The following is a 118,950-nucleotide window of genomic DNA, read 5'->3' as shown; positions in this document are numbered from 1 at the left end:
AAAACTAGTTGGTTCTCATCGGGTTGCAAGCCTATTATATATGTAAGTTGATATCTTTAAATGTTTATGGAGAACTAGCTGTGATCACAGGATGTTGATCAAGCAATACAAGAACTAGACGTGCGCGTCCAGTTCTCATGAATTAAAAATCTTATAGAAATGGAAAACCTCTCAAGAATAACGTGATTCAAAAAGTAAGATTAATAGGAGATGTAATACTTGACTATTTGAAGATCACAACTCAAAATCCTACCACTGTCTCTACAAAAGGCCGCCTCCCGCCCCTGTATTACTAGTAGTATTATATCTCAGTGACTATGAATAAAGAACAGAAACAATGCATGTGCTAGGTTAAAATTCAAGTACAGTTTGTTAATGTTGTTTTATTTATTTGAAATTTCAAGTATTTGAATTAGAAATTTAGAAGTGGTATCATCTTGATCTACGAATTAAGTAGGAGTATATTGTCGGCGAGGGACTTAGATCGATCGGAAAAGTCGGTCTTGCTCTTCGGTTTAAATTGTCATCTCAGGTCGCATAAATTGATATATATGTCACAATTTTAATAGTATTTTATATTAACCAATTAAATAGAAAGTCTATTTTAAATAATAATAAAAAATCACTTAAAATATGCTACGTTAAATAAAAAATCATCGGATCTCTCAATCTTTAGACATTATCACGTAGTTAGGTGTTGGAAAGCTTGCGGCTATCATCTATCAAGGAGGTTTGCTGTGTAAAACAAGAAGCTGCAGGCTCATATTTAGCTTTGGAAAACGGGCAAACAAACTTTGGTTTACTTGGTTTGATTAGGTGGTTGAGAATCAATGACAACCTAAAAGAGTTTACTATTTTTCACGTACCTGATCTACCGACCGTTTTGATATTTGTTTTTGGTAAAACTGATAAATTTCCCTTAATTAAGGATCAAAGTGCCATGTGAAACCAATTTGAGTTTTCCACAACAGGAACCCTATATAAACTGATAACCATATCTTTGCACATGCATAAGTTTTGAGACTCATGGTTACCATAAAAAACATTGTTGTTCGTTTGGCTCTGTTTTTCTTGGTGTTTGCTGCCCTCTTCGATCTCCATGAATGTGCGTTTGTCTCTGTCACTCTCTCATTCTGCATGACATTTTCTTAAACTTTTCTCAGAACCCCACACCTATATTTCATAAGGAGAAACATGGGTTTTTGTCCTAGATTTTGTCTTGCACAATTGCATGATCTGTCTATCATTTAAACTAAAATGTGTCATATCATTACGTGCGACTGGAAATAACAACAACACTATGAATAGCTTGTATATACCGAGCATACTTCCATCTGATCACTTCATTACTGTTCTGAAAAATGAAAAATGGGAAATTATATGACTTCTTTAAGGTGGTTTGTATAATTTCTCTATAATATTGTATATGTCTTGATGGTTGCAGGCAAAACCTGTGAAAATATACTGAGGAATAATGGATTCTGCCAGCCTCAGGCTTGTGACTTTTATTGCAAGGTAGAACTGCATCGTGACATAAGTGCTCGTGGATCTTGCCGCAAGACGCCTAGAAAAACTTGCGTGTGTAGTTACTCCTGCTAATTATATGTCAATCAGATTACATGTCTTTGCCCTTTCTGTATTACTGATATGCATGCAATAATGCATTTCATTGTATAAATAATGGGCATCGGAGACCATGGATGAATAAGAATTCGTGATGGTAAATTGATTTTTGAATTTTTTAGTTTTCAGCACCCAATTGTTGCATGGTTTCATTTAGAAATCCGTGAGATCGAAATCCTAAAACTCCTACTAAAGGTTTTGGCTATCGATACAGGTTATGTTTGGTTGTTGAACCAAAGTCAACTCATCTTAAACTAATCATTGATATGACCCACTTCTTTTTTAATTTTTCATAAAAAAATTATACTCATTTGAACTTACTTTATATATTTCAACTTAAAAAGTTAAACTCATCTTAAGATCCAAATGCTGCCTTAATGTCCCTTTGGATCCGGTTGGTTGAAGAAATAAAGGTGTGGGAAATTGGGAATGCTTCAATGATAAAACTGGAGGTGACCTCATTTAGCTAAGATAGTGGATTGTTTGAATAGTTCGAGGGATCGTAAGATTCTACAACTCTTCAAAATCCTACATCTATTGCAGCCCTCTCTATCAATACCGGCCCGATAACAACTTCACTCATCTATCAATATTCAATAGTTCGAGTCATTTTAACACCATGCTAATGCATAGTATCAATACATTTTAATCTAGCCTAAAGGATTCTCCTTTCGTGACTCGAACTTGTAACAATATTTCTACTTTGATAGTAATTGTCAAAGGCCCAACAGGCAACCATGGATAGAAAAGTCCTAAAACTATTTTATATTAATTTGATTAAACTTTTAACTCTTAAATACCTAACACAATGGGTTTTTTTTTTTAAAAACCCATATTGCTTAATAAGCAAATATCTGTTATAGTCAAACTGATAATCACAATTTCATCACGTTACCAAGTATGATTTGAAATTTGTGTGTGTATATATCAATTGCATGTTACAAAAACAAGCAGTCATGTTAGCAGTAAAAACAAGGAAGAGCTGTTGATGACAATTTAGCTGTGAGAGGAGGTGTATATGGCCGGTAAGTGTTCATTCCTTCTCAGTCGCGGGAAGAAGAAATTGTATGCATAGGTGGGATCGAATCCAACCAAGAAAAAGATTTTTCTTTTTGGGAGAACTTTTCTATCGTGCAACACATTTGAGTAAAATAAGAAAGAGATTAAAAATTCAGAAAAATATAACTATATATAAAACTAGATCTCGATAATTTGCTATATACACGTAAAAATAAAATTTTAAAAACACAGTTAATATAGTTTCAGATTTATGATGATAATATTTCATGGAATAATATTCATTTATTATTATGTTGTAATGAAATATTTAGAATTCATTTTTTTTTTCAAAAAAATCTATCAAGTGATCTTTTAGAATGCAATCTTACATTCTAGTGCGTAATCTAGTTTAATAAGTTTCATGTAAAATCTAGATATTTTCATGTCATATTAAAAATATAATAATATAATTGAGACCTTAAATAAATTTTTTCTTGCTCAATGAAATCTAGAGGATAAATCCTCTAAACTTAATATTAGCTTAAGGGTTGCTCATCTGACTCATTTTCTGACATACAGGCAATCAGAAAGCAACGGTAAGGGAATCCAACAAGCATACTTTAACATTGTTAGTAATATATATAAAATATATATATATAATATATACTTTAACACTGAATCATAGATTAATCTTTCTACTTTTTATAAAATATATATAAGTAAACTCTTTAGTAATGAAAGTATGTCTATCCTTTAACACTGTTAGTAATATCTGATGGCATTAATGTATAAGCAAGCAGTAAGGCCGGTAAGGGAAAGCTCTAGCGTACTTGTGTGGTATTCACAAGACAATATAAAGCTACGAACCCAAAAGAAGCAGGCAACATTCATATCATCGAACTACGTTACCCCGTTACCCAACAAGCTGTTTGTTGAAGGGGAGCTCTGCTCACTGAACCAAGGATCATGCATAGAAACAGGGGAGCTATCCTTTGTCTCCTCCATTAAAGCCTCGTTCGCTTGTGAAACAATTGATGATCTCCGACTCCCTAACTCTGCCTTCCCAACAGTCATGCCTCCTAGTGATTTCTCGCTTCCATTACGTGGTGATGAGCAAGAGGACGCCACTGAAAACGATATGCACACATTTTCCTCGAATGCCCACCCGCTGCGCCTGATGTGTTCCAACTCTTCTGCCACTTCCATCATAGAAGGCCTCATTTCACTATGGAAAGCAAGGCATCTGAATGCAAGCTCAGCCACCTTGTGAACAGAATAAAGTGTCCAAGCATCCCTATGTGGCTCAAGGAAAGGATCGATTATCTCATCCACACAACCGCTCCCAATTCTATCAATAGCAAGTGCTGCCAAATTCACCTCACTAGGAGGTCGACCAAAATCAACAACTTTCAATGCAGTTATGATCTCTAATAAAACCACCCCAAAACTGTAAACGTCACTTCTATCAGAGAGATGGAAGTTCTGATGGTATTGAGGATCAACATATCCTGGAGTCCCTTGTGGGGCCGTTGAGATGTGTGATGTCTCTGTCATGCCCAGTCTAGAAAGGCCAAAATCGGCTACCTTTGATTTGAAGCTGTGATCCAATAATATATTGCTAGATTTGATGTCTCTATGGTAAATCGGTGGATTCATGGCAGAGTGGAGATATGCAATGGCATGAGCAGTTTCAGCAGCAATTGTGAGCCTTATTGTCCACGGGAGTCCTTTGCCCCTCTCTCTTTGTAGATGCTCTGAGAGAGTTCCGTTAGGCATAAATTCATAGACAAGGATCTGTTCACCCTCCTCTATGCAGCAACCTAAAAGGCGAACTAGATTTGGGTGGCTCACAGAGGAAAGAAGCTTGATCTCATTCAGAACTTGGCCAATACTGTTGGTATCTCTATATTTGATCTTTTTTATGGCAACCCACTCATCATCTTGAAGCTTTCCTGCATAAACCGTACCAAAGGCCCCAGTCCCGAGTCTCTGTCTCTCAGAGAAACAATTAGTGGCTCTTTCCATTTCTCTGTAAGGATACAAAGGAACACTGGAGTTGCCAGCTGCTTCGCAAAGGAGGCGTATTGTACTCATTCGATTTTTCAAACAAGTGGAGCGGCGCCGAACAAAGTAACATGTGGTAGACAGACAAGCCATGATACAAGCTCCAGCAACAATCCCTAAAAAACGAAGGATGTGGATCAATTTACCAACTCAAAATTCTTTAGGCCTAACTACACTGCAGTTCACACCATGGGATATATGTACATTCTATTAAGGCCCCGTTTAGATTCAGATATGAGATGAGTTGAAATTGTTTGTGAATAATAGTGAAATTTGTGAGTTGAAATTTATGAATAGCAGTGAATAGTAGTGAGATGAGTTGAGAGGATAAAAATCATGATAGGGATATGAACCTCCTCAGACTAAGTAATATTCCTGTTAATTTTCAGATGCAAAGACCTGAAAACATTTGATAGAAAGTGTTCTGATGTTTCTTGTTAGCAGAAAACTATGAGAAAAATTCAAACCAGAAACAAGGAGAGAAAAATTTTCCAGAAGTTTTTGTCATTCCTTAAATTAGCTAAAAGAAATGTCAGGTTGAAGAAGGAGAGTTGAACTATACTAAACTTTTCATCATTCATCCAGCAAAGTAGGTTTCTGCAAGTTAACAACAGAAGATTTACCTCCAAGGAGAAGACTAACTCTAGACAGATGTCCACAATGGCCAGGCAGGTACCTTGCAGGGTTGCATTCAGAAACTGCAATAACTTTCAATTGAGTTACATCAAAAGGTCATTAATTACAAATGTATGTAACTTTGCAAGACAAAAGACCACATCAAATACTTGGCTTCTTCCTTTTATGAAAAACCAAAAAGCAAAAGAGCAAAACAGTAATTTGGAGTTTGATTATATTCAGAAAATCATGGAAGATTTCAATTCATAAATATATTATTAGCACAGTCTGTCTTATCTCCTTTTTTGACTTTGTTGATTCCAAGTCCAAACCTATCCATAACTTAAACATATGATTCCCCTAAATCACTCCATAAACAACTGAAAGGAAATGCAAACAGGCTTTTGACTTCTTTTTATTTTTTATTTTTTTGGGCTATTATATATTCTAAGGTCTCGTTTGGTTACACAGTCAGATAAAATGAGATGAGATGTTTTATTAAAAATTGAATAAAATACTGTTATATTATAATTTTTTAATATTATTTTGATTTTAAAATTTTAAAAAAATTAAATTATTTATTATATTTTATATAAAAATTTAATAAAATTGTAATGATTATATGATAAGAGATAATTCAAACTTTTTTAAGTATGATTTCTATTTTCTAGAAGCAAAAATTATAAACGAGACTTGTGGGACCTACATATATCAACATAAAATACCAAATTTGCCCCCCTGCCCTCCTCCCCTCGTCAGAAGGGCTTATCTTTCTACGGGGGTTCCATCAAAGTGACCATTGTTTCTCAACGGTCCGAATTTCTTGGACTTAAGACTAATAAAAATCAATGACGTGTCGTTTTTTTATTGATTATCCTTTGTGATATCGGTCCCACTCACGCAATTGCCCAATTACGCCATCCAACAATAAAAAAACAAATAAAAGATATAAGACTCGGCGAGTTGACTCACGTTTCCGGCAACCGTTGCCGCTGGAGAACCCGTCACCGCTAAACCCATCTTTACACATGCACCGGAACCCTCTCTTCCCGCCGGAAGTCGAAACCGGAGTACAATCGGAATCAACAGAGCAATTACACTTCCCTTCGAGCCACCACCCCAGCTCAACCGTCTGGAACTGGAGCGAAACCAGCGATTCGTTCCCATCCGAGTGAAGCAAGAAGGACGAGAACAGGAACTTGCAGTTCTTCAAATTCACGTTCTTGTAGCTCATGATCTCCGCTTTCCCTTTACTCTGGTCGGCGAAGCAGCTTATATTGTCGCTCTTGGAATTGCAGGTCTTAACATCGATCAGGTTCCGGACGAAGCTGGTGGGTACCATGCAGGCGTTTGACTGGGAGGTACAGCTCTGAAGGAGGAGGGTGTTCCCCCATGTCAGTGCGTAGTTGGTGCCGAAGAGCGGTTCGATCGATTTTATAGAACGGTTACATTCCGCCGGGAGATCGACGATGATACTGCTTGAGGTTATGTTACGGACTGGGAATTCGCCTATTCGGATATCAGAGTTGTTGGCGCACGTTAATTGAATCGGGCACGATCTAGAGAACCCAAATGGGTACTGTACAGGTTGATTAGCTCCGCAAGAGTTGTAGTTTTTACAGGAGCCTGAGTTCCCCGCACCAGTTGAGTTTTCGGATGCAGTTGGGTAGACAATCAAAAGTATGATCGCAAGGGGGAAAAACACCATTCTGTAATGAGGAATCGTCCTCACCATGGAGAGGAATTGAGGCCAAACTGAACCTGAACTGGGTTTAACCCGCAGCAAGTAATCATAACCCGTTCTGCTGCTAAACGTAAAGGGGAAAAAAATCAAACAGAGAAGTTAATATTTGAAATTTTGAAGAGCCTGATGAAAAATTTGTATACTTTGAGAGTAAGAGTAAAGGGAAAGACAGAGAGACTCAGAGAGAATCAGAGATAGCTCGGAATTCTGCAATTAATGGAAGAATTAAAAGCTGAGCCTGTGGATGCCGTTGGGAGGCCATCCGTTCCAATAAATGCTCATATATATGCTTCTGAATCGATTTTCATGGGAAAATCGTATTTAATATGGCATCCAATGAACAGACCTTATTACCTCTGAAACAGGATCCCTTCAATGCCTGCCGAATCACGACGTAATCTACTAAATAGCGAGCAGTTGCTTCTTCTTCAAAACCAGGAAAAAGGGGAAAGGAAAAGAAATCAAAGGCAAAAACTCGAAACTTTATCAAGTCTTCGAGCTTGGGCTGTGATTCTTCTGGATCATAAGAAAAACATCAAAGAAGACAGCCAAGCAAACCGTGTTCGTGTGCGTGCGTGATTTTGATGAGGACCAAAGAAACTTCCTTTCTAGGCTTTTTAATGCCTGTGATTCTTTTTATAACTTTCGTACCCCCCAAATGCCCCTGTAGTGGACGCCAATTTACAGACCTATTTGTAAATGGAAGTTGGAAAATGGAAAGCACCCAATACTTTTGTTCCAAAAATTATTTATTACAAAAATATATAAATTTTGTCACTCATTATTCTTGCATACTATATACTATATTTATTTTTTTTATCTTTTTAGTTTTATTCTTCTTAAATTAATTAAATTATTCTATTCAACTTTCATACACCACACATTTAATAAAAGAAAAAAAAATAAAAATAAGTATAATGTGCGGTATTTAAAATGATGAGTATAATTTTTTAAAATATATATACTCAAAAAGGCCTAAAGTCATGGAATAAAGATTCTTGTTCCATTAATATTTGTGGACCTCCTTCTCCTCCTCCATATGCTTAATTATTTTCAATCCCCCATTTAAAATTTGCTTTAGGGATAAAGGGTACTTAGCCATACCATTGACTTCCTACCTTAGAGCAGCACACTTTAAGGAGACATACTCCATCATCATAATAGATGGAGCTTACATGATTACCAAACAATTCAAATTTTGCTATCATTTGGAATATAAGTACCAATATGAATACCAATACGAATGAGATCCATTCATTATTGAGTCAAATGATTGATCTAATATGTGTGAAATACAGAAATAAATTCGATGGATAGATGATATATATGAACTATATAAATAACAAAAACTTAATATGCAGTCACTTTTATATTTTTCTTGTGCACTTAATTAATATAATTGGTAGCGTCACTTTTTTTTAATATAAAATAATTGTTTTGGCCAATCACATCAGTAGAGTGCGTAAAGAATACGCAAAAGTGAATGTATGTAACAAAGTTCAATAAATAATATTGTCTTTAAATTTTCAAAATGCATAATCTTTTTCATTAAAAAAATGGATTACAAATATTTAAAACGTATTACTTACTGTAAAATTGTTAATACTCTCTCTCTCTCTCTCTAATATATTTTCTATCTCCGTCGAATTAAAGAGCGGTGGATAAGAAGTCAAAGGTTCAAATCCACTTTGAGTGCCTGCCTGAGCAAGAAAATTCATCAGAATTCATATAAATACCATGATTTTGATGACTCCTAACACTCTTTTATGTTCTTATTCGAATGTGGTTATTTTGGTAATATTATAAAAATATAATGTCGAAGCATTATTGTCGACGACGTCGGACACTACTGTCTGTTCAACACACTTGTTTTTTCTTTGCTCCAGGCCCTTTTTCTCATGACCCACGTGGTCCATTTGCCGTAAATAACAAGATGTTGTATAACTTTTTGTCTTTAAAAATAAGTGATATATTTTAAATAAAATAATTATGCTGAGAAGAAAAATGGTTGCGTTTCTTAACAAATTTTCTTTTTTATTTTTAAAAGAGAAATAATTTAGTAACAAATAAATTTTATAAAAATAAACTCATTAACTGACATAATTTCATATGATAATATATAAAATAGATCAAATGCATCATATAAAATCACATCAAACTATAACCTTATTTTTGTAAAATCTACTTTTTTATAAAAAGTCCTTCAGTACTTAAAGAATATTACGTAGGGCACTAAATTTATCAAATTTCATGCACATCCATATATTTAAATATACTGAAAAGTGGATTGGAAAGTTGTCCAATGAAATTATGGGGCTCCGTATCCGAAAACTTTAAGCTTGTATCTTCTAGTACTATTTGACACGCTTTGATTTGTGGCTATGATTTGGGGGTGATGCATTTTATTAGGTCTAGCCAATGTCCATTTGAAGAAGAGTCATAGTCCAACTTTAGACCCACATGGAGTGTATCTGAAATGAACATGTTTAGGAGCAATTACTTATAAAATTGGAAACCTCTGGTTGGTATGCACACTTCATAAGGTTGGTTGGAAACCTCTAATGTGTGGAGAAGGGAAACCATGCTCTCAAAAGAATTGGTGCAACAACTTTTTTACGTGGTGGATTGCTTACATACGTTTTCCTTTTTAGGGTAATTGGTTAAGACTTGGTCTAATTGATATAGATCGAAAGTGGGTACCGAGAGAATCCGCTGATTCTCTATTTTTTTACTTAATAGTTAAGAAAACGTCTTTTAATGAGTTTGTGCTTTTTAAAAAAAAAAAAAAAAAAAAATCTTTGAGAAAAACTAATTACACAATTGGTAAAAGTTTTCGTTGGTGTTTCTCGATGACTGTAGCATGATCCATCGATATATATCTTCTAATTGTCTGATCGAATTGGATGAAAATTACTAAACGTGTAGACATGTACACTTATTGTTGTAATTCATGAGTCATCATTATGGGTAACCTAATGTTATAATTTATATATCTTATCTATTCTTTTTCCCATTTTAACATATTGGTAACCTAAAAATATTGCATGATAGATTTTCAAAACCAAAACAATATCTAATGATTAACACACTACAGCATATATTGCCTTTTCTCACAAACTTTTTTTCCAAGCCAAACCATGGTGGGAAATAGTTCCATTATCACACTAAGATTGTGCGTGAAAAATAAATGGATCTGTTGCAGCGACTTGCCGAGTGACAAGCTCAAAGTCGTGGAAAAAATTTGTTTTGAGAAAAATTCTTGTTGCCACAATAAAACTTGCCCACAAATTTCCCGGGCTGTAAAAATTAAACCCATCTCATGAAATCATCAGTGAGAATTTCTCTCTTCTGTTCAGAACCATTTTCCGCAGGGAGAACCAAACAAATGAGTCTTGCTTCTCTCCCATTCTCAGACATTTTTTTTTTATACAACATTCTCAGACGGTTTGTTGTTTCTTTTTCATGTAAACCATATCTGTTAAACCAGTGGGTTGAGGAAATTAGGGTTGAAGATCGAAGAGATCATTTTGCACTGAGCAAAGATCTCTGGAGCTTCCAACGGCCAGCGTCGGCGTCCACTAGTTGAGTTCCTATCCCACTGCTAGCATCCGTCCTCAATGAATCCCAGAAGACTCCGCTGGAGCTTCCAACAAGCAGAGATCTTTGGAGCTTCCAACAGCCAGCGTCCACGAGTTTAGTTCCTGTCCCACGACCAGTGTCCACCCTCAATCAACCCCAAAAGACTCGGCTGGAAGTTCCAACGCCAACTTTGTGTAAACCACTCAACTTAATTTTTTCCCTACCCTATTTCATTATATTTGTAAATCTCAAGCGGAATTTTTGTTCTTCTTTACTCATCTTCTAATATCTTCTACGAGGTTTTAACTGATTTCATTTCAGGAGACTTCCTTGTAACTAGTTTCTATGGGTAATTGGGTCTGGCCCCCTTGCTTCTGTCGACATGTATTAAGTCAGGTAAGGAATTCTCATTCATAATGTTCAATATCATGTTTTTAAAATTCATGAATCCTTAGTGTCTCTCAATGATGTTGTTCTATATTAATGTTATATCTTGTTGATGGTTGTTGGATATAAAGGGGACTATCACTTGTTAGGTATATAGGCCTCGTGTCACAATGGACACAATTTTTTCAATGAAAGACCTCATGATCTTCAAAAAATAAAGAAGATCGATACTTTATTCCATACCGCCATTAGCCCAACTGTCTTTGTTTTCCCCAACATGAGTTTGTGTATCATGTGTTACTCATGTTATTAACTTCTTAATTAAGACAGTGATTTTTTATTTTTTATTATTTTACCCATTGGGAATTAAAAACTGTGGACTAGATTTGTGTACCCTTTTTTCAGTTGCATCTAGAAGAATATTGAAGTCAATTCATATGATAGAATTTTTGTTCTTTAATTGATCACAAGATAGAATTAATTGGATTTAGATTAAAAAATCTTCAAAATTGATCGATGAAAGCCATAACGTATAAAATAATCCTAATTCTTTTGCAGCCCTAATTATACTGCAACTTCCAATTCATAATAATAATGTTACTTTCATATAATATCTTGGGCCATACAGTGAGGAGAGCTTTGATTAAGCTTGAATGAGAAAATAACATATAACTTGACCGTTGGTATCACGGTGGGACGCGGATGTCGGCCGGAAAATGACAGCCTTAACTGGTCCCATGCATGCATGTTGTTGTTCCATGGATTTCGTGTTCTTCACAAGCAAATTAACATGACCTCTCTCATCTATCCTCTCCAGCAAATATAGAAAGATATATAGCCACACAATCACTTTTATATAATCGTGTTAATTTTAAAGAAAGTGTATATAAAAAAAAATGATTATTTATAACGAGAATAATTATTTGTAATAAAAATCATCTTTGTAACAAACAACTAACTATAATTAATAAACATTTTTCGATAGTTTTATAAGATATCATTTCCTATAAGCTAATATAATAAATTTTCATAAATGCTTGGATGCTTTTGGCTGTGGCCTTTAGAATCGCTTCATAACGTTCCTTGATTGACTCTTTAATTATATATGTCTCTTTCTTGCGAGAGTTATTTGTTTTAATTATATATGTCTCTTTCATGCGAGAGTTATTTGTTTAATTATTATTTGGGTCTCCAACTTATATTACAAAAAGAAATTATTTATACAAGTTTCTAATAGATAAATTACATGCAAACCTTTATAAAAAAAAAAATAGACCCCACTTTTAAAAAAGTGTAACAGTGAGACTCTTTTTTTCACAAAAGATCTACGTAAAATTTGTCTATTTAAGATTTATACCTAACATTAATCGTTGTTGATCTTTCTGGAGTTTTCCCACATTTTATAATTTTCTCTTGTTTTTGCTTTAATATTGCCGAGAAGGGGAAAACAGATATATATTGTACGTGTTTGCATGTGTCCTACTTACTAGCAAATAGGGCTGCAACCCGAGCAACCCGTTAAGAATTTGAGCCCGACCCGACCCGAACCTTCTTTATGCAATCGGCAGACAAAATCGACCCGACCCGCACATTCCTGATCAAGTCAACCCGTGTTTTTTTTTTTTTCTTTTTTCTTTTAATAATCAGATTCAAATACTAGCGTCGAGCGATATACAAATACCAGCGATTTGCAATTCCTTTGCACAATTTTCATATATAAAACCCTTCGTTTCTGCAAACGCCACAAGGCAATGCAACCTTTCTCTGCACCAAAACCCACCAAAATAGAAATAGGACACAGCAAAAGCCAAACCAAAGAGACAAGTTAAAAAGAAAAAAAAAAAAAGGAAAAATAATAAAATTTTGGAGAAGGTAGCGTTACTTTTGAGTTTACCCGTTTGTTCACAATGGCTTTGGTATCATTTTTTCTTTTCTTTTCGTTTTTGAGGCATTTATTCAAATGGTTGGAGTCACAGATTTTCATGAGTAATTTTTTCTTTTTGGTCGGTAACTTTTCATGAGTAGTTTGATGAGGATAAATTCACCTAACCCAGATTTTTCCTTCAAATCTTGGAAAAAATTCGTACTTTTAACCGATTTGCAAGGCATCTTTAACCTTTGCGCTTGATTTCTTTGAGCCAACAGATCTGGTCAACATATATTGTTTCAAAATCAAGAAACAACAGTACCATCCCTCAACTCTTGAATTTAGGAAATATAATCTTGACCTATAATGATGGCAGAAAGATAAATTGTTTTCTATTGGACGACGGATGGACGAAGGGGAACGGAGGCAATGGTGATGGCGTCGTGATGGAGAGAAGTGAGGATTATGGGAAGTGGGGCTAGCTGGCTGGGCTTTTCATTTGGAGAGAAAAACGTGTTCTAAAGTTTTATAAGCCGGGTTATACGGGTCGAACCCGAACAATAGTTAGAATCGTCTTTTTCGGATCGGGTCAGGTCGGATTTTACGGACGGACCGGGTTGATCAATTTCCTGCACAGGCCTACTAGCAAATTAGACGACATGTTGTTACATAAAAATAGTACTACTTTAGGGAAAGAACATAAAGTACCGATTCTTTGATCATCTCATTGTAATCTAATTTCCCATTACAACAATACTAATACTATGATAGAATGTACAATTTTTTTTTTTTTTTTATCATCCTTTTCTTAATCACTATCCCTTTATATGATATTAAAATATAATTGAATGATAAGTAATGAATTATAAATAATTTTCAATGAATCAATCATCTAATTTCACATCAAAAGATTATGAGAAAATAATGACGAATAACTACTCTCTTTTAAAAAGTGTAATCAATGATTGAATTCTAAGTTAAATTTTAAAAAAAAAAAACAAAAAACAAAAAGCAAAAAGATAAATATAATAATTAGTTTAACATTATAAAATTGCAACCCTCGCTCATCTGTATAGAACTTGATCTATGTTTTGAGATGAAAAAAAATAACTCTTGCAGAAAATGAAGTTAGTAATAGGATTGCTTAAATGAAGCAACCTACAAAAAAACCTACAAAACCGAAACTATATTACAAATTTACATAGTTTGATTTAATACATTAGATTATAACTTTTTTTTATACAAATAAATACGATGTATCCATCGAGCCATATATATAAATCTTGTACTACAATTTATAGATATAACATTTCTCTTTAGATAAAATATACACAAAATATATATGATCATTCTGATAACTCAAATATCTTCAAAATGTAAAATGACTATTGACTCAAAAGCGACACACACAAAGGTTGTGGGAAGGAGACAGGTTAGGTTAATCATGTTGTGGAAAAAGAAGAAAGTGAAGCATGAATCGAAGTCAAAGCTTCTGCACATGCCCTGCATGTTGTTATTTTCCTCTTCATAGAAGACTGAGTAAAAGGATTGATTGATATGGTTTTGTTTGGGTGTCAACAAAAAAAAAAAAAATTAAAATAAATGGAAGTGATTTACATTGTGATGAGTTGAACAAATATTTGTTAAAAGAGAAATGATATTTGTAGTCGTAAAATATGCAAGCACCTAGCAATCTTTTTAAAAAAATTTGAGTAAATATGAGACCGACATGAAAAAAAATTAATTTTTTAATAGTAAATCTCACTTTTTTCAAAATGACTATGCAACACTTGCGTATTCTATAATTGTAAGTAGCATTACTCAATTTAAAAACAAATATATTTTATAAGAGGAGTCTACAAATTCAATCTAATGTTTAGCATGCCCGATATGGATTTGGAGTTGAGCTCCATCTTTACTTCGCTCGGGTTCACCAGGGCCCATATCCAGCCAAAAACAAATTTTCTTACAAAGAAAAAGAAAACCCTACCATAAACCCTAGACCTCAAAATTTACAAGTCGAAAAAGAAATTTGCGAATAGAGAAGATAGCGATTCTAACGCACCGGAAGAATTCACAGTTGATCAGGTTTGCTCTAATGCGTTTTGAGGAATGAAATTAATCCAATCAAAATGGAACATTTGCAAAAAACTTAATTTATATGTTTTTATTTTGTTTAATTTGATGTTATGCAGGGGAGAAAATTACTTTTGGAGATACGAAAAGTTGAGCAGGAAAATAAGGCTAGGTTCGTTCCCTTTTATTTTCTGCGAATGGCGCTTTCATTTGTTTTATGTTCTGCTCGGTTGCTTAATAATAAGGATTTTAACTTTTAATGTAATTTATCTGAGATGAGGCCATGAGAGCTTTTTGGCTTGTGGTCAGGAATGTGATTATTGTTGGGTTTGAAGATGATGGTTTGTGAGCTGAGAAAATACCAAATAGAAAGTTCACCCGACAGCTGCGCAATAAGTCGTTCGAGTGAAGCTCAGCAGAGAGTTCTCTTGAGTCTCAGTCAACAGGTCACACGAGCAAATAACTCAAGATCTATTTTTCTAGGATTTATGTCGCTAACTATTATATGTTTTGAGAGATATCTTGAAACACAGAGAAAGAGAGAGGCAACCCGTGTGTGTGTGAGAGAGAGAGAGAGAGAATGAGAGACATTGTATTGCTTTACAATGTTCTTACTTTCATCTGAATAAAATTCTCTGCACCTCCATGGATGTAGGTATATTGTTGAATCACATAAACTTTGTGTCATATGATTGTTTATTTTTCTCGTTTCCTGTTACTTGTTTGTAGCATCTTTGGTGTGAATTTGGTAAATGTTTTCCACAACAACTGGTATCAAAACCTCAAGGTTGGCTTCCAAGGGAGAACGATGGCAGGAGACGAAGTGAAGGCTGGAATCGAGAAGTTTGACGACACGGATTTTGGGTGTTGAAGGATACAGATCAAGGATTATCTTTACGGGAAAATGCTTCATCTTCCTCTATTGGGAAAGAAGTCAGACAACATGGAGAATGCTGATTGGAACTTATTAGATTGACAAGCCTTGAGGGTATTCGGCTGACCCTGTCAAGATCGGTTGCACACAACGTTATCAAGGAGAAGGTCACATCGAATCTCATGGTGGCTTTGTCTGGTATGTATGACAATCGTCAGCGAATAACAAGTTGAATTTGATGAAGAAACTATTCAACCTCAAGATGACAGAAGGTACATCAGTTATCCAATATCTGAATGAGTTTAACACTATCACAAATTATTTGTCATTAACGAGATTGAGTTTGATGATGAGATTCAGGCATTGATCATGTTAGTGTCATTGCAAAATAGTTTGGAGGCCTTGAGAATGACTGTGAGTATTTCTGTTAGGAAGATGAAGTTGAAATATGACGACATCCGAGATCTAATTCTTGCTAAGGAGGTACGCAAAAGAGATTTTGGCAATATCTCAGGTTTGAGTTCTACCCTTAACGTTGAAACTCAAGTAGGGGACGTCACATGTCAAAGTCCAAAATCATGAGCAAGAACAAGTCCAGGTCTAGGCAGACTTGCAGGAACTGTGGCAAGACAGGCCACATCAAAAGAAACTGCCAGAATCCGAACAAGACTGAGGATGACACTATGAACGTGGTAACTAAAGAAATATAGAATGCTCTATTTCTTGAAGTGCACAGTTCAGTTGACGATTGAGTGTTGGATTCAGTGGCTTCATTCCATACCACTTCACACGATAGAGCATGCAAAACTATGTTTCTGGTGATTTTGGTTTATATGATATCAAATGGCTGGATAATAAGTAATGAATCATAAATAATTTTCATCCATCTAATGTCACATAAGAAGATGATGGGCGAATGATAACGAATAACACGTCTCTTTCTTTTAAGGGTAAAAGTGTAATAAATGATTGAATTTTAAGTTACTAATATAATATCACATTAAATTTAAAAAAACAAAAAACAAAAAAGCTTAAAGACAAATATAATAATTAGTTTAACATTATAAATTGCAACCCTCGACTCATATGTACAAAACTTCTATGCTTTGAGATGAAAAAATAACTCAGATTGCTTAAATGAATTATGCCTCAAAATAAGTGTAATACTAAGCCTACAAAGAAATCTACAAAACGTAAACTACATTACAAATTTACATAGTTTGATATGATACATTATATTATAGTTATTTTTTACAAATAAATATGATGTATCCATCTAGCCATATAAATTTTGTACTACCATTTATGGATAAAACATACACAAATATGATCATTCTAATACCACAAATATTTTCAAAATCTAAATGATTTACTGACTCAAAATCGACATACACAAAGATTATGGGAAGAAGACAGGTTAGGCTAATCTTGGTGTGGAAAAAGTGGGGAAGAAAGTTAAGCATGAATCGAAGTCAGCTTCTGCACATGCCCTGCATGTTGCTCTTTTCCTCTCCACAGAAGACCAGACTAAAAGGATTGATTGATATGGTTTTGTTTGGGTGCAAAAAATAAATAAATAAATAAAAGTAATCTACATTGTGATGAGCTGAACACCTGACTGTTGAACAAAGATTTCTCGATTGCAGAGCAAAACAAAAAGTATTTGTAAAGAGAAATGATATTTTCAGTCGTAGAGTATGCAAGGATCGTGTAATTTTTTTGAAAAAAAATGAGTAAATACAAGATTCACATAAACAAAACTAATTTTTAGAGTACTACTACATATAGTCGTGGATTGCACATGTGCCGCACAATTATTTTGAAAATGAGTGGAGTCTATTATTAAAAAAAATTTTATTTTCATATGGGTCTCGTATTTACTTACTTTTTTTAAAAAGATTGCGCGGCGCTTACACACTCCACGACTGTGTTTAGCATTACTCATTTGCAAAATTCTTTCTTTATGGAAATAACATTATCCCTACCACATACACATCATGAAATGATGAGAGGATGATAAAAATTGAGATGATAAGTAGCATTACTCATTTTCTTTTAAAAACATTGCTTTTAAATTCATTGATTGAGATTTTGTCATCTCAACATTGAATTTAAAAATGGTAAAAGTTTGATACTTTGGACGTGAAGAAATCCATGCAATAGAAAAAATTTTCAAAATTTCTCCAACATTCAACTTATACTTTCATAGCGGTAAAAAGACATACACTTTTAGTAATAAAAGAGAAAGCGAAAACGTAAATTCTAATATTCATAAATGTGTTCTTTTGATATTGACAAAAGAAGATATATGATCATTTTGAATTTAAGAATTCTGTTACATATAGTCACTTATGTGTATTCTTTACATACTCTATTAATGTGATTGGCCAAAATAGATATTTTATATTAAAATAAAGTGACGCAGGTAATTACATTAATAGAGTGTGCAATGAGTATGTAAAAGTGACTGCACATAAAAAAATTTTGACTTTAATTATTACGAGTGTCGTAACTGTTCCGTATAAAAATAACTTATTAATAAAAATAGAAAATTATGAAAAAAAATATGTTTTTTACGATATTAAAATATGGAAAACTCTTAAGTCAAGCGAGATTGCGTACCAAAGTGCACCCAGGTGCTGACATATATTAATTTAATAAAATGAGCCATTTTTTATTGTAATTGAATGAACTGAAGGTTTTGGGCTGGATCTTAAGTGAAATGAAAATAGAAGACAAAACACACAGTTTTGACAAAACGGGATCTTTATGCCCTCTCTCCTCTTCATGCCCTCTCTCTTCTATGGTTTGACAAAAAATGGAATTTGTTTTCAAAATTTTATGTGATTGAAATGAAAATAATGAAGAGATAACATGAATATTGCAGATTTCCTTGAATCTCTTTGGAGGGACATAGAAATGAACTCATGACCATTCCCATGACTTGAGTCTCGTAATTATATCACACTGGCTAACCTCATGTGTCTTCCTCATGAAGTGGTTCAAGTGGATAGTTGAGCAATTTGAGCTCTTAAACAATCCTAGAAACTATGAATTCCAAGTGTTGGAGTTAGGAAGTGGTGGCGAATACAACCTAGCAATCCATCACACAGATGAGGAAATGAGAGAATGGGGACTAGATTCTGAGATGATAGCTGACCAAAAATGGCGAGCCCATGGTAACAGGGGTGCTTGGAACAACAATTGTCCCTGTTATCTTGATACTTTTTTTTATCATCTAGCTAACTTTGATTGAAACGAATATGAAAACAGTGACGACAATACTCCAAGTGATGCTTCAAGTATATGCATCTGATACCCCGTATTTTAATGTATTTTAATTTAAAGAGTATTTTAATTAATTTAAATATTGGTTCTATTGTTTTAAATTTATCGGATTTCTCATTGGTTTATTTTTATAATTTTTAAGTTGTGAAATTTATTTTGATATGGTAATATTGATTATTGTTTTGCATTTAAGATGCTCTTTGATTTAAATTAGTTTGTTTGTGGGCTTTAAAATTATTGTGTTGTTGGATTTTTATTATTATTTTATTTTAGCTAGTCACTGCGTTTAAATTATTTTTTTCAACCTACTATTTTGAAATTCTTTTCGTTGGATTAATTTTGTGACCCAAGTTGTGAGGATTGGACCTCATTTCTTTCCATCACCTTTTTCCCCTTTTCTTTTCTCCTCTTCTCTTTTTACTTATTTTCCTTTCTCTCATTCTTTCCCTCTACTTTTTCCTCTCGCACGCGAAGCTGTCTTCCCCTCTCTTCCCGTCCATTTTTTCAACCACCCATTGCACCACCATACACCGTCCGTGGCCTCCACCACCCCTCCCATTTTCTTCCCCTTCGGCCGGTGACCTTCCCCCTCCATTTTCAGCTATTCCCTCGCCGTCGTTAGCCTCCACGCGTTGCTTCAAGCCGCGGCAATCTTTTGTTCCAGCGCCGCCGTCGCGCCACCATTGACCACCATCTTTTCACCACACTACCATCGGCCTTTCAACTACCTAAATTACCCAACCTCAACCTCGATCCGCCACCGCCGAAGCCTTTCTAGCTCATTTTCCGATTTGACTGTTTTGGCTTTCAACCACCATCCACACTGCCACCCATGGCCAACCACCACCACCAGTAGCTTCACCAACACTCCTAAGCCCTTACCTAGACATCCTAAGTCTTCGTTTGTCTTCGTTCAAAAGTTGGATTTTTGAGACCCACGACCATTGTCCACTTTGCACTGTTGCATTGCTATGCCGCCACTCCTAGTACCTCATTGATCCTCCGAAAAGTATATTATAGAACTGTAAGTATATTTCTAAAGAACTTTTGAGATTTAAATGTATTTTTACGCTAACTCATATTTACTGTGAACTAGTTGGTTGTGTCGGACTGAGTCCGAGGAGTAAGGGGGTCGGTTGAATTGGAGGATGGAGTTATTGTGTGATTGGATTATACGGGGATTTGTTGGCTGTTAGATATTTGTGTCGTATCTTGTACATTGCATAATTGCACGCATGTTCATGTTTGTAAATAAAAACTGGATTTTCACATAATTGCATGTATGTTCATGTGTATATTTGAAAATTGGGTTTTCATATGAGAAATGGTTTTGGGTGTATGTGTATTACGACCCCGAGCCGAGATGGGGCATTATCTCGGTAGAGCTCCTCTGGTCACTCGGGAGCAAAATATATTGAGTGACGTCCCCTGGGCTGTCGCCGGGCGACAACGAAATCGGACAGGATGATAATGCTCTCGTGCCGACTCCGTGGCTCCTCTTGCTGGCGGAGGTTAGAGAATGCTTGGCCATGGGCACAGAACTGGACATCACTCGTTATGAAATCACTCTTATGGTCGTTACCCCCGTGGTGTGACGAAGGGAGTCAGGATGGCAGATGGTCCCTAAGGGTGATCATGATGCATACAATTAAAATGGATTATTGGGCTATTTTCTAGAAAAATTGCGTGTTGGATAAAAGAATTTTGTCTGAATCATTTTCTGGGAAAATGATGAATTATTGTTTTGGGTCATTTTCAGGAAAAAATAGTGGGAAATGTTTTAGTGGAAGTTTTGGGTCAAAATGAGATTTTGGCATGCGTTGGAAAATATTCATTTTCAGAGAAAATGATGTTTTGGGTCTAATGCATATTTCATCATATGCATGCATAATTGTTAGTTGCATTAATGCATTTTTATCTCTTGGGTTGCTTGGTTGAATAGTTGCCGAGACTCATAATCTTACGATATTCGATACCCTGCAGTACCGTTTTATGGTATCATAGATTTTGATGCAGATGATACTGATGTTGAGCTTGAGAATTCGGCTCCGCCGAATGAGTGATATGGGATCCCTCGCTCATGTTTAAGATTTGTTTCCCGCTTGTTGAATTATGTATTTTGGTATTATGATATTTTATGGGATAACTGTTTTGCTTTTTGAAACACTTTGGTTTAAGTGAATTTGTATTAAACAATTATGATACTTAGTCGGCTTATTTAAATTATCCGCTGCTTTGTTTTTATTGTACACTGTTACATGTACACACACTTGGCACTTATCGTTGAGATGCGTGACCGTGTTGTCATCATCTCAATGTCTCGATTCTCGAGTTTTCGTACGTGGGTCGGGGGCGCCACAATGCGCATAGGTTACTCGGCATTTGATTTGGAGATCATTTTTATTTTTTTATTCACCTAGTTGCTGTTTTTGCATAGTGAATCAAATATTAGAAGAGAGACTTTTCAAGACTGGTTTGGTTGTCTAGTGATATTGTAAAAATCATAAGTTTGGCTTCTAATTTGAGAATGAGGAAGATGACAATAGGTTAGAAACTCTTAAAGAACGGTTGTTGTAACCCTTGGCTCCGATGTTGGGAATTGAAAAAAATAGAGACAACAGTTTTGATATTTTAACTTGGATTTCTTCTGCGAGCAGCTCTGGGTCTTGCTGTGTATGTCTTCTTCTCTTCTGATTTCTTTTTTTTTTAATATAATAAAAGTCACGTCAGCCATCGGTACACAATTGGTACCCAAAACTGCTTGTATGTAGAAGAATTGTTAAAATATACTACAATTAAATTGAAGATGTTATAGGACAAATTTAAAAATAAATATATTTTTTGGAAGAGTCTACAAATTCAATCAAATATTTAGCAGGCCCGATATGCATTCGGAGCTGAGTTCAATCTTTACTTCGCTCGGGTTTAGTAGGGCCCATATCTAGCCCAAAACATTTTTTCTTTAAAAAAAAAGAAAAAGAAAAAGAAAACCCTCGACTTCGAGGTACCATAAACCCTAGACGTCAAAATTTACAAGTCGAAGAAGAAATCCGTAACACAGCCGAGAAGAAGAAATCAGAGAGAGAGAGAGTAATAGAGATGTCTTCGGATAGAGAAGGTAGCGATTCTGACGCGCCTGAGGAATTCACAGCCGATCAGGTTTGCTCTAATGCGTTTCGAGGAATTAAATCAATCCAATCAAAACGGAACATTTGCAGAATGCTCGATTCATATGTTTGTTTTTTTTTTTATTTAATTTGATGTTATGCAGGGAAGACAAATACTTTCGGAGATACGAAAAGTTGAGAAAGAAAATAAGGCCAGGTTCGTTCCTTTTTATTTGCTGCGAATGGCGCTTTCATTTATTTTCTGTTCTGCTCAGTTGCTTAATAATAAGGATTTTAACCTTAAGAGCTTTTTGGTTTAGTTTAAAGAAAGCGCTTTTCAGATACCTGGTTAGGACTGTGACTATTGGTGAAAGTTCTACTTTGCTGAATCGTTTAAGGGAATACATGATCACTCTGTTTTTCATTTGATAGCCAGTCTTTAAGGATGCACAAGTTCTGAAAGTACATATTTTTTATAAGTTCGTTCTGAAAGTTCATTGGAGGTGGTTGTGTTATGTTCAGGAGGGTTAAAGGTTTAACCAAATTAGTATCCAATAGTCCTATGGCTTTTGGATCAAGTCATTAACAATTGGTATCAAAGCAGGGGCCAAGTCACGAATTCAAGTCATGGAGGGGGCGAACTATAGGCTGGATTAAAATGCCTTGGTGCTGTGTATGGGCATAGTGTTAAGTCATTGAATACTGATAGATGAGTGAAGCCGCCGAAAGGAAAATGGCTACTACCGGGTCAGTGTTGATAGAGTGGGCCGTCACGGACGTCGGATTCGGAAGCGTGATAGAATGTTATGATTATGAGGGTTAAAGGTTTAACCAAATTAGTATCCAACAGTTATAGGGCTTTTGGATCAATGGTTTGGTTTTTAACAGGTTGCCCGATAAAGTTTTTTTTCCCCCTCCAAAAGACCTCTATTATGTTGCAGAATTTTGCATAAACAAAGAGCCCTGAATAGGGTGAAGAGTCGTCATTGAAATTGAATTTGTGAAAGATAGAGAGTATATCTAAAGACTTGGGGTTTATGTGGCCGTATCTAAGACGTGGAGTAAAAGTTGATTTCAGTGTGTTGGAAGCTATCCATGAGTATTAGCAAGCCTAAGATAGTGTCATGGGAATTTAAATGGACAGATTTGATATAGTGGTGCATTTTTATGTTAACTTGTTCTAGACTGAATCATAAGGTACAGATTGTAGAGAGAGGAGGGATATGATAATATGTGAAGTTCCATGCCCTGTGATTCTTCAGAAGCCAAATATGCGAATATCATTCTCTTGATGCATATCAAGATGGGGATTAACTTCCCAGTTACAACCCACAAAACAAACTGGTGTCAAATTGAGATGCCTTTAGAGAGATTGTATACCCGATACCTTGAAAAGGGGATGAAGCGATTAGCCAAATTGGCTTCAACATATGCCAAAATTTAAATATTAATGCCATGATGCGAGTAATGAAAAGTAAATGACCCAGTTAATGCCTGCAAGCAGGTACTAGCAAATATTGACCTCTCCCTCTCATACCCTGTGTGTTTCCTTTGGTAAATTTGAGACATTTGTATTTTACATAGATGCTTAGCACTTTGATAATGATCTTGAAATTAGTTAATAATCTATTGTAAATGCATGCAAATACAGTGGTTGACAGAATTTTCTCAATATAGGGTCGTCCGTGAAGGAAAAGAAAGACGTAGACTATGGGCCCAAAAGTTAACACCACGACCCTCTCGAAAAGGTGAGAGTGTCCAAGATGCAGCGGGAGATGAAACACAGCAAGAGTCTAAGGGCAATGAAGGGATGCTTCCAGATGACATTGTCAAAGTGATTGTAGCACGTGAGAAGTATGATCCCTCTCTTCTCTCTTGGTGTGCTATTACGTTTGAATCCGTGTTATTCTCCTAACAAAAGGGATATACCATCTCTGCAGAATAGTTTTCTCATCGGACTCAGAGGATGAGAAGACTGAGGTAAACCCACCAAAAGAAAGAAAAAATCCAACACCTCAGGGTGAGGAGCTCTTCCTTCTAAACTAATAGAATGAGGTGTCTTCTTAGGTCAACAATACTTATTATTTTCTTGACTTGTGATTTGAAGGGTAGGAACTGTTATTTTGAAGGACATGGGTCCTCCTCAATGCTTGCAGAATTCCTTAGAGTTCTTGAAGAAAAGAAAAATGCAGGTTCCAAGGTCATCGGCAGTCTTGAACAATTCCAGCCAAGCATTGCGTCTTCTTTCCAGTTCTGGCTTGATTTGTAAGAAATGAGGAGTTAGGATGTCAGTGTGTAATTCTCATGTTGTACGGGTGATACAGTTATATCTACCTTTTTCTCCGCACTGTGCATTGTTCTGAGGAACAGTTCAAGCCGCAATTTTGGTGCAAATTTCAATTTTGTGTTAGCAATCAATCGCATTGCTTGACATAGTGGGGATGGTATCTTGTGAGAGATTGTATCTTCAGGCCTAATTTGAATATTGAGATGGAATGGAGAATGAGAAATCCACCAAAAGGCACTGCGTGTAGGCCTAAAGGATTCCACGAATGTGTCCTATTTCAAAATCTGATTGACGGTGCTGAAGCAGACATCTCTTTGTTTTCTAAAAGGTGGGATATAAATAAATATTGAAATATGTTTAATTGAGTGGATTACCTTGTTTTCTAAAAGGTTTTGGTTCTCATCTACTTTTATTATTTGTTTAATATTAGTTGAACTTTTTAATTCATATCCACCAGCTTATGTTACTTTGCTGTATGCCCGATGGCTAAGCTAATAAACGAGAGATTATTGGACAAACCCCTTTGCGTGGGATCCATTAGGAAGACCTGATTGGTGAGCGAACACAGACACCATACATATGAGCCCTTGCATTATGGAAAGGTCACTTGCACACTGCTAACTTCCTTCCTGATGCTCCATCCAGCTTCAGAGGGCTATCGGAGCATCAAGATGGACTTTTTGAAACTTACCTCTGGCCAACACTCATTAACAAAGGAAATACTTATCTACTAGTTCGTTTATTAGCACATTAAACACACCACTAATGAAAGATTATTACATCACTAATGAAAATTTATTAGGTAATTCTGGGGTACGAATGACGCGGTTCCTCTCACACAAATCATATAATTAAAATTGTTTGTGTATAGGATGAGAGTATCACCCATTCATATTTTAGTACTTAACAATTACTTTAAGAAGATCCGTTGAGATATAGAAATACTTTCAACTTATCTCATCTCATCATTGTGATTTTTCCAATTTCTCAAACAAAATATAACAAACAATTCAACTTTTTCAAATTTCAAAACAATAATAATATTAAAAAATAATATTTTATTCAACTCATCTAAAACTATCTCATCTCATATCATCTCATCATCCAAACGAGCACTAAATGTAGTAGGCTGCCGTATTAGGTGGCATCAAAAGGTATATCCCACAGTAAAGGGTTCACTGGCTCGATTTGTAATTGTTAACATGCAATGTTTTGATGCAAATATGCTTCAAGATGTTAAAACTTACATACTGTATGGAAAAATTTCCAGAGAGAACCAAACCGAAGCTAATTAGCGACAGAACTATGTAATAAACTAATTGATACATGTAATAAACTACTATGTATGTAATAAACTTACATACAATTTTAAGGTATGACCTGGTAGGTAGGTAACAAAGTAATCAATTATCAATACAAGTAGAGTTCTCTGCCTTTACAAGATCCTGCCCAGTTCCCATTCCTGTTTTTGGATTACAGAACTCTCACAATTAGATAGTTGTTGATCCAAAAAGGTGGTAATTTCACCGTTCCTAACAGTGCTATATGCCTCTGCACTAGCTGTGGTGGTGGTGCTGCTATTATGGAGAGGAGAAAGCATCTTCTTTGTCCAGCCATTTCTGTTCCTGGATTGAGGCTGTCTTGGCCTGTCCCGAGCTGCTAACCAGAGATTGGAAAGCGCCTCGGACCTTATGCAAGCGCTTATAGTGACGGATACGTCGGAGGACAGCTTCTTTGTCTAAGGTTTTAGAGGAGGCCTCAGCTGATGATTTCAGATATAGCTGCATTGAGATGGGACCGAGTGTCTCCGAGTCTCTCTCTTCTGAATGGTTCAGGCTCATCTTCTCAGTCTCTGATAGAGATGGCTGGACTTTGGAAATCATGAAAGCCATTTTTTCACCAGGAAATAAATCCAGTATGAAGATGGAGGAGAGGGGATATGGGGTCTATTTTTTATATAGAGTGAGAGTCTTCATTTTGGTTGGTTGATCATTTGGTCTTGTTTTCTTGCTTTTCATAGCGGTTTTTTTGGGCTTTTCAGGGTACTCAAAGCCAATGGTTTTTGCTTGAAGTTGTGGGTTTTGCTTCAAGTGGGGGAGGCTGCTGTTACAGCAGGCTGAATCTACAATAGAAACACGGTTTTGTGAAACTGTCTCTGGTGAATGTTATTTTAGCCCATAACAGACGAAACTTTTCCTAAAAAAGGATTAAAAAAATAGAGTAATAACTTCTTTATTAAATCTTGATGACACTTTTTTTTTTTTTTTTTAAATCTTGATGACACTTTACACTGCTGTCAAGTTTGACAGTGATTAATAAAAAAAGGGTTTAAGCATATTCATTGGAAGGAAAATGTTAGTATATCGTTTGAGTTTGAGCTCTCACTTTAATAGTTTATATATTTAATTTTTTTTTTTACTTAATAATTAAGAAAATGACTTTTAGTATATTGATGTATTTTTTTATTTTTTTAAAAATATTTAAATATGTTAAAAAAATGAAAAGAAAAACAATAAAAATATAAAAATATAAATTTCCAACGGTCATTACTGGGCAGCAGCCTAGCATAACTCTTCATTGGAATTGGAGTTTTTGACCAACTGTGATTATTATACTTGTCTTTATTTTTAAAAAAATTTGAAGTCCATATATGATTTCTGAAATGTGCAAATGAGTATGAAAAATGCTAGGGTGTCCAATTTGTTTTGCCCGATTGGGCCTTTTTTTTTTTCTTTACTTAGTGATTAAGAAAATATTGTTTAATATTATTGTGAATTTTGTTATTTTTTTTTAAATATTTAAAAGTGTTAAAAATGATGTGAAAAAAAAATCAAAATTCTTTAAAGTTGTTTTTTTCACATCATTTTTTTAACACTTTTAAATATTTTTTAAAAAATAAAAAAATTCACAATAATATTAAACAATATTTTGTTAATCACTAAGTAAAAAAAAACTAAAAATAAAAAATAAAATGCCCAATCGGGCAAAAAAAAAGGGAGCCCGATTTCATTGCTTAATGAGTATTTATTAAAGCATTGGCAATGGCCTAGTCATTGTCAAGTGCAAGTCCAAATTTTAGTTTCTTTTTAGTTAAAACTCCTGCATTGGACTAGCTAAATGAATATTTGTGAAACTTTGAGTTACAGTAATTTAGGATCCCTAGTCATATTTGGAGAGTCATTGTAGAAAGACCAAATCAATATTTTACTATTTTTCCATCCAACTACCTCTCTCTTTTAATATTAAAATTTTAATTTTAATATTAAATATTAAATACAAGTATATTTACAAAATATTAAATTTTAATATTAATACAAGTGCATTTTACAAAATATTAGATTTGGTCTTTCTAATATAAGTTATTTTTATTTCATATTTGAAGAGATAAATCGGTAGTTTTTCATTTTCTAGCAAACAACATGTGTGAAATATATTCCTAACTCATGGGGCTGGCCAAATGAGCTGGTGTTGAACCAGTGTGAAATAATATTTTCATTGATTTTATGCCAACACATGTTGTTCTCTTTGGTCCCTTTGTAATTTTATTTGAAAAATGTTAAAAGTAGAGTGGCCGATTGTGAGTCTTTTGGTTTTATTAATCCTTTTTAATAAAATAATAAATAGCACACGTGGCATGCCAGTGTCTGATCTATAATATAAAAGTAATATTACTTATCATTTCAACTCTCATCATCCTTCTATCATTCTATAATATCTCATTAGGTGATTAGAAATTATTTATTATATTTTACTTGTAAACCTATTATCTAATGTCATATCATAAACTGATAGAAGGATAATAAGAATTAGAATGATGAATAAATTTTTTCATAATATAAAGTGCCATCGGCTACCGACATAATATTGTTCATCTTATTTAAGCGATAGGAGCAATGCAAAGAGGATAAGATAAGGTTGAAAATTGTCAAATCTAGTGAAATATTAAATAATAAAAAAATAATAAATAATAATAAATAAATAATACTAATAAAATAATAAATAGTAAAGAAAAATAATTTGATCAGTTCTTAACTTCTTATTCTTGTACCATATAAGATAAGTTAAAGCACGTGGAAACACATGTAGAAGAAACACACAGCTAATAAACTAAACTAGCCACCTGAAACTCTCCAACTGACAAGAATTGGAGGTCCCACTGTATCCCCTATTGGATTTCCTTACCAAAAATGTAATAATACTACTCATAAAATAATAAGCTTTAAGGAAACCTATGGTTTTTAGGGAACATTGTACAACTTCTATGAGTAACACTACGTACTATATTGTTATTTTATCTTTGTCTCATTTTATAAAAATGACACTTTTCTTCATCTTTGAATCATTTTGATGAGAAATACGACTCATCACAATGATATAAGAATGGAATTCTTTCAATTTGTAGGAGAGTTTTCAAACTTCTTTGAGTAAGTGACCTAGCGGTTGCAACCAATGTGCTGAGGCGGTATTCAACTTTTAATACACCCAAAAAGAATGTTCACATACAGCTGACAAGTGTAATCTGGATACCACTTGTAACACTCCTGATAAGTAGTGTTTGGATAACTAAAAAATATGAAAGAAAATATAAAGAAAATGATCAAATTCAAAATTGAAACCAACACCACTACAAATACTCAACTGCTCTTACTAACTAATGGTCCAAGGCCAATCTTAACCCAAATCAAGCCCAGCCTAACTGAGCCCATTAAGCCCCAATGCCTTTGTTCCATTACCGTGCAGGTACAGAACTGTGACATTCCATCATCTGCTGTGTTTTTTTGAATTGTATTATTTTCTGTAAGCTGTGTTTTGCAATACAGGGGGAGGGGGTTTCCCTTTTGGATTTGGTAAATGGTAAGGATTCATATGCTTGACATAAGATAATCACCCAAAACAAAACTTCAAGTTGAAGAATGGACTTGTCACCGAAAATGGCAGAGTGAAAAACAATGGGCAGCCAGCGTCAGTTTTGGATGTAAACAGAGGGCCGTAATCAAAACTCGATAGGAACCGAAACTTGTCGGTTAAACGAGGGTCGTGATTTTCACGTACGCATTAAAGCTATCTGGGTGCTTTACCTCAACTAAAATTACGTCTCTAAATACATCATTTTATCTTTTCATTTATTAAAAAAATATATTTTTTCTTAAATTTATATGTTAACAAATAGAATTTTTCTAAAGAAAAAATAATAAAGAAAAGACAAGGAAAGAAATATAGAATGAAAAATGCTTGGGCGTGAGGTGATTTCAAGACATTTTCCCCATTCATATTTTTTTTTTTTTTTTTTTTACTTTGTGATTAAAAAAATTATTTTTAATGATATTGTGAATTTTTTTAAAAATTTTGAAGGATATAAAAAAATGTATGAAAAAACATTTTTTAAAAAAAGCCAAATGGCCTTCTCGAGAGAATTTCTCGAGCTATACCCTCGGTGGGTATAGCACGATCCATATAGAATTATCACCTCATGGATAAATGGAAGTCAGATATTAGTCTCTCAGTTCATCTAATCATTACAACTTTTTCAAACTCTCATACTAAATACAATAATCAATTCAGCTTTTTCAAATGGAAGTTGGATACTAGGCTAACAGAACTAGCCTCGAATTGCCTTGTCGGGAAACATATATGTTTGCATGCAGCAAAGAGAGTGTGTTGATTCTGTACAACCACGATATCATATCATATCATATATATATATATATATATATATATATATATATAAAAGATCATAGGGTTTGGCTACAATGATACATACATCTAATGCATTTCATCTACTCTATTACAAAATGAATATTTTCGAACCATGTTCAAGGATGGGACGACTACATAAGCAGCATGGTACAAAAATACAACACATCATCAAAGGATCGCTTTACAATATAATGACGGGGAAATATTCCAACATTCAATCATGCATACTTGTGTAGCAATGAGCCAGCACGTCTAAAGTATGCATTATTGCCGCAAGAAAATCAAACTCACGTTACTGATATGTTCATGCCAATCTCAAGCAGCAGCAATAGCCCCGGCAAGGAAACAATCTTCTCTTCTCCATTTTTACTCACAGCTATGCGTGCACAGGCGAAAAAGTAAAAATGTCTCTGATGAAGATGACCCATTTACAAGCCTTCTCTGTTCTAGGCATCAATGAGAGAAGGAGCTTGCCTCTGTACTATAAATTGAATGCTCACTCAAGCTGAAGTTGGCTCTCTCTTCGTCCCATTTCAGAATCTCCCTTGCATATTTAAGAGCTGCATCAACACTATCACGCTCCAATCCCTTCACCAGAGAAACATACAACTTCCGTCCGGTGAGGGAAGAATAAAGTCTCTTGAACTTCACTGCAATATAGTGGAATGCCAGCAGACCCAGCGAAGGGCTATTATTGATGCTGTTGCTGTTGCTGTTGGAGCGATGACGACTTATCAGCGGATGAAAATCATCAAACCATTCACACTCAGTCAATGGTACCCGTTCTATCTTTTCCTCAAAGAGATCAAATTTATTTAGTATTAAAAGGAAGTCCATCTGACCAAAGGTTGGATGATTCACAATACTTTCAAATAATTTTCTGCTCTGCATCATATTGTTAGTGATAGAACCACTCCCATCAAAAGAAAACTGGTCATAGTCACTAAGGGCAACACAGAAAATGGCCATGCCAACATCTTCAAACATCTCTAGCCACTTGCAGTTTTCTCCCAAGCCTCTGGCTGGTACTCTAATAAGCTGGTACCTGAGAAACAACCACAAGAATGTTAAGGATCACAAACAAAAGAAAATAATTTTAAGAGCGTCCACAGGGGATGATTAGTAGTCACTAAGTCAATTTCAGATGGAAATAAAGAGCAAGCTATGCAATATACACATTTTCAGACTGATTGATGGCACATGGAAGTATTTTTCTCCAATTTATGAGGCTATTAATGTGCCAACACAACATGGCCTTTGTAATAGGATCTCTCTACGTGCTATAACTTATATATTAAAAAAAATGATCCCTCTATGTGGCGATGATAAAAGAAGAATTTATCATTTTGGGAAAAAATAAACATAATACTCATGTAAGGAAAAAATTGAATGTAAAGGGCAATAACTTTGTGCCTTCCTTCTATATAGAAGTTTAAGGGACCATGCAGATGATAGATAATACATCATCTTACACATGTACATCCTGTCAAAAGCACAAGCTGAGAACAGCTATACATGTATAATAGCCTATGGGTCTGATTACAGAACCAGACCGGGATTGTTGGATAAGTCATCCATAGAATGCACACAAATAATATACACACCAACTAATTTTATCATTGATTAGGGTGTTGAAAGGCCAAACTTTCCATTATGCTGCATACAATGGATTGGATTAAACAGGATTGATATTGTGTTTGCTCCGTATCAGTATATGATATCTACCAAATAGTGATGTGAACTCAAGTTTAATTAGGGAAAAATTATTATCTGAGTTGCTCAACTCTGAGGCACCAAAGAAATAAGGCATTTATCCAACAAACATGCAATCGATCTGCAATGCACATTGGCACCTACAGGCCTACCTTAGTAAAGAATCATGCTGATCGACAGCATCAATGTTATCATCAGGTGCTGACGGGGAAAATGAGAAGTCAACGCAAGCAAGCCCATTTGATGAAGTAACACCCTCAGCAGATAGGATATCCAAATTTGACGGTTCATAGTCTGTTCTCAATATGGCAGTGGCCTAAATAGAAAAAAGTAACATTAGAAAAATTGTCAATAGCTTTTTGTAGGTGCCATGGGAAAAAAAAAAGTTATAAGCAAAATATCTGTTTAAGGAATGATGAATCAGTACAACAATGATCCTCATTGAGATTGCTGGACAACTTCACGGAAGACTTTTAAACAAAGGTGGTAACCATTATCAATTTAAACATTGGTCAGTAATAGCTCAATCAGCCTCATGACAAAGCCCAAAGAAGCCAATGGTCCATGTTGGAAAATGAGTTGAGATTAAGCAACACCTTGCTAAGCTCAGTTAGGCTCAGAAACAGATGTATGTTCTAGAAACCATCTTGCAACCCTTCAATTACCTGGATTTCGAGCCAATGCTAATTGCTAGTGTTTATCGTCAACCACCTCTCTACTAAACGGTATCACTTTTTCCTAGTAGCAAAAGTGCACCCAAAAACCTTCGCATTGTATGCAAATTTATGACCAATCATAACCGTTACAAAAGTTTTCACAATTATACAAATTTAACCCAGCAGAGGACCATGCAACATGATCTTACCCGCTCTAAGAAATAACTTGCAACAGTTGGTAGCACTTCCAATTCAGTTCTCCGAGCATATGTGGCCCGAATGGCTGAATCATTCCATAACTCCTCGACCAATGGTGCGTATTCCCGAGTAGCAGCTGGAAAGATAACTTCCAAATTTCCCGACACCATAGTTTTAAGAAGCCAATCGGAGAAAGCTTTCAGCCTTGGGCCAACAGAATAAATAGTTTTGTCATCATTGTTAACCCTGTTCCCTGTTGTCAAACAGAAAACTTGCATTATACAAGGTATCCATACCTATAATCTGCTGAAACTAATTTGGCAATGTATCAATGTCTGTAAGGTCCTGATGTAGCTATTTTGTAGAAAGTTGCAGATCAGTGACCATGATCATCCAGTTAGTACACTTGATAAAGCAACAAGCCTATCAGACATTTACACTAAATGCCAAGCAGCACACCTAATCCTGCAATGTTAGTTATCATATAAATTAGCATCAATATCTTCTAAACAAACACATGCATAGATGTTAGTACTAGGCAATCCCAAGAAATAAAAATGAAAGGTGCAATATACACCAAGAGTTGTTAGTTAAGTCAAACTTGATGTTTATTTCCATAAACCCACTTTCCACACCAAGTACCAACAATTAGAACTTAAAGCAACGAGAATTTTACCATCTGAGAAGAATAATAGGAATCAGAATATGAAGCATGATATAAAAATTTTAGTTCCAAGTACAGACTACAACAATCATAATTCTAAAAAAATGCTACTGTTCAATGTCAAGTTTTTGAACTTTGTACAACATTCAAAATACCATAAAAAGAAAGAGTGATTAACATTACATATAATGTGGCATCCTCTAAAATTTAGAGATATGTTGATAGATCTACACGTGACAGATTAATTAACACCTTGATCCTATCATGGTACAACCTAGTGGTTAAAGGGCAGACTTGGGACGAACTGAGACTTGGACATCTTGGATTCAATTACGCACTAGGATTCTCCTTGGATTACCTGATACATGATGCTAGCAGGTAGGATTGTGTATTTGCGATTTATACCCAGGGGTAGGTCCAAAAGACTAGGGCTGGACTCCGACTCCGACGGAGTCAGAGTGCTCGTTTCCGACCTCCGACTCCGACAAGAGTCGGAGCCAAATTGGAGCTCCGACTCCGACTCCGAATTGGAGTCAGAGTCAGAGCTCCGACCTCCTATCGGAGCTCCGACCTCCTATAGGAGCTCCGACATAAGATCGGAGCTCAACGTGCGCTCGACGTGGAGCTCGAGCCGAACTCTTTCAGAGAGGTTCGCTCGACTTCCGCTCGACATGTCGATCGAGCCAATGTTCAATACAACGTGTGCTCGACTTGCGCTCAACACCTCGCTCGAGCACAAGTGTACAGTAAAAAAAATTTCGGAGTCGGAATCGGAGCTTCTTGGAGCTCCGACTGCGACTCCAAATAGATATTCGGAGCTACTCCGAATTCCGATGACTCCGACGTCGGAGTCGGAGTCGGAGCGGAAGTCGGACGGAGTCGGAATTTTCGGAATTTTGCACACCCCTACAAAAGACCCTGCCTTGCTGAGGTTCTACACTATAAAAAAAATAGTATTTTGAAGACTCAAGGGGATGCTTGGGGAATGAGATGAGGTGATTTTCGGAATTTTGCACACCCCTACAAAAGACCCTGCCTTGCTGAGGTTCTACACTATAAAAAAAATAGTATTTTGAAGACTCAAGGGGATGCTTGGGGAATGAGATGAGGTGAGATGAGAATTTTGTAAATAGTAGTGAAATGATTTGTGAATAGTGGTGAAATGGTTTAAGTTAAGATGTTTTATTGGGTTTTGGGAAAAAAGAGAAAAAGTTGAATAAAAATATTATAAAGTTAGAATATTGCTAGAATATTATTTTTTAATATTATTTTTATTTTGAAATTTGAAAAATTAGTACTATTTTTTGTGTTTTGTTTGGAAGTTTTGGAAAGTTATAATGATTAGGTAATAATTAAATGAAAAGGTTAAAGATTTGAAATTAAAAAGTGTTTGTTTTTTAGTGATGTTTGGAAAGAAAATTATGAGAAATTTTGAGATGAGATGGGACTACTTTTCCAAACATGGCCAGTCACATCTAAAGCTAAATATATAAGAAAGGGGAAAATGAGGGAAAATACTTCGAATAGAGTAACTTAACCTTATTACGAGTCCTTATGCCCACAAACAAGAAAACCATGTAATATTCACTACATATGCACATACAAGCTAAAAATAAGAAGGGACGATGGCAGACTTGATTTGAACTCATACCTGTGGAGCCAATTTTACCAGAGGAAAGCTTTTTTTTCAACTCAATGAGCCCTTCTTCTTCAAAACGCTCACGCCCCTCAAGAAGTATACCAAGATATCTATATACATTGCTCTGAATCTTCAACTTCATACTTTCCAGCTCTTCCTCAGAAAAAGGAACTTCTTTATAAAGAATCTTGGCCTGAACATGCATAAAAACCAAAAATAAGCTATTTGACAAATAATGTATGAATTGGAACATGACTTTTGCAAGCATCTTTTATTAATGTTAGCAATACACCTAATTGACCTTCGACCAACAACCTCACTCTGCAACCTTTCTAACAGGTGAGGAGGTGCCTTTTGAGCTACAGCACAGTAGCTCTTCATGACAAAAGTAGTCCCTCTATAGAATAAATGAAAGTGGAATAGAATCTAAAATCCATTAGAATCTTATAACATGTCCAAGCATGTTAATAAGAAAATTTGCAGTAATACTTAAAGGTATCACATTACATAATCACTTCAAACAACGTCACATGAGTTCTTCTAGAAGCAGCAGGATAAAAAGGAATTTAAATGCTCCACTAGACAGAGACTTATGAACCACAAATAAGCTTCCCAAAAGTTATCATGATTACAATCTGCCAACTACATCTGATTACAACATACCATCGAGAAAATAGAATGATGATATCACTCTCAGATGTTAGACCCATTGCAAAACTCTCTTTCACATCAGTTCTATTTGAAAATTTTCATTTATTGATACGCTAAGATCTCTTTCTATAGTAAAAAAATGGAAGTCCTCTAATAGAAGGAGATACAAAATGCCCGGAGCTATATGGCATTTATCTGGTCAGATTTTATAACTGTCTTGTAAATAAGGCAGTGGCCAGCATAGGATTAGGCACGTGATTACACTAGGTTATTACCTGCTTAAATATAGTACTTGCACCAGATCCATTATATCCAACTAAGAGAAGCTTCTGAAGTATTCTCTGCTCAAAGTAGTCGGGGACAGTTTTATTAACCAGACTGCTTACTTGTTCTCCACAAGAATTCGAGAATTTAGAAAGAACGGGCAGGGACAAGAGAGCACAAACAAGCTTTGTTCCAGCCTGAAAAGTAGCATGAAAATTTTACGAATATGGCAATGTAAATTGGATAAAGAGAGGCAGAAACAAATATTCACAGAGAAACAGTACCTTGCCCCAAATATACCCTCTTGTATTCTTCTGTCCCTCTTCTTGGTATGACCCATCATCATTCACCCAAAAGTGCGGGTTCCCAGCACACTGAACTCCTGCCAACTGCAATATTCAACAAACAGATCTTAACTATCCCCGCATGCCAACCAGTTCTGAAAATATTTTTAAATGTATAGAAACTCAACCTGTAACATGCGAAGCTCTACTTTAGTAATCTCCCGCCCATTTATAAAAACTTGTGTGTTTCCGTTGCTAGCTTCTTGCCTGATGGGACCTCCAACATTCAAGTGGGGACTAATAATCTTTGCAGGCTTCTGTCCTTCCTGTTAAATTCAACAGAAAGATCAAATTCCATAATTATGCAACAAACTTAAATAACAGAAAAAAATTCGCAAAGTACATCAATTCACCTTTCCCCACAGACCAGATACTTTATCATACCAATAGTTCCCTGGTTTGAGCTTCTTTGGTGGGTTTGGGCAGGTCTGCAATAATACCAGCTCCTCGTGTGAAAGAGGTTGTCCATTCACACAAACATACTGCGGTGGTAGTTGATTTGCTTCACACTTCTTCTCACTCCTCATGATCTGTCGAACCTCCAAGTCATTAAGCAGCCGCTTAAGCATCCGAGAGCACTTCCCCAAATTTTCTCGTTTTGACTCGTCAATCGGGAACCCAATGCAGGTAACGCATTTCCTACCTTCCGGCATTGATCCCATAGCTCGAAGCACACAATTACTGCAATATTTTGCATCACAAACAATGCAAACCTCCTTTTCGGTGAACCTGTTTCCCTTAAAGCACCGATAGCATGATCCTTTCTTCCCTTTCGTTTGTGGCACTCGCTTCGCAGGCATGGTCTCAGGCTCATCCTGAGTACATTCCTCATCAAAAGCACCATCGGCCTCAACATCACGAAAAGTTACAACTGGGGTTCGCTTAAGATCATAATTCGATTCATTATTGCAGTCCACAGCCTTAATAGAAGAAATTCGAGATGATGGGTAATCAAAACTCAAAACTGATTCATTTGACACCCAATCTGCTTGATTCAAATCATTATTTATGTCTAAACTCTCCTTCCGACCATTAGAAACCCTCAGAGAGCTTCCTTGTGACTTATCCAATATATCAGAAAACTCTATCGTGCTTGAGCTCCCAGCTCCACCTAATAACTCGTGGGAAAGCTCATGGCTGATGGACGAAAACCCCAATGCCCTCGAGCTGTTAGCTACATCAGACAAATCACCGGACCCATAATGGCCATTCGAATATTCTAACACGCCGGAGCTAGTAAACTCACCCGACACAACACAACCTTCATTGCCCGTGTCTCTCTCCTCAAAGGCAATCACAGAAGTAGGAGACACAGTTGCTTCAGAAACTAACTCTAGCTCTTTGCACTGACGAACACTTTCATTATCTCGGTCGAACGCAATCACGGAAGTCGGGGAAACCACAGTAGCAGAGTCAGAACCTAATGTTATTAGCTCTCTGGAGAACTTTTTGCTCCGAGGATCGGGAGCTAAGAGTGGCTGTACAACGGGCAGGGAAATTTTATCCGACAAGGAGACCTGGGCGACCACGGCCGCCACGGGAATTCGCTCAACGTTGATTGGAACGGCACGGGGGAGATCGTAGGTTACGGGCGGGCCACTGTATTCCACGGCAAACGAGTACTCGGCACCATTCTCGGCGTCCGATGTTTCAACCGGAGGCACCGCCGCTAACATAGTCTAAAACAAACTTAATCCGAATTTCAACACAAACTCGAATTCCAATCCTCACCGATTAAAACACGGAGCTCTAAGCCTATCTATCTTGAGCTCCAAATTGAAGAGCAAAGAAAGAGCTCCTCAAACCCCTTGTTACTTAGAAAGTAGCCCTAATTTTCGGGTTAATCGTGTAGATAATAGAAAAAGGAGAAAGAACGTTAACTGTAAGATCTGAAAAAGTGTGTGGAATTGAACTTTGCTTGGAAGCAAAGAGAAATGGAAATAGTAAAGGAAAGGGTTGGAATATGATTTTGCATACCTGGTTGGAGGAGTGGAAGAAGAGAAAAGGAATCGGGAGAAGGAGGAGGAGGCAGAGGAAAATATTGGGGAAATCCGAAGCCAGAGAGTTTTGTTTGTGAGATGTGTTTGGTTCGGTGGGAGAAGGAAAATGTGTGCATTGGGAAAGTGTGAGGGAGGAAAAAGACAGCATCGGAGAACAGCGATTGTGTTTGGAGTGGATATATAAAATAGAAAAGATTTTGTAATCCTTACAATCTCACATTTTATATTTTATAACAACACTCTTATATCTTATAAAAAAAAAATATGAATATAAAATATGAGAATAAATAATAATTGATATATAATATTTTTTTATAAAATAATTATTTTAATTAATTATATTAATAAAATATAATAAAAAATACCTTAAAAATGACTATATATATATAATAACTCTTTTTTATTTTTTTTTAATATGTTTGATTTTGTTGGACTAAAAGTAGGTAAGGTGGGGTTGGGACCCATTCAACGACGGAAAAACATGCTCATCATGTGGCGTGAATGAATGCTATAAAATCTGAATTCAAATTTTGTGAAAGTGAACTCCTCTAAAGTTAAAAAGAGCATTCTCTACAGAGATTCAGCTGTAACAAGCCCCCATGTTTTACTTATCTTTTATCAGTAATTATCAATAATGCTATATATACTTTTAGGGATATAAATTTTACACATTCTTTTTAAATAAAGATGAAATTCATTATTAAAATTTGAGTTTTTTTTTTTATATTTCAGATACCTATTTATTTTAAAGGAAATGTGCAGAAATTCCACATCCTAGACCGTAAATATTATTTCTTATTTTTTTATTATTAAAATGAACTAAAGTTACTATTTATTAATCTTTACTTCATTTTTCATATTTTGGTTTTTAAAGAATTGAATGTGGGCGTTCAATACAAAAATCTTATAAAAAGATTTTATAAATTATAATATATAAGATCTTTTTTATAATATTTCTTTATTGAATAAGTATATAGACATAAAAAGCATAAAGTGCAAGTTTTTCTTTTTTTTTTATTTATTTTAAAGATTGAGAGAATATTAACCAGATTTGGTATTATAATTTTATTATCCAAATTAGCATTACAATTTCAATTCATAAAATATATATATAAGAAAAAAAAATTTACATATAAAGTATTTAAACATCGCATAATTATTTAAAAAAAATAAGTTGATTATTTTAAAAAAATAGTAGGGATGATTATGGGCTTGGTGGGGGTCCAATTCCTAAAATTGCAATGAGAATTTTGTCACTTTGTGGGCTAAAGGACCACGTGGCTGTATATTAGAATATAGTCCTGGTCTGGCTGCTGGGTACACTTTTTTCTCATGAAACTCGTGACTGTGGCTAGTGTTAGGGTGGGTTAGTCAGGAATCATTAGGATTCCACTGTCACGTATCAACATCGGGAAGATTTTACTCTGGACCATATATATTTCTCTCATTTTTTTCCTTTAATTTCTTAAAAATTATAAATATAAAGGTTAGTTTGGACGGCGACAATATCTTAAGTATTTTTCTATATTTTTAGATATTTATTTTTTAAATATCATTCATATATAAAATATTTTTTTAATTTTAAATATATATTTTTTTCATCTAATCATTATAAATTTCACAAACTTTCAAACAAAATATAAAAAATAATACAAATTTTTCAAATTGTATAACAATAATTATATTAAATAATTATATTTAAATAATTTTTACTTTACAATTTTTTATTCAATTTTTTTTTCATTCATTTGTCAAAATTGAATAAAATATCTTAATTCAAACAATTTTATTATTCTTTACAAACCATTTAATTATTATTCACTTGTATTCTTAAATATTGTAAGTATCTCAATCTAGTACTAAAACTATCATATTTAAGATTCTTAACTCATTTAATCTAATTGTTAGAATATTAATTTTTAATATTATTATATTTTGAGAGAAATATTATACATCAGTTACTATTTATTCTAACACTTCACACCTATATTTTTTTCCATAAGTTGTGGCCCGTAAGGATATTTTTTATAAGATATGTGGTATGGGATAATGAATAGTAACTGATAAGAATAATTTTTTTATTTTAATATTTAAAAAATTAAATTATTTATTATATTTTATATACAAATTTAAAAAAATTTACTTATTAAATGAAATGAGATAGAACGGTTGTTTTTTATACAAACCGACCTTTAGTCCTAAGAACACTCTCAATAGATTAGCTAAAACTAAATGACATTTTTATGAATGTAAGAAAAATTTAATTTTTACATATTTCATTCACATAAATCTCCACATTGGAATATCTATTTTTTCATTATATAATAAAAAAATAATATAACATTAATTTGGTTTTGGTTATTCAGATTAAATCTCCACATTAGATTATCTATTTATTCATTATATAGTAATGAATAACTAATAATTTTAAAAATATTTAATTTTTTAATTTTATCATATTTTATTATTCAACCTATTATATATTAATTAATAATCATATTCTTATTAATTAATATATCACTAACTCAAATTAATATACCAATTGTGATCAAATATATTATAGAAATAAATTAAGAGATAAATAATTAATAAAATATGTATTTGATGTATATACAATAACCTTTAAATTTTAAAAAAAATTTAAACGTTACTGTAATTAAATTTTAAATATTTAAAATTTAATTAATTCATTGTAAGTATATTTTATTTTCTAATAATTAAATATTTAATAAATCTAACTTTTAACTACTCCATTAAATATGTTACTCCATTAAATATGTTGCGAGCCATTTTGCATTCACAGATTGCATTTAATGTTGTAAAACTGTCATGTCCGTCTCTTTTCAATTATATCATAAAATTGCATAGGATTCTAATTACCCTTTTATAGAAAAGACGAAAATAATCCTAATTAATCCTGTACCAATGAGATGGTAGGCAATAGGCACTAGGTCATGAGTTGTTTGCTAGCTAGCTAGCATTCGTCTTTTGTTTTTTGCTTACATTATTTCCATTATTCCTGGTACGTACATCAATTCGTCTTGTATCTTTTATCTTGTTATAAAATTTTTTAAGACCCTCTTTGAAAACAGAACTCAAGAAATATAATTTGATACCAAAAACATTTACAAATCCAACGAGTTTAAAGAAATAAACCAGATCGCCAAATAGAACAAGAATATAAAATAGTAATCAGAAAAAACAAGAAAATAAAGAAAGTAAAGAAATAACACAATTGATTTACGTAATTCGATTATAATGGTCTACGTCCACAACAGAAATGGTCTCGAAGCTTTATTGATGATCAATATCAATAATAGAGAAGCCTCATAACAACTAGTTTATAAAACCCTCGCTCACAAACCAGAAAATCGTACAAATTTTCTCTCTCAGTGAAACCTTAGGTAGAAACCCTAGTTTCGCCCTCTCAAGCTCTCTCTCTCGAAGCCTCTCGATAACAACAGACCAAAAATGAATGAAAAATGAATTAGTGTTACACATATCGTATAACTACAAATATATATCATTAAACATATGCCAACACGTGTCACAATCCTGCAGCTCAACCACTTGATATTTCTCTGATACAGCTCACGAGTCATGGGCTTCTCACTTGATCAACCAGTTCAGCTTCATTAAACTTCAAGGGTCTAGATTTAGTCACTTGTCCATCATTCACTTCTTCACATAAGAAAAATATAAGAAAGACAATAAATAAATGTATTAACACATCATTTACATATATTTTACAAATAATATGTTTCTCTCATAGAAGTGTTGTGATATATGACAATTATGTTTTTGTGATTGTTGGTAATTATTAAAGGAAATAAATATTAAAAATAAATAAATATTTGTTATGGTAGTTATATATATATATATATATATATATATATCATTCTAGACATAAATATATAGTACTATAAAAAACTTATACTCTTGTATCGCAAGTTGAGAATTTATTCATATTAACATATTTGTGGTGATATGCTTTCCCCGTAAAAATTAGTTTTAGTAACGAGTTTTTACTCGCCAAATATAAGAACGACGAAAATTCAAAAAATAGACTTTTCCCATCAAAACTTGAATTGTCGTGGAAAAAAAGTTATACAAATCACATTTTCTTGTAGTGATAATTCAATTATTAAAAAATATATATAAATATATTTATATATATCTCAGTGGAGTTAACTCTTATTTCAGTGCATGAAGTCCAACCATGGCGGCAGAAAATGCAGAATGCTGAAAATGATCTGACCCGTCAAAAGATACGATCGATATTCATCAACGAAACATAAAAAGTAATTTATACTTTCAACCTTCCAATAGATTTCAAATTAAAGCACTAGAAAACTTAATTGGATGCAGATCATGATCATCGATCATCAGAGATGCACGCATGCATGGAGAAATCCTTCATATTCTTATTGGAAAAATGTTTTAATTAGTCATAAAGAGATCAAATAAAAATAAATTTATAAATTAATATAAAATAATATATATACGTATCACATAATGTTATATTAATTTATAAGTTATGTAGTACTTGTCTTTCTTATTCAGCCCAAAACGCATGGCTTACCAAAACGCATGCTGATGAAGACTTTTATTTCCTTGACTTCACAGGCAAGCAAGAAGACTTTCGGTGGTACAAACTTCAAAACTTTGATTCCTTCCACACCAGGCCGCTAGTATCAGAAAGTCGTCGTTTTAGGTTTTTATCAGCACTTTTTGGTATAAAAGAATAAGGTGAACAGCACTATTATTATTCTCCCAAATTTTCAAAGACATGCAGCTTCTTCTTGAAAATATATCTCAGCAACAAACTATTCGTCATGTTTTTCCAGCTCTTTGTTAACAATATATTATTAATGGATCAGTCACTATAAGAAAAACGTATATTTGTAATATTTTTTTTTATAACAAAAAAGATTATTTACGACAAAAAAAATTATTTTAACTGAAAATAATTATTTTACTAAAAATAATTAGTCGCAAATAAATAATTTTTTTATAGGAAATACTCATGACTTCGAACATAAAAACTTATAATTTTGGGTGAAATTAAATACCATTAATGAATTTGGCCCTGGTTAGCTACTTTTGATCTATATGTTTTAGGTCTCGTTTAGATTGAAAAGTGATATCAATTCATCTCATTTCATCATTACAACTTTCTCAAATTGTCACACAAAATGTAATAAACAATTCAAATTTTTTAAATTTTAAAACAATAATAATATTAAAAAATAATATTCTAATAATATTTTATTCAACTTTTATTTCAACCCATTTCATCTTAATTCAACCATACCTTAACTTTTTTTTTTTTTTTTTGTGTTCGAATCTCTAATCTTTTTGTTCAGCTTCCACAAATAATATTTAATTTGACTCTGTATTTCACAGCAAAAAAATCCTAATATATATACTTTGATAAGGCTTTGACCGGCCTCATCATGATTGTCAACACTTGCTGCAAATTCCAATATTTAGCCGACTTTCACTGAGAATATATAAATTATAATATTATTCGCACACCAACCCCCCAAATCCTCCGATCTTTCTTTTTACTTACTTTTCTGAACAAGGAAATTAAAAAAAAAAAAAATCGAATCAAATATATTGAGAAGCTGCTAGCTAAGCCAGTCTTATGTGACGGCATGCATGCATGCATGCATGGGACAATATCGAATATCAAATTCACCCAGTAGTACTTTACACGTACGTAGGACGTACTCAAATATCATCATGCGCGAGTGGAGAAGCTTGGAGCTGACTTCAATGGGAGCACCTGAGTACCGTTGTGCCTTACTTGATTATCAATATTCTGTTCCATGGTTGTTGGCCCTTCTTCCGAAACCTTCCACACCTTCACGGACTCGTCCAAACTGCCACTGTACAAAATCCACCGCTGGTGCTCCTCGGGTACCGTTGATTCGTGATCCTTTCCCACGGCCAAACACTTGACCGGCCCTGTATGGCCCGTCAACACCAACAAGCATGTGTGCTCTGATCCCTCCAATGTCGTCGTTCTCTTCCACACGCATATCCCCATGTCTGCTGATCCGCTAAATACAAGCTTCCCAGCCGTGGCTAAGCACAACACTGCCAGTTTATGGCCTTTCAATACCCCGCCGTGCGACAGAGAGTTTTCGCGCTCCCAGTAGTTAACAAGCCCGTTCGATGAGCCGCTGTAAACTAAGGTGCCTTCAGGATCAACAACCAATGCTGTCACCGCGCACTCTTGCTTCAACAACGTTTGTGAAAAGAAATGCTTCGTTCCCTTCCCTTGTACCTCTCTGCGCCAGACCTTGACGCTACCATCGGCAGAGCCAGTGAACACTAAGCCGTCAAAACCCGCTACCAAGGTATTCACGGCGTCGTCATGAGCATTGATTGATTCCAAGCACTTGGAGTCCGAGATTCGCCAGACTTTGAAGGTTTTGTCCCAAGAAGCTGAATAGAGTAGAGATCTATCTTCGCTCAAGCTAAGGCACGAGATGGCATCGTAGTGTTTGATCCATACCACGCTGCGGTGACGCCTCACTTCCACGTAGTTCTTTGGTTTCATCGAGCTTTTGAGATAATCTCCCATGGTTGGAAGCGTGCCTACACGCTTGTGAACGCTTGGATTCTTCGATGACATCTTCCACACTCGGATCCTCCCGTCCTGATGACCCGTAAAGATCATCCTCTTCCCGGCAATGACTATTGCTTTAACCAACCCACTATCCGATTTGAACCCAGAAAACTGTCGTTGATTCTTCCATACCCGGATGTTCTTGCTATCGGACCCAGTATACAACAAGTCCCCTGCGGCTGCCAGTGAGTATATATGGCCTTCTTCCCGGACCAGCGAGCCGAGGAGTGCGTTGCCCGAGACATCTGAGGAAGGATTATGCTGATCATGACCAGGATGAGGAGCACTCATGTGGCATGACCATGGGGACTCGGTTAAAGGAGACGTGGACGTCGTCGAAGGCTCGTAAGCACCAGAACTGTTGTCCAACACCATTAGAGGGTCGGTGACGTCGTAGTCAGGAGCCGGAGCACTCTCCGACTGGACCGAAGCGTTGCTCATGCTCGGACGACTAATATTATAGCGATCACCGCCCTCCTCCTGATCACAGCCATCATCCGGATTATCCGGATTCTTGAGCCTGCCAAATTTTTGCCCATGTTTGCTTCCCTCTTGATCCGAGAATATCCGGCGCCCTCTTGACGTGCTTCTCAGTTTATGCATCTCTCACCAGTATATATATTGCACAAAAAGAACAATAACAAGAAAAAGTTGGATTCTTGTATGACACTAGTGTGTGTATATATATATATATATATGTGTGTGTATGTTTTTCGATATAATATACTAAAAAGAATAAAGAGGAAAACCAGACATTAAGAAAATCGAAAGCTTGAAGAATAAAGAACAGCTTATAGCGATGGCCAGAGAGAGAGAGAGATAGCGACAGGGAGGTAGGAATTTGTAATACGAGAAATTTCTGTTGGGCGGTTGGGTGGGTGCTTTTGTGCGGTACTTAAGGTTTTTTCCTTGTAAACAACATTTTTTTTCTCTGTAGTAACTTTGTGATTGCTAGAATTCCCAATCATATTAGGCCACGCCGATGTGCTACCTGACCTTTGGACAGGCAGAAAGCTGTGGAATTACGAGTCTCCGGTGAGACAAACAGTGTCCGGTTCCTCACGATAATCGAGGCACCGGAGTTTGTTTGGTTTTACAGATCAAACTGACGTTTGAAGATTCTTAAGAAGAAGAACCGGAAGACGAAAAATATTGGACTTCTATTAATTTGTACAAGGAAAATTTGTCATTTGACCTGGTCTATGTCCTAAATTTAATCATTTGACTCCTGCATAAATGTGGTAAAGAGGATTTTTAGGGGTTAATTCCGTAATAAGCCGATCGCGCGAGCCCAATATTTTTTTTTATAAGAGTAAGAATCCATTATGATCTCCCATTGTGAGACATTTTTTAAACAAATTTGGATAAATTTGAAACTTATAATACAAAAAATATTATCTTTTTAATGATAAATTCAATTTTTTTTTTTTTAAAAAAAAAAAACACGTCGTATTTACACATGATCCTAAGTTGTAAGCAGCTACGTTAATAGCACTTGTGCATAAGTGTTTGTCTCCATAGCACGATTCTTATTTAAGTAATTAATATAAAAAAATCATTTAAATTACATCACATGACAAACATACCAGATGATAAAACTTAAAAAAGAAATATTATTTATTTTTCATTTCTAATAATTAACAGATTTGGTAAGAATATTGATAAAAATTCTTCCACGAGTTAAAGGGGTAGTACTGTCAAATTCGATCAGGTTAATTATCAAACCATTTTATTATTGATAAGTTCGGTTCGAATGAACTGATCATATATATATAGATGACCAACATGGCACAAAAGATGGCTAGCTTTTCTACTCCTACTTTCCATTTGTATTTCCTTTCTTACCCATATTCAATGATATTTGAACACAATTGTAAAAAGCTGATCTATTTTCATGTAATCTCTTTTTCTTAGGGTGGATTTAATCCAATTACTAAAATTTCTATGGAATTAGGTATCATATTAAGACTAATGTTCGATGTAGTTTTAGAGTGTATAATATAACGCCCCGGTCCATAAAGGATCAGAGAGTTACTCATTGTCACTCAAAATCATTTTTCAACCATATAGTTATAGACTCCAAAGTTTTCAATGACACGTACAACTCACTGTTTCAGAATATCGACTACTCCAATAAGATTAATCTAAACATCACAAAAATCTCAAATTTAATATCAACCTTCCAAGATACTAAGTCAGCAAAGCAAAATAGAACTATGGAATAAAATTTTCCAAAAACCAAAATACCATCTTTGTACTCAATCCACTATGCTCAAGTAACTTTATACAAGATTTCTAGTCTTGATCCCAGGTGTACCATCAAAATTATCTGAAAAATGTTATGGAGATAAGGGGTGAGTTATCAACAACTCATTAAGCAGAAAACATATACTAGTATGTAAACATGAGCATTTTCAGAAAGTTTGGTATACATAAACAAAACATTTCATTTTCATATGCAGATCTCATAAACGTGTTATTAGAAAATCAGAGCGACTTTTCAATCTTTTCATACTTAAAAACCAACTGTTCATATTCAAATATCATTTTCATATTCAAAGACCATTTTCATATTTAAAAACCATTTTCATATTAAAAAAGATTTGACATAACATAACTGAACATCTTCATCTTATCGTATCGTATCGTATCATATTATATCATATACTATGTTTAACCCTTGTGGTAGGATTGTGCTATCCCTGGTGGCCAAACCAGGCAGTATCATGTTGTGAAACTCTTCCCTTTATTTATTCTCGTAGCCCCGAGTATGCACACATGAAAAAACATATAAAAGATCACTTTGTTTCTAAAGTGGGTGCACTCATATCATATCATGTCATGTTATGTTAGTACCAATCATATCATGTGAACCAGTATCATCATATCATAATCATATTCAAAATCAAAATCAAAATAGATAAGTATGCCAAAGGTTTTTCTTATCCATATCATATCAAATCACGTGCCGAACACATTCATATCATTTTCAAATGATCAATAACAAATCCAAAACATTTCATATCACATGTATAAAAATCTCAATTTTCATATTCGCTCTTTTGCACATTTCATAAACATGTCAAATATTGCTCATGTCCACACTATTCGTGTCAAAAAATATTTTTCACTTTCATATAGATTTTCATGAGTGAATGCAAAACACATATATACTGAGATTATTTTCATGTTTTCTTTTAAAAACATATCATGCATATTTTACAAACCAACCTCAGTTCATTTTTCTTTTTATACAAATTTAGCATATGAACCCCGCTTGCTTGGACTTTTTAGTTTCTCTAAATTTCCTCACAACAGTGTTAAGGGGATATCAATCGTCACCTAAAGAAAATTCACGTAACTTGGGTAAATTTTCAATTGGACTTGTGCTTCCCAATTGCACCTTAAATACTTAAATAACCTATTTTAAATCCTCAAAACCTCTAACCTTAAACTACCATCACTTCCCAAAATTCAATGATATCCACTTAATTTCTCTGACTAAGACATTAAATTCTAAAATATTTAACACTGAAATCTAATTATAAAATTTAATATTATTTAATATAATTATACCAAAAAAAAATCTATTACAATAAACAATAAAATTTCATTTAATAAAAATAGACCAGATTAGATTTAAAGCGTTCAAAATAAAACTACACAGTTACTGTTTACTTCTGAAATCAATTTAAAAAAATTAATGCTTAACAACACAATTTAAATCCCTTAAATATTTACTGTAAAAATGAGTTTTCTAGACTATTTTGAAGTAAAATTGAGTGTAGATAAAATGTAAAGTCCAATACATAAACAAAACAACCAAAACCCAATTGTAAAAATAAGGGCATAAACGTAATATCAGTTTCAAGCTCCCCCTTTACTAGAGATAGAAAATATTTCTATTTTGTAAAACAAACTTCACTACGCAGAGAGGAGCCATGCACGAATCCTTACCGTGAGGCTACTTGTGGTAGCGGTCTAGGTGGATCTCGACGATGGCACGACTGGGTTCAACGGTGGTAGGTCATTGTGGAAGACAGAGATATTGATGTGAGAGAGAGAGTAAGAGAGTGAGAGAGACTACGCGAGAGAATGAGAGAACACTACGTGGGGAGAGAGGAAACTCATTGTGAGGGAGGCAGTGAGGAGCTCACTAGTGGCTGAGCTGAAGTCTACTAGTGAGAGAGAGAATCACGTAGAAAGCATGAGAGTTGCGTTACCGAGAGGGGTGGAGATATTGCGTGATGGTGGCTCACGGCAGCTCTTGGTTGGGCATGGTTGTTCTAGGTGGTGCATCGGGAGTATCGCGGTGGTTGCATGGTCATTGAATGGAGGAGGTTGGCTGTGTGGTGGTCGAGCGGAGTGTCACGTCCATGGTTGTTGCTCTGTTTGAGAATGGAAAACAATGGTGGTTTTCTTTGGGTGTTAACCGAAAGGTATGCAGCTCACGGTGGTGTTAACTGTAGTGGTCAGTGGTTTGCAGGGGCATCTCACGGTGACATCGTGGTGGTGTAGGGCTGAGGTTTAGGATGTGGGCTTGCGATTTTTGTCATGCGGGGTGATCTCAGCACGATGGTTTCCATTCGAAGTTATTGTGCAGCAAGATGGTGGCGGCGTTGCCGTTTATGACAAGGGAAGTTGGGTCTATAGTAAAAATATATATTGTTTAAAGTAAATTTTTTATTTATTAACTTTTTTTTAAAATGAATGTGCGATACTTGCAAACTCTAAAATTGCAAATATCACTTCTTTAATATTAAATCACATACTATGGACCTTTTATTAATTTTCACCATCCAACCACAATTATTGATCAAATGGCACCAACACTTATTAGTTGTGGACTATGAGTTTGAATGTTGTCATCTGGCCTCTTCAATTCAGATGTTGAAATTAAGGTTTTGTTTACAAACTGAGAGAGTTGAGAATATCTAATTTCATCTCACGGCTTCTCATAATTTTATTCTCAAATATCATTTAAATACAAAACATTTTTTAATTTCAAAATTTACAAATTTTCATCTAATTATTACCCAATCATCACAAAATTTTCAAATTTTCAAACAAAATATAAAAAATAATACAGCTTTTTCAAAGTTAAAAACAAAAATAATATTAAAATTTGTTATTCAAACAATTTTTTAATTTTACAATATTTTCATTCAACTTTTTCTGTCCCATTTTTTAAAATCTAATAAAAGATTAAAATTCAAACCATTTTAGGACTATTCACAAATTATTTTATTATTATTTGTATAATCTCATATAATCTTTTTATCCAAATATGCCTAGTCAATTATAGAAAAAAGGTCGACATAACACGTAATCCAAAATTTATATCTTACAATTAAATTTAAATCATTGTCGTGGTATAGGTATTTTCATTAGAGGTGTGTATATAGCTGGTTAATATATTTACATATATATATATATATTTAACTCAAGAAACATATTTATCATTAAATCAGGAAACATTACATCATGAGTTGTCTTTCAAAACAAGACTATAAATAACATAAGGACACTCTTCCATCCATCAATCACCACCTTGCTGTTTTAATGCAAACTTGTCTAATTGGTGTGCCTTCCACAAAGCTCCACTGCTTTCCACAGAGCCATGCTTTCAGCTATGATTGATTGATTCGCCAAATTGAGGATTCACCTTTACTTTTTCTTTTCATTGCCTGTGCCAGGTGTAAACCTATCAATTTTGCTGTAATTTAAAATGTGTTTATTTTCTCCCCCGATTCTGCTTTAGGCATATTTCATATATGTATTAGTTGAAGTACTTCATCCTTCTCAAATATCTCAGCATTAAGAGGCTCATTCCATTCCTTTAGTTTCATCCTTCTCAAATATTATTGATCATTTATTTTATTATTATTGTCTAACGTAATGTTAAATAAATTTTTATCATCTACTATTTATTATTAAATTATTTGATAATAATTAATACACTAGAGATATTTATCCCGTTTAAATTAAGAGACGAGATGATTTATGAATAATAATGAGATTTATGAATTAAAATTTATAAATAATAATGAATAATAATAAAATTTATGAATTGAAATTTATAAATAATAGTGAATAATAATGAGAATCTCTCAATCTAAACAATATAAAGCAAGTGTAATTTTATTTATGAAAAAATTTATTTATTATCTATTTTTTTTATTATTCGTTCATCATTTCATGATGTAATATTAAAAAATAAATTTATAAATAAAATATAATAAATAATTTTTAAATATCTAATGACATATTATAAAATAATAAAAAAATAATAAAAATTAAAATGATGAGTAATATTATTCTTTTATTTATATCCGTCCATCTGCAGCTCGACATGTGTACTCGGAGTCGGCGATCATATATACTTCCATCGGTCGGAAAGGTTCCCGCCGTTTTACTCACATAGTCGGCAACTCCTGTTTTTTTTTTTTCCCTCTCCGACAGGGCAAAATTTTATCTGCTTGTGTCCCAAGAAAGATTCAAAGCCATGACCATGAACGAAAGCTACTAATTTCCTGCGCTTCAAATAGACCCTACCCAGGTAATGTTCTTGGACAGCATAATCCAACGGAGACTAGCGTCTCTATTGCAGCCATGGCTGCGAGAAGAGCCGGAGTTGGAAGTCAAATTAGGGTTTATAAATTCTCAGGCGGTCGCGAAGGACTTGCGCTTCGATACTTCGGTTCTCAACCAGCTCTTCGACGAGCCCTCTCGTCTTTCCTTCAAAGAGGTCACCGTCGAACGCTTGAGCTTCTGGTTCTCGAATTGGTATGTCCCCGCCTTCAAGATCGAACTTCAAGGCGTCCATGTGACTCTATCACCTGGGTGAGTTATTCTACTTCCTATTGACGTGCGTTTGCGTATCTCTACAATTGTAGGAATGCATGTGTCAAATTTGGATGTTTTAATTCTGATTGTGTAATTGATATTTTGGAATTTTACTCGAAGGGAGGTGAAGGAAGAGGGACGTTCGAGAAGGGCGCGGGAACCAAAGGATACGTTTTCCGTGGCTATGAAGGAGAAGCTTTCCATGCTTGATCCTGAGGTATTCACGTTCCATTTGTTTTGCTTTCTGATTTCTAGTCTCTTACAAAGATGTAAAAAGTGATTGCATTATTTCAGACATGTGCCCTATAGGTATTGAAGTTTACAATTCGGATGCTTAGTAGAGTTATAGACTCATAGTGACTAAAGAGGGACAAAAGATTCTTGAAATGCGTAACGAGTTTCATGTGGGGCTATTGGGTTTTGGGAGAGTTTGCATATGTAGTGTAGTTAACTCACATATGTAAATTAAAACTTTACTTATTTATCATTCTCCCTGATTTTTTTTACTGCATTTCAGGGTAGTGCTTTGCATGACATTCTTGAAAGGATCTTTGCCACCAAGCCTTCAAGAAATCGGTTTAATACATCTTTTTTTATTCTTATGCTCAAATACTGTCAACTTCAGATGCATAATATCAGTGTGAATGTGGAGTTCCCCATCTTGAATGATTCATTTATGTATTTGTCAAAAATAAAGGAGTTCAATGCAGAATCTCAATGTCTCCCTCATGGCTGTCTTGCTAGGGGTATTTTTGGTGCAATTTTTATACCTTTGAAAAAGATCACTTATATTGTCAATGGTAGTGGTTTCGAGATTGGCTGCAAGAGAAAAGATCAAATTAACCGCGTGCTACTGTCAAAAGATCTGTTTGCTCAAATCAATTTGGATGATCTTCATCTCGTGGACTTCATTCTTAGGGTTCCAGAATTAAGCTTGTTTTTTTTCTCCAGCTGATGTTTCTATGTATTCAGCATTGGGTAAAATATCTCCCAAAGAACCTAAGCATGCTAGAGATGGTAGACAACTCTGGAAATTAGCTGCAAGCAAAGTTGGCCATGGAACTTCAGCTCCCAGATTCTCATTACATAAACTTGTTATTGTTGCTTGTCTCTGGCTACATTATGTCAATGCATACGAGCATATATTGTCACTAATTGGATATCCTGCCAACCACATTTTAGAAAGATCTTGTACTGAGATATCCAAGGATAAAATGGTTTCGAGTTCTGTTTGTTACCATTGGAAGTTGATCACTGATGTTGAGAAAGAGCTGCCTGCTGAAGCTATTTCACAGGCACGGCGAGTCGCCCGTTACAGAGCAGCATCCAGTGTACAATGTGTCAAAGAAACCAACAATGAATCTGTTGTTGATAATCACTTTAAGTTTATTTCCAAGATCCTTCATCTACTAGCATTTATTTTGAAACTCATATGCAACATGTTCCTAGTAGTTGCAAAATTATTATGTTTGAGGAAAGTTTTGGCTCAAGAGCCAAAAAATGATGGGCACTGTGGACCTATCTCTGAAGATCCATATTCACGCAGTTGCTTCATTTTGAACCTTGGGAAAATTTTAATCACTATCTGTCAAATGGAAGAAATTCAACCTTCTGTAAATGAGAAGTTAAAATCACATATCGGGATCTCTTATTCCGATCTCTTTTTGTTCTCTCTTTCAATTGATGAAGTGTTACTAGTATATGGACAAAAAACTTGTGAACAGTCTTTCTTTTTATCCTGTGGGCAATTGAAGATTAACTCATCATCTTCTATGGGGGCTTCCCTTAGGAAGGCCAAGTCAGAAAATCATTCCAGTTCTACAAAACAACATAGGAAGCCGAAGGAGAGAGTTAATAATCTTTCTATTTTGTGGTCTGAGCCTGCACAAAAGTTCCTCCTTCCAGAAACTAGTCACTCTGGCTCTGGTGCTGCTGATGAATCTACTTGCAGACCGATTCTGGAAAACTTTCTGGAAGAAATGTGGTTGAGTTGGGAAAGAGCTTGTGTGAAATTTGAAGAAAGTCATATTGCATATTCAGAGAATCCAAGCCTTCTCTGTGAGATCAAAAACTTTTTGATATATTCTGGAGCCAGGAACCCATATTCTGGATCTTTGAAATGCAGTTTGATACTAGGAAAGCTGAATTTGGCTTTGGAATATTCATCAATATTATCAATATATCTGCTTCTTATGCATACACAAGGTGCCTTAAGCTGGGCCGAGGACCGTGGGAGAGCAAGAATTCTTTCAGATTCTTCACGAAGCGTAGATGAACAACCAGAAATCAGGATGGATAGTAAATACAAGTACAATGGTAGCAGACTGAAGACAGCCTTGCTTAGAGTGCTTCCTGAAAAAAATGTTCAACTTGGGATACTTATAACTGGTCCTCACATCCGCATGTCATTGAGAAAGGAATTTGATGATATGAATAAAAACGTGAGCCATACAGTAAATCAGGATGATTTTCACCTTGCTTTTGATGTTCATAACATTGAAGTTGCTGTTTGGCCAACTTCCAGAACTGATCTGGCATCATTGGTTGGGCCTCAAGGTTCTGATGATGCTGAAAAGAAATGTCTCTTGTTTAAAGAGCCTCATATTATTGATATTCCTAAATCAAATAATGAAAAGTATGTGTCTCATGGTTGTATTTCACTTGTTTCATATTTGCAATTTAATGGTTTAAATGCTTATGTGGAGGACTCAGTGAAGGTACAACAAAGTCAAATTTTGGAATCAAAGCCCATGACACTCCAGTTATCGTCTTTCAGGTAGAATTGTGGTATCAAGTTTTGCGTTTCTTTTTCTCTGCACCATTTTCATATTTATTATTGGTGGTCTGTTTTAGATTATTTGAAACTTTCTTTCAAAACTTATCTCAAGAAAAGAAAAAAAACTTAAGGCTATGATGTTTTATTTAAGAGTTCTTCTACTCATTATCCCTACACCACACACCTGCATGGGAAAAAATAAAAAATAAAAAGATAAAAAATAAAAGCAGGCGAGTGGTGTAAGGATGATGACTAGAATTTTTCTTTATTTAATTTTATTAGATTCTCATTTTAAATATAGTTATCAAGGGTTCTAAGCAATGTTTTGAATACCGTACCGGACAGCGTACCGGTCAAGGCACTGAAACGAAATATTTCGGTACCGGTACCGTTTCGGGATAGCGTTTCGGGATAACGTTTCGGGATAGTCGATCTATAAATAAATTATATATATAAATATATATAAAAATTATATTCTAAAATAATAGTCTATATATAAATAAATTATATACAAATACATATATATATAAATTATAAATAGTCTAGTCTGAATTGAGGGTTAAAAAATAAGTTTGTAGTTTGAAAAAACGAAAAAAAAAAAAAAAAAAAACACAGGCCGAAATATCGGCCGGTACTGGCCGAAATATAGGCCGGTACAGGCCGAAATTGAGGCCGGTATGACCGGTACCGGCCGGTACGGCCGGTATTTTGGCCGGTACGGAACAGGTATAGTACCTGTACCGGCCGGACGGCCGAAACGAAAAATTTCGGCCGTACCGGCCGGTACGGTACGAAATTTAAAACTTTGGTTCTAAGTGCATTCAGGATATTTCTTTGTAGGATTTTTATAAGTTGTGATTATTTGTGAAAAGGAAAAAATCAACTGAAAAATAAAGTTTGTCAAAGAGATAACACATTTTCATTCTAAGTTGAAATCTCTTAATTTGGAACTCCTAATTAGGTCAACTAGTGTTATAATCTTTCTTATCTTTTTATCAATTTGAAGAGCACAGCATAATTGCATTTTATTTTGACGAAGTAACATTTAAAGACTTCATGAAAGAGTTATTTTTTGTCATTTTCTGATCCTTTTCTTTTTGTGCAATCTTTCTGGACTGATTTATCTGTCAAATCCTAGCTAAAATCTTACTTCTGATCTTTTTCTTTTTGTGCAATCTTTCTGGACTGATTTATCTGCCAAATCCTTGCTAAAAGCTTACCTCTTCTGTTTTTTTTTCTTGATCATGGTATCATGGCATTGGCAGAAGTTAAAAGACTTTATGCCCATCTCTTCCCCTGAACATCAACCTCTAAAAGGGCAAACTTTGCTGACAAAACCTCCTGTCTGTTCTGATGGTGAAAGAATTATGTTTATGTTGCAGGGAGTATGTTCATTCATTTGGTACAGCTATCGTCGCTTTCTCAGCAGCTTTGTGTGGGACAGCTATGGGATTCTCTGTTTTATCATATATGGACGAGTTATATGTTCTCTTTCAGGTGGTAGTGGTTTTCTATTACCCAATCAAACTTGATAATGTTTCATTATTTTGTCTTAATATAAATGCAAACTAATGTGTACGTTCTTTTTACTGAAAAGATCTGTAATTGAAGTTCAAGTTTTCCATTTCCTTATGTGTGGCGCTCACCTCTTCTTGATGATGAAAGTATTTTTTGATGATGTTTACTATGATACTTGTTATTTGTTAAGTGCATCTTCACCATATTCGTTATTGGAAGCACTCTTTAATCTTAAAATCATATTTGTGGAAGGAAGTAGTTGTTGATGGCCTTTCTTGTGTGTTCAGTCTCAAGATGTTTCGTTGATATAATTTAATATGTTACACCCTTCTTGTACAGTTAGGAATGCGAATTATTAACTTAGCGGCAGGTAATCACTGATCCAAATCAAAGCATCTTTTTTTTGTATGGATTATTTCTTTGGGGAAGATTGTGACCACTAACAGTTTAAGGAAACACCGGATCATTGTTATGGATTGATCTTGTATGTGCAAAAAATAAGGGGAGATGGTTGATCAACTACTTTTACACCATGAGATTGCTAGGAAATCATGGAATGATTTCTTTGATTGGGTAGGATTAGCATGAGTGATGTCTAGAAGGTTGGTGGATTTCCTAGCAAGTTGGAGGGGCTTACACAGTAATTCTCAACTCACAGCAATTTGGAAGATGTTTCCCATTTGTCTGCTCTGGTGCTTTTGGAGGGAAAACATGATAGAAGCTTCGAGGACGGAGTTCGGACTATGGATGAACTCAAGAGTTTTTTTTTTTAACGCTTTACTGTGATGGGCAATTGTAAATATGTAATTGATTTTACTGGTCTAAGTGTCCATGATTTTCTCGTATCTGTGTTAAATCATACTAAGGTGTCTCTCTTGTATATGTCTTGTGTACGTTAATTATGCCTAATTTCGTCATCAATAAAATCCTCTATTACTTACGAAGAAAACATGCTATTTATTATAAAAATAGCAAAACAAGATGTAGCACGTTTAAACAACTGAAAATAAATTATGTTCTCCTGACACCACATCATAATAATTAAAAATTTCTCGGCCCTCAATATGGAACACCTTCCCTCTTCAGGATTGCTGATGATCAGGATGCTTTCATGGCAGATTATTTGGGCAAATCTAGTGGATATTTTACAGTAGAATGTGCATTTTCTTAGAGCTGTCCAGGACTGGGATGTGGATGATATCTCTGAATATTCTAGGTTATATCCTTGGAACATTGGTAGTGTTGAGGTGGATAGGTTGCTATGGATTCCAATTGATGTAATCTAGATTAACCAGAAACTCTTCTGAAGTTTACTTATCAAAAAGGTTGCTATGGATTCACCCAGGGAACAAGAAGTTCACGGTCAGATCCTTGTACATGGTCATGTCAAGTCAATCCCATAACTCTTTTCCTTGGAAGTATATTTGGAGGAGAAAGGTGCCTCTCAATGTTGCTTTCTTTGGTTGGATGGCTTCCCATGGGAAAATTCTGACGACGGACAATCTGAGAAAGCATGGTCTCATTGTATTGGATTGGTGCTATATTTGTAAAAAGAGTAGTGAATCTGTGGATTATTTATTACCTTGCTGTGATGTGGCAAAGGCGTTATGGGATGAGATTTTTAATAGGACTAGTATTGCACGGGTGATGCCTAGGAGGGTGGTGGATCTTCTAGCTTGTTGGGAAGGGGTTTCCAGGGTAACTCCCAAATCGCAGCAGTATGGAAAATGATTCCTCCAAGCCTCATGTGTTGTATTTGGCTTGAAAGGAATGACCAAAGTTTTGAAGACCGGGAATGCTCGTTGGAAGAGCTTAGAAGCTTTTTCTTCCATACCCTATTTCTTTGGGCCTTGCTATTGTTCTTAATGGGGCTAATTTTCATGATTTTCTTGTTTCCTTTTCTAGCTCCTAACTTGTAATTAGGTATTCTCTCTTGTATACTCCATGTGTACTTGGACTATGCCTTGTTATTTGTCTTAATAAAATTTTATTTTACTTAAAAAAAAATTTAATTTCTGTTCATGACACTTAATGGGACTTTACAAGACGTCTCATCGTCTAGATCTGGCTTGTTTGCTCATCCTTATCCTCTTTACTTATGGCATTTGAAAAAAAAGAAAAAACGAATCAAATACTCAGTAAATAGTATGTATTCAGTAAAAATATTTTAACTCAGGACTTAGCTTTGAAAACATTCTCAAACATTTTAGACATTCATGACACGCAAATCAACGAGAAGAAAATAATGTTGAGGGCAGCAAGTCAAGAGTCTCTGACCTATGGGCTGCAGCAGGTTTGGTGGATGGTTTCCAGAACTTCTCCTTGAGTTGTCGATGAATAATGAGAGGGAAAAGGCTGTAGAGGGGTGCGGTACAGTGGGAGAAAGATAGGATGATTTTCTGACAGCTTTTTTCCTTGTTTATAGAGAATTGAGTAATCCCTAGCAACTTACGAGAGGGGTGGCAGATCTTGCTTCCTGGAGGCTTTTCTTCCTTTATTTTATTAAGGCAAGTTTTCCTCTACTCTTTAGGAAATTCAGGAGGCTGGTCTCAGGGTTTTTAGGAAGGTTCCTAGCTCCTACCCTATTTCAATGAAGGGAGTTTCCTACTAGCAGTAAAATGGTTGGCGGCCTTAATTTAAGGCTTTTACGGTGCGGGAATTAATTTGACATATTTTTTACAGTCTTCCTAAATGTGTTGAGTCCTTTTGGAAATCTTTTATACTTGCCTACCATAACAATTTAGTAATTAATGAGGTCAAACCATACTAAAACCAAGCAACAGTCGGATCATAATTAAATATATAAAAATCGAAATTTTTGACTATACTAAATTAGAGTTTTCAGATTCTTGTGTATGAAATAATAGGTACAACTTCAATATTTATGTATTCTCAAATGTGTGGAAAACGTCTCTTGTTACCAAGGTTACAAATTCTAATGGGATAATTGTTGCGTAGAGTATGGAATCAATTTTTTGCTATACAGTAGTTCTTTTGCTGTTGGTCTTTCTGAAGCAGAGAAAATGTTCATAATCTCGCTGAAATTTCTTTTTCTTGTTGATAATCCATTGTCTCTACCTTTCCTCTTTTTAGTCTTCTTGTCCTATTGTCACTTTCAATTTTCTGGAAGTGACCTGGTGGATGTTGAATGTTCTATTAGGCAGGAAGATGGACAGCTGAAAAAGATCTCGGTGGAGGTGGTGAGAACAGATGGACTGGCTATGCCTTGAGGATATATTTTATTCATGATTAGAATCAAACGGCCGCCAAAAGCTTGAAGATTTTATTTAGTTGGGATTGTAGATTTCAATGACCATGGCTTGTGATATTTAACTTAATAAATTCAACACTGTCAATTTCTGTACCCTTAATGTACTTATCATTGCAGGTATTCTTGTTTCAGTTGAAAAGGACTGATAAGTAGGGTAGAGGAGAAATTTTTTGACATTATGTGACTGTTGTTATCATTGACTTCTTCTGTTTTTATTTTTACCTGGGTATGCATATCCTCCATTTTTCTTCACAAATTTGGACTAAAGAAATATTCTTTCTGGCAGGTGGTTGGAAGTTTATCATCTGCAGTATCAGATGTGTATGGTAGCTTCGATCTTATTGGTCCTGCACCTCAAGAATATATCAGGCAAGAGTTTGTGCTTGCTGAACCTGAAAAAGTGGAGATAACAGCAAAAGGAGCTCCCTTGATTTATGATAGTATCCTATTTAGAATCCAGGGGACCTTCAACCTCAAGTCAGTGGATATGGTTATTCATGTTTCTAGGATGAGTGATAATGTGGAGAGTTCTATGAGACTTTTTGATGCTTTAGCTGTTAGAAAGTTGGCTGAGACTGGCTTGTCTGATTGTGGAATTTGGTTATCTGTTAAGCAAACAAGCGTTGAGATATTGGGCAAGGAACAAGTGGAAGTGCTCACTGATTTGTCAGGAGTCCAGTCAGTAATTTTTAGATATCAGAATGAAAGAGGAAAACTTACTGATCACTCTGTACTGAAGGATCTGTTGCTGCAATCTCTTAATTGCTTATATGAAATATCACTTTCTAATTGCATCATTACTTTATGGTTGGCTCCCCCTCCCGAAATTGCATCTTCTTCCTATGGTCTGAGCAACATGGTTGAAAACTCCTCTATGAAAACTGATTCTGAAAGGTCAACTCATTGGTTAGTCATAAATGTTGAACTGGGTGAGATTTCTATGGCAAGAAGCTCTCTAAAGAATGTTCTGGTTGGAGCACATCAGTTGACTAAGCTTCAATCATCTCTTTCTGTTGGCGGGGAATTTCAAACAATCTCGTGGAGAAGTCAGGTGATAATTTGGAGGATAATGTGTTCGGCAGAGATCAATAAGCTTCCTTGTACTTTTTTTGTTGCATCTTTTGATTAATTTGGTCATATGAATGCCCTCAAAACCTTTTCATCTTCATGTTTTATAAATCTTAAATATGGGTGTGCATTATTGAAATGTCATTATACTTAAATCCTTAGTTTCTGATTGGAGTGGAACTTGATGCTATTGAGCAGGGTGGTATCGTTTTCCTTGAGACAACAGCTTTGGCAATGTTCACTCGATGTTTTGCTTCTTATCTTCACTGCGCCACACATCTTTTCTCTCTCACTCAATCATCTGATGAACACAAGGAAAAATCTGAACGTGATGAGTCAGGGACTCAACCAAATGATAATTCTGTTAAGGAGCATGCTCAAAAGACTCTCTATGCAGCTTTGCAAGCCAAAAAGCAACTGATCAAAGCTTTTCTAATAGATGTGTCCCAGTTTTCTCTTGTCCTTGTGGTTGAAGACGAATCTAGTATATGTTCCTCTACTCTAGTCATAAGTTATAATTACTGCAAGGATATATCTACATGATTATTTCACTCATGCAGGTGGTGTTCGGGAATTCATCCTTGAGGTTGATATGAAGTTTGAGTTAGCAAATATGAGAAGGAAATTTAAATTTGACCTTTCTCGATTATCAATCTTGTCTCAAGTCCTCCATGATAGTGTGGAAAATCAATTGCAAATTCCTCATTTTTCTTCTGTCACATTATCCGGGGATTCTGCTATAGGATTTCAGCATAAAAATGAGAATCATTCAGTTAATGAAGCAAGTTGCTCCAGTGATCCTGTTCCCCAGAACAAATTTTTAGTAAAAAATTGTGCATCTAAGGTGTTCCGTTCAACTCATCAGAACCATATCTTGAAGCAATTATGTGCTTCTATGGCAGTGGAGAAGCAAGATAATGTTCCTTTGCACCTCAATCAGGTTTGGGTGGGCAGTGGTTTGGTTTCCGGATTTGATATGACAATTTCACTGTCTGAAATACAGGTGAGGATTTTATAGTTTCTCCAAATTTTCAAATAAGTTGTTTTGATTCTCCCCTTAGTATTTGTTCCTGCACTTGATCTATACTTTGTCCAATATTATCAAAATGTGATCTTACCTTGTTTCTGTCTTACAAATTTAAGGCATGTGTCACTGATTCTTACCTGCTAACTTTGCTTCAGATGATTTTGTCTACATTCTCATCTTTCTCTGGGTTATTTGGCATGAAAATGACAAGCAAATCAAACGAAAGGCACTGGTCCAGTAGGCATGAATTGGAAAATAGTATGGAAGAAATGGTTCCAAATGGTATGCTGATTTTTTTTGATAAATAAAAATTGATTAATGCCAATAGGCATAGCCAAGTACACTGGATGTATACAAGAGAAAACACCTAGTTGGGGTGCAAAACCTAACAAAGCCCTAGCCCCAGCCCATCCAAGAAAATGAACCTAACAAAGCCCTTGCCCCAGCCCATCCAAGAAAATGAACCTAACAAAGCCCTACAAATGGTATGCTGATTTGTTTAAGGGTTAAATGTGTTTCTTGCAAATTTAATTGATTTGTCTTATGAAACCCCTGGGCTTGGCTCAAGTGGTTAAGGCCTTGGCCTTGGTGGTTTGCTCTCTCTAAGGTTCAAGGTTCAAATCCCACTGGGTGCAAACAATCTCTAGGCCATCAGGCTTAGAGATTTTTCCCTTGAATTACCCAATGCGTACTTACAGGAAACTCCTTGTTGAGGGCCTGTGCACATTCGGGATTAGTTGGGACACTGTTCCCGGACACCCAGTGCTAATAAAAAAAAATTATTTTTTCTCGTGAACAAAATAAAGATACAAAATTAATGGAACTTGAATTAATCATATCGATGATCTCTACAGGAGCAATTGTTGCAATTCAAGATGTCCACCAGCACATGTACTTTACTGTTGAGAGTGGAGAAAATAAGTACAGTTTGGTTGGGGCGGTTCATTATTCTCTTGTTGGAGAAAGGGCACTTTTCAGGGTATGGAATTTCTAACAATACACAGTTCTATTTAATGTATAGTCTCTGTAAAATACCAGTTTCTTTTTTTAAAATAATTTTTTTAATGTAAAATTGTATAAGTTCTACGTAGTTATATGTATACATATGTAAATATCTGGTTCAACACGAATGGTGGATCATAGGTATTCGGCCAAATCCTTTGGTTTATTGTGTTAGTGAGAAGGATTGCTGATTATGCATATGCTCTATTTAGGTAGAGTGCTGGGATTTGGGGCTTGTCATTTAATATGGATTATGATTTGATTGTGCTATAATCCTTACTTCTTGATACTTAGGGCCCGTTTGGATACTTAGATTATCACAGTATGTTTGTGAATAGTAGTGAAATGGTTTGAGTTAAGATGTTTTATTGGGTTTTAGGAAAGGAGAGAGAAAAAATTGAATAAAAATATTATAAAGTTAAAAAAATGTTTAATATCATTTTTGTTTTGAAATTTGAAAAATTAGTATTTTTTTTGTGTTTTGTTTGGGAGTTTGGAAAAGTTGTAATGATTAGGTAATGATTAGATGAAAAAATAGAAGATTTGAAATTGAAAAGTGTTTTGTGTTTGAGTGATGTTTGGGAAGGAAATATATGAGAATACTTTAGAACAATTGTGTTGCCAAACGGGCCCTTAGCATTAGTTGAAGGAGTATATGGTGTTGGAGAATGTCACACAGATAAGGATAGATTTTAGTTTGTAAGAGAGGTTGAAATTTGAGCTTTTTAGAGATTTGAATGGTGGATGGCTTTCACTTTGATTTCCTTTCTAGACTCTTCAGATGGCTTTCTTCTCCCGCTGAGCTCATGCGCCCCCCCACCCCCCATCCTCTGGTGGAAAAAAAGAAGAAAAGTGGTGATGTATTAAAAATTTTCACATAGATATTGCATTGATGTCAAATTTAAAGACGTCTGATTTATCAATATCACAAGAAGTGTTCCTATGATTCATCCACTCTTTTTTGTGGGGTACTTATTGATTTTTATTGGTAGTCTTTCAGATGCCATCATGATGTGATGCTTGATATCTGCTAAAAATTATTGTCTAGGTCAACTACCACCATCAAAGAATATGGAAGTCACAAGTTGTATGGTTCTCCTTGATATCATTGCATGCCAAGAATGATTTGGGGGAACCCTTGCGTTTAAACTGTAGTCCAGGATCAGGTTTTGTTGACATCTCTAGCACTAACGATAGGAGTTGGGCACTTTGGAGATTACTTTCTTGTGAGCCCAAAAGTTATAAGGACGATATAGACTGGGAGCCTTACAATCAGTTGGTTAAAAGGACCTTTTACCTCATGAACAAGCAGAATGATTGTGCTGTTGCTTTTGTTAATGGAATTCCAGAGTTCGTAAGGAAGCCTGGAAATCCATTCAAGTTGAAAGTATTCCATGATCTTTCCGTGGCTCGTGATGCTGTAAAGCTAGATATCCACCCTGTGGAAGCTCCGCAAACTAGTCTGCAACATGATGCACATCAGGGTGAAGAGAAAACTTCTGGGCTGAGTAATAACCCCCCTCCCATTGATATCAGAATTGACAAAATTTCTCTCACCATTGTTCATGAACTCTTGGATACAAAGGACAGATTCCCTCTCCTTCGTGGTTGCATTAGTAATGTTAATCTTATTCTACAAGTTCTATCTACTAAAACCCGTGTTATAAGCACATCAAGTACTGCAGTATATTACTTTGATGCCCAAAGAAGCTTATGGTGAGTGTTTAGTCCAATAGCCTATCTTTGAAATTGTTTTCCCATCTAACTACCTTCTAATAAGTCTTCCATTTTGGTTTGAAATTGAAGGCGAGAACTTCTTTACCCTGTTGCAATATGCATATTTTATCGTTCTAGTTCCCAGATTCAGGATTCAGAAGCTCTTTCACGTGGAGTGCCTGTTCATATCTATTGCAGATTTAGTGAGGTCAGTAACATGATTTCTCAAATCATATAGTTGTTGTTATTCTCTTTCTTTTTCTAATTACACCATTTTTAACATATTGACGTATGGTGCCCTAGCAGTTAAACATATCCCTGACTGAGCTTTCATTAGACATGCTTCTCTTTGTCATTGGGAAATTAGAGTTGGCTGGTCCTTATTCAGTGAAAAGCTCCATGATTCTAGCCGATTGCTGCAAGGTTTGCTACTCTGTCATGTTATTGTTTTATATGAAGCATTAATGCATACATATATGTATATATGCATCACTGCATGCAGACACATGCACTTGCTTGTTCTTTTTATGTATCTTCTCGCAAATAGTTGTTGTTAAGGTTAATATTTATGTTGGAAAATTCCAATGTCAAAACATGGGTCATTGAGTTGTAATTTGTTGCATTTGAGTTAAATTTTAGTTCTGATTGAGTCACTCAGCTGGGTGGAAAATCTATATTGTATGAGGGGACGCCTAGTTTTTCAATGTCATGACTTCTCACGCTTCAAAAATGTGTTATTCATTAGAACATAAACAGTGATCTAAATGACAAATAAATTTGGTCAACCATGTCGTCGGTTCGTTATTAAAAAATGATTCTACTGCACATGGCTATTTTGAAAGACATTATCTTTTATTTGGTTTCTGGTCGTCTCACATTTTGTCAATTTTTACCTTCACTCTTATGTTTGTTTGGACATAGATAGAGACTTGTGGCCAAGTAGCCAACTCTTGAACTGGAAATGATGCAAAGGAGAGTCCAAATATTCTTATCTCTGGTTTAAATCACCAATTTTTTCAAAAGAAATAAGAAATGGTGAAATCAAATCATTTAAATTTTATTATTTGACACTCACATGTGGAACCAAACGTCATGTGGACCAACCTATTAGGTAAGGGGTTTGACATTTTACATTGGGGAGGTAGAGAGAGAGTTTGAATGCAGGACTATTTCTTTAATTCCATGTTAAATTATTCAGAAGTTCAAGTTCATATAAAAGAGTGAATTTAATCATTTAAATCTTTACCAGTCCGAAATACTACCCACTCATGTGGTTATGTCAAGTGAGCCTTTTGAGTTTTTGGAGTTATGTAAGTTTTTACCTACTATATCCTATGGGTTGCCTAGTAAGCAATCAAAGGATAAATCTTTGGATGAATCTAATGCAGCTCTCTGAGTCAATGATGCCAAGAGTAGCGGTGGCAGATTTTTCTATTCGATGCCTCCCTATTTCTTTTATATAAAAGATGAATGCCTTTTCAAGTCTTTATCTAGTGATTGTCTATTGGCTATCGGTTTGGTGATGGATGCATTGTGGATATTGATATGTATGAATTTGATTATTACCAAGAAATAAGTTGAGATGCACGAATCCAAATATGACTTGGAACCTACTGTCAATTGGCTAACATCTATTGTGGAACAAATTGTTATTGAGAATATAGTATATTTTCTAGTAAGGAAGTATATGGGGCATATTTTTTGATAAATATTGGGTCAACTTTTTTATCTATATGATAGAATGTAGACAGGAAGGAAAAATCACCTTCTTCCTCGCCTTTTCTGTTCGAACGCCATTCTTTATGTTAGAATATAATTTAATAATAAAAGTTACCACTTTCTATTAGTTTAAGCTTTTGGGAGAATGAGTGATTTGATAGCATCAGAATAGAGGTCCTGAGTTAGAACTAGGGGTGATTTCGGTGTGGTACGGTCGGTCCTGAGGAGGTTTTGCGGACCGGACCGGACCTATTCGGTCTAGGGTTTTCCCACCATGGACCGGGCCCAACAGCATAAGGATTGGTCTGGTCGAACTTTCGGTCCCATTCACGATTCACATGTAAAAAAAAAACTTCATGATGCAAACAATAAGAGACTTAAGAGAGAAATTAACAGGCTGTGAGAGAGAGAGAGAGAGAGAGTACCAATTGGCAATTAGGGAACTTGAGACGCAATGGAGGTGCTGTGAGCTTGCTGTGACGGAGGGGCAAGAGAGGGGGATCGCGCGCGCGCCGGGGGGGGGGGGGAGGCGGGGCGGGGACAAAGCCCGTAAGTTGGAAACGAAACAACGCCGTTTGATTCAAAATTGGACCCAAACGGCGCCGTTTGAGGGACGGCGTTAAATTGAAAAAAAATAAATGGGTTGCGTGAAACGACGTCGTGTCATTTCACGCAACCCATTTTAAGAATTTGCCTGTAGTGACTTAAACGGCGCCGTTTAGGTCCAATTTTGTACCAAACGGTGCTGTTTCTGGGAAGGCAGATCATGTGTGTTTTTCACTTGTAATTCTTTTATCTTTTTGACACATAAATTAATTAAAAAATGATTTAAATTAGTAAAATTAAAATTAAATAAACTATTTAATGTGGATTATTTAATTAACTCATTAAAAAAATAGTTAATGATAATTATATTTATGATGTTAAATGTTAATTGCTAATTTGTTACTAACTTAGAGTATGTCAATGACTCAATGTATTATAATTTATGATTTTATGAATCTATGATAATTTTCAATTTGTCAATATATTAAACTTTTAAGTTTTCACATTTTGTATTTGTAATATTACTAATATGATTAATAAATCATTGTATTAGCCTATTAGGTATATATAGTTATAGTGATATTAATACTATACTATTATACATATATTATGCTATAATCCTATAACTCTTATAATATATTAATATATACTAAAACTATATATTATACTATTATAGTGTTACTGTTACTACTACATATAGACTTATAATGATATAGTGATACTAGTACTATATATTATATAATAATACATTGATACTAAATATATATAGTGATAGACTTATTGTGATTAGTTATTATGATTAGTATAACTATATAATAGTAGTAGTATTAGACTATTAGTAATATAGTATAGCTATATATTAGTAATATTAGTTATAGTGATTTAGTATAAGTTATAACTATATTAGTATAAGTATAACTATAGTCTATATTAGACTATTAGTATTTTTTTTTGATACCATATTAGAGTCTAGACTATTAGTATTAGTTAATAATTACTTAATGGCGAGTTAGTGATATGATTATGTTAGATGAAAATTATATAATTAATTATATACAATTATTATATAATTAATATATATAAATTATAAAATATATATACCGATAAAAAAAAAAAATTATAAAATATATATTTTTTATTTTCATTTGGTCCGGTCCGGTCCGGGGTGAAAAACCCCCTGATTGTGGACCAGACTGAATGAATTTGGTCCTATGGAATTTGGACCAAGACCGATCTGGTCCAGTCCAGACTGAAATGGCTGGTCCGGTCGGTTTTTCTGGTTCTGACCGGTTGATTCTCACCCCTAGTTAGAACCCTTACTCACATTTCACCCCATCAAATTAAATATTGCATGTGTTGGACTCACTTTTTTTTGGAGAGTTAGGCTCACACATGAGGGAGAAGTGTTAAAATATAATTTAGATAATGAAACTTACCTCTTCCCATCAGCTTAAAGTTTTTGGGAAAAATGATGATACAACACTTGGCATAATATAAAAGCTAGGTTATGATCCTAGAACCTACTAGATTATGATCCTAGAACCCGCAGATTATTTGTTTACCATGCTTCCAGTGCCTCCAGAACCATGAACTTAGTACTGTTTTGTGTGATTTAACTTTTTAAGAAGGTAATTTGAACAATGTGATTAATGTGGATGGTGCTATTGAGTGCTATTATTTTTTTTCCCGATACAATCTTGATCACTATCTACCCCTAGGGGTTGGCTCTAGTGGCAAGGGCATTGGCTTTGGGGGTGGTACTCACTCTCCCCAAGTGTATAATTCAAACCCTTAGGTGCAAACAATTTTTATGGGCCATGTTCCATCAATAAAAAGCTGATGATTTACCTGATCCATGTGATGGGAACGCGTTGCATGGGTTTGGGGTTTAATTGGATAAAAGACGTGTAGTGTTTGCATGGTCTCCGGGATTCCTCATCATCAAAAAAATTTGATCACCATCATATTAGTTAGATTATAGTTTTTGGCACTTCATTCTCTTTTTCTCTCTCCTCTATTCATGTGAGCATTTATGAAGAATCCTAAACATCTCTTTTTCTGTAACAGGTGGAGAACCGATCAGGCTTAAACCTTCTTTGTCAATTCTACAATGAGCAAAGTTTATCAATAGCTAGAAATCAGTTGGCTTCTGTTTTTTTAAGGTACCTTCCCAAAATATAGCAACCATGCATTTTCATGTATATGAAGCGAGCTGAAATTAGAGTAGGTGTCGTATTTGTTGCTCTTACGCTTTGCAGTAACATCTCTTAGGACCTGACTTTTCATAATCACAAATGAGATAAAATGTCCCATCTGGGCCCATGATTCATGTGTTATCATATCTGTTAGATGACAATGGCTATCCATTTGAGACCACATTTCTTTTGTGAAGAAAAGGTTGAACTCTGTCTTTATTTCCCTTTTGGTTTGATTCGCTGTCTATCCTCTATGAGTGAAGAGGAATAATAGTCTTATTCTGATTACACATTTAATAAATAAGGGAAATATGATTGCTAATTTGATGCTGCTGCTTGAAATGTGCTTTTAAGCAATAACCTGCTTGTTGTTTCCTCTAGTTTCATGCACTCATATATACATGCTTGCTTGAGGTAAACATATGTGTGTGTTTGTGGGTACTTTAACATCAAAATATGACAGGTCTTTTCAAAATAATTATTAGCCAGAATGGACTAGAGTTTTCAAGTATTAGCAGTGTAATGGAATTTGATCCTTAAAAAATATATTGATTGTTAGAGATTCTTAGTTTTTGGGGGTAATTTACACTTAAAACTTGCTTGTATGCATGTATTTTCATCATACATACACTAACTCCATTTGGATTGCTCTGTGATTTTTGATTGATTGAGCAATTGATCTTATCAAGGAACTCAGGTATAGCCAACCAATCTCCAGAAATCAAATCAGTTGTTTCACTTCAACTTGCCAATCTTGGATCCCTCAAAACTTCTCCCATTTGCATTTCGCTTTTAGAAGCTCAAGCACTCGCTTGGAGGACACGAATAATGTCGGTCGAAGGTATATTTGTCTATTGTTTACAATGTCATTGAATATCTTTGGTTTTTACAACCAGCCATATGCCCTTTAGGTGTAGCATGCATTCCGGTATTCATATGTTGGATCAGACATCTCATCACTTTAGGCCCCGTTTGGATTGAGAAGTGATCTCATCTCATCTCATCATTACAACTTTCTCAAATTTTCACAAAATATAATAAACAATTTACCTTTTTCAAATCCCAAAACAATAATAATATTAAAAAATAATATTTTATTCAACTCATATAAAACCATCTCATCTCTATCAAAGGAAAACTAGGGTTTTCTTTAAGATACAGCAGCTAGGCAGCCAATCTCCTATTTTACTGGGTTGTGGCTAGGGTTACATGGCAACTAATCTCCTATTTTACTGAGACACAGCAGAACTGAATTTCAAATAGATTAGGATTTATTTACTAATCTTATCTTGTATATAAATTAAACTTGTACATATTTAGATAGGATAAAGTCAGGTTAGTTTAGATAAGATAAAGATGTAGTTTGTTGAGATTCAAATTGAATTCTCAATCTTATCTTTGTAATTATTTCTGGAACTATTTATTATATAATGAGAAGGAAGCACCTCAAAGGGGTGATCGACCAAAATCTGACAATCTCATCTCATCTCTCAATATAAACGGGACCTTAGTTGTTCGGAAGATTCTTTATATTTAAAAGGCAGCATGAGAAGAGTGTCAATGAATTTGTTAAAGGTGGTTACTGATGTTAGTACTTCAATTCTATTTTATTTTTAAATGGAAAAATGCTAAATGTACTTAAGAAAAACTTGCAAAAAACTTACTTCTCCACATGTTAGTTATTGATATGTTGAAAATCATGAAATTTTAAATTCAGAATTTGAATTTCAAATGAAAACTAACAAAATGAGTCTTATAAGTAAAAGTGTAAGTACTGTAGCACTACTCTTTTTAAATTTATACCTTTTTATGACTTGACAAAGTGCAACATGGGGTTGATTTTTTATGAACTCTGCGACCGAAATTAGTGCCATAGCAGTTTTAACTCTGAGGATAGTATGTTGTATTTCACTCTATGTATATGATGTTATGTAAACTTTTAAACAAAAAATTTCCTAGTTAAAGTTCTGTTTGACCAATTGCTTTCAATTTTATGATTTAATCTGGTTCATTTTGAAATTTGATAGATGGAGGATTTTTTTTTTTTGGGGGGGGGGGGGGGGGGACGCAGGCTAGACTTCTCTTTGTTAATTGTAAGAGCCCATGTAACATAAGATACAAAAGGATTACCCTTATTTTTTACAATGTGAAGTAAGTGATATACTTATGAGGATTCCATGTGAGATTAATTATCCATTACAAGAGAGGTGGTATTGCTGAATAGCATAGCTTTTATAATATATAGAAAGACAGCTGATTGGGCAGATCAGCTTGAGATGAGCTTTCTTGGCTTCTTAAGGGATGTTTGGAAACAATTTCTATCCCACCCCATCTCATCTCATCTCCTCTCCTTCCCAAACATCATTCAAACACAAACACTTTCAAACTAATCACTACAACTTTTTCAAGCTAATCATTACAACTTTTCCAAACTTCCAAACAAAAGCAAAAAACAATTCAACTTTTTCAAATCTCAAAACAAAAATAATATTCTAACAATATTTTAACTTTATAATATTTTTTATTCAACTTTTTCTCTCCTTTCCCAAAACCCAATAAATACTTAACTCAAACTGTCTCACTATTATTCACAAACCATCTTACTATTCACAAAATTCTCATTTCATCTCATTCCCCAAGCATCCTCTTAATCTTGTTATCTTGATGGGTTAATTTATGAATTCTAGTTTCCCAATTTGTACAAAAGATTTCAACATTAGATCATATAAAATATTCTTGGGCTTAGCTTATCCCGTTATTTCTTTGAAACAGATTCAAAAACATACCCTGGGCCTTTTCTAGTAGTTGACATTTCAAGAAAATCTGAGGTATTTTCCTAAATTTATTTGCACTTCTGTATTTTATTAAGTTCATGATTTGCCTCATTTTGTTGATTCCTTTTCTCTGTAGGATGGATTGTCAATTGTAGTTTCTTCTTTGACAAGAATACATAATGAAACTGGATTCGCTATGGAGTTACGATTTCAACGACGGGAACATAATGACAATGAGATTGCTTCTGCATTGCTAAAATCGGGAGAAACAATTGATGATTCTCTGGCCATGTTTGATGCTGTAAGTTTGTCGGGTGGATTAAAGAAGGCACTGGTATCTATAAGTGTTGGTATGCATTGGAACTCCAGTTCTTTGAGTCTATCCAAACTCCAAATTTTCCAAGTCATTCATACTTCTTTCCACTATTCTATCTCTTCCTTTTTTTTTTTTGTCATCATTGTCAGTCTATGATGTTCTTTAGCAAGTGGTATGACTTATACCCATTGGTTAAAATTATGGATAAATGTGTCTTGTCACTTCAGAAGCACAGATCTCTAGTGGGTGTCAATGTAGATTTGAAGCTCCAATTTGTTTGCATGTATTTGATCCTTTAATCTACGTAGATGTTGTCATGTAAATGATGATGCTACTCCTTGAATTTGTATTATGGTGATAGTTTTTCTTTTCCTCTTTTGGGTGTTGTGAATAGTCAGGCATGGGTTGAACTTGGAGAAGTGCATCTAGAGTCTCATGTGATCCAAAATATCAAATATCTTTAAAATTGAAGGGAAAAATGTGACTGCTATAAAGTGGCATATGTTTGCTTGTGTTTTAAAGAGAAGTTATGTGAAAAATCACTTTTTATCAAATGGTGCTATGTCTAGCCAATGGCTCATATGCCAATTGGCACCTTTGGTTAATTTCACATGTAGATTCATGGGCAGTAGGTATATCTACGTTATAAAGAGTAGTATGTATATATTGAGAATGAATGTATACACAATGTACTTACAAAAGTAAATTATGCACAAAGTTACTATTCGTGCAAGAAGTTTGCTTTTAGTTCAAAAGGACAATTTGTAGAATCAAAACAAATGTTTTCTTGTTCAAAAACCAATTTCTATTGACTCGGAGGAATGCACTAGAGTATTGATGTTTATCAGGCACACCTGAATTTATATGCAATAATATTTATCTTTGACCAAAACAAGCCGTCTCTGAATATTAGTGGGAGGTGTAAAATCCATTAAGAAAAAAGGTGCTTATTAGATTATCATTGGCCAAGAGAAGGGTTTCTTAGGTGCAGCAAGTGATACCTTTTGTGATGGCTCACACAAATGTGCTCTTGAAACGAAAAAGGTTCGTAGTCATATTAGAAAGGTTTGAGCTTATTATCCAAGTTTATGGTCGTTTTCTTTTTCTTGGTAAGTCCTAGTTGTGGTCTTGAGATGGAAAAGTTCATATATGCACCTTAGTCATAGAATTTAAGGAATCTGTAGGATTTAATAATAGTATTTCAAAAAAATGAAAAACTAATATTGGGAGATTCCAAAGTTGGCGTAGCACACTGGCAAAAGATTGAAGGTGACTGTGAAAAGAAGGTTTTGTTGGAGGACGGGGGGTAAGGTCTAGAGTGTTTATCTTGCTGCTGACCAAAATGACAATAATTTTTCAAGATTGATAGTGGAAGTTTAATTGGTGAAATTTTTTAATTATATTATTGCCTGAAATCAGCCTCGTTGGCTACTGATGTGCAGGTAACTTCTTATTTTCCTTTAGACCTGAATTTTCAGATGGCTCAACAAATTCTAAGGATTCCCTTTCAGCGGAGTGGTCGGATGATCTTGAAGGTGGGAAGGCAGTTCGTCTCTCTGGAATTTTGGATCAATTAAGCTATAGAGTCCGAAAGGCTTTGTTTGTTGGATCTGCAAAATGTTCCTTCAGTACAGCACACTGTGTTCTCAAATCCAACGGTTCACATGTTGCAAGCATTCATTTTTTGATTCAGAGGATAGGAAGAGATGTGCCTGTCGTATCTTCTGATAAATTCAGAGATGGGTTTAAAAATAGGGATTTACCTGTTGCTTTACAAGAACAAAAGGAAATTTTTCTTCTTCCGACCATACGGGTGTTCAATTTATTACACACAGAGATTTATGTTGTTTTGAGTGAAACAGGTAAGCTGAAATTCATGGAATGATAAATATTTCTCAGTTTACAACTGATTTGGCTCATAACCGTTTATCACTTTCTCTTGTGCAGATTTATGTACAACTCGTGGCTATGAAAACATCGGGAAAGAAGCAACCATATCATGTGGTTCAACATGCGATCTTTATGCTAATCCTGCCATTATTTTCTTCACTGTCACTTTAACTGCTTTTGATACAAGCTGCAAACCAGTGAATAGTGGTGATTGGGTCAAAAAGTTACTAAAGCAGAAAACTGATGCCCATCATCTGGACATTGATCTGGATTTTAGTGGTGGAAAGTATCGTGCTACCTTAAGATTGTCTCGAGGGGACCGAGGCATATTAGAGGTTATGCTCCAGCAACATTTGCTTTTAGCGTTCACTTGATTTTTTGTTGGTCAAAAGAGCATCAACATTAATTGGATGGGCGCTTTCTGCCTATTTATCACTCATTTAGATATTGAATAACTTATACATATATTTCCTAATTATTTCTACTTGGTTCATTGTGTTAATTAGATGCCTTGTTGGAAATCTAATCTTGATATTTATTTGCAGGCTGCTATTTTTACATCATATGCCCTGAAAAATGATACTGATTTTTCTCTGTATTTCTTTCCACCTGATAAGAAGCCTCTATCAAGGTAGTCACTACATTTGAGATAAGTTAAATTTGAGCATCACTCTAGGTCGCCGACTATCTTGATAGCCATAAATATATGTATATGCAGGGATGAAGCTGGGAAGTCTGGTTCCAACATACCTCTGGAGTTGGGATTACTTGTGCCTCCAAAGTCAATTAAATCATGGTTATTAAAGTAAGTTAATTTATTCACAATGGATTTATGAATGTGTGAGTTCCATTTTTTCTATGTATGCCCTAAAGTTTGCTAGACTTTATAAGCATTCCAATTCTGTCTTATGGGCATCTTATGTACCCTCTGTTGCTAGATCTAACAAAGTGCAGCTCAAATTGTTAGAAGACTGTGCATCAGAGTCGCTACTAGACTTGGATGCATTATCAGGTCTTACAGAGATAAGCTTGGAAGTAGAAGAAGGATCTGGAGTCAAATCTACTACAAAGCTTGGGGTGTCCATGGGGCCACTTTCAAGTAAAGTAGATTTGCCTTCTCAATATGTGACCATGGTCCCACGTTATGTTGTATTAAATGAATCAGGGGAAAGTATCACTGTCCGTCAATGTCATTTACAGGTATGCTCTCAATATATTAGTGGAGGTGCCTTTTGCTTGAGCTCACGTCTGTGTAGATTTCTGTTATGCATGTTCTTATCCTTCCCTCCCTTGCTTTCTGTCTCTCTGAAGGATGACATGACAGGCATGATCTGCGTTAGCAGCAAACAGAGAAAAACTTTACAGCTGCGGAATGGAGTTAGCAAGAGGACAGAGTTTAGTTTATTTGAGAATTTTATTAGAAAGCACAGAAATGCTAATGACGACTTGTTACTATACATCCAGTTTCGACTGAATGATTCTGAACTCAATTGGTCAGGGCCAGTTTGTATTGCTTCGTTAGGACGCTTTTTCCTGAAGTTCAGGAAAGAACAATCAAATCAATCCACTGCAGCAGCAGTACATATAACAGAATTTGCAGCTGTTCATGTCGTAGAAGAAGGTTCTTCTCTTGTTCTGCACTTCAAGAAACCTCCAGATGTCAGTCTACCATATCGAATTGAAAATTGCTTGCAAGATGTAGCTATAACTTACTACCAAAAGGTTGTGCTGTTTTTCCGTTTTCCTTCCTTATCAACTTCTAATCTAGTAGGTGCAGATTGGAAATGTAATCTGCGTGTTAATTTTCTGTATTTTTTAGCAGGAAAAATACATAATCCCCCTCAAAATATCATCCAATTTGCAATCGCACCCCAAACTATCTATTTTTGCAATTGTCCTCTCAAACAAGGGGTGCTACCCGCCTGGGCGGGCAGCCACCTGCCCCCCCAGCACCCTGTCCCTGCCTAGTCGGGGTGGCTATATTGACCCCCACACCCCATCCCTACCCACATCTTTGACTGTCCGCATCCACCTGCTAGGCAGGCGGATTGACACCACCGTCCGGCCACCCCGTCCACCAACAGAAAACCAAAGTACAATAATTGTACATCCATAGCACAAAATCGCGATTCCATCAAATAAATTCTCAAAATCAACAAAAAATCTCAGATCTATGCATAGATCTACATATTTGTGCACAGAAACGCAGAGACCCAAAATCGCCATTCCATCAAATAACGCACAAAATCAACAAAAAAATCTCAGATTTATGCACAATTCTACATATTTGTGCACAGAAACACAGAGACCCAACTCATTGACTCACGACAAAGGTTGTGGGTCTTAAAACTCACAGATTCACGGCCCCGATCGTGGGTCTTTGAATAGAGACCCATGACCAAGCCGTCGTTGTGGGTCGTACAGTTGTAGACCATGACTTGGCTGTGACCCACTACCTTAGCTTGGCCATGGGTGGAGGAGGTTTCAGAGGAGGAGAAAAAGAAGAAGAGAAGAAATAAAGAAGAGGAGGAGAAAAGGAGAGAGGCGATGGTGTGAGGAGGAAGGAGAAGAAGAGAAGAGAGGTGGGTGGTTGGAGGAGAAAGTGAGAGGAGAGAGAAGATTTTTAGGGTTGAGTTTTTATATGCTGGATTTAAGAACAAAATACTTATATATTATGCAGGTGGGCGGGATAACCCCTTGATGGCACCAGCACCTAGGGCAGGCGGGTTGCCCACCCGTTGTGCTAGGGCACAGGTGGGTGACCTGCCACCCACCCCTATCTCAAACTACCTAGAAATTGTGAGATGTACCTCATTTCCCTTAAAAAGATAAAACTAACCCTAAATTTCTTAAAAAAGTCAAAATACATATCAACTTAAAAAAATGTATACTTTAAAAAAAATAAAAAAGTAAATGAAGTTTAAAAAGTGAAGAAAGCTTTTAAAAGAAGTTTTTTTTTAAGTTTTTTTTTTTTTTTTTAAAAAAAGATTATTGAATTTTTTTAACTTTGATTCAAATTCTTTTATTATTGTTTTTATTTTTAGCTATTGTAATCCTTTTATCAAGGGTGTTTGTGTCCAATTTTTTGCTGGGGGTAGATTACAATGTTTTGGAAGTTTGAGGGGGTTATTGATAAAATTGATAGTTTGAGGGTAATTGCAAATTGGGTGGTAGCTTGAGAGAGATTGGTGTAATTTACCTTTTTTATTCTTATTTTCACTTGAAAATTTTGCAGGACTCAATAGAGACAGAGGTTCTAGAACCCGGCCATAGTGTGAATTATGTCTGGGATGATTTGACTCTTCCACATAAACTGGTTGTCCAAATCGGTGGTAATCATCGAGCTCTTATATGTTGTTAACTTTATTCCTATCAATTTGGTTCTCTCATGACCTTTTCTTAAGAAAATTATTCATGATAATTTGGTTGAGAATGAAGTTTAGAATGATTCTTTGGTGTCCACAATCAACATGGCGGAGAGATACGTCACCTTGGATTTCTGAAACATCTTCATATCATGCTACTTGGGCTATCCATCTTAGCATTGCGTGCTTGTGTTACCTAAAAGTATAGGCAACTTTTAATAAAATATGATACATATATGTGACTCGTTTAGGAGATTCTCAGCTCTCAGCATTGCTCATCTCCTTTGCAGAATCAATTTGAGTTAATTATTTTAAAAGAAAAAAAAAAGCTTGATCTGTTTTTCATTTTTAACAGGCAAGTAGTTTTCCATCTCACGGTTGTGCATATATCAGGTAGAATACTACGATATATGGATAATCTTTTCTTCAAAATCTGGGCCTCAATCTTTAATGATGTCGGAGGTGGTGTGATGTCAGAGTTCTGTGTTTTGTGTATACGTGTAGATGCTGAAATGCAACATTTTCTGTGTATCAATATAGTTTTAATCTCTTTGGTTTCGTAGATAAGAGTATGTCTCTACAAAGGATCGACTAATGCCGTATACAATACAATGGATTGGACTAATGCCGATACAATACAAAGAAACAGAGTAATGGCTCGATATAATAGACAATTGGAAAATTAAACTAGTCAAATTCTTTTTGTTTATCTTAAATTGCAATAGTATTACTGCTTTACTTACACCCGTTTGTGAAGTGATATTTTTGTTTTGTTAAAAGAAAAAAAGGGTACTGAAGAGAAGCTCAATTTTTTTCTATCATTGATTCTTGAGAGTTTTTTAACACCTAAGTCCCACTATTTGTATTTTCTCTCTGGTATTCAACTTTGAGATGAAGCTTATAAAGATTCATATCTCTTGGAAGATAACTGTTGAATGGAGTCAAGTTTGTTGTCATGGTCTATGCTGTTCTGGCCACTTCTTGTAGTAATCTTGCCATGCCATTTTACTACCACTACAAATCTAATAGCAGGATTTTCTAATGCCACTGTCTGGAAATAAAATTTCACCGATGTCCAGATCAAGCATTGGGTGTATGTAAATAGTTCAACTTCAGGTTTGGCTTTCTTTGTTAAAGTTTAGGAATTTTTCTGGTATGATATGACATTTTTTGCAAATTTGGAAATCTAGAGAAATTTATTTCGTTTGATTTTCATGGCACCTAGGTGCTCAATTTCCAAATGTAGTTTCCATGCAAAAGTGATCACTTAGCAGTGCTCTATGGTCTAGAGGCTATTATACCAAGGGTTAATGCTGTTTTTTATGCATCAAAATGGACCAAGGTAATTTTTTGACCATTTGTTGTGGCCCTATCTATGGACTTAGGTATGCTACTCGAGCACACATATGTTTTATTTTATCGGTAAACAAAATTTTATTTAGCATAAAATAGACAATGGCCTGAGTATACGAGACATACAAGAGCGTCGCCTATGCATGCGAGTTTAACGATACAAGGAAGTCATGAAAGGACATGCCGTTAAAATCAATTACAATCGACCAATGGAGTAAAATACTGAAAAATAAACTTCTAAGCTCATCCATTGAACGCTCTCGATCTTTAAATCTTCTTGCATTCCTCTCCTTCCAAATACACCACCATAGACAAATTGAGACCATCTTCCACACTGTTGCAATCTGAGGGTTGCCCCGGATGCCTCGCCAAAAAGCTAGAAGGCCGATTACCCTTTTCGGCATCACATCTACATACATATGTGAAAACTGAAAAGGTCTTGATTAATCAAACCTTTACATATGAAAAACTGGTAATATTTCTAAATTGTCAACATTCCATAATTTGATCTTTTGTACCTTGGGGTTGAATGAAGTATCATTGTTGGTGCCATATGTGAGACTGCTCTGGTTTTAGTGACATTTGGTTTGAATTAGGGATGAGAGTGCATGAATATTGGTATAGTACATCATGCTGCAATACCTCATTGTCATTCATATATACAAAATAAAAGACCTAGCCGAAATAGGTTCTTTTGGCCGCAAGTTGGTCTTCTTTTCTTCAACCAACAATATATATAGACATGATGGGCCTTTAATTGAAGGTTTGCATAAGATTGAGAAAAGATAGCATAGCAAAGAGAGATTTGAGTGTGTCGAGATTTGGGTGTGGCTTTGGTGTTATATACATTTGATACTCAAATCAATTCAGTGAAGTCAATACTCTAGAGAAAAGAGAAAGGAGACTTCTAGTTTAAGAGATCAACAAGCCCGCATGATAAAGATAGTGTTGCAGTGTTGAACAAGGTATTTTTTTCTCGTCAAAAAATGAAAAAAGGATGTTCTTGTTCTTTAGATATCTCATGAATTGGAGAAAATTATAGAAATTTTCACTTTTAGTAGAAATTGGGGCATCGGGTTGAGTGATTTTATTTCTATTCACGGTGCCTCTGGTGATTTTCTTTCTGATCATTTCCGTTAGTGGATGTAGGCTTTTTAAGTCGAACCACTTAAATCTTGGTGGTTTTGTGATTGCTGAGTTTTGTTCTTCTTTTTCTATTTCTTGACTAACTTAATATCTCTATTTATCCCAACAAACTGGTATCAGAGTGTAGGCTTCTTTTGTGGGATGGCTACTGCAAAGTAGAATTAGAAAAGTTTGATGGTTAGAATAGTTTTAGCTTATGGTGCATCAAGATGCATGCTTTGCTGCAACAATAAGTTTTGGCAATGGTTTTAGACGATAAGGCGGGCTTAACATTGCAAAAGAAGATCTAGTAGAACTTGAAGAGAAACTGCGTGGTGCATTTCTGTTGTGTCTTTCATGTGGAGTTTTGTGAGAAGTAGCTGACAAAGAAACAGTCTAGAGTTTCAAAAAGTTTGAGAGTTAAGATGCAGGAATGTACACCTTCTTTGAGCATTTCGATGAAAAACTATTATTATGAGTTCAATGAAAAACCAGCAGGAGTCTAACTCCTTTGAAAAAGAGGAGTATGGCAGTATGGCTAAAAAAGAGGTTCACAGTACACTAAAGGAGATGGAAACCCAGCTTGTCGAGTTGAAGGCAGCGGTCACTTTTTTGTCTACGAAAATAGACTTGCTTTCATCTGGAGGCAACATGGTTGTAAGAAACGAGCTCGATAGGCCTGAGTCTTTTAAAATCAGATAAAGGAAAACGGAAAATTGATTTCGGCCCAGTCCCTATAACCAGATCTAGGAGAGTGTGGCAGGTCAAAAGGAAAACTGGGTCATTTGAAGTGCGTTCTACGTCGGGTATCGGCGTAGAGAAGACTGAAATGGAATGCCCTCTGCCACAGGGGACACAAAAGGCTGATAGTTGGTGTTACACCCTTGGGCCTTGGTCAGTGTTCTACCTGAAGAAACTATGGCACCCACGCCGGAGTTGAAGGAAAATGATGTAAGGCCGAGGTATGAGGGAGATGTAGGGTCCGTCGAAGTTGCACAGAAAGGGTTGCTAGGGGGTGGCGCACCTCCAATCAATGTTCTTGTCGACGAAACGATGGCACCCACCCGGAGGTGAAGGAACTTGATGTACTGCCAAGCCTTGCTGCCAACCCAAAACCTCCAATGCTGCAAGATACCAATTTGTTGGTGTCTATTTAGACTTCTTGTGACAACAACAATGGAGCTGTTGAGGAGGTACGGGATTTGAATGAAGGTGGTGGTGGTGGGGGTGGGGGGGGGGGAATATGGGTTTGTCGTTGGTGCCTTGTGAGGAGGAATGTTTTGGGCCTGGTGTACAATTGGGAGCTGTGTTTGAGGAAGATGTTGTTCCCCTGGTATCTCTTCCTCCGATAAACAATATAGTTGGTACATCATCGGATTGTGTTTTGCAAAAGGTTAACGAGATACAACGGTGTGTGGGGATTACATGTGGAGGATTTGACGACCAATTCATAGCACTACTCAATACTCACTGCAATTGAGGCGGGTCACTCGCTTGAAACGAAGTCAAAATTAAGAAGTGCCAGGAGTTAAAGTGCCTTTCTTGGGCAATCAACGACATTGCAAACTAAGGTAGTACAAGTCGAGGGAGGACTAGAGGGAGGGTAGGAATATGAAGCCTTTCTCTGTCCTCGTAGGATCATTCGGGTAGAGTATTAGTCTTGTGGGAAACAAGGGGTTGGGGTAGTTACAATGATTTGCTTTGCTTTGGGGAGGCATGTTTTGTTCCAATCGGGGGTGTATATTGGATAGGTTTCTAATTTCTCCCTCTCGGGTGATGTTCATTAGGGGCTCTCTATTATGGGCTAGGTGTTTTCTCTTGTATACACCCTGTGTACTTGGTTACGCCTATTGATATTAATACATTTAAAAAAAAAATGAGTTTTGAGGAATTTGATATTAAGCTTGATGATGAGGATGATGCCTTAATTTTGTGATGTTCTCTACCTGACCCTTTAGATAATTTTGTTAATTTGATGAGGTATGATAGGGATATCATGTCCTTAGGGATGTTAAGTCTACTTTGAATTCTAAGGAGTTGGGAAAAAAATTATGTGGGAAAAGTAGTGATAATCAGATTGAGGGTTTATTTGTTGAGAATTCCTCTAGTGGAGGCTCAAACAAAAGTCTTTCTAACAAGGAAGTGTTACTATTGTTGCAAATTTGATCATCATAAGGTTGAGTGCTGAAGTTAAAAAATAGGAAAGGAGTTCCGCTAGTGTAGCTAGTCTTGTCAAAGTAAGTTCTGATGGTTTAAAGATCCTCCTGGATTCAACATGTCTAGAGGTCACTTTAGCTATATGGGTCCTTGATTCAGTTTGTACATTATGTGTATTTGAAAAAGACTGGTTTATTGCCTGAGTCGATCAATGGTAGTTCAGCTTTGACATACGACGAAATGACTAGTAAGGTTGTTTGGATTGCTGCAATCCGCTTAGGGATTTGTGACAGGATTGTTGGGACTCGAGTGATATTCGGCATGTATCATATTTGATTTTTTACACCCATTGGTTATTGGTAATCTAGTGAAGGTGGAGTTATCAGGGTTTGCAAAGACTCATTGGTTTTGATGGAATGTAACATGGTTGATGGCCTCTACTTTCTTCGGATAGTACATTGACATGTTCAGCCATTGTACTATCTTTAGGGGTTCTTGGCCTTTAGTTCAAGCATTACTTGTACTTGGTTGGTATTCAGGGCCCATTTGGATACAGAGGTGACCTCACCTCACCTCACCTCATCTCATCTCATCTCATCTAATTTCAACTAATAATCTCACTACTATTCACAAACCATCTCAACTCATCTAATCTCATCTCACTATCCAAATAGGCCAATGGTTTGTGATAGCCTAATGGGTTTTCGGGGAGAGTTTGGAGAAGATTCATATGGTCGGATTTGATGGAATTCAAGCCAAGGTGGATAAGATCTCATAATTTTTTTTTTTTTAAAAATCACATGACATTCTAATCTCTCATTATTTCTCTATGGGTTTGCCTTCCTTTCTTTGTCATTAACATGCACAACTTCAAGTGCATTTAATTCACCAATTTGCCAAGCAAAAGACCTAGATAAAATAGGGTTTTTAGCAACAATTCGTGTTCTTTCTTTAGCCAACAATATATATAGACATGATGGGCCATTGGTTGAAGGCATGCACAAGATTGAGGAAAGACCGTATCAAAAAGAGAGATTTGAGAGTGAATTTGGTGTTCTATATATCTGGTAGTTGGGGACTTTATTAGAAAATATATGAGAAGAGGCTTCTTGTTCATTCTGCACAAGTGAAAAGAGAGGGCTTAGGTTTGAGAAAGCCACAAGTGAATAGAGGGCCGCAGCAAATAAGAAACAGGGTGTTCTTTTTATTAGATATGTCACGGGTTAGGGAGTTAGTTTCTTTTGGTAAAAAATCCTATTTGTCTTATGGTTTTAGTGAATTTCTTTATTGTGAATGTAGGCTTTTTAAGCCGAACCACTCAAGTCTTGGTGTTTTCTGTGATTGCTTAATTTTATTTTTCATTTTTTAATTAACAAGCCTAAAATCTTTACTTGTCAAAAAAAGTTTAAGAGTATGAAACCAATGTGAAAATATACTAGATGGCTTATCCTTGAAAATTCCCACCCAACAAGACCACCTTCCTTTATTTTGTGGGACATGTTGATGAATCATAAGGTGTTTTTTGTGATACTTCCATGAACCTTGCCATGAGTGACATGGCACAACACATTTAGAAGTGTGCATGAAACATAAACGTGTATCACTTGTATAATCAGATTGCAGGTTCGATAAATTACTGGCTATATGGATTATAAAAGTAAATATGACATCTGATATTCTTGCAGATATTGTTGTGCGTGAGATTAATTTGGCTAAGGTACGCCCATGGAAGCCTTTCTACAAATTTAGGCAGCAAAGAGGATTGGCATCTAATTTATTTTTTGATAAAAGTTCTGGGGACCAGAGGAACAAGTTTGGTGAATTTAATGGTGTGGAGAGGGTGGAAGTGGGGTACGAAGTATATGCAGATGGTCCCACACGGGTTTTACGAATCTCTATCTCCGGTAGTCACAAGGGAGAGGCAGTGTTTCAATCATGCACAAAGATTCAACTAAGAGTTTCCCATTTCGCAATTCACCTACTAGAACGTGGAAAGCAGGTAAGCCCAATTCTCTGTTATAGATAGTGTATCAATTCTTCCCCCCCACACCCACCCAAATGTTTTGGGCATAGATGATCACATATACATTTATATATAAACTACTGCCGAGACCTGAGAGGTTGATACTTTAGTCACACAGTTCTCTACTATAAATGACTAAATGGATAGCTCGAGATAATTTAGAAAATGTGCACCAGCCCATACAATAGCATTCAGGTTGCTTCAATAATTTTGATCATATCACTTTAAGGCCATAGCAGATAGGACTTTGCCTTTGAATATGCTTTATTGTTGTGCTGAGTACAGGATCCAATGGCATAATTTCATTTTCAATGAACAACTTTCAACTTTGAGTTTTTATAATTTTTTTTTATTTGTATTTATAGTTTTGATTTAAAATTCTATGTTTCTCTGAAGGATGGAGACGAGAGTGAGTTGCCAGTTTATTCCCCGATCATAATTGCGAGGCTTGGGAATATCAATTTGGATTCTGCATATACTGATCGGTACAAATATAACCAGATCAGTTTACAGGTAATGAGTCCATATGCTTGATATCTTCCCTACGAGGCCTATTATTTCATACTCTGTAAAGTTTTATGTTCTTGGGTAAGTATTTCCATCAAATTATTGTATTAAAAGTGCCTTGTATTCAATCCAGTCATTGGCTTTAGAGGAGAAGTGGGTAGGAGCTCCTTTTGCAGCAATGCTTCGTAGGCATCAGTTGGACAATAGCAGCCCAAATGATTGTGTACTAAGAGTTGATTTTGTGCTGCTTTCTGCAAGTTCCAATGTTATACAAGTAAAATACTCATCTATAGTTTTGCAGGTAAAATCTGGCAGTGCATGTCTGACCCTTCTTTTGTTTTTTCTCACTTGTAGGAAAATTAATAATATGCTTCTGACACATCGTCACTGTCAATGCTATGAAAAAGATTTGATATAACATTTATATTTGGCTGTTCTAGCTCTGATTTTCTGACTTGGTCCTACACAGCCAGTTGATTTGAACCTTGATGAGGAGACATTAATGAGAATTGTCCCATTTTGGAGAACATCTCTTAGTGACTCTACTTCTCATAGCCGGCAGTTTTACTTTAACCATTTTGAGATCCATCCAATCAAGGTGTGATGCTTTTTCTTATTAGCTTCATGACTCTGATTTTGAGTCTATACTCCATATTGTTAAAGTATTTGGAATCTCACCTGTCTCTGTATCTGTTTTTGTAGATTTTTGCAAATTTTCTTCCTGGGGAATCATTCTCTAGCTATAGCTCAGCCCAGGAGACTTTAAGGTCCTTACTGCATAGTGTGGTAAAGGTAGGTCACGCTTAAATTCTTGATTCATTTCTTTGCTGTCCTTTTATAAGCGCATTCTTTCTTCATTTGAGATCCCCCCACATTTTTCAACTTCTTTAGGTGCCTCCCATAAAAAATAAGGTTGTCGAGCTCAATGGAGTCCTGGTTACCCATGCTCTGATAACGATGCGTGAATTATGTATTAGATGTGCACAACATTATTCATGGTAAGCCTATTATTCATTGTACCTTTTTTTTTTCCTTCAGTGTTTTCCGTATTAAGCCATTAATGAAAATTGATTTGATCATCCAGGTATGTCATGAGGGCCATCTATATTGCAAAAGGAAGCCCATTGCTTCCACCGGGTTTTGTCTCTATATTTGATGATTTGGCTTCATCCTCTCTTGATGTTTTCTTTGATCCTTCCCGTCGGTTGATGAATCTTCCAGGTTTAACTTTAGGTACCATTTCTCCACTCTTTTTTCACTCGCTCATCCTTATTCTGTTTTGGTAAGTAATCTAGTATTGTTAAGTTCCCCTTTTCTTAATAATGAATATTTAAGCCGTATCAATAAGTTTGGATATTCTGAGCTGCTAGGAAGCATGGATATAAATTCAAATATGTCGCTGGAACTTCTTCTCCAAAAGTGGGATATGCTTTGATAGGGATCCACTAATATATTACTTAGAAATACTTAGGAAAAATATATAACTTAGAAATCATCAACTTTGTTAAATTGATGGATATCTTTGGTAATGTGGAGTAAAATAATCGTGTATTCAATTGTAAATCATATTTTAGTTTAAACATCTGACATAGTCCCTTCCTACAGTTCCTATGTTATCATTTATAAATATATTTCAATTCTATACTTTTGGAAAAGATAATATCGGATTGGTGAAGATGTATCTGAGACTCGTACGAGAGTATCCAAGGAGTATCAGATACATTTCCGTGCTCAAAGATGTTATTCAGTGATTGGGACTAGTTTATGAATTACCAGTTGTATATGAGGAAGTATCTGAAATAAATTGTTTCTGATACAACGAGTCCCCCCTAGAAGTATCCATGCTATAAATGAATGAAGACAGTAAGTACCGAGTTTTTTTATCTTTAGAGGTTGCACATCAAGTGGGACTTCGATTATGCCTGAATAATTAATGATTTTAGTGAGCATCCAGTTATGTGCTTTTTTCTTAGATCTTTGAGAAATATTACTTCAAAATGTATTGTCCTTTTACCTACGTCTTTTTTTATAAGATTGTCCTGTTGCTAACATTAAGTTTATATCCAGGTCATTTTGACATAGCTGTTTACTAAATATGTGCACTTGAACATGATATGCCACGTAATTTCTTTAGATGCTCATTTCAAACACTAACACTTCGTTCATGACTTCTATGTTTTCTTACTTGGGAAGGTCTGGTTGTAATATCTCTCTGCTGCTTTGGCTATTGGGGACAGGTACATTTAAACTCATCCGTACGTGTATTGATGGTAAAGGGTTCTCTGGGACAAAACGCTACTTTGGTGATCTAGAAAAAACTGTAAGTTCGATATTATTTAATTATCAGATATTGTTGACTCTGCACTCACAAAAACTATCAATGTATTGTCTGCAGTTGAGAACAGCGGGATCTAATGTACTCTTTGCTGCTGTAACTGAAATATCAGACTCCGTTCTGAGTGGAGCACAAACAAGTGGTTTTAATGGAATGGTGCAATTAATCTTCTCCACTATTGAGTACCACAATAAGCATTTTGCAATATTTTGATTAGCTTGCTTACATTGCCTTTCTGGCTGCCCATGGTTATTTTGAAGGTAAGTGGCTTTCATCAAGGAATATTGAAATTGGCTATGGAGCCATCATTTTTAGGAACTGCTTTGATGGAAGGTGGTCCAGATCGAAAGATCAAACTTGATCGCAGTCCTGGGGTTGATGAGGTAAAATCTGTTTAACATATATCACGTGACATAATTAGTGGGAATTGTTTCTATTTCTTTGGGGTGCACCTTTTTTCATTAATCTAGGTGGCAGGAAAGTTTTTGTGATAGTGTGTTGCTCTCTTGTTTTAATTATATATTCATTTATGTTGCATAACCCCTCCGTATCCTATTGATGCTTTAGTGCCACGTTTAGTTTACATATTCTTCTTTGCTGGTAACATGTTGTACCAACTAAGTCAGTAAACTAGCCAGCCTTCTGAATTTTTAATGATATTTCTAACGAAAGACCATGGGGCGCCAATCACCAAGCACACTATAATGAGCCAGCTTTTAAGGGTAAAATATTAATGCACATTTCCACTCTTGCAACATAATTGAAAATTAATTTTGTAGTGTATACGTTATATGTATATGTTAAGTATCTACAAGAAGCTAGGTCTCTTTGACTTTTTATAAGTCTTTATTTCTGAAATCAATTACTGATTGGTTGTTTTGATTACTGCAGCTATATATTGAAGGATACCTGCAAGCTATGTTGGATACTCTGTATAGACAAGAATATCTTAGAGTCAGAGTCATTGACAATCAGGTAATTTATTGAAGGGGGAAAATATTTACGAGGCTGCATAAAAATGCTATCAATTTTTCAAATGAAACCTTGATCTTGTAATGACTGTCCTATAAAATGCTCGCAGTTAGGCTCCGTTTCCTTCAACCGATATCACCAATAACATCCCTTCCAGTTCTAGGAACAAATTTGATAAATATTGGTAACTCTCAATGGAGTATTGGAACGGAAAATTCCATTAGATAATGAACTATTCATTTCCCCGTTCAACTGCTGCTCGGGGATGTAATTGTAGATACGCTAGTCTTAGTGGGTCGTTGGCTCCAGGTGGGGGTGTTGGTGTTCATATTGTAACTCTGCCCAGAGAGTTATTGTCTATCGTTGGCCTCTATGGTAAAATTAATCGGGGCCTGGGAGGTGGTGGTTTACCCTGTGGAAGATGCAGCAGTTTGAGTCTGCTTATCACCAACTCAATACCAAGGGCAATGCTTCTTTGTGGAGACCAAGCACTGTAGATCTGAAGATTCTGGATCATAAAGAATTTACATTTTCTATTTATTCTTGTACATTGGGTCAATCTAATACTAAAAGACATGCCTGGCATGCCTAATTATGAAAGATTTGATTTGCTTAAAGTTCATGGTTCCTGATCATATTGTATCATGTGTCCAGGTTTTCCTGAAAAACCTACCCCCAAACAGTTCGCTCATTGAGGAGATCGTGGACCGTGTGAAAGCATTCCTTATGAGCAAGGCATTGTTAAAAGGAGATTCTTCAACTACTTCTCACCCCTTGCACCATACTCGAGGAGAAAGGGTAATTGCATCCATTCATGTGTGCCTCTGTTTCCTGTTTTTTCTTGGTAGTTAGATTTTAGCAAGGGCACAAATTACAACTTACGTTTCAAATTAGGCTGTTAAGTGAAACTTTGGTAGTTTAGGCATGTACCGTACTGGCATCTTTAAAAATTCTCTTAAAAGTACTTTAGGGTTCGTTTAGATAGTGAGATGAGATGGTTTTAGATGAGTTGAATAAAATATTGTTAGAATATTATTTTTTAATATTATTATTGTTTTAGGATTTAAAAAAGTTAATTGTTTATTTAGATTTGTGTGGAAATTTGAGAAAGTTGTAATGATAAGATGAGATAGTTTCTATATCCAAACGATCTTCACAAACCTTGGTAGGAGCATGAATTTCCTGATAATCATCATATATGGTTCATTTTGTGGTGGCCGGACAAACCTTAGGTTTCTGAGCCAAAACTTGAGAGAGGAGAAAGTGTAAACCTGTAACAGAAGTTTCACTTTTGGGATCAATGTTGGTGTCCTTAACATTTTTCTATGCATTTATATTAATTACCTTCTTTCTCACTCTTTTTGCCTGGCCAGTAGATTTTAATTTATAATTAGTATTCAAACTCATTCATCCTGCTTGTGATCAATGCGCACATACGTTCATGCTGACATCCATTTTAAATACTTAAGCAAGGAAATCTTTGCCACAGGAATGGAAAATTGGACCGACTGTGCTGACATTGTGTGAACACCTATTTGTGAGTTTTGCAATCCGCATGTTGAGAAAGCAAGCAAATAAGTTTATGGCAAACATCAAATGGAAAAGAGAATCAGACGGTGACAATCATAAAGAAATAGTGCCTGCAAAACCCACTGAAGATGACCCCCAGAAGGTAAAATTCCTATGGAAATGGGAAGTTGGCAAGTTTGTGTTGTCAGGCATGCTGGCATACATTGATGGGCGATTATGTCGAGGTATTCCAAATCCTGTAGCACGACGGATTGTGAGTGGATTTTTGTTGAGTTTTCTTGACAAACAAGAACAATGAATAAACTACTTTTGTATAGCTTTGTAGCCGTAGTGTGCATGGATTTTATTATTTTTATTTTTGATGATGCGATGTAGGACAAGTTAACCAGGATTCCTTGCAATTTGAGTTTATTTCTGGGTTTTCCTAGTATCTATTTTTTGGTTTCCTAATAATTCTAGGATTTAGTTTCCTCTTAGTGTGTCACACCGCCGGCCCTTACCAGAGAAGAGGCACAGCGTCAATAAGAGAAGGAGAAGAGAGGTAATGGGGAAGGAGATTGAATTAGGGCAACTGAGTATCGGGGGTCAATTTTGATTGAAGGTTGTGGATCGTGGGCTAGACCTAGAGGGCTTGAAGACTCTGGGCTTGGGTGAGACGCTCAGATCATCAGTTGACGAGTTGGGTTAGGGCTTCTGTTGGCCCCTTAGAATAATTACAATGTTAGGCCTAGTACTATTAAGACAATATTTCTGCTTTCTTTTATTCTCCATCAGTTTTTAAGAAATATGTCAGAGTTTGTTATGCTTGTTATTTCTTGCCCGAGTATATAGGGGCATAGCTGTGTAATTGGAGGTTATCTGACGAATTATCAAGTATTACAATTCTCTCTCTCTTTTTCTAGAGGTCCCCAACCTCCACTTGGGTTTTTCCTTATTCTTTCCTACAATTTCTCTTTAACAAATAGAGAAATGTGACAATCTGGTATTAGAGAGGTCATGGCGGAAGGGACGCGTCTAAATCAAGTCTAGGAGGGGCTCAACTCCTTCAAACAAGCCACTGAGTCGAAATTCAAGTAATTAGAAATCGAGATGATGGCTCTCAAACGTCAGTCAAATGGGTTATTGCATCAGCTAGTAGTTTTTACACTGGAACTGCGAAAGCAAAATCAACATAATCAGTATGGGGAATCAAACTTCCATAAACAATAGGGGGAATGGTGATGGGGTGAGCGAACTGTAGAGGTGCAAAACAAATATGTGAGATTGGGTTTTTCGACCTTCTATGGTGAAGATCCAATTGGATGGTTGCATAAGGTAAATCACTTTTTCTCTTACTGCAACACATTACCACAACAGAGGTTGAGACTTGCCTCCTTCCATATGGAAGGGAAGGCATTAGTGTGGTATCATGATCTAGAGGAGTCTGGATCCTTTGTGAGGGCTTTGCTGGTGAGATTTGGGCCCAATGCTTACAATGATCCCATGGAGGCTCTTATTAGGTTGAAACAAATGGGGTCAGTCGAGGAATATAAGTCTAGTTTTGAAACACTGTCCAATGGGCTAAGGGGCTTATTTTGAATACTTACAAGCTTAGTTGTTTCTTAAGTGGTCTCAGAGATGACATTAGGATTCTTGTACGTATGTTCAGTTCTAGTATTTTAATCTAGGCTTGGCCAAACTGTAGAAAGAAAACATTGGAGTTAGTAGAAGAGGCATGAAGGCAATACTCTACTCAGGAGAACCAAGAATCCTTAAAAAACCCCCTACAAATGTCGGAACAATGAATAAGATACCACAAAAGGGAGTGATGCCTGTGCAAAAAATTAACTAGAATTAGATGAAGGATCATAAAGAGAAAGGGTTGTGTTACTATTGTGATGCCTGTTGGAACACGAGACAAGTGTTAGATCCAAGGTTGTTTTTAATTGAAGAAGTAGGGGTACAAAGCAGTGAGGAGAGAGTTAACAGAATCTTCAGCTAAGTTGATTGAAGAGGGCACCCTCAATCAATTTAACAAGTTGGAATAGAAGGGCCTCCTCCTGCAATTTATTGAAACAACAAAACATACAAGCAACAAAGAGACAAATCTAGTCATTTTGGGGTTGCTAAAGCAGTACACAGATATTTTTTAGGAACCTAGAGGGTTACCCCCGTGCAGGAGCCATGATCATACTATCACACTGATGCCTGATGCCAAACCAGTGTCTGTTAGGCCTTACAGATATCCTTACTTTAAGAAAGATGAGATTGAGAGAATAGTTAAGCAATTACTAGAGACGGGTGGTTAGGCTAAGCCAAAACCCTTATTCTTCCCCAGTGCTACTTATGAGGAAGGCTGACGGGTTTTGGAGGATGTGTATAGACTACCGAGCCCTAAATGCAGTAACTCTAAAAAATAAATACCACATTCCTATAGTGGAAGAACTGCTAGATGAGTTAGTTACATGGGTCTGAGTACTTTTCTAAGCTAGACTTAAGGTTCGAATATCACCCAAACAGGGTGAAACCCCAGGATATTCTCAAGACTGCATTTAGAACACATAAAGGACATTACGAGTTTCTTATTATGCCCTTTGGGCTAACAACACATAAAGGACATTACGAGTTTCATATTATGCCCTTTGGGCTAACAAATGCCCCATCCACATTTAAGAGTTTAATGAATGAGATATTCAGGCCCTACTTAAGGAAGTTTGTGCTGGCTTTCTTCGACGATATTCTGGTATATAGCAGAAGCAAGAATGAGCATTTACAACACCTAACAGTGACCCTAGACACACTAAGGCATCATCAACTCTATGCCAAGTAGTCCAAATGCAACTTTGGATGCAAAGAGGTTGCTTACCTAGGGCACTTGATATCGCCTGAAAGAGTTAGAGCCGATCTTGAAAAATTAAGGGCCATGATAGAATGGCCAGAACTAGCATCCTTGAGATCCCTTAGGTGACTAACAGGATATTATCGAAGATTTATTAGAGGTTATGGGGGAATAGTTGCTTCCTTAACTCAGCTCCTAAAAAATGGCAGTTTAAATGGAGTAAAGAAGCTCAAGAGGCCTTTTAGCAGCTAAAAAAGGCCTTAACTGAACTCCTCATTCTGACACTACCAGATTTTAATCAAAGGTTTACTATTGAATGTGATGCTTCCGGGATAGCAGTGGGAGCTATATTGATGCAGCAAGGGAGACATGTTTCTTACTATAGCCAAGCTGTGAAAGGGAGGACTCAACATCTCTCAACTTTAAGAATAAATTATTTGCACTGATTTCAGTAGTACAGAAATGGAAGCCTTATCTTATTGGTAGGCTCTTTACAGTAAAGACATTACCAATGTTTAAGGTTCCTATTAGATCAAAGGGTTGGAACACCCACACAACAAAAATAGGTAGCTAGATTGCTTGGATATGACTTTATAATAGAATACAAGAAGGGTAAAGAGAATAGAGAAGCATATGCCCTTTCTAGACAGTTTGAGGAGGAAGAGGTGACCTTAACTACTATTTTCTTACCCATTATTATGTGGTTGGAGGAACTAAAGTGGGGATACAGAATTGACAACAAGGTACAAGAAATAATCCAGAAGGTGGAGAGTGGAGAATTAAACCACCCTTATGAGATCAATGAAGGTTTATTGCTATACAAAAAGAGTGTATGTGGATGACCCATAGTTCAAGCAGAAATTACTGCAGCTATTACACAGCAGCCCCTTAGGGGACCATTCTGGGTATGATAAGATCCTACACATATGGTAAGGCATGATTTCTTTTATCAAGGATTTCAAGGTATCTATTCGAAATTGTGACACCTGTTAGAGAAACAAGGCTGACCAAACTCTACCAAGTGGCCTCCTACAGCCACTACATATACCCAACAAGCCATACTCTCTATAACCATGGACTTTGTGGGAGGACTGCCCAGATCCAAGGGATTTGATTGCATTTGGGTAGTGATTGACAAATTAACCAAGTACAACCACTTTGCCCCCTTTACACACCCATACACTGCCTCTACAGTAGCACAACTCTTCATCCAAAGTATTTTTAAACTCCACGGCATGCTCTTCTCCATCATCTCAGACAGGGACCATACTTTTACTGGTAAGTTTTGGTAGGAATATTCAAAAGCCAAGGTATATAGTTGGCCTTTAGCACGACCTATCACCCACAAATAGATGGCCATATAGAGGTTGTGAACAAATGTGTGGATAACTATCTTAGGTGTTTCAGTGGGGACAGACCTAAGGATTGGGCTAATTGGATTTCTTTGGCTGAGTGGTTGTACAACACCATCTAGCATGCATCAACAAAGATCATCCCTTTCGAGGCTTTATATGGCTATCCTCCCCTTTAGCTAATGACCTACGCACCATACACTTCTATTGTGGAGGCCATGAATGCTAATCTAAAGACTCGAGATGCTATCTTACAATTGATTAAGCACAATCTATACTGAGCTCAGGACAAAATGAAAAAATATGCAGATCTGAACCGAAAGAAAGGAATTTTGAAGTTGGAAGTTGGGTATACCAAATATTACAACCATACATGTAGTCATCAGTAACTGGAAGCAGCAATCTCAAACTGTCTCCAAAGTTTTATGGACCTTTTCAGATTCTACAGAAGGTCGGGGTTGTGGCCTATTGTCAACAACTACCCCCTTCCCCTCAGCTCAAATCCATTCGGTATTCCATGTATCTCAACTGAAGGCCAAGCTGGGAAGCAACGTTCCTGTGATTCCAACTTTTCCTCCAGTTGACTGTCAATGGACAACTTTGCTGTCCATATTTGTTTTCTTATTTATTTCCTTGATTTACTCTTTTGTACAATTAGCATAATATTTGACAGTTTGTATAAGGATAAAACTAGCATATACTTATTTCTTTCTATATATAAAACTCTTGTACAATTTATATAATAAACTAAGATCACAAGGCCAATTGATTCGGCCATTCATATAGAACTTTAACTTAATTTGACATAGTATCAAGAGTCGCTTGATTTTTTTTTTCCCTCTCGGTCTCATATTTTGATGTGTTTTGTACTGTCTCGCTCGCTTAATTTTTCTTTTTCTCTTCTCCTCGGTTTGTCTGTTAGTGCCTTCTGGATTGTTCTCAGTGAACCTGATGTGCAAGTATTTTTTTTTTTTTTTTGTCTCTATTTTCTAGGTTGGTGCTGTTGGCACCTTCTGTCCCTAGTGTGATAAATTTTGGTAGCCTTTGTTCATGTCTCGGCATCTCGAAAATTCTGGGTTGGGCATCTTGGCATCTCTGTTTTCTGGGTTGTGCCTTCATATCATTGTAGACTTGTATTGGTCTTGGTAATTTTTGGCACTTTTATGTGGTAATTGTTTTTTTGGCAATTTTATTTGTCTTCGTGGTAATCTCGGCAATTCTCTGTGTGTCTCTCGGTTTCTATTGCTAACCAGTGTACCTCATTTGAATTTTTTTCTTGTTGATTTGCTTTATGCCAGAATTTATTTATTTGAGATGGACTCAGTACCTGTGTGTATCAGGTTTACGGGCACAAATTACTTTACTTGGGCATTTCTGTTTGAATTTTTCCTCAAGAGAAAAGATCTTTGGGGTCATATTGATGGCACGGATGTCGCCCAAACATCCACTATTGATATATCCAAACATCTCGGGGCTTCTCCTTCATGGGTTGTACTTGATGCTTGGATTATGTCTTGGCTTCTTAGTTCGGTGGAGCCACATATTGTTACCAACTTGTGGACTCATTGCTCCTCTAAATTCATGTGGAATTACTTGAAGAAGGTTTATCATCAAGTTAATGACGCTTGTCACTTTTAGTTAGAACATGCGATTGTCATGTTTCAACATGATAGTCTTTCCATCCAAGATTACTCCTCGGCATTTCTGACTATTTGGCATGAATATACTGATTTGGTTACAGCGGATGTTCCTGTTGCCGCTCTTTCGACTATTCAGACTCTTCACGAGACTAGCCGGCGTGATCAGTTTCTTATGAAACTACGCTCGGAATATGAATCTGTTCGCTCCTCTCTACTAAACAGATCTCTCGTTCCTTCTCTTGATATTTGTTTTGGTGAGTTACTTCGCGAAGAACGTCTTCGTACTCAAGCTATTCTGGAGCAATCTCATGATAGTTTCGGGACGGCAACTGTGGCTTATGTTGCCCAAGGACAAGGATCACCTATGCATTTTAAAAATTTGTAGTCTTTCTGCTGCAAGGAATATGGGCATATTGCTGCCAATTGTCCTAAAAAAATATTGTTCTTATTGTAAGAAGGGTCACATTATCAAAGAATGTCGTATCTGCCACCAAAATCGTCAGACCCAAGTATTTCAGACTTATGTTATTGTACCTCCCGCAACAACTTTTGTAGCACATGGCTCTTCTTCAGGTGCTTCCTCTGATCTTGCACCTCCTGTGGCAAATTATTGCACACCAGAAATGATGCAACGGATGCTAATTTTGGCATTATTTGCAATGGGGTTTCAAGGTTAAAATTCTAATAGACTCTGGTACGTAGACTCAGGGGCTTCTAATCACATGACGAATACTCTCATTGCTCTGTGTCATGTTCAGCGCTATGTTGGTCAATTTGCCATTCAGACTGCCAATGGCAGTTCTTTGCCAATAGTTGCTGTCGAAGATGTTTTTTCTAAATTTATTGATGTGTTTCTTGCTCCTCAACTTTCCATGAATCTTGTTTCTATTGGTCAATTAGTTGATAACAATTGTGCTGTTAATTTTTCTGGTGATGGTTGTGTTGTGCATGACTAGGTAACGGGGGAGCCGATCGCGAAGGGACCTAAAGTGGGGCGCTTGTTTCCACTATTTTTACATGTTCCAACACTTTCTCCAGTTTCTTCTATTAAGTCTTTTGCTTGTAATGTTCCTGATCTGAGTATGGTGTGGCATCGTCGTTTAGGCCATCCCAATACTCAGATCTTATCTCATGTATTGCATTCTGGTTTTCTTAGTAATAAAGAACTGTATTCTTTATCTCTTGAGTATGATTCTTGCAAACTTTGTAAAAGCAAAACTCTTCCATTTCCTTTGCATGCTAGTAGAGATTCTCACTACTTTGATCTTATCCATAGTTATGTTTGGGGATATTCCCCGGCTAGTTCACATGAAAAATTTAAATACTATGTGACTTTTATTGATGATCATAGCAGATTCACTTGGGCTTATTTTCTTCACTCTAAATCTGAGGTTTTTCGTACTTTTATTGAGTTTTTAGTGTATATTTTTCTGCGACTATTAAGACTTTACGCATAGATTCTGGTGGTGAATATTTGTTTATTGAGTTTCAAGCATTCTTGACTTCTAAAGGCATTATTCATCAACGTTCATGTCCCGTTATTCCCCAACAGAATGGAGTAGCCGAATGCAAAAATCGTCATCTTTTTGATGTGGTACATACTCTCTTGTTAGAATCCTATATTCCATCCATGTTCTGGGTCGAGGCACTGAAAACTTATACTCACTTGATTAATTGTTTATCTTCCCAAGTCTTACACATGGAGTCTCCCTATTTTCGCTTGTTTGCTAAACAACCTAGTTGTGATAATCTCCGTATCTTTGGTTGTCTATGTTTTGTCCATTTACCTCCTCATAAGCGACATAAATTATCTACTCAATTTGTTAGATGTGCATTCTTGAGATATAATGTGTGTCAAAATGGATTTGTTTGCTATGATTCTATTTTACATCATACACGCATTTCTAAGAATGTTATTTTCTTTTAAAATCAACATTTTGTTCCTGTGTCCTCTGTGCCCTCTTCTTCTACTGTGATCCTTCCCTCCTTTGAGCAGTAGTTCTTAGATCTTCATCAAATCAGCTCTCAATTTAAACCAAGTATTGTGTATACAAGACGCTCCCGCCCATAGTCTCTTCCGGTGGCTCACCTGATATCTGATCTTACCGTGCTCCAAAACCAATTAGTTGCAGCACCTCCAGAGCCCTTGGTATGTCGCTCTCCTCGAGTGTCTGTACCTCTGGATATGTATGGATTTTCTTTTGACCACTCTATTTCAGCTCTTACTGCTGCATTGTCCAATTTTGATATTCCCACATACTACTTACATGCTGTTAAGCATGATTGTTGGCGACAAGCTATGTATGAAGAAATTGCCGCTCTAGAGGCCAATCACACCTGGGACATTGCAACTTGTTCTTCAACCATAGTCCCCCTTGCTTGCAAATGGGTACTCCGTCAAGGTTCGATCTGATGAGAGTTTAGATCGTTATAAAGCTCGGCTTGTTGTACTTGGGAATAATCAGGAATATAGTGTCAATTATGAAGGGACATTTGCTCTTGTGGCTAAGATGACCACTGTTCGTACGATTGTAGCTCTTGTTACTTCCAATGATTAGCCACTACATCAGATGGATGTCAAGAATATTTTTCTTCATGGGGATCTTAAAAAGTGTATTTATATGAAGCCACCACTGGGATTGTTTCCCTCTCTGATATCACATGTGTGTAAACTTTGTCGCTTTCTTTATGGTCTCAAACAAGCATCGAGGGCCTGGTTTTATAAATTTTGCACCACTTTACTACAATTTTCATTCAAGCAGAGCAAGTACAACACTTCATTGTTTCTTCAAAAATCAGACATGAGTATTGTTGTTCTTTTAGTTTATGTTGATGATATTGTGATCACTAGTTCCGATTCTGCTTACTTGTCCAGCTCTAGACTCATCTCTCAGAATCTTTTCATATGAAATGTGTCTTTCACATACTTTCTTGGTCTTGAGGTGCATCGTAATCCTTTGAGTATTTTACTCAATCAACATAAGTATGTTAGTGACTTGGTGGCTACAACTGGACTACAGGAGGCTACTTTTATCGATACTCCCATGGAATTAAACATCAAGCTCCGCAAAGAGGAGGGTGACCTATTTGATGATCCCAGTTTATACCGAAAGTTGGTAGGTAGTCTTGTCTATCGCACCATTACTAGACTGGACAATTCTTTTACTGTACAACAAGTTAGCCAGTTTCTTCAGACCCCTCATCATTTTCATTTGGTTGCTGTCTGTAGAATTATCCGTTATGTTCAGGGCACTTCTGCCCATAGCTTATTCTTTCCTGCAGGCAATTCTCCTCGTCTTGCTACTTATTGCGATGCTGATTGGGCTGGTTGTGATGATACACGTCGCTCCATCACTGGTTGATGCGTGTTCTTAGGTGATGCGTTGATCTCCTGGAAAAGTAAGAAGCAAGACAGAGTTTCTAAGTCATCTATAGAATTTGAGTACTGAGCAATGTCTCTTGCTTGTTCCGAAATTATTTGCCTTTGAGGTTTGCTTGCTGAGTTAGACTTCTCTGAGACGATCCTACACTTTTACACGCCGATAATACAAGTGCTATTCAAAATCACAGCCAATCCTATCTATCATGAGTGCACAAAGCATATTGAAGTCGGCTGTCACTCTATCCATGAAGCCTTTGAAGCTTGTGTTATCACTCTTTCCCATATTTTCGTTGAACTACAAATTGCTGATATCTTCACCAAAGCTCTCACTCGTCATAGACATTGCTTCCTAAGTAGTAAATCGATGCTTGTTGATTAACCCGTATCAATTTGTGGGGGGCTGTCAATGCATATTTGTTTCCATATTAGTTTCTTTGATTTACTCTTCTGTACAATTAGCATAATATTTGACAGATTGTATATGGATAGAATTAACATATACTTATTTCCTTCCATGTATAGAACTCTTGTACAATTTATATAATAAACCGAGATCACAAGGCCAATTGATTCCGCCATTCATACAGAACTTTGACTTAATTTGACATTGACACCATGGGGGTTTTAAAACTTGAACCGGAAGAAATCTTAAGCAGAAGAATGAAGAAAGGCAATCGACCGTCAGTGGAATTCCTAGTGTGATGGTAGGGACAGAGCCCAGACGACGCAACATGATTATTATCATTCCCTCAAAGCATCCTTCCCACATCTCATGGGCAAGGTGCTTTAAAAAATGGTGGGAATTGTCACACCGTCGGCTCTTACCAAGGAAGAGGCACAACGACGGTAGAGAAGGGGAAGATAGGAAATGAGGAATGAGATGAAATTAGGGAAACTGAGTATCAGGGGTCACTTTTGATTGAAAGCTGTGGATCGTGGGCTGGACCTAGTAGGCTTGGAGACTGTGAGCTTGGGCGAGACCAGTGCAGGGCTCATATCATCGATTGATGAGTTGGGTTAGGGCTTTTGTTGGCCCCTTAGAATAATTATAATGTTAGGCCCATTACTATTAAGACAATATTTATACTTTTATTTTCCACCAGTGTTATAGAAACATGTCAGAGTTTGTTATGTTTGTTATTTCTTGCCCGAGTATATAAGGGCATAGCTATGTAATTGGAGTTTATTTGACGAATTATCAAGTATTACAATTCTCTTTCTCTCACTTTTTCTGGAGGTCCCCAACCTTGAATTGGGTTTTTCCTTGTTCTTTCCTACAATTTCTCTTTTAACAAACAAAGAAGTGTGACATAGTGTTAGGATAGGATTTGATTTCTATATTTTCCCCCATGTTCTCTTGGTAATTTAAGACTTCCTTTATCTATATTTTTAAGTTACCACAAGATTAGGATTTGAAACTTGTATGAAGTTATATTGGTTCGTTTGGAGGGCATACAAACTTGTATGAAGCTAGTTGTTCTCGAGAATCTGGATTTCCTTTGATGGGAATGTGGAATCCTATACCTATCCCTTCTTGATGCATTTTTATTTTCATCGACATTTAGATTAGACTGAGAGAGCTAATTATCAAAATTGAAAGAACAATTTTGTGAAAAGTAAAAACCTAATGAGATTTGTACAAGACAGTAGAAATCACTACTACTTCTGCAGTATATATTTCCTCTCAATTTAGAGATTAGTTGAGATGGTTTGTAAATAATATAATAAAATATTATTTTTAATATTATTATTATTTTGATATTTAAAAAAATTAAATTATTTATTATATTTTATATAAAAATTTAAAAAAATTATAATAATAAAATAAGATGAATTGATACGAAATTTTAATCCAAATAAGACCGAAGTTAATGATTTTCATTTTTGGACAAGTTTACGTGTCAATCACTTTTTTGTACACTAATGTTTTTTTTTTCTAGAGAGTTGGCCTAAGATAGCCTCAGGCTGGTAAAAGATGTCGAGTGACAACGACGTCTTATGATGTCGAGGGAATTGAGTTAATTCGGCCACATCAAAAGGGGGATGGGAAGACAACATCACATGCTCTCAAAAAAGCCCAAACCCAACTAAGCTGACACCAACCGCTCTGTAGTCTGGACTCTGTACACACAAAATACATGCAATAATAATTAATCCTATAAATATAAATAGGAATATGCACTTTATTTGGTTGGACACCAGAAACACACAAAATCCAGTCGTCCTCTAGATTTCTAACATCCATTTTTTTTTAATATTTAAGATATATTAAAATAATTCATAAATTTATTCATAATTAAATATGTATTTATTATTTCACTTACAATAATAGCAAACTAGTTCTTTAATTAAGAACTCTTTTACGTATAAGCAGATTTACAGACCAATTTATGTATTAATATTGACGTAGACTATTTTATCAAATGTTCATTTTTAAATCTACACTATTTCATTAAAGTCTACCTTTTCACTTAGTATTGATGTGCATATTGGTGTGAAAATATACTTGCAACTAGATTTTCTCTTAATTAATCATTGAGTCAATGAATCGATAAAGTTTACTTAAGTGGAAATTGGATAATACACCTATGGTGTTTTGGCATTTATCTTTTTAATTTTGTATATTTTTCTATAAAAAAGTCTTTATTTGTTAATTAATCATATTCAATAAACATGTAAAATATATTTAAAATATATTTAATTAAATATATTTAATTAATATTAGTTTTAAAATATATTTAATTAATATTAATATATTTAATTAAATATATTTAATTAATATTAGTTTTATTATTATTATATTTTAAAATATATTTAATTAATATTAATATATTTAATTAAATATATTTAATTAATATTAGTTTTATATTTAAAATATATTTAATTAATATTAATATATTTAATTAATATTAGTTTTATTATTATTACAAACATTATTTTATATATATGCTAAAATGCAGTCAGTATGATGAACATGCAAATTACAGTGATTGTAAATGCTATTATACGCTTCCGAGCACCACGCACGTCACAATGCACCACTCCACGAAGCCACGCCTACTAGTGGACCCTGCCGGATCCGCTGCCGCCTCCGATGACTGTGCGGACTCTGCCGACGAGCTCGAGCTTCTTCTCCTCTCCTCGGCCATCTGCAACAACGAGGACTTGGACCCCTTCATTCGCAAGGCGTTCTCGTCTGGGAAGCCCGAGACTCTGCTCCACCACCTCCGTCACTTCTCCCGATCTAAAGAGTACGAAATCGAGGAGGTCTGCAGGGCTCACTACCAGGACTTCATCCTCGCCGTCGATGATCTCCCCTCCTCTCCGACGTCGATTCCCTCAAGCCCTCCCTCTCCGACACCAACTCCAGCCTCCAGTCCGTCGCCGGTCCACTCCTCTCCTCCCTTGATGACTTCCTCGAGGCCCGCGTCGTTTCCCAAAATGTCTATCTTGCCCTGCAATCCCTCGCCACATGTATACGTCTGATCGAGGTTTGTTCCCGATCCAACTATCACCTTTCCAACAACAATCTTTACATGGCGTTGAAGTGCTTGGACTGCATCGAGACCGAGTTCTTGGACAAAATGCATTCGTCCACGCTGAAGAGGATGCTGGAGAAGAAGATTCCCGAGATTCAGGCTCACATTGAGAGGAAAGTGAGCAAGGATTTCGGTGATTGGCTGGTCGAGATCCGCGTAGTGGGCCGGAACCTAGGCCAATTAGCCATTGGCCAAGCCTCCTCGGCGCGCCAACGTGAAGAGGATCTCCGAATCAAGCAGCGCCAAGCGGAGGAACAGACCCGTCTTAGTCTCCGAGACTGTGTTTACGCTCTTCGAGAAGAGGACGAGGAAGACGACAACGACCGCAATGTACTGAGCAACGACAGTAACAGCGGCTTCGATTTGACACCGCTGTACAGAGCTTATCACATAAACCAAACTCTAGGACTTGAGGACTGGTTCGCGCAGTACTACTTCGAGAACCGGAAGCTCCAATTGACGTCGGACTTTCAGGTATCGTCCATGACTCCATTTCTAGAATCCCACCAAACATTTTTCGCGCAGATCGCCGGGTTTTTTTATCGTGGAAGATCGGGTTTTGAGGACCGGTGGGGGTTTGATTTCGAAATTGGAGGTCGAGAACTTGTGGGAGACAGCCGTCAGTAAAATGTGTTCCGTCTTGGAGGATCAGTTCTCTAGGATGCAGACCGCGAGTCATTTTTTGTTGATCAAGGACTATGTGAGCTTGTTGGGAGTGGCTTTGAGGAGGTACGGGTACCCGGTGGACGCTTTGTTGGACGTGCTGAGTAAACATAGGGATAAATACCATGAACTGTTGTTGTCGGATTGCCGGGGGCAGATTATTGAGGCCCTCGCGGCCGATAAGTTTGAACAGATGTTAATGAAAAAGGAGTACGAGTATTCTATGAACGTACTTTCATTTCAGCTTCAAACGTCGGATATTGTGCCGGCATTTCCTTATGTGGCGCCGTTTTCGTCTACAGTGCCAGATTGTTGTCGAATTGCGAGGTCCTTTGTGGAGGATTCCGTGAGTTTCATGTCGTATGGTGGACAGTTAGATTTTTATGATGCGGTTAAGAAGTACTTAGATCGGCTCTTGAGCGAGGTTCTGGATGAGGCTTTGTTTCAGCTTATCAATACGTCTGTGCAGGGGGTGTCGCAGGCGATGCAGATGGCAGCCAATATGGTTGCCATGGAGCGTGCTTGTGGTTTCATCTTTCGTCATGCTGCTCAGCTATCGGGGATCCCCTTGAGAATGGTCGAGAGGGGTAGGAGAAAGTTTCCTTTGAGCAGAGCCCGTGATGCTGCGGAAGACATGCTCTCTGGGTTGCTGAAAGCCAAAGTTGATGGGTTCATGACGTTGATTGAGAACGTGAATTGGATGGCTGATGAGCCTCCAAAGAGTGGGAACGAATATTTGAATGAGGTTATTATATATTTGGAAACTCTAGTTTCAACTGCTCAACAAATATTGCCGGCTCAGGTCCTCAAAAGGGTTTTACAAGATGTTCTTTCTCACATCTCCGAGAAGATTGTTGGTTTTTTACTTGGTGACTCGGTTAAGAGGTTTAACGTTAATGCGATCATGGGGATTGATGTCGATATTCGGTTTTTGGAGTCGTTTGCGGACAATCAAGCTCCCATTTTTTCAGATGGGGATGCAAATCAGTTGAAAACGTCACTTGCAGAGTCAAGGCAATTGATTAATTTGCTCCTGAGTAATCATCCAAAGAATTTTCTGAATCCAGTAATCAGAGAGAGGAGCTACAATACTTTGGACTACAGGAAAGTCGTGACGATCTCAGAAAAGTTGAGGGATTCCTCAGATAGGCTATTTGGAACCTTTGGGACACGGGGAGCAAAGCAGAACCCGAAAAAGAAGTCTCTGGACGCTTTGATAAAAAGACTCAAGGATGTTAGCTGATCGGATTCCTAACTGTATGTACAATCATTCATCTTCTTCTCTTACTTGTGCTGATTATCATTTGGATTTGTTTATAGCGGTTCTTTGCAAACATTTGCTTGAGAATAAAGCCTGCCAATAGGTGTCCTCTGGTTGTCCCAGGAAATTTGCTTGAATTATCTTGTACGTATCCCTTTCATGATTATATATTTGTTGTTTATTGAGTTTTTTTAAGGCATGTCACTTGATTTGTCTCACTTTAACTTGTACTTATGTCTGATCTTTCAATGCAAATGCAAGTCCATCATTGCGTGCTAGTTATTCTCAGTAAAATGACGAGGGATATGGAAGTTTGGAGAAAATCCTCTCAGAAGGTATGGCTTTTGGTCTAAAGTTTCCAATTTAGATATAAACCTTTTATTCACTTTTAAATAGTAATAATTTCATACAGCATATGAAAACAGCAGGTACAAAAAGAACGTTCATTTTTTATAGGTTAACTTCTTACAAATAGAATATAAATATATATATATATATACATATATATATATAAATAAAATACGCTTGAACTACTTATTGGACAAAACAGAATGTTACAGATGATTTGCAAAAATTGATAGCATTAAATTAAGATTCATCCCCAAAACTCTCCATATGAAGAGAGAGCCGCCAATCTTCAAGAAAACATTCCCAAAGCTTCAGTCATCTACAAAACTGTATCGAGCCTGCTCCTGTGTACTTAACAAAATGTTTTTAGCAGCCCAACCCATACCCAACATTTGTTCATTCAACAGAGACAGATCCTTCTGCGCACATCGTTTGCTATCCTCCATCACTTGAAACCATTCATTGAAAACAGAATCCAATGGATCACTACCCCCAATAATGTTCTCCCACCAACTCCTCTTCACAAGGATTGCCTTCCGAATGTAGCACGCCTACGGTACAGAACAAAAAGATTGCACCAAACTTTAAGATCGGGAAAACTACTTGACATGGAAATTATAGACGAAGTTTCCGTTCATGGTAATAGAGCATCTTGCATGCTAAAGATTATACGTGCTCTTAAAAAGTAGTTTTCCCAAAAACAAAAAAGAAATAGGAAATGAAATCATTCAAACTACCTGTAAAAAACCCATGATAATATTTGTGGTGATGGCCCCTTCCCGTAGACAAAGAAGTATCCCTTGCTAGAATTTAGTAAACGTGGCAGGGGAAGAAAAAGTGAAAATGTGAGAAACATTCTTTATAGATGAGGTGGAAACTCAGTTTATAGGTTTCCTAACATACTCACTTGCTTAGTTCTCTTCACTCTGTTGCGGAAGATTTCCATGCATATGAAGTAATAATCCTCACTACTTGTATATTGCATTGCCATCATTGACCACTTGGGTATCTGATCCTCGGGACTCAAGCACCCTATTCTGATGGGCCAAACGTTTTTTCCTGATTCAAAACTCGATAATTGGGTATAAGTTACACCAATGATGCACGCTCCATTCTATAGCAGCTTAAATCAAAGCATTATAACACAGCTGTGAGAAGCATAATGCTGAGACCTCACCTTTGCTCCACAGAAAATCAACTCCTTCCTCTTTGCTCACGTCTGCGGGTGAAGGGACATATCCTAACTCAATCCAAGTGTTTAGTATAATCTCAAGTCTATCCTGATCATAAAAGCAACATAAAAATTCAGATCATGAACTCCATAATATTGCAAAGGAAAACAATGGAAAGTAGTGGTGGTGCGCATATATTGTAAATTTTATGGAAGTTAACTTGTTAATAGAGGGGCTGTAGCCCTGTTCCTTTTCCTATTATATGAGCCCACGTGCCTGTGTATTATGAAAGGGCAGGGGAAGGAGGCTGTTCAGTGTGGGGCTTTTGTATGCAAAATCCAGTGGGACCAAATAGTTGTGACTGAAGACACCTTTAACCCAAAACCAGGGATATGGCAAATGCTGTTAAACAGGCATCTTATGGGTAAGCAAAAAGACAAGCCATTAAAAGCGAAGGCATTTGAATTTGACAGAATATTTAGCTATTAGATATCATCATCCTAATGTGGTAGGAAAAGTTTTCCAACAAGATTCATGTTCTTTAAGACTGGCCACTGGGCAAACAAATCTGAATAAATAATGGGTGTGGGCAATTCATATAGAACACATGGAGGCCACAATCTTGCATTCCTCAAATGTTAGTTGAAAAGAAAAATAAAACGTGAGCCAACTGTCATTTCAATCTTATATAACTCATATGCCAATTCACCTTAGTTAGTGTCGGCAGATGGACATGTTTAAGCCCCTGATATATTCCGAAAAGATCAAATGCTGAGAAAATCGGGTATATAACAAATGGTAAACCTGCTAGCAATCTTCAGCATCAACGAAAAGTTAGGGAACCATGGAAGCATAACTTTCTATAATGAATACGATAAACATGTCAAGCACAGATCCAAATGACAGGGATTCAAATGACAGGCAGCATTTTTTTTTTCTCCATAAAAACAGATATGGACAGTGCATGTTTTAAATTCTTTTCAATCAGTTTTACTACGACAGCAATTATTACTACTTACTAGGTTTGCATTCAGAGCATGAATGAATACCTTTAGTGATGAATGCATGGAAGTCAATATAGTTTTCTCTCAACCAAGTTGATAAAATACATATGGGGTGGGAGGCTGTAATATATTTTGGCAGAAGTATTGGCAGATAGTTACACCAATCCACAGGTTTCCACATTACTTGCTGTTTTGGGCGGGGAGATTCTGCTATTTCATTATTGATAATGATTTCAATGTTACAAAATATATTTTTTCAAATAAGAATGGGAAGAATGGACTTGCAAACTATATCTAGTAAGCTGATAAATTCATCTCAAAACTTAATGAGATAAAGGGAAAGCCAGGGCGGAAAAACCTTGGACTGTTCTTCAACAACATATTCAGAAGTGCAGCAAGCAATAAGCCAAGGTTATCAAAGCATACTGTTTGAATCTGAAACCCACACCAAAAGTCAGGATATGTCCCATGCTACTGAAGCATATACAACTAACATGGTATGAAAAATTATAACAAACCTGTGCCTTTGCAGAAACTTCACCAAGGTTGTCTCCTATTGCAAAGCTTCGATGAACAGCTGTCTGCTTAAACACAGAGAACATAAAAACTCCACTTGTAAAGGTTTAATATTCTGTAACAAGAAAAATGCTATCCCAATCACAGTACTCCCTGAATTTGTGAAGGTACATTACATAGATCAATTCAAACCAAAAAACTGAGAAAAATAATTCGTAAGAAATAAAGTGCTACTTGTAGTTGTTAGGTTTAAGAATATAAAGTATTTCATATTTTCCATTTTCCCCTTTTTCCTGGCACCCATTTGTTTCGTCTTTTACACACGAGATTAGGGTATGTAGTGTGCAAAAATTCTCCTTAAATATGGAGTAGACGGTTTTTTTTTTTTAATCTGTAAAGAAGTGTTCTATTGATGAAAGAAAAAATTATAGCCCAAGTAAACAGGACATATATAGGAGTAACACCTATGCATGCTTGTCTGGCATAGACATTGTAAAGTATACAGATTTTTTACGGCCATATTTTTCATCAAGCATGTAAATTTTAGACTATTCTTTTACCTTGGATTCGTTACCCAAAAAAAAAAAAAAAAACACAGTAGTAAATGCAGAGAAATATCATTGCACAACTGACGATGTATGTAAATAGAAAAGAATAAAGAGTATGGGAAAAAAGAAGAAGCATGCGATAGGGTAACATCATCATATTTCCAGCAAGTAAACCGTTCAAAAAAGATTTCAAGCAAGTAACAACACTGACATTCATCAGGAAAAAAAAAATCAATAGATATGAAAAATCACATAAAAATAACTGAGGTCCAAATCCTTACATTTGTGGCTAAGTAGGATGCAAGGCTTATTTGTTTGGCAATGTTAGCAACAGATGCAAGCAACAAGAAGTATTGCGGAAATGCAGGAGTCAACAACTCCACTCCAATGCTCAAAGTGAAGATAACAGACGTTGATAACCTAACTCTCTTCAAAAAGAACAAAAAATGATGAAGATTTCAAATTTTAAGAAATACAATCACTGTACTTTGGGACTTTTGGTTATCTTGTCCAAACACCAAAATACAGTGCAGGTAACTACAAGCACTGCAAATAAAGATACTTAGAAACATAAAACTGATGAGAAAGAATAAGTTAACCAAATTCTAATAGGAATGGAAGTCATACCTTTAGATTGGTATCGAAAGCAGAGGCTAGGCTAGCCGTGTAGATGCACCTACTTAGCCGTCCAAGTCCATCCTTCAAAACCCAGTTAAGAGCAGCAGCAGACGGAAGTGAACGAGAGTATCCAAATCCTATAGCCCGGAACATTGCCTGATATCAATCATTCCCCAAACAGTATGAAAGCTTGTGTACCAAATCTTCATCTAAATGTTACACCTTTTAGCTTTTTTTTTCCTTTCAAAAAGGATTTTTTTGGGGAAAAAAAAAAAAAGTCGTTTGGGGGAGATACCAGATTGTATCTGCTAGGTTCTGCAGAATATTCTGTCTCAAAAAGCTTATCAATACAATATGTGAATTCTCCTGACGCAGACTCTCTGTTGTTCCCTTTTCATTTAGTCTAAAAATAATTATCACTGAAGAAACCGGTAGTAATTCTTCGGTTCATTTGAAAAAGTTGAAACCCTTCTTACACCAACCCTATGTTCAATTCTCTGATGTGGTGTCATGCGCTACTAAACAATCACAATCATCAAATATTTGTTATAGATTTAAGTTAGCTCAAACGCATAAACAAAGAAGTTTAAACGCTCCTCTACCTGTAAAGATTTTAACAATTACCTCAATACCAACATCACTTTAAGTTCAGTATGAAACAGAGCTCAAGACACTGTATAAATAGCTACCCAAAGAAGGACACGTTACATAACCTATCTTTGAATTTCCAAGTAATTCAAGCGAAATTTCTTTTCTTTTTAGAAAAATAATGCACTATTTTATTACCTGAGTGGCAAGCACCTGGAGAGCCGAGCTGAAAACCCGGTGCAAAAACTTCCACTTCACATAGTCCATGTAACTCTCACTGACTTGTTTTGGAATAAAGAAATCCCTGACAGCCGAAGCAAGAATTCTAAACAATTTCCTAAACCCGTCATCAAAATCGAAAGAAAACGACGACGCACCGCCATCCACGCGAACCAATTGCAAACAATTCCCATCCCAAAAGTACCTAGAAACCCTACCGGACTTACGAATCACCACAGGGAGTCGACCCGGGGATGCGATTACGGGTCCGGTCCCTTTATCAATGCTTTCCTCGGGTTCGTAGTCGAGCGAGGGTCTCAGGGAATTGGTGAGAGACAGGGTCTTGAAGCGGCTTTTGGGTTTAAAGGGGGTTGATTTCCGGGTGGTAAAATGGTGTTCTGGAGATTTCCATGGAAGAGAAAAGTGGTGGGAATTGGGGGCTGTGTAGGATGTCGATTGCATGAGAATTAAGAACGGAGTGTAATTAGGGTTTGGAATTGGGGGATATTTTACCGCCAAAATTGTGTATTTTCCTAGGATGGGTGGTAGGGTTTAGGGTTTTAGAGCTGACCATGAACTAAGAGTCTTAACAATTAACAGGGTATCTTTATTAAACATTACTATTTATAAACCTTACACACTATACAGTATAATTTTTTTATTATTTTTTGGTTTTTTTTAAACAATTAAATTCTTCTACTCATCATCTATATACCATATATTTGATAAAAATAAAAAATAAAAAAATAAAAAAAATAAGATATTTAGTATATGAGGCTTATAAATAAAATTTTTCATCTTTATACCATGCAGGAATTAGCACAATAAGAGAAAGGGTTGTACTTTACATTTTAATCAATTTTTTATTTAAACAGTTGCACATAAAATATATTATATTAATTTATTTAAATGATACAATTTAATAATAATAATAATAACAATACTTATCTCTATAATACTTCATATTCTTTTTGAATGATAACTTATTATAGTCAGTGATCGAGGCATTTTTTTTATTTGTTGTACCACATAGATAATATCTTAATTCATTTTATGACTATTCATTTAAATAATATTGAAGTCTATCAACCATTTAATTATTTTTTATTTTATTTTTTAATGACTAATTAAAATTTTAAATTGCTACCTAACTCAAAAAAAGAAATATATGCTGCTACTTTTTTTAAGATACTAGCTCCTCTCCTCTGGATGTTTTTTTCTTGAAGAAAATTTAGTGGGTTGTTAGAAAATGGACAATAAAATGTTGTTTTTAATACTTCGGCCCACGTTTTCTCAAGAGATTTATAGAAATGGTAGCAGCAGGGAAATCATTAAACTTGATGCATGTCTATCTACGTTGGTTTGAGCTTAGAGGATGAAGCTTTCGACTTTGGCATAGACCTGCACGGTAACAACTTTATTAGATGGTGGGATAAGATAAGATAATTTTATATAAAAATTAAATAAAATATTTTTTTTATATTATTATTATTTTAAAATTTGAAATAATTAAATAATTAATTATATTTTGTGTAAAAATTTAAAAAAATTATAATGATAAAATGAGATAAAACTATTTTTCTATCCAAACAAGGGCAGGGATGTACTCATCAAATATTATTGGTGACCACAAATACTTGTTAATAAATAAATAAATAAATAAACTTAAGCAATTAGTGTTGTTCATGCTAAATTTTTATCATCGATATACGGTCATGCTTGTTTTTTTTTTTTTTGAAAATATCATGCTTATTGATATAACGCATTTAAAGTAGGAGTGTCAAATCGTGTTAACGAATCGTATTCGTATCGTGTTAAGACATGTATATTATACTATATAGATTAATCCTAACCTGACCCGTTAAGTTTATCGTGTCAAAATTTCAAATTCTATGTCGTGTCAATCCGTTTTAATCCGTTTATGTAAATCGGTTGAACAGACTTGAAATTAATTTATTTGATCTAGTTAAGTTTAACATAATTTTATATAAATTTTAAAATCTCAATATCTATAAAAAAATATATATATATAAAACTAACTATAAGTCCAAAATTACAATCCAAATAATAAAAATATTAAAATTAAAATTTTAACAATTTTATTTTTAAATATAAGGGTATAATTGTAACTTTAAATTTCTTAACGGATCATAACGGGTTAACCCGTTATCAACCTGTTAAACAATCGTGTCTTAACGGATCAATCCGTTTTGATCCGAACCCGTTAAGACTAAACTTTAATCTGCTTTTATCGTGTCATGTTCGTGTTAGATTAACAGATCGTATCACATATTGCCATCCCTAATTTAAAGCGATTGCCCATTTAAGTATTAGACATAAAATTAGTTAAAATACATCATAGCAATAAATGTGATGGAAGATGACAAAGTCAAAAGATAAAAGAGTAGCATTTTTACGCAAGGAGATGAGAATTAAGACGTGGAGAGAGAAGAACTTCAAGTGGGGTTGCCTTCAAGTTTGTCAAGCCAACGCTCTCTGTCATATCCACATCTTCATTGGATGGCTTAGAAATGTTGAAACTGTGTAAGAAGCTAGCGAGCGTCAAATGCACCACTTGAAGAGCTAGGGAGACCCCTGGACAAGCTCGCCTTCCTGAACCGAAAGGAATGAGCTCAAAATTCTGACCTCTCAGGTCCATGTCCCTGTGAGTAGTCAAGAATCTCTCTGGTCTGAATTCGTGAGGGTTGGGCCAAATGTTCTCGTCTCGGTGAATTTTCCAGGCATTCACCATTAACCGTGTGTCGGCCGGAATGTGATAGCCGGCTGAGAGGGTGCAGTCTTCCATGGCAGCACGAAGACCAATGATCGGACTAGGTGGGTATAGGCGCAGTGTTTCCTTGACAATGGCTTGGAGATAGACCAAGTCTTTTATGTCGGATTCTTCGACATGTCTATCCTTGCCAACGTTTATGTCTAGCTCATCACAGGCCTTCTTTAGTGCATCGCTATTGTTGAGTAGCAAAGACAGAGCCCATGTGAGAGTGACCATTGTGGTGTCACTTCCTGCCAAGATTAGATTCTGCCAAAATAATATCTCATGACTCAACAATAAATCATCGAACCTTTTTCTGATGAATTTTTATTTTTTTATTTTTTTTGGGCATCAAGGATCAAGGATCCAAACCTTAAACTTGGGGCATATCCCCAAGACCAAAGCCAGTTAAGCCAGTCCCCAAGGATTCCTTGATATAGCCTTGAAAGTGAGAACTTTATGCGACAAAAAAAAAAAAAAAATGTTTTGATCACTTGAGGATTGAATTATGTTCATATTTTTCAGGATTTCTTACTCTGTTCCTCTATTCTCTGTTTGTTTTGGTTGGTTTACCTATCACCCGGCAAGTTTTTACCTTGGGACTCGTTGTGAAAGAGATGAAAGTCACGAAGAACTTACCAGGGAAGTAGCCTTGTTGATGGTGTCAGCATCAAATCCTGAAATCTGGGCATCTTCGAGGGTGTTGAGCATCACATCCATAAAATCCTGCTCTTCTCTTCTCTTCCCATCTGACAACTTCTTCTGTTTATGCTCCTCCAGCCACCCTCCAACTAGGGCGTCCAATTGTTTTGCAGTTCTCTTCATCCTTTTCTCATATCTATTTAAATCCAACCACCCCAGCAACGGTATTGCATCAGACAACACAAACACACCAAACAGATGAACAAATTCCCTCATCACTTTCTGAAAGCGACGTGCCTCATCTTCATCAAAATCAGCATTGGTTCCGAAGTATCGCTTACCTCCAACGATTCTTAAAGCAAGATTCTGTGTCAAATCCCCAAACCATTGCTTCATGTCCACAAGAACTCCACTTTCTGCACTGCCTTTGCTAACCCAGAACTGGTACAATTCCTTGATCGCAGTTCCCACCTCTGAAGCTCGTATATGCTTCAGCATATCAAGCCGATGATTCGACAAAAGCTCAATTGTAGCTATCTTGCGCATCTCACGCCAGTATGATCCATATGGAGCAAACCCAAACATAGCATAGTCATATCCCAACAACTTTGAGGCTGCAATGCTCGGTCTGGTGGAGAAAACCTTGTCATGGACAGTGAAACACTCTCTGGCCATTTCCCAACTATTCAGAACCAAAACTCTGTGAGAACCCAACCTAATAGTAAAAACTGGTCCATATTTGTCAGCCATGGCACCCAGTGTTTTGTGGGTCAGTTGCCGGCCGCCGAGTAGGTGCATATGGCCTATAATAGGCCAAGCGCCACCAGCTTGAGGCGCAGTACAGGTCTTTTTCTCACGAATAATTTGGCTTCTCAAGTACTGAAAACAGATACATACTAGCAAAGCAAAGAGGCTAGAGAACAGAGTCAATAGGAATTGGAGTAGAGGATCCATTGTTATGGCTGTGAGTCTCACTAACACGACAGGTTATGTCGAATTAAGGAACTTTAGATATCCTCTTTGATTATAATGTTGTTTTCTTCTGATGTTTGTCTTTTTCTTTGGAAGATAAGAATAACCGACTCCCGAGGCCATAGATTGTTGCCATTTTCTCAACCAAGAAAAAAACAAAGTCCGCTGACATGTTGACTGCACTCCAGCAATTTTTTTTTTTTTTTCTGTTATTTTTTTTTCTATTATGAAGAAAATGAGTGCTTGTTGCCAGCATATGATGACTCAACCGAACCCCACCACTTGTAACCGGCCTTATTCAAGTTCAACCTGTCAAAATCAGAACTACGGCAAATCCATGACCGATTGCTAAACAATTTAAAACAATCTTGTTATATCTGGAGGATCTGGTAATTTGTCTTGTTGCTTGGAAACGCTCATTTTTTTAAAGGATGATGCTTGGGTTTCTAAAGCTGATCCGTACTTGTTAGCCATGGCGCCCGGTTTTTTTTAGGTGAGTTGCGTCCGCCTAGAAGGTGCATATGGCTGATAATAGGCCACCCGTCACTCGCTTGAGGAGCACTGCAGGTCTTTTGCTCATTACCAGTTGGTATCTTTTGGTGGTTACAAAAGATTCAAACTAGCTAGGAGGGTAAAGAGGCATGAGATCAGACTCAGAGTCAACAGCAATTAGAGGAGAATGGTCCGTTACAGCTCATATGGCGGAGCAGGAAGGGGTTGGAGTGAACATGTAAAAAAATTTAGAAGGATCTTTGACTTTCATATGGTTCTTCTCATGGTTTTCTTATTCTTAGGAAGATGAGAATATGTGACTTTTTGAGATCATCCCCATAAACTATCACAAGTAAGTTAGATGACTACCATATTCATCGCACTCCAGCTTAAGCAAAAACTTTAAGCACCCCTATTTTGAAATTGGCTTTTGTTAGTTGTCACGACCAGCACTTAGGCTTTTCAATTGAACCTTTGACCCCAATCCATCATAGTTAAAAACATGAGAAGATGTCGTCGGCTAGGTCAATTCAATCTGATTGTTCTTTTTCTTCCACTCCAAAAAAAACAACACAGAGAAAGGTCAATCAAATGAGGAATTGGGAACTTTCTCTCCCCCATGTGAAAACCGTACTTAGAGATGTAATCGGTCCGGTCCGGTATAGTTTTGGATAAAATTTAAGACCGAACCAGTATGTACCGATTTTTTATTTTTCAAAATCGATTACGCCTCGGTTACCTTCCTAAACCGGAACATCCGGTTTTACCGGTTTCCGGTCAGGTCCGGTCCAGTTTTCTAGTTTTTTTAAAATGTAAAAAACATATAATAAAGTGTTATTTCTTATGATAAAATGTTATTAATAATTTAATATATATATTATGTTTAAAGCATATGATCAATTAAATTTTCATCTTTAAGATTAAACTTTTATTTTATAAATTATAATAACATTATCTTATATATAATTATATTAATAACATATGATCAAACAAATTACAAATGTTCATATTTAAGATTAACATTTTATATTATAATTTATAAATTATAATATGAAATTATTTCATATATGATATATAATTATATATTATATATAAAAATTTAATATATAATTATATATTATATATAAAACTTATATATATAAATATTTTGTATAATATATAAAATTAATTTTTATATATATTCTTTTCAACTGGTCCAGTTCGGTTTCAGAAACTACGGAATCGAAACCGGACCGGTTCTGGCCGGTTTTCATAATATAGGAACCGGTTTCGGACCAGACCGATTCAAAACCAGACCAACCAGTCCGGTCCGATTTTTCGGTTTAAATTTACACCTCTAACCGTACCTCATTTTTTCTTTTGCTAGTTAATGACAAGATAATTTCCCCCATTACCAAAATCCTTAAGGAAGGAGGGAGGAATGGCTTTAATTGGAGCATATGCAATACAGTTTGGTTCTATAGAACATGCAAATTTTGAAAAAGCTCCCTCAGGCATCAGGCAAAAAGGAACATTGAAAGAATGATATCATGAATTTGAAAGACTTACTGAAGGAGTTGTCTATTGGCCACAAAGGGCATAAATTGGAGCATTTGTTGGTGGGCTAAAAGAAGAAATTACTGCGGAAATGCCACCTCCCAAACCCAAAATCTTGAGGGAACATTCATGGTGGCTTGGATAAGCGGCCAAACAGTGTCAACTGTCAAGGAAGAAGGAACAAGGCAAATTAGAGGCAAAGATTATTATCGTATTTCTCACTTTCGTCTAGTCCAGCAATGTGTGTGACCTCCCTACTTTCACTGCTAGCTCTAAATATATGTGTTGTGCACAATGCAATCGATCCTGAGATGGCATGAATGATTCTCGTGGCCCAAACACAAATCTCACGATGTCAACAAAATGAAGAAATTCCCAAGGTATCCATTCCACTTGGAGGAACAAAACATGCTTATAACGACAGTTATAACTTGACCAAAATGCAAGACGAGACAAGAAACCACAATTCATTTCATGATAAAAATAAAGTAAATGAATAAAAAGAAGCTAATTTCAAGTCCACAGCAAGAATGATTAAGGGTTTACAAAAGTGCCTAACTTACTCCTATGTGGATAAAATAGTACAAAGCACTATAACCTAACCAGGTATGTGTTGCAAAGTGGAATTGAGAAAAGTTGTCTTGTGCCATGAGAACAAGCACTGTTGGGTTTGCATTTCAACCACGAAGTTGGGCCGCACTTGGGCGATGGGGGTGGATTTTTTGTATATCATACCTTCTTCCTGTACAAACGCCGATCCTTGGGTAACTTCTTGAATCTTACATTTCCACGAAGAATTTGAACGTTCATTTCTTTGCATGTATTTCCTCTTCTGAGGATAAACTCAAACACACATTGGTCTTTAGGTTGTACTGCATTCTTCTCTACAAAATAAAACCACCCATTAGCAATCATGATTCGACCTTTCAACAATTTTTACAAGGCACTTCTTTTCATTCGGACCGCGAATTACCACTTCTTGCTTCAGTTTAATGTTATATGCATTCACCACTGATCTACGAACACACTGCAACCAGAACCAATGTCATGAGAAATCTATTCTTTCAAACATTTACAGAAAGCATGTGAACCTGACATAACCAGGTTAACTCACAATTGCAAGAGAATTATTTGATACAAACAACCTATATGGCAATGATGAATTAAAAATAATTATGAATTTGGAGGTTCTGATACAAATATGAGTATATTGCAAGAATAGAAATCGATTTTGGTTCTCTCCGACAATTTTAAAAAATGACTAGTTTCTACCTTCCAAAATAATGAGTATTCATGCTACATCCATCTCAGCTTCTACTCCACTCATTCAAGATGACACCGCCAAATGCTCCTAAATTTAAAGTAATGTATTCTAGAGGCATAACACCCAATACATTTATTATATTTTCTCTATTGGTGTGTAAAGATATCACATTTTATCAAAAGCACTAGAAGGTTGCTTTTTGGGCGTGCCTTTGGTTTATGGTAGAATTACGGCTAGAATTCTTGAACCTCTTGTGGAAAAAATTTGGAAGAAGGTTGCTGGTTGAAGTTCAAATTACTTTCGCAGAGGGGCGTCTTATATTATTGTGTCATGTGTTATCTTCTATGGCGATCCATATTCTTGCTATGATGAATGTCCTGCTCATTACTATTCAAAAAATTAATTTCATATTATCGAATTTCTTTTAGGGTATTGTTGATGGTTTGCCTAGATCTAAATGGAGAGCTTGGAGTAAGATTTGCAAACCCACTAATGAGGGAGATCTGGGCATTAGAGATTTAAAAGAGGTCCAATGTGCGCTTCATATGAAAATGGCTTGGCACCTCCTATTGGTGGATAATGTATGGACGTCATTTTTTCGTGCTAAGTATATTAAGGATAAACATGTGTTTACTACTAGTCCGGAGGGATCTAATTTCTGGAGGGCTATGATTTTTGTTTTACCTGAAGTTCGTTAGAATGCTAAAGTGTTGGTTCAAGGCGGAAATTCTTCTTTCTAGTATGATTGCTGGTTAGCTCCAGGGCCTTTCTCGGATATGGTGGATATGGTCCATAATCAAAATCTTAAAATTCAGCATTGTTGGCTGAATAATAAGTGGGATTTTGACATGTTGGTTGATTTGGTTGGGGAGGATATGGCAACTCATATTGCTTCCAATATTGTGGCTGGTAAGGGGGAAGAATATTTTTATTTGGAAGCATAATACTGACGGTATTTTCTCTTCTTCTAGTGCTTAGGAGATCATTTAGGTTAAGGGTGAGTTAGTCTTTGGATGGATTGGATATGGCATAATAGTATTCCTAAGAAGATATCTATTTGTACATGGAAAACAAGATTTAAATGCCTTGCCGTTGATGATCGAGTGCAACACATGAGGATTTCTTTAGCATCTTGTTGTGATTGTTGCAAGAGAAAACATGGTGAAACTTTAGACCATGTGCTTTGTTTTGGGGATCTGGCCAGACAAGTTTGGGAGTTTGCTAGTGTAGCTTTCGGCATTTCTTACATACAGACTTTCACTTGGTGGGCTCGTGTTTCATCTTGGTTTGCTTGTGCTAAAAAATCATTTATTAAAGGGATTTTGGTTGATTTGGTGCCATGTTTGATTACTTGGAAACTTTAGTACGGCAGGTGTAAGGCTAGGATGGAGGGATAACCTCAAAGTGCTCAGTGTTTGGTTTTCAGTTAAGTTCTGGTTACATAGGCTAGCGGGAGATATACAAAAGACAGGGACTTTGTCTTTGGTTGAGGAGCATTTCTTTCGTCTCTTGACCTTAAGCTTGCGCTAGTTTCAGTTAGGCGTCATAAACTGGTGGCTTGGCAGAAACCACCTGTGGGGTGGTTTAAGTTAAACTGTGATGATAGTTATTGTGGTAATCCGGGGAGTAGTGGTGGAGGTAGTGTGATTCGGGATGAGATGGAGAGAGTTAAGGGGGTTTTTTCACTTATTTTGGGCTTGGTACCAATACTGAATCTGAAATTAGGGCAGTTAGAAAAGCTATTGCTCTTTGTAAAAAGCTAAAGTTTGTAAACGTTATTGTCGAGAGTGATTCCAAGTTGGTCATGGATTGGCTCCGCAGTGGTAAGTGTACTGTTTGGTATTTTTGGGATTTTTGGGAGGATATGCTAAAAGATCTCGAGGAACTTAATGTTTTAGTTTTGCATCAATTTCGTCAGGATAATCAAGCTACAGATTTTCTGGCCCGTCAAGGCGAAAATGGGCATAATATTTGTTATGAGGATGATCGGGATCTACCACGTCTATTGAAGGGTATTATTCAGCTCGACAAACTGGGTTTACCATGTATTCGTTTTTAGCCTTTTTAAAATTTTGCTGCACTTTTGGTTTCAATTGTTTGTTTGTGTCCTAACTGATTGTATTGAGGTTTAAAGATGTTTAGTTTTTTTTACGCCTGGGTTTGGGTTTTTTTTATTATATTTGTAACTCCCAGGTGTCAGGTTTTGTAACCACGGTTTTCTTCCGTCACAAATGAGGGCAATCAATGAACTTAAGGTACCGTCCTCTTTTTTAGAAAAAAAACAAAAATATAATATTTATATATATAAAAGAATAATTTTTATTTTAAATTTTATCATGTTATATCTTCAATTATTTTTAAAAAATAGAATGATAAGAAATATATAATATTTTACACTAAATAACAAAATAGATAGTATCTATTTCAAGTTAAATAAAAAAGATCCTAGTATTCCATAATTTCCATGAAGAAGAAGAAGGGGCTTCACTCATAGAGAGGCACGTCCAAGAAACTTCAGATTTTTTCAGTTTGGATGTGAATCATGGGTAAAATGATGGCTGCGTGCAAAATGTAGAAATCAATAGAATCAATAATA

The 118,950-nt window shown here is 35.9% G+C and overlaps 8 protein-coding genes across 14 annotated transcripts; 3 read left to right on the top strand and 5 right to left on the bottom strand.

Annotated features, from left to right (window-relative positions):
• Positions 1 to 3,304: 3,304 nt before the first annotated feature.
• On the bottom strand, positions 3,305 to 7,680 carry LOC121256697 (wall-associated receptor kinase-like 14). Of its 5 annotated transcripts, none has more exons than XM_041157593.1 (4): positions 7,392 to 7,680; positions 6,274 to 7,109; positions 5,310 to 5,384; positions 3,305 to 4,802 (listed from the first exon to the last, which is right to left on the bottom strand). In XM_041157593.1, the coding sequence occupies exons 2-4, from the start codon at positions 7,034 to 7,036 to the stop codon at positions 3,523 to 3,525; spliced, it is 2,118 nt and encodes a 705-aa protein (XP_041013527.1). In that variant the 5' UTR covers positions 7,037 to 7,109; positions 7,392 to 7,680; the 3' UTR covers positions 3,305 to 3,522. The 5 variants fall into 5 exon arrangements, with proteins under 5 accessions (XP_041013527.1, XP_041013512.1, XP_041013520.1 ...); XM_041157578.1 differs by having other exon boundaries at positions 6,274 to 7,106; XM_041157586.1 differs by having other exon boundaries at positions 7,400 to 7,680.
• Positions 7,681 to 15,052: 7,372 nt separating this feature from the next.
• LOC121240613 lies at positions 15,053 to 24,837 on the top strand. Of its 3 annotated transcripts, none has more exons than XM_041138094.1 (5): positions 22,109 to 22,275; positions 22,388 to 22,440; positions 23,901 to 24,077; positions 24,164 to 24,243; positions 24,336 to 24,837. In XM_041138094.1, the coding sequence occupies exons 1-5, from the start codon at positions 22,216 to 22,218 to the stop codon at positions 24,497 to 24,499; spliced, it is 534 nt and encodes a 177-aa protein (XP_040994028.1). In that variant the 5' UTR covers positions 22,109 to 22,215; the 3' UTR covers positions 24,500 to 24,837. The 3 variants fall into 3 exon arrangements, with proteins under 3 accessions (XP_040994035.1, XP_040994028.1, XP_040994042.1); XM_041138108.1 differs by having other exon boundaries at positions 22,111 to 22,275; positions 24,331 to 24,837; XM_041138101.1 differs by lacking the exons at positions 22,109 to 22,275; positions 22,388 to 22,440 and adding an exon at positions 15,053 to 15,126.
• A 5,335-nt stretch (positions 24,838 to 30,172) lies between these two features.
• On the bottom strand, positions 30,173 to 38,485 carry LOC121254909 (extra-large guanine nucleotide-binding protein 1). Its single transcript, XM_041155143.1, has 8 exons — positions 36,690 to 38,485; positions 36,465 to 36,602; positions 36,277 to 36,381; positions 36,004 to 36,189; positions 35,090 to 35,270; positions 32,786 to 33,027; positions 32,073 to 32,236; positions 30,173 to 31,252 (listed from the first exon to the last, which is right to left on the bottom strand). The coding sequence occupies exons 1-8, from the start codon at positions 38,010 to 38,012 to the stop codon at positions 30,661 to 30,663; spliced, it is 2,931 nt and encodes a 976-aa protein (XP_041011077.1). The 5' UTR covers positions 38,013 to 38,485; the 3' UTR covers positions 30,173 to 30,660.
• A 5,233-nt stretch (positions 38,486 to 43,718) lies between these two features.
• Positions 43,719 to 46,104, bottom strand: LOC121251352 (protein JINGUBANG-like). The gene has a single exon (XM_041150631.1). It carries the CDS (start codon positions 45,577 to 45,579, stop codon positions 44,083 to 44,085), a length of 1,497 nt encoding a protein of 498 aa, XP_041006565.1. The 5' UTR covers positions 45,580 to 46,104; the 3' UTR covers positions 43,719 to 44,082.
• Positions 46,105 to 51,330: 5,226 nt separating this feature from the next.
• On the top strand, positions 51,331 to 89,398 carry LOC121240545. Its single transcript, XM_041138005.1, is given in 37 exon segments — positions 51,331 to 51,819; positions 51,943 to 52,039; positions 52,340 to 52,759; positions 52,761 to 54,598; positions 55,981 to 56,095; positions 59,674 to 60,438; positions 60,654 to 60,939; positions 61,016 to 61,458; positions 61,638 to 61,764; positions 62,337 to 62,461; positions 63,533 to 64,200; positions 64,291 to 64,408; positions 64,507 to 64,623; positions 68,533 to 68,627; positions 69,350 to 69,501; positions 71,433 to 71,488; positions 71,571 to 71,784; positions 73,193 to 73,612; positions 73,698 to 73,975; positions 74,186 to 74,271; positions 74,359 to 74,445; positions 74,579 to 74,840; positions 74,952 to 75,362; positions 76,876 to 76,972; positions 83,326 to 83,639; positions 84,060 to 84,176; positions 84,304 to 84,471; positions 84,640 to 84,768; positions 84,873 to 84,962; positions 85,062 to 85,168; positions 85,255 to 85,403; positions 86,408 to 86,490; positions 86,566 to 86,661; positions 86,766 to 86,888; positions 87,397 to 87,480; positions 88,132 to 88,275; positions 88,967 to 89,398. Coding segments are annotated over 37 exon segments (9,501 nt in total). The 5' UTR covers positions 51,331 to 51,538; the 3' UTR covers positions 89,306 to 89,398.
• An 11,699-nt stretch (positions 89,399 to 101,097) lies between these two features.
• On the top strand, positions 101,098 to 103,850 carry LOC121236578 (exocyst complex component SEC15B-like). Its single transcript, XM_041133026.1, is given in 3 exon segments — positions 101,098 to 101,512; positions 101,515 to 102,269; positions 102,271 to 103,850. Coding segments are annotated over 3 exon segments (2,496 nt in total). The 5' UTR covers positions 101,098 to 101,145; the 3' UTR covers positions 103,645 to 103,850.
• Positions 103,851 to 104,091: 241 nt separating this feature from the next.
• On the bottom strand, positions 104,092 to 109,265 carry LOC121236583 (protein root UVB sensitive 4). The gene is made up of 10 exons (XM_041133030.1): positions 108,655 to 109,265; positions 107,878 to 108,024; positions 107,532 to 107,678; positions 106,705 to 106,767; positions 106,545 to 106,621; positions 105,892 to 105,997; positions 105,188 to 105,290; positions 104,918 to 105,069; positions 104,748 to 104,813; positions 104,092 to 104,561 (listed from the first exon to the last, which is right to left on the bottom strand). The coding sequence occupies exons 1-10, from the start codon at positions 109,135 to 109,137 to the stop codon at positions 104,322 to 104,324; spliced, it is 1,584 nt and encodes a 527-aa protein (XP_040988964.1). The 5' UTR covers positions 109,138 to 109,265; the 3' UTR covers positions 104,092 to 104,321.
• A 1,803-nt stretch (positions 109,266 to 111,068) lies between these two features.
• Positions 111,069 to 113,248, bottom strand: LOC121239807 (cytochrome P450 CYP82D47-like). Its single transcript, XM_041137138.1, has 2 exons — positions 112,088 to 113,248; positions 111,069 to 111,715 (listed from the first exon to the last, which is right to left on the bottom strand). Exons 1-2 carry the CDS (start codon positions 113,042 to 113,044, stop codon positions 111,089 to 111,091), a joined length of 1,584 nt encoding a protein of 527 aa, XP_040993072.1. The 5' UTR covers positions 113,045 to 113,248; the 3' UTR covers positions 111,069 to 111,088.
• Positions 113,249 to 118,950: the final 5,702 nt, after the last annotated feature.

Source organism: Juglans microcarpa x Juglans regia, chromosome 1D (assembly GCF_004785595.1).
Source record: "Juglans microcarpa x Juglans regia isolate MS1-56 chromosome 1D, Jm3101_v1.0, whole genome shotgun sequence".
In the NCBI taxonomy this organism is placed as follows: domain Eukaryota; kingdom Viridiplantae; phylum Streptophyta; class Magnoliopsida; order Fagales; family Juglandaceae; genus Juglans; species Juglans microcarpa x Juglans regia.
This window is presented reverse-complemented; position numbering and strand designations above follow the sequence as displayed.

Bases quoted from the DNA above. Each gene is read 5' to 3' on its own strand.
- LOC121256697 (XM_041157571.1), bottom strand. From the start codon at position 7,036: ATGGTGAGGACGATTCCTCATTACAGAATGGTGTTTTTCCCCCTTGCG. The intron at 5,385-6,273 runs GTGAGTCAACTC...AAGTTATTGCAG, and splicing joins CGGCAACGGTTGCCGGAAAC to TTTCTGAATGCAACCCTGCA. The intron at 4,803-5,309 runs GTAAATCTTCTG...TTCGTTTTTTAG, and splicing joins AGTTAGTCTTCTCCTTGGAG to GGATTGTTGCTGGAGCTTGT.
- LOC121240613 (XM_041138094.1), top strand. From the start codon at position 22,216: ATGTCTTCGGATAGAGAAGGTAGCGATTCTGACGCGCCTGAGGAATTC. The intron at 22,276-22,387 runs GTTTGCTCTAAT...GATGTTATGCAG, and splicing joins AGGAATTCACAGCCGATCAG to GGAAGACAAATACTTTCGGA. The intron at 24,078-24,163 runs GTATGATCCCTC...CCATCTCTGCAG, and splicing joins GTGATTGTAGCACGTGAGAA to AATAGTTTTCTCATCGGACT.
- LOC121254909 (XM_041155143.1), bottom strand. From the start codon at position 38,012: ATGTTAGCGGCGGTGCCTCCGGTTGAAACATCGGACGCCGAGAATGGT. The intron at 36,190-36,276 runs GTACTGTTTCTC...GCTACTTTTCAG, and splicing joins GAGGGTATATTTGGGGCAAG to GCTGGAACAAAGCTTGTTTG. The intron at 32,237-32,785 runs GTAAGATCATGT...TTTTCTATTTAG, and splicing joins CAAGTTATTTCTTAGAGCGG to GCCACTGCCATATTGAGAAC.
- LOC121251352 (XM_041150631.1), bottom strand. From the start codon at position 45,579: ATGCATAAACTGAGAAGCACGTCAAGAGGGCGCCGGATATTCTCGGAT.
- LOC121236583 (XM_041133030.1), bottom strand. From the start codon at position 109,137: ATGCAATCGACATCCTACACAGCCCCCAATTCCCACCACTTTTCTCTT. The intron at 105,291-105,891 runs GTGAATTGGCAT...TTTTATGATCAG, and splicing joins ATCTGCCGACACTAACTAAG to GATAGACTTGAGATTATACT. The intron at 104,562-104,747 runs GTAGTTTGAATG...TCTGTACCGTAG, and splicing joins TTATCATGGGTTTTTTACAG to GCGTGCTACATTCGGAAGGC.
- LOC121239807 (XM_041137138.1), bottom strand. From the start codon at position 113,044: ATGGATCCTCTACTCCAATTCCTATTGACTCTGTTCTCTAGCCTCTTT. The intron at 111,716-112,087 runs GTAAGTTCTTCG...TTATTTTGGCAG, and splicing joins TCAACAAGGCTACTTCCCTG to AATCTAATCTTGGCAGGAAG.